The following is a 129,213-nucleotide window of genomic DNA, read 5'->3' as shown; positions in this document are numbered from 1 at the left end:
TCGATTACTTATTAAATATATTAAGAAGTTCAATCTGGTTCAGGATACTGGATTTGTCTAGTGAATATTTTCAAGTACAAATCGACGAACGGGGCAAGAAAAAAGGTCTTTACGAGTACCAAAGGGTTGTTTCAATCAAGCTATTGGTAATAGATTTATACAACGGCGTAGCCACTTATCATCGATTGATAGAATATGTCTTCGCTGGCCACAGCTAGCAGGCATGTCTGATTTATATTGAATACATTATAATTTTCTTGATTCCTTTGAATCACATTTATCAAGACAGGATGAAGTCCTTAAAAATTTATAAAAAAGGTTTATAGATCTCCTCAATCAAATGTTCTTTGGTTCAAAAACGAGTCCCATTTTTGGGATATATAGTGTCTGCAGAGGGCATAGCAGCAGACCCCCGAAAAATAGAAAGCGTTAAAAACCTGTCCTTTATCGGTACTTGGTCCTACTATAGATAACGTGTGAAAAAAAACTTTGTAGTAATAGCCAAACCACTGCACAGATTAACTGAGAAAAACTGTCCATTAAAGCTGACTGACGAGTGTGTAAGCTATTTGAGCAATTAAATACTGCACTTTTGCTGCACATATACTAATATACCTGAAATGTATAAAAAAACAAATGTGCTTGATACAGATGCCAATTGGAATGGTGAAAGTCCGTTCTATTACAAATCTCACACGGAAAGAGGCTTTGATTACTTATTACAGCAAATCTCTTAGTAAAGCTCAACGCCAAAATTGCGTAACACGTAGAGAGCTGTTAGCTATCATTCTGAGAGTAAAACAATTCCACCATTATCATTTTTTAGTTCGTACTGACCATGGTGCTTTAACTTGATTGCTTGGGTTCAAAAATTCATATGTGCAAATGGCTAGATGACTAGTTGAATACCTACAATTTTAAGGTGCACAGTTAGCTCGGAAAACTGCATGAAAACGATAATAGCCTATCGAAGCGCCTATACACTGATTGTAAGCAATGGAATAAGCAGGATAAAAAAAGAATGTGACAATAATGAAACTATTGAATCATGTCGCGTCTAAAAAAAATTAGCTCTGATAAACAATGTGTGCTATTTCATATTATAAAATGTGTTACATACGGTGCCCCCTCCCCCCCCCCCAAAAAAAAAAGACGTAAAAAACAAAACAGCCGTCAAGGCAGGCTAAGAGTAGAATGAATTAATATAATGTTGGGCCCTTTTTGAAGGAGTTGCTCTTGATCTAATCAGTGCATTATCCTTAACAAACAAAGGCAACATGTATGCTTTGATCGTTTCTGACTATTTTACTAAATGGGCAGAGGAAACCCCATTGACAAATATGGAGGGGGATACTATAGCTGAAAGATTTGCCACTAATTTTATATGACGGTTTGGCACCCCAACAAATACATACGGAACAGGAAGGACGATCCGAGTCAACCCTATTAAAAGAGCTATGTAGAGTACTCCACATAGATAAAACTAAAACTTCTGCCTTTCGTCTGCAGAGTGCAGTTTAGTTGAGCGATTGACTCGTTCATTAAAAGCAATACTTTGTAAATATGTCCATACAATCAGAAAAATTGGGGCGAACAGCTCCCATTAGCTTTAATAACCTATCGATCCTCCAAGCATAAGACCACCAAACTTTCACCTCGGATATTAATGCTGGGTCGAGAAATAAAACTCCCCATTGTTCTAATATTTGGACCTCATCCACAAATGAATGAATTTCGAAATGAAAATGAGGCTACAAATGCTTACGTTAGAGATTTACAAAGACTTATATTTAAAGTACAACAAAACGCGCGGAAAAAATATCTTGAAATCTTTATTACTACTAGGTACCAGTATTACATTGCATATTCCCTAAGCGGGTGTTCGTCAAAACATGGAGGCTATAAAGATATAGTGAGTTTTCTTTGTGCCTTTCTTCAAACTAATGTTTTGTCAAAAGATATGAACAATGACTTATAAAATAGAGCAAACATAACAGTATAGGATGACAAACCTTTTTGTTTAGAGAATTTAACATTTTCAAATAAAAATGTACCATTGTAAAGGTTGGTTTGATGAGTGCAAAACTAAAGTAAAAGTAGAGAAAATGGCTATTTATAGTCCAAGACTACTTTTCTGTCCGATCTTCGTGGACTAACACTACGTGGACTAACCTTACTTTTTTGCGGGAAATTATTTTTTGACATGTCCTTAGAAATGCTACATAAGTGACAGTTTTATTGAATCAATTTACATTTTTTTTTCAAAATCCTAAAAATATGCACTTCACTATAGAAGCCTATGGGAATATTAATACAATACTGAGACCTAATGATAGACAAAAACTGATATATGATATAAGAGCAAGACAACACTCTTAAAAAACTGGGGATGCTGTTTGACCCAATACGTTTACAACTATTAAAAATCTAAATCCAAAACTACAAAATCCTTAGGATGAGCTCTACATGATCAGTTATTTCTGATGTAAAATTAAAAACAAAATTCAAACACAAAAATTTGTGGTTGTTCACCATGACAGGCGTAAACAATACTTTGGTGAAATGTCAATATAAGTTCATAGTTCTGACAGTTCTGATGGTCTTCCATGTGTTGGATTCTGTAATATCTTATGACTAAAAGAATACCGTTTGCTGTCGTAACGTACGTATCTAAAACTATCAGCATTTGTTAATTGAAATACACAAGAATTGTCTTTCTTCCACCACAGATATTGATAATTTATGCTTATATGTCACGTAATAGTAGGTCAATAAACTAATTATAATAAACTGAAAAATTCTGTGTATGAAAAAATCATTGATTTGGCAGATTTACTCATTTTTCGTCTAATAGTTCAGCTAATTAATGACATATAATATAAATTGCTTAAGATTGTCTTTAAGTAGTACTCTAGCTAAGGATAAAGAAAAATGTGATTCATGGGCAAAAAGCCTACATATTTTTATTTTTGATATTTTGTTTGAAATGTCATAGTAGAAATAAAACTGTGATTTTTCATATAACCCGTGCTCTTAGGAGATAAAAATTATATCAAATGCAGTGTAGATTTCAAAATTAAGGGAGATAAATGGCGCTCACATACAATAGATTCTACTCTATTTTCAATGTCGATTATCTCCTAAGAGCAGGTAGATTGGAATGAATAGGTACACATTTCATAGTAAAGACCAATAAAACAACTTAATTACAAAAAAAAAAAAAAAAAAAAAAAAAAAATATGTAACCTTTTTTGGGGTGTATCACATTTTTCAGATTTTGCATGATTCTTACAAAGACAGCTACTTAATTTAGTTCGTTTCATATTGGCGGATAGTTATTTGTTAGTTACAGGTATTAGGGATTTGCATTCTTTAAGCTAAACCAGGTAATAATGGTGAGGACCGAGATTTTCCAATTAATCGTTGTTTAAATGTTCCTATAAAAACATAATTAATAAGAAAATGGTAATTTTTCGCTTTATATTTAGTTCCGTTTGATATTAACAGACATATGTAAAAACTATGGCCAGAATATATTTTTAGTTACAAAAATACATTTCTATTTGTAATCGAAAAATAACTAAAAAATAATCAAATATATAGTTAAACCAGGTTAGAAGTAATATTAGATTAAACAGTTTAGTTAACCAGTTATTTTTGGAGGCAAGTAATCAGTACGGTCGATTGGCTATTTTAATTTTTACCTTGATGACCTGAAACATGAATATAGAAAATAAACAATTCATAAATGTGTATAAGGTTGCAATGAATAATATGATAGTACAGCCGTCTATAATCTAGAAACGTTACAGGGTTGAATTGCTTGCATGTTAAATGTGGTACTGTGTGATTAAAGCAAGTCAAAACCCCATTGATTTGAAAATATGATAACACTTGGGGATGATTTTTATATGTCTTTCTTTTCTATTTAATCCTGATTAAATGCATTTATTCAGAAAATGTTCAATGCAGTGATAGAAAATTAGAGTTATATGTCTTTAGAATGTTTATTTTTAGTGCATTTCAATGACATCATAACTCAATTTACCAAAGTGGTATAGAAAATATTGTCATTTCGCTGGATTCTGATGGTGCAAATAGGAAAATTAATTTTCAAAATGGTGTTGTGTCTAAAATGTTTCATCAACTGCCTAATTCTTACAGATTACGCTAAATAAACATGCTAGTTCATTTGATTAAAACGATAGAATTCATAACGTGTTACACAATGTAAATTGAAACTCAAATTGATAACTGTTTAAATAATGAAACAAGAAATTTTATTGTCTCCCCTTGGACAGTTATTATGATTTCAATTTCTTTCGTGTCTTTCTGTTATTTTTTTCTTTAAAAATGTAATTTTTACAAACTTTTTTTACAACCAGATAGTAAAATTGTGAAGGAATGAAAGGAAAATAAGGAGCGTAATAAACTCGACAGCTGGGGCAGTACTGTTTTTCTTAATTCATCTGAAATGTTAACCTTATTAGTCCCGAATGTAGAGCACTGAAGTACGTAACTACAAATTTTGATTTGGAATTCAATAGAAAGTACTTGGAACTTACGTGGACACTTTGAACTATTTGGAAGTAACATGGAAGGACGAGGAAGTAACTTTAGTCTAATACACTTTAATTAGCTTTATTCAGAATTTCCAAATCAAAATGTCCAAAAGAGAAAAAACTACCAGATGTTTTGTCTAACTCGAGCTTCAACATGCGCAGATAAGAAAACATTTTTGTTTAATTTCTCTTTTAAGCAGTATAGGCCCCATGCAGGTCCGGGTGTCAAAATAATAGACTGGCAGCAGTGCTAAGCGTGTCGTAAAAGGCGACTAAGTAGTGTTCAGAAACCTAGCCGGGGCTAGGCGCTCTGCCCACAGAGCAACTGGGCTGTGTGCCCCAGGTGATGGAATGGCGTGTTACATGCTGGGGTTATCAGACTATAATACGGAAAAGCTGACCGCAAACCATAGTGGTGGACCGTGTTAGGAAAGATACCACGTTCCTCGCATGTTAAAGAACCCTGCTGTAGTATTCGATAGGAGTAGGAACCTTTGCGTTCAGTCATAGGAGGCTAAATTGCCATATCCTACCCATTACTCCCTTTTTCTAGTGGCAATCACAATTTGTCGAGCCTGTTGCCCTTGTGTCCCATCCCATTTTTCATTTCATCATTAATTCATGTTCATTTTATCATCCATTTTATGTTCATTGCCTGAATATAGCTGAAATATTGCTGCTCGGGCGTTAAACCCCAATACTCAGTCAATCAAACAGTATAAATGAATTCAACAATTTAAGTTACTATCATGCGAATGAAAAAAACTTTGGACTTACTTATCATTTTCTAAGGAGGTACATTTAAATACTGTATATTATTATATTACATCATGCTAAATTAAGTGTATTTGCAATTGAAGGATGTTTTTATTTAAAAGTAATTAGTGATAAATTTGATAGCTTGTAAACGCAAGCAGGGAAAATGAATTAAAAAGTTTGAAACATATTAGAAACAAACAGTATATAAAATAACTACTTTCAATTAACAATAGTGACTACAATGAGTTTTTTTTTTATAAAGAATGAAAACAATCGATTCGCATTAAACATTCATGACAGTAATGTTGTTAAATTCAAATTTGAAGTTTGGTTTGGTTTGAGAATGTCATGAAACTCGATGTAAAACTACTTAAGGAAAATAAGAAAACATTTGTCTGTAAAATGGAGATGTTTTTAGCATTTTGCATTTTTACATCTCAATCAAGAGGTCAACAATGACTGATCCAACCGTTCAATCGTTTATTCAGGCACTATTGGACTGTCTAAATTTGTCTTGTGTTAAATCCGACAATTTTGGTTTAGTCGTACATACTAATATATTGGTTTAGTAAATTCCGATTACGTTTATTCCGACCTTTTTCTTACACTTTTGTTATTGTGTTTTATCTGACATTTTATGTATTGTTGCTTGCTGAAACTAAAGTATGTAGCTGCTGTCTATTCCTTTATAATACATAAAAAGTGACATTATGCTGATATATATGTCTTTTATATGCAATATTCGTTTACATTATTGTATTCACTGTGATTTGATTGTTTTATCTACTTCTTGGACGGCCACATATTTGCGATATCACACATGGACTTGTAAGGACTTGTAATATGATAATTTCGCTGTTACAATTTGTTGTGTGATTTTTTATCACTTTCTTTAAAACCTGATTTGTCGAAAGCGACGTTTCTAAAATTTATCTCTCGACACAATTTGGGACATCATATCCGTCACGACAGATGTTGAATATTAAACGGCTGAAATATTTCAAAATAATACCGGGGAAAACGTTTCTTTAAAATTTGAAATTGAAAAAAAAATATATCGTTTGTAATAATTTTGAAATTGAATAACTTCTGTTGATATATTATTAATTCCAATATAAAGGATACGAAATAAAGTAGAATGTGTTGTTTCTGTGGTGACCTTACTTTACTTTCAAACTGTTTTAGGTGGATGAAATTTAGATTACATATAACTAGATGATTTTTAGTTTTAGTGATAGAACGTCTTTAAATAGAAAGGCGACACTAAATTAAAAAGAAAAGTTTAATTAATAGCGTTAAGAAGCCAGTCAATCTAGACAAATTCATTGTTAAACAAAATGTGTAATATGAATTCATCATACTAATTATTCTTTTCTGTTTGATTCATTGTGTTGACGTTTGGTCTGTAAACAATCCTCGATTTAGTGACCTATTATATTGAACCTATTTTAGAGAAGTTAAGATAAAGGATACCACAGACAATCGTCGTACGTAGTTTTTAAATTAATAATAATTGGGGTTTTAATCATTGTACACCCTCTAAATTGCAAGTGCAAGTAGCCGTAAAGCTCTCCACCTTGAGCCAATCTCGCATCTTGACAAACTCATAAAGATCGAAAGCTTACAATTAAACTATACGAGAACTACGACGATTTCCTGTTTCGTGTCGGTGTCGTCAATACTTTTTTTTCATTTATGGCAACACCCCATCAGCACTTGGGTATGGAGTTTTCATATCACAACTCAGATATTATGCCAGAGCTTCCCGAAACTTCGCCAACATTTTCATCGTGCTTTACTGCTAGAAGTTGTTATTGTTGTAATCGTGAACTTGTGGATCGTTATAATGTATATATTTGCATCACGAAAACTGATTTGTTATCGTGTCACAGTTCTACTCTTTCTTCTACCCAGGATATCACATTTTAAGGGCAAAACAATAAGCAGAGGTAGCCTTTCTTACCAGTGCTCCTGTGCAGGGTAGTTAAGGTGCATAAGGATATTTCTGTCGCTCAACTGTGACCAGAGGTCCCCCTCTTAATCACGACCTCTTTTAATACGCCAAATACAGTTTGGTGCAAATGAAAATGAACGTAAGGAAAAAGATAGACATAACAGTGTATACATTATACACTACACAATAATTACAAGATATGCATATTATAAAAAAAGCAAAACAATATAGTTTTTACAGACAAACAGCTGTGCTTGTAGCTCAACGTTCAATATATTACTGCATGATTATGATATCATTTGTTGGTTGATTTCGGAAGATTAGCTTGTTTAGTACAGTTCCACGGTTGGATTTCACTTTTATAACATACATGATTAATTTTCAATTTTTCTTCATTTTTTAATTAACTATCAAAATATATAACAATTATACAAATAGATTTTATATTCATTTACCAATTATCCATACGAAATTATATATAGATATAACATAAGGTTAACAGTGGTCCTCTATTGAAACATATATATTGATATAAAATTGGGTTATCAATGGTCTCCTATAGGAACATACAGTATGACATTAAATTAACGTTGGGTTACCCATGGTCCTCAAATAGGAACAAACAATGGCAATGCCAATGGTCCCCTAAAGGAACATACATGTATAGGTATATAACATTAGGTGATCATTGGTTCCTTATAGGAACATACATAAAGATACAACCCTGGTTTACCCATGGTCCCCTAAAGGAACATACATATATTATCATTGGGTTACTCATGGACCCCTATAGGAATATACATACAGATCTAACACGTGGTAGCCAATGGTCCCCTATAGGAACACACATACAAATATAACATTGGGTTACCCATGGTCCCTTATAGGATCAAACATATATAGATATAACTTTGGGTGACAATTGGTCACCTTTAGGAACAAACATAGATATAACAATGGGTTACCCAGGGTTCCCTATAGGAACATAAATATGTCATTATCGGGTTACCCATTGGCCCCTATAGGAACACACATACAGATATAACAATGGGTTACCCACGGTTCCCTACTGGAACACACATATATTAATAACTCTGGTTAATAACACACTGAAAAAAACCCTGGTTTCCTAAAGAATCATGCGATAGTAGATATAACATTGGGTGACCTATGGCAACCTATAGTAACTTACATATAGATTTAACACTGGGTTACCCATGGTCCTCTTTAGGAACATACCTATATAGATATAACATTGGGTGACCATTGGTCCCCAAAGGAACTTATAAATAGATACATGTGTAACCTTGGATTACCCATGGTTCTCAATAGAAACATTTATTTAGATATAATACTTAGTAACCCATGGTCCCCTATTGGAACAAATATATAGATATAACAGTGGGTTGGTTACCCACGGTCTCCTATTGGAAAATTCATACAGATGTAACACTGGGTTACCCATGGTCCCCTATAGGAACATACATATAGACATAAAACTTGGTTACCAATGGTCACCTAGAGAAACATTAATATAGATATAACACTGGATTGCCAATGGACACCTACAAGAACATGAATATAGAGATATATAACATTGGATTGCCCTTGGTCCCTATAGGAACATACAATTAGATGTAAAACTGGGTTACCCATGGTCCCTTATAGAAACATACATACAGATATAACACTGGTCTACCCTTGGTCTCCTATCAAAACATACATACAGATATAACACAGGGTTACCCATGGTGATCTATAGGAACATACGTATAGATTTAACACTAAGCTACTTATGGTCCCCTGTAGGAACATATATATATATATGTATATATATATATAATCATTGGGTTACCCATGGGCCCCTAAAGAAACATACATGTGGATATAACAATGGGTTACCCATGGTTCTCTATATGAACAAACATATATAGATGTAACGTTGGGTGGCCATTGGTAGCATATAGAAACATACATATAGATTTAATACTGAGTTATCCATGGGCCCCTAGTGGAAAATAGATAAAGATATAACACTGGGTTACCCATGGTCACCTATAGGAACATACATATAGATATAACATTGGGTTACCCATGGACTCCTATGGGAACATACATAGAGATATAACACGAGGTTACCCATGGCCCCTTATAGGAACATAAATATATAGATATATAAAATTAGGTGACCATTTGTCCCCTATGGGAACATGCCTACAGATATAACACTGGGTTACCCATGGTCCCTATAGGAACATACATATAGATATAAAATTGGGTTGCCCATGGTCCCTTGTAGGAACGAACATATACAGATATCACATATGGTGACCATGGGTCCCCTATATGAGCATTCATATAGATATAAGCCTGGGTTACCCGTGGTCCCCTGTAGGAACATATATATACATGTAGATATAACATTTGATTGTCCATGGTCCCCTGTAGGAATAGACACATATAGATATAACATAGGGTTATTCATGGTCTTCTATAGGAATATACACACACACACACACACACACACATATATATATATAACACTGGATTGCCAATGGTCCCCTATAGGTACATTCGTATAGATACAACACTGGGTTACCCATGGACACCTACAAGAACATGCATATAGAGATATATAACATTGGGTGACCATTGGTCCCCTATAGGAACATACATATAGATACCTCTCTAAAACATCTAGATAGTTCGCTTTACTATCTAGATACTTCTAACTAGTATCTAGCTGCTTTTTTAAGTGTCTTGAAACACAAAATATTCTCACGAGTATCTTGATGCTTCAGAAAGCATTAAGATGCTTCTGACAAATATCTAGATACTTATCAAAAGTATCTAGATACTTCGCAAAAACATCTAAATGCTTCTCACACTATATAGATACTTCCCACAACTATCTAGATGCTTATAACAAATTAAATATTTAGATACTTCTAACTGATATCGATGTACTTTGCAAAAGCCTCTAGATGCGTCTCACAACTATCTAGATACTTATCAAAAGTATCTAAATACTTCTTTCAAGTTTCTAGATTATTCCCAAAAGTATCAAGATACCTCGCAAAAGCATTTAGATGCATGTAACATCTATCTAGAACTTTGCAAAAGCATCTAAATGTGTTTCACATCTATCTAGATACTTCTCAACGGCATTTAGATGCATTTTTTGTGGCTGTATACATATATCTTAATTACACTACTTGTTTGTTTTTTTATTCCCTGGTTGAATTGCCTGTCCATAAACGACAGGCTATTCATCCGGTTCCGGTCAAATAGCCACTGCTTAACAATTTTGCTTTTACGTGAAAAAAATCTTATCTGACATCAACTCTATCCCGGAACACCGGAATGGTCCGCTATCTTCAATATGCGTAAAATATTATGGAGTATCCGACTTAGCCCCCAAATTAAAGGTTTGCGTATTGTGTTGGCCTCAGCGTACATGTAGGTCTCTAAAATCATTGTTTTACTACGATTCCACAACAATCTTCTACAGACAATGACGGTCTTGGAGACAGTTGTGAATTCGGGGGTTGGTGTTACTGTGTTGCTATTTTGCATAATTTGCTGAGTCGCTCGTGTATCAAGTCCGTTAGTGAACCAAACCGGACAACTATGGTACAGGAAAATAAGTCTGTCCTCATAGCAGATATGATAATGCATATGATCCTGCAATTATCAATAAGTTAGTGATGGCGATCATGGAGCTTATTTTGTTCAGAATAAGGAAACAGTTAATTATTTTGGTAGAGACGTCAATTTTATTCCAATTTTTCATCCTTTTTGCGTAATTTGATTAACTTTTTAGCAGTGTCTAGATAGTTGTATGAAGTATTTAGATACATACGGATAGGGCAATCATCTAGATACTTGTGGGACGTATCCAGGTGCTCGTGAAAAGTTTTTAGATAGTTTTGAGAAGCATCTAGAAGCCTTGAAAAATACCTAGATAGTAGTGGTGAGCATCTAGATACTTGTGAAATGTATTTTCCGAACGACCAAATATGTCAAGAACTGAATAAGAACAAATAGCCGAAAGAACCTCACCTAAACAGTAGAGCGAAAATGATCTAAGCACAGAGTTGTGTGTATAAGGGAGTTACTCCTGTTAATATTTCATTACTTATTATATGTTTGTTTAAAGTTACATTATTTGATTCAAAGTGTTTATCTAGATGTTATTAGTACAATATGAGTGATGTCAATTAAATCATAATGCCTTTTGCACCGGACTTATAAGGACACTTTCATTTTTGCTAATGTTTGCAGCAAATACGAAATTTTACTTTTTTGGACCACTCTAAAAAGTCTTACCCCTACCAATATTTGTTAAAACATAACTGTTTAGGCAAAAGACCACCTGAAATATTACACAAAGCATTTCTAAACAGAAAATAGACACCTAAGGGTACAACACTCCTAAACTAATGAAAAAAATAAATATCAGATAATTTGATTATAAAAAACAGAACATTTGAAGCCTCATATTAGGTAGACATTCAGAATGGCAAACCCTTGACATGTTGACAAATCTGAATCTGAATACCCTACATATGAGAAATGTATACACTTGACGTAAAATCATAACGTGAATCAATAACATGATTCCAGTGATCAAAAATGTCATTGTTTGTGTAACCCCTCCCCCTTTTGTATTCAGCTCGTTTTTAAAGCGTAATGGCTGTAAACGCTGTCATTCTTTTAGGGTACGCTAAAATCAAGGGTGGGGTACATCCCCATCATTCATATATAAATAAGTAAATAACCATGTTAAAACCTACCTGCTTAACTTAGCCACACCTTCTTTTCAATAACCAGGCATGGGTATTGATTATTTGGATAAGATCAAAACAATCGATAACGAAATATAGAAGGGTGGCAGAAACACACAAAATATATATATAAAAAAACAACAAAATTTTGACCTCATACGCTACAAGACAAACCCATTTCTCCAAATGAAATGTTATTCAGATTATTACAGCCAATAACAATCCAACCCGTGTCTAGACAACATGACTTGTAAAGACATAAGAATGTGTTTTAATTTAAGGATCTTGATAAGAATTACTTTCCGTTTACATAGAGTATAGTCTCGTCACTTCTTTGCATATCATTATAGCAGGAATCCAATACCTTCTTTTCCAGAATTAAATGTATCAGGAATAATAATATAAAATAAATTTTGAAAATTGTGATAGAAATTTACTCTGTTATTTTAAAATTATAGTGCATGCATAGCATAGCTCCACTAAGAGTAAATACACAGTGAATTAGAATTAAAAAGTTATAAATCAAAATTGAGCAACATTTTTCATGCTTTCTGTTTATCAAAAAAGCAATATCTGATCATTTACTTCTTCCTCGGGCTTTCGAGTCAAGATGTCTGAAACATAGACACTGGAATATGGTTTGCATTGTCCAAAAACTTCCAAAAAGTTCAAATTGGGGATCTTGAATAACCCTATGTTATATCTATATGTATGTTCTAATAGTGCACCACGGATACCCAAATGTTATATCTATATGTCTTTTCTTAAAGGGGACCATGGGTTACCCAATGTTATATCTTATGTATGTTCTTATAGAGCACCATGGGAAACCCAGGATTATATCTATATGTATGTTCCTATATATGGACATGGTTAACCCAATATGTTTATACAGGGGACCATGAGGAACCCAATGTTAAATCTATAAGTATGTTCCTACAGAGGACCATTGGTAACCAGAGAACCTCTATAATTGTATCTATAAGTTGGTTCATATACGGGACCATGTGTAATTAAATGTTATATCTATATGTATGTTCCTATAGGTATAGAGGACCATGGGTAATCCGATGTTATATCTATATGTTTTTCCCGTACAGGAACATGGGTAACCCAATGTTACAGCTATATGTTTGCTTCTATAGAGGACCATGGGTAACCCGATGTTATATTTATATGTTTGTTCCTATACGGGACCATTGGTAACACAACGTTATATCTATATATATATTCCAATGGAGAAAATGGGTAACACAATGTTATATCTATATGTTTTTTCTTATAGAGAACCATTTGTAACCCAATGTTACATCTCATGTGTGTTCCTATAGAAGACCATTGGTAACCAATATCATATCTATCTGTATGTTCCAATATATGGGTAAACCAAATGTTATATTTATTTGTATGTTTCTGCAGAGAACCTCTACAGTTATATCTATAAGTTAGTTTATATACGGGACCATGGATAATTAAATGTTATATCTATATGTATGTTCCTATATATGGCCATGGGTAACCCAATATTATATGTATATGTTTGCTTCTATAGATAATCATGGGTAACTCGATGTTTTATCTATTTGTTGCTTCTATAGAGGACCATGGGTAATCCAATGATAAATATATATGCATGTTCCTATAAGGGACCATTGGCAACCCAATGTTATATCTAAATGTATATATTCCAATAGGGGACCATGGGTTACACAATGTTATATCTATATGTTTTTTTATATAGAGAATCATGTGTAACCCTTATGTATCTTATGTATGTTCCTATAGAGGACCATTGGTAACCCAATGTTATATCTAAATGTATATATTCCAATAGGGGACAATGGGTTACACAATGTTATATCTATATGTTTTTTTATAGAGAATCATGTGTAACCCTTATGTATCTTATGTATGTTCCTATAGAAGACCATGGATAACCCAGTGTTATATCTTATGTATGTTTCTATAGAGGACCATGGATAACCCAGTGTTATATCTTATGTATGTTCCTATAGAGGACCATTGGTAATCAATATCATATGTATTTGTATGTTCCAATATATGGCCATGGGTAACCCAATGTTATATTTGCATGTGTGTTCCTATGGGGGACCATAGGTAACCCAATATTATATCTATACGTTTGCTCCCATCGAGGACCACGGGTAACCCAATGCTATATCTATATGTGTGTGTACCTGCACATAGAATAAACACTGTTCTTTATAAGCTGTTTTTAGCTATATCATCTACTGAGAAGGTCTTAAAAATTAAAAGTTTCTCACTTTTATAATAAAGGGATTCACATAATAGGGTTATCTATGAATCGGGTTTCAATCTAATATTTTACATTAATTCAGCAGTAAAGTATTGTAAATCCTTTAATTAAAGGTGCGTGAGTGTGTGCAATTGTTTGGTGATAACTTTTCGGCAAAAAAATCCTTTTTTTTCCAAGCAACAAGACTACGTTTTTGTAAAGTGAAAGTAGATATAAATAGCCTCCAATATGTGTAAATTAGTACGCACTATTTACGGGGGATCGACCCATGCAGGTCCGGGTGTCAAAATAATAATCCTGCAGCAGCGCTAAGCTTGTCGTAAAACATGTAAAAGGCGACTAAATAGTGCTCAGAACCTTAGCCGGGGGCAACTGGATTGTGTGCCCCAGGTGGTGGAATGGGGTACCCCTGGCGTGTTACATGCTGGGGTTGTCAGGCTATAATACGGAAAACCTGACCGCAAACCATAGTGGTGCACCGTGTTGGGAAAGATGCCACGTTCCTCGCAAGTTAAAGAACCCTACTGTGGTATTCCCCCGGAGTAGGAACCATAGGGCTCAGCCACAATTGCCCGACCCTACCCACCTCTTCCTATTTCCAGTGGCAATCAAAATTTGTCGACCCCATTGTCCTTGTGTCTCATCCCATTTTTCATTCCGTCATCATTTCATGTTCATTTTATCATCCACTTCATGTTCATCGCCTGAATATAGCTGTAATATAGCTGCTCGGGCGTTAAATCCTAACAAACAAACAAACAAACGTCTACGGGGGATCTTTGGTCACCGTTGAGCGAGAGAAATGGTTCTCTTGATTTTCCTATCTAATCTCTCTATCGATACTTTGCCTTGATAATTTGGAGAGTGATTTATTACTTTAAATTGTTTGTCTAATGAATGAATTCAGAAACATTATCAATACTTTAATGATCTTATACTTTATCTGATAACGAACGGTTATTATGATCTAATGAATTAAAAAAAATATTTCCTTACTACCTTTTTACATAAACTTTTTTCTATTTCTCGAATGTAATAAAAAATTTGTAAGAAGTAATTCAAAATCCCCTTTTACTTTTAAGCAGTTGAAAACCCCTACAAATCATCAGAAAACCCAAAATGAATCAATATTTTACTACTAAACTGAAAATGCAGAGATAAGATTTTTCTTTTTCATGAATCTATATATCATGGACATCTGAGTTTCTACATTAGACAGAAGCCAATTTACGTTAGTCAGAAGCCTGTTCAAGCATATTTGATCGGTTGGATATAAGTATTTGTAAATAATTTGTTTTAACACCAAAAAAAAAAAAAAAAAAAAAAAAAACAACAACAACAACATTATAAGTTTAATGCGTAATATATCATTTAGGGGAATCTCCGGTCTTAACCATCAACCTGTCTCGACAGAAAGCAAAAAATCCACTACGGAATAGTGTAACAGTTCTTGTAACGATTCGTGATTAAGCAAGTCAATTCACTGCTTTTTCCTCATTTTTTTTAATCGTCATGTGTTTCCAATTTTCTACCCATACGATCTGTACCTTTTAACGTAGGCATTCAAACCAATTGCAAAATCGCTTCGTTTCAAATATTGTAAATAAAATATTCAGAACTCGTATCCCGGAATACCATTGTCATAGAGTAATACAGGTTTCACCATGTAAGTATATAAATCTAGAGCTTATATTAAACTTCCCCTAACTGCACTAGTCGTTATGAATTTATCGAAAAGTTCACCAAAAGCTATATCAAGTGATTAAAAACGTTCTTTACGGCCTCTACTTGTATGAAAACACACCTAAACAAAGTTCCATAATTCGATAGAGCCGGTATATCTCAGAAATTATTCATGAAGATATGCAACTTAATGTTATAAAATGCTACATTAGTAAAAAAAAAATGGGAAGTATTGCTTCAAGCGACGTTTTTTTCTGAGGTATGATATTTAGATTTTTCTTTAATCTATGTTAGAGCTATTAATATCTTATGAGATATTTATACAAACGTAAGTAATATATGAAACCATTCTTTAATGCTGTTTAAAGAAAAACTTTATATTCCTTCGTAATTTTCTTCTGTTTTCTCACAGTATCAATGGTTCGATGTAAAATTACTGGGTTCCTTCTTGCTTAATCGGTACCTTAAAGCAATCGTGGTATTGTATGCTTATTTGGTTTCATTTGGCTGCAATATTTCCTCATGGTACAGAAAATAGGACAATTTAACCGATGATTTCTACCTGTATTGTCATATAAGAGGATGCCTAGGCGTATTCGTGTTATCCATGTCCGTTGACGAATTATCACGAGCATGTCTTGGATTTTTCCTCCTCATAAAAATGCAGAAACCTACAAATGTAAAATTAAATATGAACCAGGTTGAAATAAATGCATAAAAACTTAAATAGAAATGTTTTCAAAAGGTGTTTTTTTATTTAAAATTCTAAGTGCGTGAAATGATCAGCAACAAATTTAATTTTATGTTCAATATTGAATTGAATATTTGAACGTGATTTAGAAAACCAGAGCTCTACAATAAGCTCTTAAATACATACCAACAAACAGTACTAGGCAAACACAGCATATTATTATTACAACTATTATGGTGACATTTAACTCTGGCTCATTTTGCAGATGACTTGTCTCCGCTGTAGAATTTTCAGTGTTGAGTGAGTTGAAGTCGTTTTGGAAAATTTTACCATCAGTATCGGTGGCAGACTCTAGATATGAAAATGGAACCAATACAGGAAGATGTTCCTATGATTTGCGGACAAAGCAAGGACGTTTTATGTGTATGTTTGTGTTCTTATTTGTACTTTTAAGAACAATATTATTGCAGCTGAAATATCAAGTTTTGTTCAAACCAAACACTACACTATAACTTTTTTCAATTTTGTGAATAAGTAACCAAACTAAATTATATATCTCCGAAGTAATAAAACTACTTTTTTCAGCAAATTATTAATGTTGTGGTTTATTTATTATAATGACTGGCTAAAACGTGTGTTAATAAGTCATTGAATTAATTTAACCTTTATTCTGTAGAAATACTGTATTAAAAATTTTACTCTTTGGTACTTGCTCTGAAAATCAAACGCATTTATCAAGGTAGACTATACGTTATACGATTATATTGGATCGATTTTCCTAATTTTCTCGCTTGTGAACTTGAATAATAAACTTGAATGAACACTCTTGAATGAAAAAAATACATTGGTTCCCAACTTAATTTCAAGATAACTAAGCCTTAATAAGCAATTCTTTATTAAATTAACTTTTTCAAATAAATCAAATAGAAAATTTTCAAATATCTCATTTTTGTCAAATATGAAGAAGAAACAAAGTTACTTATAGTTTTGTTGTATAACTGCTGGTAAATGTACTTACTTGCACAATAAGTATAATTGAGAATGGTTTCAAATCCATCCAATCCACAAAAACAGGAATAGGTGATATTAACATCTGATAGACTAAACTTTCTGATGATCATGGAAAATTGGGTGTTGATACTGTCATTATAAAACTCAAATTTATTTGAGTTAACTTTCGGAGCTCCATCATAGATAAGCAGCTGCTTATTTGGACCCCTATACCAGGTTTTTGAAGTACATTCATTTTTATCGAAAACGTAACAGGTCAATATCATATCTCCACCAAGTTCTTTCGGATAATCTGTGATATTCCAAACTACTAAACAAATAATATATATTTTTATTTAATTTTAATAAATGTCAACGATACTTTTACATACACATGTTGAAATTTGAATTGATTTTTCTAAGTCAATTTGTGATCTGATGTTTACTATTCTATTTTATTTTATGTTTGTTTGTTTGTTTGCAAAAAAAAAATGGAAAATAAAGTATAGTATTGTTTTTGAATTTTCAACCGTTATGTAAAAAGTACGATCATTGCAAAATTAAACGAACATGATACCATTACTGCCATTGAATGTGTTCTAAATAATTGAAATATAGTGTACAGGATTCGGATCGTGTAAACTTCCCACCTATACGATACACCATATACAATATACTATGAATGATTTACGGTACACCAGTTTTCGATGTTCAATAACGGTTTACGATATCTGGTACACGACAAATGTTTTTTTATAAAAAAATATAAATGACCTTGAAAACTTTTTTTCAGTTCTTTGGAGAAAAAAATCATTAACATTTTGTAAGATCCACGTAAAAATTGACACGCCTTCACAAAAGGTAGTATTTCAGGAAGATGTGATAGTTCTTAATAATATATTTAAATGTATATAAACATATTAAGAAAAATCGAATCTACCTGAGACATTCAAGTCATCAAAACAGCAAATGTCGGAACGTTGTTATAGAGATTAACCATATGTGAAAAAAGTAGTAATTAGGGTGGATGCTTAACCCTTAACTCGACATTTAAGTTTTAAGTCTAAAAAAAATGTCAATTTTCATGATTTATTGGACATTGCAAAAGTAAGTTCTTAGCTTAGAGGCATGAACAGTTTAAACTATATGAATGTAGGTAATAAATAATTTGGCAAAAATGTAGTTCTTAAATATGTATAAAAATACAAAATTTTGTTTTCAGGGTGAAAAATGTCAATTTCCACTGCGCACATGATATTGGGAACCCTTTTTCTAAATTTACGGTCGAAACTAAAAAAGAACTTCTCGAAATTTGTGTAAAAAATAATATGATTTAGAAAAAATATAGAATTCAAATGGATTTATCCGAAAATGGGAAAATGCATGTTTTTAGCCTGAAAAATGTCGTTTTTAACGGTTTACGGGGAATTTAAAAATGTAATAATTCACTAAATACGTGTAAAAGTGACCCAATTTGTTTTTTTTTAAGTTGTCTATAAAATGGGTGTGATAACTCTAAAATATATAAAAATCCAAATTATATGCTTTTAGCCTTACAATGGTCAGTTTGCAGTACACACAGGATATTGCGAGTATTAGTTATAAGCTCAGATACACCCAAAGATCAAATTTTTATTTTTATTATGTAGGAAAAAAATTCTCTAATATAAAAATATATGTTTTTAATCTAAAAATTGGTTACTCGACATTCCAAACACTTTTATTTTGTTTAAGGTCATGTGTTTTACAGGTTGATGCAATATTTAGGATTAAATGCCTGAGAAGTCTCAATATTCATAATATTTTGGTGTACTTGGAACATATCAAGGGTAGCTTAAATAAAATGCAATAGTATTTTATTTTGGATGTTTGAGAAAATCAATTTGTTCTGATGATATCATAAAATAAATGCATGTGATATAAATGAGAGTTAACTGCCCATTGCAGAATGTTGAAAGTTTATGTGCATCCATATATGTATATATTTGTTGTGCAATTTTATTTATACGAAGTTTTTATGGTTTTATCAATACAAAATTTAAACCAGCCTTAACGTATGCATAGTCGTAATTATCAGATTAAAATGTAAACAATCCGAAGGTATGGGGTAATGTTTTACGATGTGACACGATATAAAAGGCAGGTTTGCAAGATTAATCAGGATTTGTTATATTTAAATTAACATAAAGATGAACGTTACAACACATACAGCCAATAACAAAAATAAGATTAACCTACCCGATGAAGCTCGAGACTGAGCTTGTACAAGTATCAACAAAAAAACAATCATAGTTTGCTGATCTGTAAAATAAGATTCGGGAGAAAATAAAAATAAACAATAATGTGAAAACATAACGCAACTTCAAACAAAGAACAATAATACAAAAAAAAGACAAAATATAAAACAAATAAAAAAAACTCATGTAACAGTTAAAACAACAAATAACAATACAAAAAACAAATATTTCAACAATAAGCAAAACTATAAAAGAGTTTTTTTGTAAACATGTTTTTCATTTCAGCATTCTAATTTTTATGTAAAGAATCGTTTGAAACAATAATTTAAATGGATACGCAGATTAGTAACTGCAATACCTTGCGGATGCAATGACAACATCAAAAGTATTGCAAACCTTTCAAGCATATATAACAATTAATTAATATCATAAATGTGATGAATTTATTTCACAGAAAAATCCAAAACGGGAAAGGAGTCATGGCATCGCCACTATACGTTACCTAACTAACATGGTGTCTCCAAAGATGGTCTCCTTCCTTTCATACAAAAACCTCTTAGACTTCATCACATTCGAACCAAACTCTATTCTATACCACTCACCCTACTACACTCCTTTTACGAAAGAAGTCATGACACTCCTGTTTCTGACCCTACCACATCATTGTACAAACTTTTTGCCATCATTTTGGATATTGGTTTTCACAGATTCCTTAAACTAGTTTGTGTGACAAGTCAAGATAAAGAAAAACAATCATTTCTGCCGTTTGTAAACAAAGGTATAGATGCAATTAATTTGGCTAAACCACCTGACAGTTTCTGCAAAAACTCTCTATTCAAATATGGTCCTCCGGTCAAGTCGTTACGGCAGAATCTATGCGTAATATTCTTTCTAAAGGTCCTAAGTACCGTGAACCACGCTTCATAAATTATTATTTTAACTTTAAAGTTCTTATGGATGCTGTGGAGGACTACGCAAGAAAATGGATCAAACGATAAAAGAAGACATTGATTCTCTATCAGAGTGGTTTAAGACCGTGAGGTCTCTAATTTTGAAACGAATGAAAGTTTTTAGTATGTCAATGAGTGCCAATGCTACATCAGTTTTCAAAAGACCCCTTTGTAGCAAAAATTGTCTACAAATATGCTGTCCTACCAGCAGACAAAGCCCAAAACAATATTGTTTTCGTCTGCAAAACGTTTTACATCCAATGCTTATTATCAGAGGTAGACGTAAAACATAATAGTAGTGATAGGACCTATATTGCTACCGCACTCTCCAAAGGAAAGATTGTGGAAAACCATAAATCTCTGCTATCCTCTAATGGTCTATCTACCTAAGTCGATGATTGTGATATACCGTCTATGCACTGGATTCCTAAACTCCACAAGAATCCATATAAACAACGTTACATAGCTGGATCTGCAAAATGTACCACCAAACCTCTTTGTGTACTTTTAACTTTTACAGCTGTCAAAGAGGGACTGCGGTCCTACTACAACACTTGTTACTTCCGTAGTGGTATTAATTCAATGTGGATCCTGAAAAATTCGAAAGATCTTCTGGAGACCATCAGTCCAAGACTATTATCAGAATACGATGTCTGGTACACGACAAATGTTTTTTTTTTATAAAAAAATATAAATGACCTTGAAAACTTTTTTTCAGTTCTTTGGAGAAAAAAATCATTAACATTTTGTAAGATCCACGTAAAAATTGACACGCCTTCACAAAAGGTAGTATTTCAGGAAGATGTGATAGTTCTTAATAATATATTTAAATGTATTTAAACATATTAAGAAAAATCGAATCTACCTGAGACATTCAAGTCATCAAAACAGCAAATGTCGGAACGTTGTTATAGAGATAAACCATATGTGAAAAAAGTAGTGTTACTTCCGTAGTGGTATTAATTCAATGTGGATCCTGAAAAATTCGAAAGATCTTGTGGAGACCATCAGTCCAAGACTATTATCAGAATATAATAGCATTAAAAGTAATGATTTTTCACAACTGTATACTTCTATACCCCATTCTCCGTTAAAATCCCGATTTACAAATATTAAAAATCGTTGTTTCCAAAAAAGATGGTACATCTGGATACAAATATATAGTTCCTGATAGAGATTCCTCATACTTGGTAAGAAGTAATTCAAAATAATCTTTCAAACATACAGAAGAAGATGTTTACGAAATGCTAAAATGTTTAATTGAAAACATATTTGTCCAGTGTGGTGGATGCTTTTTTTATCAAACGGTCAGCATTCCAATGGGAACGAATTGTGTTCCTTTACTTGCTGACCTATTCCTTATGAGGTTGACTTTATAACTGATCGATCCGAAAGAAAGACTACCGTTTAGCTAGATCCTATAATCTCAGTTTCCGCAATATAGATGACGTATTATTTTTAAACAATCCTAATTTCGGGGATTTGATACATCGCATCTACACAAAAGTACTTGAGATAAAGGATACTACAGACACTGTGAAGTCAGCCTCATATCGTGACCTACACTTAGAAATCGATGGTTAGGGAAAACTATTGACCAAACTTTACGACAAAACGGGAAGGCTTTTCATTCAGAACTGTCAATTTCCTTTCATCGGTGGCTACATTCCTTCAGCACCTGCGTATGAAGTGTTCATATCACAATACATGATGCCAGAGCTTGCCAAAACATTTTGCAGACATTTTGTATCGCGCTAGACCTCTAACAAGTAGGCTTCTGGAGCAGTGTTATGTTGTTATAAGATTGAAGTCATTACTGCAGAAGTTTTATGGTGGTCATCATGAACTCGTTGATCGTTACGGTGTAACCATCTGCGCTATGAGAACTGATTGGTTAAACGTGTCATTGTTTTCCTTTCCTCTTTCGTCTACTCCGGACTTTACCCTTTAAGAGCAGCTCGGAAGGTATTTCATGAAAAGCAGAGGACGCTTACCCTACCGGTTGTGCTTCCAGTCTTAGTGGATTCCGGATTGCTCATTTGCTTTTGTATGTTCTTTGTTGTGTATGTCTTTTTCTCATGTCTGGTCTTAGTCCCTGAATTACATTCTTTTGGTTACCGCTTGAAACTTGGTTCCCTTGATTACTTTTTTTCCATCATTCAAAAACTATTAGTAAATTAAAAGTATATATGTCTCAATGATTTTGCGAAATGACAGAAAAATATACTCCGTGAAATAGATATGATCTACATTAACCAGCATTGATAACACTTCAAGCAGACAAATTGTTAATAATTATTTCCCTTTCTGGGTTTTCATGTACCTGTAACAATATTTCGATAGTTTATTTCATTATGTATAGGTATTTTGTATAAAACAAGAAGATTTTCCGTTTTATATGTTTTTCGGAGACTACTGAAATGTTTGTAAACAATAACATTTCTATTATTGTTTTTGTCTTTTTCTTTAATTTGACAATTAAGTTGTCAGCCTTGTACAAGCGTTTGCTACAGCACATTCAAAAAGATAGTACCACCTTCCAAAGCGGAGCGGGTTTCTTCGGCTCATATGCTACAATTAATAGAACTCAATCATCTTTCTATTTAAAGATTTTAGAAGTTTAATCGATTTGAAAATTTCCATGTATGATTATTTTAAAAAACAGTACTTCAGAAAAGTTTATTGACCCGATGACTAAAGTCTAAAAATAATTGTAAGAATCTTTAAATGAAAATTTTCAGTTTTGGTATTTAACAGTTTGACTATTAACATCCTAATTCCAATTGGGCCTTTTTATGTTCAAGAAGAGATGGGATTACCAAAAGTTCAAAAGAGAAAATGCCGCGGACAATAATTAAGACAACTTACGAATAATAATGCATCCAACGAAAAGAAACTTGAAGTACGAACACATTTTAATGTTGAAGCGTTTGAAAAGAAGTTAACACGAGTTTTGTATTAAAATGAAATCGTTTGAAATTAGTAACCGTTGAGTTTTGCATTAAAAAGTAATCGTTTTCAATAAATAACGGTTGAGTTTTGCATTAAAAAGAAATCATTTTGAAAAATAACTGAAGAACTGATTTGAAATAAGTAACGGTTGATTTTTGCTTAAAAAACTACTTGTTTTTAATAAATTCGGTAAAGGTTTGCATTTAACGAACTTGTTTTTAATAAGTTACATAAAAATGGTTTAGGCAAAAGTTATCAGATGCAAACTTAACTAAATGTTTAGCTGCTAAATAAAAATGTACTGCTATTTTTTTTTTATTGTTTGATCATTTGAATTCTAAATAGAAATAATGTTTAAAAAATGCTCTCTTCTTTTTGCACTAGAGTGTAACAAGTATGACATATTATTTTGCGGTTGAGAGACAATTTTATGTGACAGTCGAAGGAATACATTATTGGAGAACAAAGCCTTTGAATTATATATAACGGTAAGACTTTAATGTAATAGTTGTTCTCACATTTAAGAAGTTTTAAGAGTAAATAACCGTGAAATGCTTAAACCAAATGTACAGCTTTTAAGTGTAATTAAATTTACATGAAATTAGTTTGTTTTAGTACGACTATGTTATCAGACAATTTTCTAAAACAAAACTTGGAATCTATCCAATTTCGTTGGGGTTTTTCCAATTCTAAATTTCAATATGAAAACCGAAACTAAAAAGTTTAAAGGTAACACAACCACAATGTTTATCATAGACTATAGAATAATGTAAATGTACGATGTTTTGTTTTTTGTAATTAAGAAAATTGATTCATTTATATTCATTTCAGGATTTATATAAAAATAATGATTTGTATCAAACGTGTTTAATCTGTGATTGTAAAACTATAATGAAAAATAATGTATGTAACATAACAATACAAATTAATTAAAAAAAAAATTAACCGCGATGTAGACTTATATTTATACAAAACCTTCTAAAAAGATTTAAACTTTATCACTAGATTAATAAAGGAATAACTATACCTTCTCGGGAATAAAGATAGAGTTTAATAAGACTTTCAATTGTGTCTGCTTGTCTGTATTTCTACGATAAGCGATACTCATACAACACCGCTTAAATTTGCATGATAACACTTTAAATAAAGGCAAGAATTTAAATGTTATAACTTTTGTTTATAATTTGAAGTGCCGAAAAATACAAAATTTTGTAAGGCACAATCGCTTTGAATTCCCTCTTATTCATTAATCACAAAAACCACTGGTTTTCAATAAGTAACAGTTGAATTTTGCATTAAAAAGTACTCGTTTAAAATAAGTTCCATACTGTCACATTTCAAGCAAAAGTAATCAGATACAAACTTGATTAAATTTGAAATGCTGAACATGTCTTTTTTGTATAACGGATGTGGTATCAGTCAAGTATAAATATACTGCTAAATTTGTCGTTGTTAAATCATTTCAGTTTAGAATCAAAATAATGATGAAGAAATTGCTTTTTATTCGCCCAAGGGTGTTGGTTCTGTGACGTATTAATTTGAAGTTGTGTGAGAATTTTATGTCAGAGTCGATAGAATACATTATTGGATTACAGAGACTTAGAACTGTATATTACAGTACAACTTTAATGGTATAGTTATTCTTACATTAAACAAGTTTTATTTGTAAATTTGTTTAAAAAAACAAAAAACAAAATCAAAAACAAAAACTAAAATTAACAAAAGAATTTCTATACCTTCTCGGGAGTAAAGAACAAGCTTAACAAGAATTTCAATTGTAAATGTTTGACTGTGATTCTACGGAAGTCGCTATGCACACACAACCGCTGGAACTTGCATGAAACTACTTTAAATGAAGGCGGGACTTAAATGTAGTTATTCATATATACCCAGCGTTGCGTCAGAAACTTTCTACAATTTGACATGATTTTCAATTTTTAAGACACTGTCCATTTAGAAACCGGGCAGTTCCTGTGATATAGGTGGCACATGATAAATATTATTACACGGAATTGTTTGTTTCAATGAAATATTTATTACATATGTATGTCTAATGGTACTGATATTTTTTATCGACAAAAGATGGCTCTTAAAATTATTTTAATTTTTTCTAAAAAAAAAAACAACCAAATATTGCATAAAATGAAAGTCTAACTCCCTTTTTCTAGTAATGTCAATGCGTTCTACGTAATTTGTTGCAGTTAATCAAAAAACCAACATTCAACGAAAAAGAATGTATTTGCGCTGTAAAATAGATATTGTTTTTTTTTTACAATGGTCATGTGACACCCACTGGCCGGTAAGTGCATACAGACCCTCTTCAAACGTGTGGGCAATATTAAGCATTAAAAGAGAGAGTGTTTTTTCAAAAAGCAGAAATTTTCGTATATAATTGAGTTTACGATGAAGTAACAAAGGCACAGTGTTTTAATCTTACATTAAAAAACGGTATTTCGGCAAATCATTCAACTGAGTAAGTCAACTGAGGAGTTAATGACAAACATCAATATTTAACTTATCCTTAACATGCTAAATAACATGAATGATACCGTAAATGTACTAATTTTTGCTATTTTCGCGGTGGACAAAAATTGCGAAATATGGTACCCGTTTGATTTAATTTAAGCATAATATAATGTTGTTCATTTTTTTCACCTCGAAAAATTAATACCCGCGAATATGTTCACTTGACAGAATCCGTATCTTTGCTAGCCAAGGGTTCTGGTCCTGTTCCACTCCCTTCACCCTTGGCAGATTGCAATTATATTTAGTAGCCTTAATTATCCGATAGATGTCGTACCGCGAAGATCCAAAGTACTGTTGCAATCTGCCAAAGGTGAAGAGAGGGGACAGGACCGGAACCTTTGCCTAGCAAAGGTGCAGAATCCGCAAAAAATTAGCAACTGCAAAATTTAATACATTTACAGTAATTGTCTGATATCTTCAGAAAATATGCATTAGGCGTTTCGGATGTTCATGATCTAAAGGGAAATTGTTTTAGCAATGAAAGAAAAGTTGCAAAAATAGTAACAATTGTTACAACGATCCTATAATGAATAGAAAGTGGCATGTTTACACAAAAATAAAATATAATAATTTCTGGAAAGAAAATTTATATGTGTGCCAAAAAATACAATTTGCTGCAAAAGAACAATCACTTAGTTAAAGAGAAAACTGTTACAAAAAAGACGAGATAAGACGAACTGACGGGAAAGCAACATGATAATTTAATACCGCATTCTTAAAAATTGGTGGTAAATTAAACTTAGTTTCAGGTCTTCAGTCGCCTGAATATAGCTGAAATATTGCTGCTCGGGTGTTAAATCCCAGCAATCAATCAAACTAGTCTTCAGGCTTACTATGGTACTTTTAAATGTATTTTATTTCATCAAAACATAAATACAATTATATTAAAAAAAATATTTACTAATTAAATATGAACTCGCAAAATCTTATCTTTAAATATGTGTTGATATGCAAATGGATATTTTGCAAATGACATGTATTTGCCATTTAAATTTGCAAAATTTACTGTATATTACAGTACAACTTTAATGTTACAGTTATTCTAACATTAAAGAAGTTTTTTTGTAAATTTGTTTAAGGAATAACGGCTTACATTTTCTATACGTTTTTAAAAAACTCTAAAAGACTTGAAGTTTCTATTTATATTTATGAAGATCAACTAACAAAATCATGAAATGTTCAACACTTTGTATAACTTTAAGAGTAACTTAAAGTAAGTGTGTTTCAATATGACTCTGGTATTGTACAATGTCTTTGAATAAACTTGGAAGCTTTCCAATATTGTCAGGGTTTTTCAATTTCATGATTAAAATAAAAATAACGATGGGTATTGAACGTGTTTAATCTGTGATTGTTAAAAAAGGTAACGCAAAATAATAAATGTAACCAAAAAAAAAAAAAAAAAAAAAAAAAAAAAAACACAAAAAAACACACACAAAAAAAAAACAAAACAAAAATTACAATTAACAAAAGAATTTCTATACCTTCTCGGGAGTAAAGAACAAGCTTAACAAGAATTTCAATTGTAAATGTTTGACTGTGATTCTACGGAAGTCGCTATGCACACACAACCGCTGGAACTTGCATGAAACTACTTTAAATGAAGGCGGGACTTAAATGTAGTTATTCATATATACCCAGCGTCGTGTCAGAAACTTTCTACAATTTGACCTGATTTTCAGTTTTTACGGGACTGTCCATTTAGAAACCGGGCAGTTCCTGTGATATAGGTGGCACATGATAAATATTATTACACGGAATTGTTTGTTTCAATGAAATATTTATTACATATGTATGTCTAATGGTACTGAAATTTTTTTTTATCGACTAGAGATGGCTCTTAAAATTGTTTTAAATTTATGTATGATTTTGGTTACTGTATGTTCTTTGTTGTGTATGTCTGTTTTCCATGTCGGGTCTTTATCCCTGGGTTACGGTTTTTTTATTACCGCTATAGCCTTGGTTCCCTTGATTACTCTCTCAACATATGAAGGGCTTGTGATAAGTGCTTGAGTAAGTCAACTGAGGAGTTAATGACAAACATCAATATTTAACTTACCCTAAATAACATGAATGATACTGTAAAAATCGAAAAATAGTACCCTCTAAATTGAATTTAAGCATAATGCTAATAATTTGTTTTAAATCGCGAAAATTATTACCTGCGAACACGTTCACTTGACAGTATCCGCAAAAATTAGCAACTGCAAAAATAAAAACATTGAGTAACTGTCTGAAACCTTCAGAAAATATGCATTGGGCGTTTCGGATGAACACGATTTAAAGGGGAAATGTTTTAGCGATAAAAGAAAAGTTGCTAAAACAGAAACCATTGTTACAGCGATCTCATGAATGAAATATGGCATATTTATACAAAAATAAAATGTTATAATTCATTTAAGAAAATTTGAAGGTATGAAGAGAAAAGTGATACGAAAAAGATGAGATAAGATGAATTGACGGAAAAGCAACATGTTAACTCAATTCTTTGCAAAATAGTGGTAAATAAAAAAATACAGTTTCTTCATGCTTTGATGTTGCTTCATATCATAACAAGATACCTTTAAATGTATTTCATTTCATCAAAACGTACAAACAATAATTGAAAAAAATATATGTTAAATTAAAAATGAAGACGAAATTTCTTACCTTAAAGATATGTTGATATGCCAATTAATATTTCACATATGACATGTATTTGCCATTTAAATTTGCAGTTTAAAAACCAATGTGTGTAGACACCAACGATATAGATCTAGTAGCTGCTCAACTGCCTACTGTCAACTACATAAGGAATGTGTACAATTTGTCATTATTGAGACATTTGAATATTGATTTTAACAAGCGTGTGAATCTAAACTGTTTTTTATAACTTCACATTGTCGAGGGTACCTACATATCATAAAAAACATCGAATCGTCAAAATGGAATAATTCAAAAACATCAAAATCCAACTACATGGCAAGAACTAAAAAAAAGCACTAGATATATGCACTCCCTAAAAACTAAGAATGACACCAGGTACTTTGGAAGGTCAAGCATATCCGGTTCCTCCAGCGTCATCCGCAATATAAGTGAGTATGATTCGGTAATACCAGCAATAGTAATAAGTAAAATTGAGTCCAATCAATAAAATGGCGATATAATTCATTCTAACAAAGAAATTTGATGTAGATAAAATGTAAAAGTTGGTAATGGTGTGAAAATATCCAAAACATATTTAATCAAATAATCTATATTCACAATAATGCATGGGACATAACCAACCATAAATATATATACATTATAGTGCTTTGGCTTGCTTAGTGTTCATAAACGTAAACATAAGGAAAATTTGTACGTGCTGACAAATATAAGATCGAGATGCAGGGCCAGATATGTTATCGGTCTTGTTAAAATGGAACAGATAATGAAAACTAACAAATTATAGGAAAGTTTTGTTTCTCTTTTTAAATATTTCTCCCGCTAAGTTTACATTCAAGCCTTTATCAAGAAATGCCAAGTCAGAGTAATGTAATGTGTACAATGACTTAACCCTAGTTTATTGACCATCTTAAATAAGGTGTTTTAAAGATTGTTTTCAGTAAAACTTTAACCAACAGACACATTAACGACGGAAATATGAATATAATAAATTTGAAGAATGCTAACACTACGAATTGGTTTAATTTTTGTTTGTGAAAAAAGTATATTTCTCACTTTAACTTAACATCAAAAAGTTTTATTTTTAAGATAAGCGCTTTCATTAAAACATATACACAATCATACACAAAGTTCGTTATAAAAAACTACTTTTACAGACTCTGCGAATTAACTTGTTAACTCGAATAATTGATAAAATTAATGATGCTTTAAATGAGGTGTAAACTTCATAAATTTGAAAAGGACAACCAGTTGACGTTCAAAATTCCTGATTGGAAAAAAGGGGATTTTAGTTCAAATTAGTTTAAATGTACTTAACTTGATTACATGCATGGAAAAGAGTACACAATCATACAGAAATTCATAGTAATTAGCAATTGTGAATATAACGATTGTTGAATCAATATTTTATATTTTAGAATTGTAGTAGTCGGTTATATTCTGTAGTAGTCCAGTATATTTTTCAATTTAAAATAAAATATAAAATTTGTATTTGTTTGATCTAAAAAATGCACTTGATTTTTTTATCAAATCTAAAAAACAAATTCATTGCAACAGCACTTGAAAACACTTTTTTTAATGACCTATACAATTGACCTATATTCTTATCAACATGTTATAGATTAAAAAAAAATAGTTGCAACGGGCTTTTCCATGTTCTTCAAGATATTTTTTATAACCAAGTATGTAAAATGTAATAAATATAATAGCTGATGTTGTCTAATGTCCAATAAATCAAACCAGAAACAAAAAAGCAATAAAGAAAAAAATGCATGTGTTCAAACAAGCACTGGTCTAAGGTCTCTCTTATTTAGGACTTTTCACTTTCTTCTGGTACAATGTAGACCTCTCATTGAGTATGCAAGAAGTCCAAGATCCCTGGTATTTGAAAGTAAGTTGAAACCCCTTATATTCTAAAAACCAAATATGTTATGGCTCCTTTGAAAGGGAACCAAGATTCTAGCGGAAATCAAAAGACTGCAATCAAGGACTAAGACCAGACATAGAAAACAGACATACACAACAAGGAACTTGAAATAACCAAAATAATGCATCCAAAGTAACAAAAATAAATGAGCAACTTGGACTCCACTAAAAACTGAGTTTGAACCAGGTGCAGTCGTAGGGCAAGCGTCCCTGTTTTGTAGAAACACCCAAACAACCACTGAGTTGATCATAAAAAAAGTCACGTCCAGGGTAGACAAAAGAGGAAAAGAAAACTATGACACAATGAAAACATAAGTTATCATGGTGCAGATGGATACCAAAAGTCTACGTAAGTAAGACAAGTTCTGGAATAACATATGATTTGTGATATGGAAACTCGATACGCAGGCGATTAAGGGATGTTACCACAAGTACAAGAATAGTTGACAATACGGAATGAATAGTCATCGCGTTTTTCGTTTAGTTTGGTCAATAGTTTTCCTTTACAATTGATCTCTAAGTGGAGATCAAAATAATAGGTTGACTTCACAGGGTCTGTAGCATCCTTTATCTCAAGTTCTTTTGGGTAGGTACGTCATCTATATAGCGGAGACTGAGATTAAAAGAAAAACAATATGATTTCTTTTGGATCAAATCAGCTATAAAATAAAATTGAAAAAAAAAAAAAAGATTTCGTCGGTATCACACTGACTTATGAAGGTTCATTAATAACTGAATATGTGCTTTATACGATATGTCATTTATATATATTAAATACTATATACTAACGACATTCCTGTATCATTTCTAATCAGGTTAATAACAAAATGATGTTAATTATATAAATAAAATGATTCAAGAGCGTTGCAAAGGCCGATAAATACATACTTTATAAAGCAACATGGTTTTTTTTCTGTTTATTTTTAGTTTCATTCGATATTTATAGACTTGTGTAAAAACCGCAAATTATTTTTAGTTTATATCAATACATGTATAAGAATGGGAAAACCAGTTACTTTCATTGACTAGTAATTAGTACTGCTCGAGAGCCAACTATAGAATTTATTTCTATAGACGTAAAAATAAAAAAAAATAGTACTGACTTCAAAACATTCAAAACAAAATTGACATGGCAGTGTTACAATGTAAAGTACATGATCCATTAATGTGGTAATTAGTAATTTTTATAACAGTAACATCTTCGTTTTTGTATCAGTGTTTATTTAATTTTGATTTTATACAGAAACGAAAGTGTTATCAGCTATAGCATGCATACTGTTTTATACTATCTACAATATTGAAACTAACACATGTTAACGTTGTAAATAATACGACAAGACATTTAGTTGTCTCCCTTTGTACAATTAATACCATTGTGAAAAAAAATAATAAAAGTCTGATGTTGGAGGGTAACACAATTTAATGAAAAAAAGTAGTGTTATTGTAAATTTTGTGTTTTAAAATTTGGAACAGGGAAATAGATCTGTTTTAGCAAGTATAATCTGTCAAATGAAATAAAATAAGACATGTATCAATATGTTTATTTAGATGAAAGTCTTCAATATGATACATTTGTACCTTTGGTTATGTAAATCACTCATATATACGTAGGTGGTCAGGTTTTATAATGGTATATGTAAAAATAGTTCTATATATATATATATACGAATTTTTAAACAGAATTGTGGTATTCTACAAAACATTTTCCTCGTACGAGATTATCTAAAAATAATATATATATATATATATATATAGAATACCACAATTCTGTTTAAAAATTCGTAATCAATCATATAGATGTAAGTGTACAGGTTTTATATTGGTATACGTCAAAATACTACTATTTCATTAACATGAATTTCCTGATATCTCGTACGAAGAAAATATTTTGTTTTGAATAGTAATCAAGGGAATGCAATCCAGGGACAAAGACCAGATATGGAAAACAGACATACTCAACAATGAACATAAAGTAATCAAAATCATATATACAAAGTAACAAAAGCAAATGAGCAACTCAGACTCCACTAAAAACTGGGAGCATGGACCAGGTGTTATTCGTAATGCTTTAAAAATTTCAGTAGACAAAGTAGTATTATATTTGTGTTTTTTTGTAGTTTTGCCTATATACGTGGATTGACAACGAGCTACTGTATAGTATAAAAATCAGCGAAAATAATTAAGCGTTAAAAATAAAAGTACAATTCAGAGACATGCAATACTTATATGAATTGCCTAATCGAGAAACAGTGAAGATGCATATACACAATAAGGAGATCAAAATAAAATACGATTACATGTACATATACAAACTAAAGATAAAGGAAACAATACACCACAAAAAACACTTGGAATCTGCATTCCCACAAAGTAAAACAATAATTTTTTTTATTGAGAATTGGGGTGATTAGACTAAATCACATTGTTTTATATCTCCATTTGCATTTGTGTTTTATAATATATTAATTAAATAGTCGTTTGGACTGTTTTGTAATACATCTGATCGATATATTTATTAATGTGGTTTAAAATTCTCATTTTCTTTTCGATTTCAGTGTACATGGTCTCCCTCTATCAATCGTCATTTAATGAAAATTGAGTTCTTGATATCTGACTGGGTCTGATTGGAACTATACAAAACTAAAATTGAAGGATATACCAAAATAGACATGTCTATTATTTACTCTAAGAAGTAAATACACATTTTAATAAAATATATTCGAAAAGCAGCGGTATGTGTTAAATGATTTGATGACAACTCCGTACAATTATCACCATTTGCCATCACAAGAAACTAAAAGCGGTTGTTTACTTTCAATATTTAACGTTTTGCTTGTTTTCATATAAAACTTTACCACAATTTTGTTGATGTCTTCGTTAAAAAAGTCTTTGGGGATTTTGATTTCACAATTATAGCAAAATCAGAAAGGTTTTCATTCCCATAGTATAGAATCCTTTACGAAAGTTTTTGTAAGGTGCATATATTTTTCTATAGTTGCAGTTTTTATTCCAACAGTTGTAAAAGATACGTTTTCTGATTTATTTGCCTTTACAAAATACTTATCTTTTATTATAGTCTTTGGGTATTTGGATTCTGACAAGTGAGTAAAACTGGAACCATTTTTCGTTCTCAATTTTTTCCCCAGAAAATCATCTAGGCAAATATATTCTAATTGATGCATTTCTGATTTCACTATGCAAAACATTAATCCAGCTAATGAGCAAAATCCAGGCGAAGTAATTCGATGAAAGATTCTTACAAAAACCTTCATAATCAAATGAGAGTTACAAATGTAAACAATTCCCAGAGGAGTTATTATCATTAACGAGGTTATAAAGTTAATTATGCGTCATAATGCAAGAATATATGAAACGTTGTATAATAAGTTCTAGTAGGATAAGTATACTCTAGTTTTCATGAACCAAACACCGAGGTGTTCATAAAATGTCACGTCCAGGGTAGAAGAAAATAACTATGACGTGATTAATCTCATGGTGCAGATTGATTAACCATAAGGATTCACGAATTTATAATAACGACCATAAAATGTTTGAAACGAAGACTTCAATCTTGTAGCAACATGCATGTTTTTGAAACCTAATTGTAAAATGTCTAGCACGGTACAAAAAGTCTGTGTAGTTTTGGCGAGCTTTGCCATTTCATTTGATTTGTGATATGAAAACTCTAAATGCAGGTGTTGAAGGGATGGTATCACAGTTGAGAGGAATGCTCCGAGTTTATTTAGTTAAGTTGGTCATGAGTTTCCTTGCCCTTCGATTTCTAAGTGTAGGTCAAAATATAAGGCTAACTTCATAGTATCTGTATTGACTTAAGAATAGGACAGTGAAATAAAAACTGAAAATTTAGAAATATATTATCAGTTACAAAACAAAAATTTCACAACTTTATTTTTAGCAGCGATCAATGTGTATAAAAAAACCCCAAATTTTGCAAGTCTGTTTTACCAAATTTCATGTCATGATGTGAATTATAGAAACCAGAATTTTAAAAAAAGTATTTTTAGATACAATGATTATGTTTTTTAAAAATAGAAACCAGATTTTTGCAATTTTATTTTTAGTTTATATCAACTGATCAAACTCATACAAACTAGATTTTAAAACTACATTATACCGACAATCAGTACAAAAAGAATCCTATGAATACCAAAAAGTAATACAATCAATAGCTTAAAATAGATAACTGAAATTTCCACACATTAGGAAAACTTATATCCAGTTAGCTTCTTTTACAGTAACATGTTCGGTTTTGTATCAGTGTTTATTTAATTTTAATTTTATACAGAAACGAAAGTGTTATCAGCTATAGCATGCATACTGTTTTATACTATCTACAATATTGAAACTAATAAATGTTAACGTTGTAAATAATACGAAAAGACATTTAGTCGTCTCCCTTTGTACAATTAATACCATTGTGTAAAAAATAACAAAAGTCTGATGTTGGAGGGTAACACAATTTAATGAGAAAAGTAGTGCAATTGTAATTTTTTTGTTTTAAAATTTGGAACAGAGAAATAAATCTGTAATATCAATTATAATCTGTCAGAACAAATGAAATAAAATAAGACATGTATCAAAATGTTTATTTGGATTAAAGTTCAAAGTCTTCTATATGATACATTTGTACCTTTGGTTATGTAAATCACTCATATATATGTAGGTGGTCAGGTTGTATAATGATATAAGTCAAAATAGTACTATATATATATATATATACAACGTCTCAGAATGTGACGACTCTATTCGCTACACTGCTCCATCGGATCAAATTGATACAGGGAAGATAACGTAAACTTATTGAAGGGTCTGAAAAATTCCCAACAATGTTAGAACTGTCAAATTTGCCAAGCAAGTTTTTGGTGGTTCCCTCCGCGGGACTCGAACTCGTACCGCTGTGACATTTATGGCAACACCGCCTGCACTAAGTCCAGCGCCCTAGACCACTCGGCCAGCTAGGCTATATAAAATATAGCTATCGCTGGCCGGGTCATTCCTCCTCGTAGGATTAATCTAGGGCTGTAACTTAGTACACTTAGTAACTTAATATATATATATGAGGAGGAATGACCCGGTCAGCGAAAGCTATATTTTTTATATAGCCTAGCTGGCCGAGTGGTCCAGGACGCTGGACTTAGTGCAGGTGGTTTTGCCATAGATGTCACAGCGGTACGAGTTCGAGTCTCGAGTAGTGAACAACCAAACATTTGCTTCGCATATTTGACAGTTCTAACATCGTTAGGAATTTTTCAGACCATTCTATATGTTTACGTTATCTTCATTAACAAAGTACATACAAAGTAACAAAAGCAAATCAGCAACTCGGACTCCAGTAAAAACTGGGAGCATGGACCAGGTGTTATTCGTAATGCTTTAAAAATTTCAGTAGACAAAGTAGTATTATATTTGTGTTTTTTGTAGTTTTGCTTATATACGTGGATTGACAACGAGCTACTGTATAGTATAAAAATCAGCGAAAATAATTAAGCGTTAAAAATAAAAGGGCAATTCAGAGACATGCAATACTAATGTGAATTGCCTAATCGATAAACAGTGAAGGTCCATATACACAATAAGGAGAACAAAATAAAATACGATTACATGTACATATACAAACTAAAGATAAGGGAAACATTATACTACACATAACACACTTACAATCTGCATTCCCACAAAAGTAAAAGAATAAATGTTTTTTTAAAGCAAGAATTGGGCTAATTCACATTGTTTTATATCTCCATTTGCATTTGTGTTTTATAATATATTAATTAAATAGTCCTTTGGACTGTTTTGTAATACATCTGATCGATCTATTAATTAATGTGGTTTAAAATTCTCATTTTCTTTTCGATTTTAGTAAACATGGTCTCCCTCTATTAATCTTCATTTAAAAAAATTGAGTTCTTGATATCTGATTGGGTCTGACTGATTTTGGAACTTTATCAAAATAAAATTGAAGGATATACCAAAATAGACATATATATTATTTGCTGTAAAAAGTAAATACACTTTTAAAGAAAATATATTCGAAAGGCAGCGGTATGTGTTAAATGATTTAACGAAAACTCCGTACAATTATCACTATTTGCCATCACAAGAAACTAAAAGTGGTTGTTTACTTTCAATATTTAACGTTTTGTTTGTTTTCATATAAAACTTTACCACAATTTCGTTGATGTCTTCGTTAAAAAAGTCTTTGTGGATTTTGATTTCACAATTATAGCAAAATCAGAAAGGTTTTCATTCCCATAGTATAGAATACTTTACGAAAGTTTTTGTTAGGTGCATATACTATTCCATAGTTGCAGTTTTTATTCCAACAGTTGTAATAGATACGTTTCTGATTTATTTGCTTTTGAAAAATACTCATCTTCCATAGTAGTCTTTGGGTATTTGGATTCTAAGAAGTGAGTAAAATGCTGTGAACAATTCGTTATTTTAATAAATAGGTTTTCATTTGTCAATGTTTATCTTTTTTTTTTCAATTATTGTAATAAATGTGATTTACTTCGTTTTTAGGTTTTATCTGTATTCTTATTTGTTCAGAAACTGTCATATTTCAATGCACTTATTCGTTATTCGTTACTCTTTAACAAACAACTGCAATTCATCAAAAAAAAAAAAAAAAAAAAAAAACGAACCATTTTTCCTTTCTCAATTTTTTCCCCAGAAAATCATCTAGTCACATATATTCTAATTGATGCACTTCTGATTCCTCCATGCAAAACATTAATCCGGCAAATGAGCAAAATCCAGGCGAAGTGATTCGATGAAAGATTCTTACAATCACCTTCATAATCAAATGAGAGTTACAAATGTAAACAATTCCCAGAGGAGTTATTATCACTAACGAGGTTATAAAGTTAATTATGCGTCATAATGCAAGAATATATGAAACGTTGTATAATAAGTTCTAGTAGGATAAGTATACTCTAGTTTTCATGAACCACACACCGAGGTGTTCATAAAATGTCACGTCCAGGGTAGAAGAAAATAACTATGACGTGATTAATCTCATGGTGCAGATGGATTCACCATAAGGATTCACGAATTTATAATAACGACCATAAAATGTTTGAAACGAAGACTTCAATCTTGTAGCAATATGCATGTTTTTGAAACCTAATTGTAAAATGTCTAGCACGGTGCAAAAAGTCTGTGTAGTTTTGGCGAGCTTTGCCATTTCATTTAATTTGTGATATGAAAACTCTAAATGCAGGTGTTGAAGGGATGGTATCACAGTTGAGAGGAATGCTCCGAGTTTATTTAGTTAAGTTGGTCATGAGTTTCCTTGCCCTTCGATTTCTAAGTGTAGGTCAAAATATAAGGCTAACTTCATAGTATCTGTATTGTCTTAAGAATAGGACAGTGAAATAAAAACTGAAAATTTAGAAATATATTATCAGTTACAAAACAAAAATTTCACAACTTTATTTTTAGCAGCGATCAATGTGTATAAAAAAACCCCGAATTTTGCAAGTCTGTTTTACCAAATTTCATGTCATGATGTGAATTATAGAAACCAGAATTTTAAAAAAAGTATTTTTAGATACAATGATTATGTTTTTTTAAAAATAGAAACCAGATTTTTGCAATTTTATTTTTAGTTTAAATCAACTGATCAAACTCATACAAACTAGATTTTAAAACTACATTATACCGACAATCAGTACAAAAAGAATCCTATGAATACCAAAAAGTAATACAATCAATAGCTTAAAATAGATAACTGAAATTTCCACACATTAGGAAAACTTATATCCAGTTAGCTTCTTTTACAGTAACATGTTCGTTTTTGTATCTGTGTTTATTTAATTTTAATTTTATACAGAAACGAAAGTGTTATCAGCTATAGCATGCATACTGTTTTATACTATCTACAATATTGAAACTAATAAATGTTAACGTTGTAAATAATACGAAAAGACATTTAGTCGTCTCCCTCTGTACAATTAATACCATTGTGAAAAAAATAACAAAAGTCTGATGTTGGAGGGGTAAAAAAATTTAATGAGAAAAGTAGTGCAATTGTAAATTTTTTGTTTTAAAATTTGGAACAGAGAAATAAATCTGTAATAGCAATTATAATCTGTCAGAACAAATGAAATAAAATAAGACATGTATCAATATGTTTATTTGGATTAAAGTTCAAAGTCTTCTATATGATACATTTGTACCTTTGGTTATTTAAATCACTCATATATATGTAGGTGGTCAGCTTTTATATTGGTATAAGTCAAAATAGTACTATATATATATATATATATATATATATATATACAACGTCTCAGAATGTGACGACTCTATTCGCTACACTGCTCCATCGGATCAAATTGATACAGGGAAGATAACGTAAACTTATTGAAGGGTCTGAAAAATTCCCAACAATGTTAGAACTGTCAAATTTGCCAAGCAAGTTTTTGGTGGTTCCTTCCGCGGGACTCGAACTGGTACCGCTGTGACATTTATGGCAACACTGCCTGCACTAAGTCCAGCGCCCTAGACCACTCGGCCAGCTAGGCTATATAAAATATAGCTTTCGCTGGCCGGGTCATTCCTCCTCGTAGGATTAATCTAGGGCTGTAACTTAGTACACGATGTATGGTAGTACGGGACAGTTCATCTAGGTGTTATTATGTAGGATAGAGGATCAAATTAATGATGCATGTCACAACAAATCAATATTATACAACGTCTCAGAATGTGACGACTCTATTCGCTACACTGCCCCATCGGATCAAATTGATACAGGGAAGATAACGTAAACCTATAAAAGGGTCTGAAAAATTCCCAACGATGTTAGAACTGTCAAATTGGCCAAGCAAGTTTTTGGTGGTTCCCTCCGCGGGACTCGAACTCGTACCGCTGTGACATCTATGGCAACACTGCCTGCACTAAGTCCAGCGCCCTAGACCACTCGGCCAGCTAGGCTATATAAAATATAGCTTTCGCTGGCCGGGTCATTCCTCCTCGTAGGATTAATCTAGGGCTGTAACTTAGTACACGATGTATGGTAGTACGGGACAGTTCATCTAGGTGTTATTATGTAGGATAGAGGATCAAATTAATGATGCATGTCACAACAAATCAATATTATACAACGTCTCAGAATGTGACGACTCTATATAAAATATAGCTATCGCTGGCCGGGTCATTCCTCCTCGTAGGATTAATCTAGGGCTGTAACTTAGTACACTTAGTAACTTAATATATATATATATATATGAGGAGGAATGACCCGGTCAGCGAAAGCTATATTTTTTATATAGCCTAGCTGGCCGAGTGATCCAGGACGCTGGACTTAGTGCAGGTGGTTTTGCCATAGATGTCACAGCGGTACGAGTTCGAGTCTCGAGTAGTGAACAACCAAACATTTGCTTCGCATATTTGACAGTTCTAACATCGTTAGGAATTTTTCAGACCTTTCTATATGTTTACGTTATCTTCCCTGTATCAATTTGATCCGATAGAGCAGTGTAGCGATTAGAGTCGTCACATTCTGAGACATTGTATATATATTTGTTCGATATCTCGTACGTGGAAATGTTTTATAGAATACCACAATTCTGTTTAAAAATTAGTAATCACTCATATATATGTAGGTTTACAGGTTTTATATTGGTACCAGTCAAAATATTACTATATCATTAACATATATATTATTATTTATTATTTTATAGATACACGTAGTGTTTCGATATCTCGTTTTGTTTGGAAGAGTAATGAAGGGAACCAAGGTTATAGCGGTAATCAAAAGAATGTAATCCAGGGACAAATACCAGACATGGAAAACAGACATACACAACAAAGAACATAAAGTAACTAAAATCATACATACAAAGTAACAAAAGCAAATGAGCAACTTGGACTACACTAAAAACTGGGAGAATGGATCAGGTGCACCGGTAGGATAAACGTCCTCTGCTTTTCTAGAAACACCCGCCGAGTTGCCCATAAAAAGTCAAGTCTGGGGTAGACAAACAAGGAAAGTAAAACTATGACCCGTTGAATAAATCAGTTTTCATGGTGCTGATGGGTACACCATAACGATCCTCGAGTTCATGATGACGACCATAAAACTTCTGTTTTGATGAACGTCAAACTTGTGGCAACATAACCCTGTTCCAGAAGCCTATTTGTTAGAGTTCAAGCGCGATACAAAACGTCTGCGTAGTTTCGGCAAGCTCTGGCATAACGTATGAGTTGTGATATGAACACTCCATACGCAGGAGGCGAGGGGATGTTGCCACAGACGAAAGGAAAGCCGATAATTCTGAATGAAACGTCATCACGTTTGTCGTAAAGTTTGGCCAATAGTTTTCTTTTACCATCGATTTCTAAGTATAGGTAAAGATATGAGGTTGACTTCACAGTGTCTGTAGTATTCTTTTTCTCAAGTTCTTTTGGGTAGATGCGATGTATCAAATCCCCGAAATTATGATTGTTTAAAGATAATACGTCATCTATATAGTGGAAACTGAGATTGAAGGATCTAGCCAAATGATATTCTTTCTTTCTGATCAGATCAGCTATTAAGTCAGCCTCATTAGAATGAAGGAATAGGTCAGCAAGTAAACGAGGATGATTTGTTCCTATTGGAATGCCGACCGTTTGTTGAAAAACAGGTCCACCACACTGGACAAATATGTTGTCGATTAAAAATTCCAGCATTTTTCAAACATCTTCCTCTGAATATTTGGAAGATGATTTGGAATTATTTCTTACAAAGTATGAGGAATCTCCACCAAGCACTATATATTTGTATCTAGGTGTACCATCTTTTTTGGAAAAACAACGATGTATAATGTTTTTACTCGGGATTTTAACTGAGTATGGGGAATAGAAGTATACAGTGTTGAAAAAATCATAGGTTTTAATGCTATTATATTCAGATAATAGATTTGAACTGATTGTCTCCAAAAGATCTTTCGAAATTTGCAGATCAACATTGAATTAATACCACTACGGGAATAACAAGTGTTATGGTAGGACTGCAGACCCTCTTTGACAGTTGTGAGTATAGACGTTAAACGTTTTGAAAGAAGTTTGGTGGTACATTTTGCAGATCCAGCTATGAGACGTTGTTTGTATGGATTTTTGTGGAGTTTAGGAATCCAGTACATAGACTTTTATAAGAACTTTAAAGTTATAATAATAATTGATGGAGCATGGTTCACTTGGGACCTTTAGAAAAGATATTACGCAGAGATTCGTTTTCGATAATGGTTAAATCTCACGTAACGACGTGACCAGAAGGATGATATTTAAATGGAGAGGTTTTGGAAGAACAGTCAGGTGGTTTAGCCTTGAAGTCCTCAATCTCGAGGTTCTGCAATAGCCTTTTATAATTGAAAATTTTGGATGCAATGGGTGAAGTATAGGAATATGAAATAATTGGCATGAATTTGTCTTTAAAATATGGGGGAATTTTAGTGGTAACGTTTTTGTGATGGAGGATGTTAGCCAAATTAATTGCATCTATACCTTTGTCGACATACGGTAGTGGAAGAAATGATCGTTTTTCTTCATCTTGACTTTTCACACAAACTTGTTTAAAGAGTTTGTGGAAACCAATATCCAAAACAATGGCAACAAGTCTGTATAATGATGAGGTTGGGTCAGAAACAGGAGTTTCAAGACTTGTTTTGTAAAGGGAGTGAAGTAGAGTGACAGGTATAGAATAAAGTTTGGTTCTAATGTGATGAAGTCCAAGAGGTTTTTCTATGAAAGGAAGGAGACCATCTATGGAGACATCATGTAACTTAGGTAACGTATAGTGGTGATGGCCATGACTCCTTTCCCGTCTTGGATTTTTGTCAAATAAATTCATCACATTTATGCTATAGTTATATTGGTTTGAAAAGTTTCCTATACTTTTGATGTTGACATTGCATCCGTAAGGTATTGCAGTACCTAGTCTGTATATCCAGTACTTCTCTCTGTCCCTACGATAGTTTTTACTTAGAACGGGACTGTTCGTAGCTTGGAAATTTTTAATTTTTTTTCTAAAATACGAACTTTCATGGAGAGGATTGAATGATTTTGTTGATTAAAGTGTTGTAAACTGTCGGGAATTCGGTAGTGTTAATTCCCGAACGATGACCGCACATTCTTTTATTTAATCGTTCTTGCGTTTCTCCGACATATATGAAACCATATAAGTTGCATTCTAATCCATATATTACGTTTGTTGATTTGCAACCTAAGTCATCGTGACTTCTTGTATGGAAGGTTTTGTTTGTAAGGAAACTGGAGAAGTAAGGGTCGGTTATAAGAATGTTGCATGTTTTGCAATTTTTAATACCATATTTTGATATGGTACAATGTGGCTCGCCATCGTTATATCGTTTAAAGTGATGGAACATAGTTTGATAATTTTAAAATAGTAAGAATTTTTGTACTGGAATAGATGGTCTGCAGACTGAACGTGTGATTGGGTACTTTTAGTTGAATTGGTCGGGGCACTTTCCATACCATAAAAACAGAAACCAGATTTTTGCAATTTTATTGTTAGTTTAAATCAACTCATACAAACTAGATTTTAAAACTACATTTTAGCGACAATCAGTACAAAAGAATCCTATAAATATAAAAAAAGTAATACAATCAATAGCTTGAAATAGATAACTGAAATTTCCACACATTAGGGAAACATATATCCAGTTAGCTTCTTTTACGTTACTGATAATAAAACGAACTGAATGATAAGTAAAAATGCAACGTCAAGGAATAACAGGCTGTAATAAGCTCGATTGCGTATACCTGATGCCTTCTTTATTCTAATATCAACACTTTCTTCGTTTAATTTATAATTCATAATTTATAAAATCCATACACGCGTACGTGATATAGATGTGCATACGCTTCTACGATATCTCCTGAGAATTTGTTCTCCATTTTGAATTTGCAGTCCCTAAACTCATACCATCGTGCTATTCCTTCGCACATAATCGTTCATTATCAGAACATACAAGTGTAACTCTAATGATAATGTTCATTTCTGTAGGTTTCAAACTTCACAGTCCGTATACAGGTATTTGACCAGAGAGTGCTCGTCTTACGACCGAATTTAGCAAGACTTATTACATACTTATTAATAATCTACATTCTTGATTACTTTTTACCTCATTACATATTTTAAAAATTTAGTTTTGCTAATTTTATTCAAGTAAATCGACATATGGTTAACAAAATTCGCGACAAGTTATCCTATTAAAGATTGTTACAGTAAGCCCACACGTATTTGATCGTCTTTGATAAACTCCAAAATAAATAATCAATAGTATAAATCTGAATATTGAATTCAATGTGAATGTGCTGATCTACATTTCATCGTAGAATTTGACAGAACATTTAACAAAACAATAAACATGATCAACATTTTATAAAAAAAACTTTAATCGCATGTTGTTACGTTTGGATGGTGTTGATAAATACTATATTGAGAAATGCGAATTACTTATGATTAGGGTTTTGCAAATCTAGACGTAATTCAATCGATTTACCTCTTCAAACTATTTTTGGTGTGGATATTTTACTTCTACAAATTGACATAGAACTTTGCAGTTCTTCATTTAATTCCAGCTGAAATCAATTTATCTACCATACAAAAACATTAATTTTGTAACTTTATCATAGATCAATTCAAAAGCATATAAAAACCAGATACAATTAATACATCTACTTACAACATACCAAAATACCAGTATTCTACTTATACAATTATAACTGTAAAATAGGTCAGAACAAGTTATAAATAGTATATGATCAGTAAAAACAAAATAATTAAAATGTCAAGAAATGAAAGCAACTAAAGCAAAATATGGCGTAATAAGTTGGAAAGAGGAGCAGTGGGGCTTTCTCTGCTTAAATGTTAACATCATGCTCTGATTCATTTAGAATTTTCTTGTATTAGAGGCTTCTTTGGATGGCGTATATGTATCTGAATAGTGTTTGTTTATTGTTAGGAAAGAGAGAGCTGTTTTTTTTTATAATTAATTTAGATTAACGTGACCTTAGAATGATTTTCAAGTAGAGTAATAGAAAATAGTAACTATAACGTTCTACATCTTTGCTGTTATACCATGTTGATCTTCCCCAGATCGCTCAATTTTATTTTTGAAAATCTGAAAATCCCTCGATACCAAACAGATTTATTGCTTTTATTTTTTTTCAAACGAGTGATATTCAAACAGACATTGATATAATGCATTTTCAAATCCTATACACGTGGTTCTTTAATGCCTATTCTTCGACTATATTTCCATAAATGTTTTGTCCAAGTATATTGTTTTCCCTCCAGTATATATTTTATACTTTAATTTCAACCCTGTCATATATTACTTATGCACAATGACCTGAGTCACAAGAACAAGTAGTACTAATTTAATAGAATTTTGTAACTCTTACGGTGTTCATTCAATATATTGCTTAACATAATTTACGCGGGTTTCTCTCACTATTTGTTTTACGGTAATATTCTATATAAAGCATGCAAAGCTCGATACTCATCTCATGTTTATTTTTCAATTGACATTATTTCGATTTCGAAACATGGATTCTGTTTCTTAAATGGCGTAAAACTCGAAATTACAGATAAACAGTTCAGTTAGTTGATGATAATCATCCAAAATGTGGATGTACTATGTTAATTTCGATGGTAAAGCACCTTTTCGACCAAGAATATATAAAACATATTGATTGGTATTTTTGCCCGTCTGTTCAGTGTCATGAACATTTGGAAATTGAAATGGAATTTATTGAAACTCTCGAAGAAAAAACATCGGACTAACGCCATTTTTTGCGATCTAAGAGAAAGAATTGTGGCAGTTTTGCATTTACTTTCAAAAGGTAATTTGCTAGATAATACATTTGGTCGTTTTACCATATTTATTTCTTCAGAGACAATTTGACGTGAACTTATTTTTTTTTTACTGAACGTCTTGTTTATTCCGTTTATGTGTGAAACTAAATACGAAATTACGCTGTGATTACATCACTTCTAAAATGTAGTGTTTGCATTTAGCTGCGCACCTTATTTTAATGTTCTTGTTTTTCGATAAATGTATGTATGAATAGTCACTGAACAAGATGCCGTTATTTTTAGTACCCTTATTATTTCATTTAGTTCGGTTTGTCCCGGTAAATGAGCAATAATGATATCGAATAAAATTGCGATTCCAAAAATTTAAACCGAATCAACTTCCCTCGGTATAAGTTACATTCTCCATGATGGCAGAAAAGTCATGAAAATGACCAACACACTTACAAATTCAGGCCAAATCATCAGGGATATCGAGATTTAAGTATAAACATGAAGCTGCCGACCCACTTTTGTACATGTCAATGCAGTGTGGGGAATGAAAAGTGGCTTCCTAAATAGATACTGGTACAGTGTAGCTCAGTTAAATGATTTATCGTTTCATTTGTGTAATCGTTTACCAAACAACGATAAATCTCGAAATTTACTTTGAATGACGGAATACAATCGGCAATATTATTCAGATGATGATAATGGTACTGCAACTTTAGCCATTACAGTTGTTTATTTTCTTACGAAAACATCTTGTACAGTCCTTGAATTTTGGCATGAAATATTTAAAATTTTGTAATATACAATTTAACATTCCAATACATTTCCAGTGAGAACAGCAACAGAATAAGGGCACAGAATTCGAAACGAATTCGATTTGACACCGCGCTGCTATTGAAGTTTGGAGAAAAGTCCCTATAACTATATCCAATGGATAACAAAGACTGTGTAATAATAATGATACTTTGTTATGAAAGGGTCTGATTCTCGGAAAAAATGTAAGTAATAATTGCTACAAATAACCTACTTCTAATTAAAATTTTTGAATTCCTGTTATTGAATTTACTACGAATGAACCAATTTTATCTGAATGTAATTTGAAATAACAATTTTGCAATTTCTGATAATTTACTTTCAGATGAATTGAAAATGTAAACAATAAATTACATTTGTAAATAAATAATTTGAAAACCAGATATTCAAAAGAAGCACTTGGCGCAATACCGGCTACCTCCCCCGCAGTTCAAATCTAAAACTATCTACTAAATATAAACAGTGTTTTATAAATAGGTTTGTTGGTGATACGTCTGCATGAAGTCGCGTAAGAAGCGGTTTTATTATCTCGTTTGTGATATGTTTGTAAATGTACTCAATGGCTCAATGGGTTGAATATTGAATCCAACCTTAAATAAAAAGTTACATTTAATTGGAAATAAAAATGAAATATAGAAGTTATTTTTAAACACTTATGTCCCTGTAAATATTTTTATTATATTTATCCATACTGTTTGGGCCCCGTGCAGGCCCGGGTGTTAAAAGAATAGGCCTGCAGCAGCGCTAAGCTTGTCGTATAAGGCGACTAAATAGTGCTCAGAAACCTAGCCGGGGGCTAGGCGCTCTGCCCACATTGTCTGAATATAGCTGAAATATTGCTGCTCGGACGTTAAACCCCAACAAACAACCATACTGTTTGGTTTCTATTTTTAGAATGGGATGTACATTTTGGCTTAATTTAGTATCAGAACAAATTCCATTTCGACACAAATGATAAGAATGTTTTGACCAATATTATTGACAATATCATTAACAGTAAAAGTGTTTCCTTAAAATCTCTATTGTAACAACTAGCATTGAAGGTTAGTGGTATTTCCCCTGTGCGACTTATACCGGAAATTCTTGAGTCAATGATGAAATGGTTTATGTATATCATTAAAGTGCTTTGTCCTGTTAAAATGAAATAAATGGTCGAGTGAATAATGATTAATCTTCGCAACATACATGAAAAATCGAAATATAATGCCTTATTCGTACTTGCCGGAAGTATTTTGAGAAAAAAGTTCCTGTTTGGTTTGCTATTTTTGTAACAATTTCTGTAAACGAATATTTTCAGGAAAATAAGTCAAAATATTCGTACTAGTTTATGCCTTATAGAAATCAATATTGTTGTGAACACTTCCAATACAAGTATTGTACTCGAATGTACTGAAATTCAATAAAATCATTGCTAAATAATGCACAACAAAATGTCGATAAAGGGCTTGATTATTACTAATTTATGTTTTGAAAATGTAACATACTGTATCGTATACAAAATTTTCAGTAACGCAGGATACAAAATGTCAACATATAAGGTTTTGGGGAGCCACAATGTAACATTCATTCGGACTATAATTTTGTATTTACTGGTAAAAATATTGGTTTTTTTCTGTGGAATATTTTCGATAATTTTGAAGATGAAAATTTGTTGCATTTTTCAATGATTAAATTTAATAGCGTTCATATTCACTGATGGAGCACATACTTACTCTTAACCTTAACATTCATAAGTTTTCAGGTATTGAACCAACTTGTGTTCGCGGCGACTATATACAATATATTTATTGGGCATGATTTATCTACATGTAATCCATACGTAAAATGATCCATTTGTCGTTGAATTTAGCATTAAACGTAATTTTCACGTGAAATTCACTTAACTGGAATTTCATTTGAACAATTCATGTGAATTTCACTTGAAGGCTCGTTTCACCTGAAGTTTACGTGAAATCTGTCATAAATTGCTCAATTCATTCATGTAAAAGTCATGTGAAATATGTGTGAAAATCATGACACAATTTTGCCTGTGTATCAACATCGAATCTTGTTCAAATCAGAAGTTAAAAAGGCAGCTTTCAAATGGATAAATTTGTTTTTAGTCTGATACAAAATGGGTTACTCCTTTAAATCAATTGCAAAGGCAAAGTAAAACTATAAAAAAAACTTTTTTTGGATAAGAGATAAAGACACCTTAAATTAGCATTTCATGCTATCATTCCTTTATATTTCACAAAAACAATCAACAAGCTCAGGGGAACTTAATGAAAAAGCTAAAGCGTAAACAGAGGGACAGACAAACAGATGAAAAAAGAAGACATCGATCATAGAGACTAAAAGGCAGTAAGACATGACCGGATATGAGTATTAGTTGGGAAAAATAATTAATTCATATAATGTCTTCTTTGCTTGTGTCGGGTCGTAAGGGAAACATGAATATGTACTTAGATGGATGACTTGACAACAAATTAATTTGTCAAGTAGGAACAAAAAAAAAAAAAAACGGGATTGACTTGAACATGTGTAATTCTGTCACAGAACCAATTTTGCTATGCTTGTTTTAATTAATAACAATGACTGTTTTAATGGTCCTGTGTTTACATTTTAGTGAAAACAATCCTCACTTTGTAATTTATGAGTGAATTTCAGGCTTCTGAAAATAAAATATTATTAAAATTGACACATTTTATTGTCTAGAATATATCAGGTGCATGAGTCCATAACAAATTGGCTAATATTGGTCAAAACTATACGTATTTCACTATCACTTGTTAAAGAATCTCATATTTTCTACTTTGATTTGTTATATGATCTAACATTTTTAGTGTCGAAATATAAGTGAACATCACTATTCATAAAATTGATCGTTTTTTCACAATTACTTCCTCAAAAAATGTTTCTTGGTAGGACAGTTGAGAGATGCAAAATTCTGTACGTACTCAAACTGGTAAGTTTATTAAAAATTCTAATCAAACCATCAATCTGCATGACAGAAGGTGTTGCTCTATTTAAATTTCAAAATTTTCATCAACTGTTTCTGATCTGCATATGTTTTTGCATATACCAAACTAATTTCTTTTTTTGCATATACCAAACTAATTTCTTTTTTTCAATACTGCAGCATCTTTGTTCAACATGTTCAACATGGTGGCAGTTTTTGTTATATGCTGTGGTAAGTATATGTAAATATTGATTGTTCTATCTAGATTGGAAATTAACGAAAGGAATAAAATACATTTAGCAACTATTAATGTTTTACACATGCCGGACATTAATTACACATTATATAGTTGCTTGTCATACACGTAATTATTGTAAGCAATAAATTGATTTTATGGTTTTCAATTGAAAAGTTTATAGATGTATATTTCTATTTTCAGGATTTGGCAAGGCTACCAAAACAGATGAGATTTATGCGTTAAAATATACGGATATCGTGTTACATTGTCCTTATCCATTAACGGACTCAACATGGACAGGTCCCAAAAATGATTTGATAATCATTTCAGGTACAATAACACCAAATTCAACTAAGAAGCATAGGTATATTATCGAACATGATAGTGGCCATAGCCACACACTGTTGTTGAGAAACTTCACAGAAACAGACCAAGGATATTATAGATGCCAAACATACATGAACGGATCATCATCTTCTCACAATATATGTCTACGCCTTTGTCGTAAGTTAAAGTTCACTAGTTTGTCTGGGACCAATCATTAAACTGTTTACTGTGTTTAATGGTTACAAAGCTTTTTTGGAAGCTTCTTAAATTTCGCTTTTGCTCCGTGCTTTAACATATTTTAGTTTTCCCAAGTTTAAGCCGTTTTAAAACATAACGGGTGTTTTCATGAGAAGTCTTATTTCGGTGTTTCTCGAACATTGCGTATTTAATTTTGGTGCTTCTCAGAACTCGTTGTTTTTTTTTTTATCTTAATTGGTATATGCATTTAATTTCTCATGGACGACTTGGATATGATAATGATATTTGAAAATAGAATTCGGAAAAAAAAATTATTAATTGTGATTTTTTTTTTTGTGAAATGAAATCTGTTTAATACAATTTCAGCGTATTTAACTGTATCTAATAATACAAAATATAATCTAACCTTTCAGAAATACCATCAAAGACTGAAGTATTTCAACAAAGCATTTTAAATACTTTCGGAAACTTTGTTGGAGGTGCAGACAAAATAATTTGCACAAAAATAAAACGACCAGGGGATATCGTCTACACAGGAACAAACACATGGAGTGGTGTTTTAACATTAAATACAGTTAACAAAAAATCACCAACAGAACTCGAATCTCAATCAGTCTTCGAATGCTTTCATTTGAATGGCAATGTTTGCAGATTGAATGAAAGTTTCTTTTTGAATACCACATGTAAGTTTTCTTGGTTTTATCTGCGAAATAATTAGTTATTTATTTTTCAATAGACAAAATTTGTATCATAGCCACTTCTTATGAATTAATTTAAAACATATTTTTATCTTTAAACATGAAAAAAGTAGCTCTAAATTTAACTGAATATGGGCGTGTCAATATGTTTTTTTTCCATTGAGATTTAACAAAATTATTTTAATCAATCAGACTACAGTATTTATGTCAAATTAATTTATATTAGAATATTCATATTTATCTTTTTATTACTTTTTTAATGTTCATATTATTTTCTTTTATTTTATAAATCAATTTATCTTCCGTAGGGTGAATAGATTCAAAGTACAATATATATGGTAATGGTGAAAAATCTTTCAAGTTTATGTGTAAATGCAATAACACTCTCTGTGATGATGATACTATGCAGGTAGTTTACAGCAACAACGCTTTATATTCAAAAACCCTGGTGAATATATCAAATGAAAATATCACTTGTTTTTTGGAAAAAGACATGGAAACAAATGTTAAAGGTATGATATCTTACATTTTTTATACTTTAATATTTTTATCTTGAATACCAATAAGTATCAAAATATGAGGAATATTCTTATACATTTCCTTTCCTCGTTTGTCTACCCCGGACCTGACTTTTTATGAGCAACTCGGCGGGTGTTTCTAGAAAAGCAGAGGACGCTTACCCTACCGGTGCACCTGGTCCATGCTCCCAGTTTTTAGTAGAGTGCGAGTTGCTCATTTACTTTTGTTACTTTGTATGTATGATTTTAGTTACTTTATGTTCTTTGTTGTGTATGTCTGTTTTCCATGTCTGGTCTTTGTCCCTGGATTACATTCTTTTGATTACCGCTATAAACTTGGTTCCCTTGATTACTCTCTCATACATATAAATCAGTAAGAATAAGATTCACCCATTAAATGTACATAGGCAAGGAGAACGTCTTTCACTCTGTTAGCCCAAGAATTATGGTAGACGCATTTTTGTGAAACTGTCCTTTTATACGAATAAGAATGTCGTATGTTTACCACCCATAAAAAGTAGATTATATTTAATGTTTGTTTGTTTGTTGGGGTTTAACGTCCGAGCAGCAATATTTCAGCTATATTCAGACAATGAATATGAAATAGATGATAAAATGAACATGAAATGAAAAAAAAAGATGGGTCACAAGGATAATAGGGTCGACAAATTTTGATTGCCACTGGAAAAAGGGGGGATGGGTAACGTCGGGCAATTTAGCCTCCTATGGCGGAGCGCAAAGGTTCCTACTATCGAATACCACAGCAGGGGTATTTAACGTGCGAGGAACGTGGCATCTTCCCAACACGGTGCACCACTATGGTTTGCGGTCAGGTTTTCCGTATTATAGCCTGACAACCCCAGCATGTAACACGCCAGGGGTACCCCATTCCACCACCTGGGGCACACATCCCAGTTGCTCTGTGGGCAGAGCGCCTAGCCCCCAGCTAGGTTTCTGAGCACTATTTAGTCGCCTTGTACGACAAGCTTAGCGCTGCTGCAGGCCTATTCTTTTATCACCCGGACCTGCACGGGGCAGATTATATTTAATAAATGATTAATTATGTTATTTTGTGAAGACTCAAAAGTCAAGCCTTCTTCCGAACAACTCACTAATTACACAAAAAGACACATAGAGATGATGCATCAAACAGAACATTGAATTCAGATATAATTCTTCCTTTACTATGTAGTATTTGTTGTTGGTCTTGTTGACAACAAATCTTTTTTTTATATTAAACATATTAAATACTAACGCTACTAGATTTATATTTATCTACACGTATGTTTTTTGATATATCAGTACAGGGTATTGTATATGTCAAAATTGCTGCTGCTGGAATAATAATGATTATCCTGTGTATTTCACTATGCCTGTTCATTAAAGGTAAGGATTAAAAAAAACATAAAACAAATAGACTGACATGTTAAAACATTTGCAGACACATTACGGAATAAGGGCCAAAAACGGGATAAACGTTCATTAAAAGGTAGTGTTCATCTCTAGATAAACACAATATTATCATTTATATATTGCTGCCACAGCGGAAAAAATTGTCCTTTGATAATTCATGTGGTAAAGTTAAACCATGATGTATATACGTCTCAGAATGTGACGACTCTTAGCTACACTGCTCCATCGGATCAAATTGATACAGGGTACATAAAGTAAACGTATAGAAAAGTTTGAAAAATTCCCAACGATGTTAGAACTGTCAAATTTGCGATGCAAATATTTGGTCGCTCCCTCCGCGGCATTCGAACTCGTACCGCTGTGACATCTATGGCGACACCGCCAGTACAAAGTCCAGCGCCCTAACCCACTCGGCCAGCTAGGCTATTCTTCGTAGGATTTATCTAGTGTTGTATCTTAGTACAGGATGTATGGGACAGTACTGTTACAGCCCTAGATTAATATATATATATATATATATATATATAACACTAACTGAATGAAATTACATGCAAAATAAATTCAATGAAAATGTATTGTAGTAACTCGAGCCAATATGAAATACTTGATTAATAAGTTACATTTAATTTGTTATGATTGACGCAATTTTTTTTTGATAAAAGAATACATTTATTCTGTCTCTAACAACTACGTAAGTGAATACTTTGCAGGCTTTGTTTCAAAGAAGACGGTATATAAGATTTGTTTTAAATGTTATTTCTTTATCTAATAAAATAGTTAGACTAGGAATGTCTTTATCTTAGAATCTGCATGCAATATTAACCACAATTCTATACGTTTGGTCTCGGACTCTTGTGATTTAGATGTTTACGTTTTGTTAAGATAAATTATCACCATTACAGCTAGTTGAAATAGATCAGTTGCAGTTTCAATACAAATCTAGATAGGCTAATGAGTAGTTTAAATATCTCTCTAAGTAGAAATTTGCACCAAAATGTCCTACATGACTACTTCAGAACACCTTTATGATCTATTGGACAGTGTCTTTTAAGTTTGAATAGCTGTCACTTGTGACCTTAATCTCTAAAGGTCAAGTAAATACAACTGGCTGAGGCCATTTAAATTATTGTTAAATTTTCTACACTGATACATGTTTAAGTTTATATTTTAGGGCATCTCCTATACACAGTTCATGGGTAAAATTTCTATATGTTTAACTAAATTGTACCCAAAAGTTTGGTAGCAGAGCTCAAACGCTAATAATCATGGGCTTCTGGGCAACTGATAATTTTTATCCCTGCAATGTACACCAAAGAAAAACAAATTAAAAATGATACTAGTATTTACAATCATTTTACAACATTTCTTAAACAGCTTTTAAAAAAAGTTTATTATTAAGAAGGTTCTAAGAAGGACTGGTGCATGCATTTATGTTGAAAATATGACCATTTTGCAAAAGTGTAATTAATAATATCATAAAGTTAAGCTCTTCAAACTACTTCAGCTAGAAAGTGTCTCAGTTTAACAATGTATGGGATCATATTATTTTTAAAAAATAGTTTCAGCATTCAGTTCAATTAAGTAATTGAAAGTAAATAGGCTTGGTCTATGAATATTTAAATACAATTAACAGTGTTATTTAATCAAATCACTTGTTTACAGAGTACAAGGTACTTACGCACACAGTTGGGTGGTATAATATAGAGTTTAAGGTCATCATAATTCACAGCTTTTCCAAATTAAAGGCAGGTCCAAAAGATCACATAGGTGCTCTGAAATAGGGAGGTAGGACACATTGGTATAACGGAGGGCAGATTTCTACCTAGAGAGCTATTCAAATTACTCACTAGCCTACATAAATTAGTATTGAAATTGGAACTAATCTTTTTCAATTAGTTGTAATACATAATCAACTCAATTGTTTTAAACTTGTTGGTAAATACGTTGCGGCGATAATAGCTGGTATTACTAGCAAGGTTTTTTTTGAAATTCAATTCAATCTTTTTATGCCATAAATTACTGTAAAATAAATTATCACATAATTAATAACACAAAACGGATTTCACAGCTTGTGTAACAGTCTTCTAAGTTGTATGATGAAATTAAAACAACACAGCAATTTACAAACTTTATTTTACACTTCCTAATGATCGCATGAATCATCCAAACTTCAAAGTAACATTTGAATATCTCATCATTGGAAAATAAACAACAAGTAGACACGATATTAATGTAAAACAGATTATTACTACATCTTGCGTATAAGATCATTTCAACCCTGTATGCTTACTAGCATAAAATGCATAGTAATTTTCGACTTCACAACTATATAGAGTTACAGTCGTATTCGATATTATAGCTTATTTTACAGTAATAACTATTTCCTAGTATATTTTAATAATAATAATAAAAAAAAAAAAAAAATAGAAAACGACAGAACAATATATCCTTATATTTCCACTATAAATTCATAATCATTCAGAACAGAACCGAAATGGACTCCGATAATAATTTTGTTGTTAATATTCAATTCAAATTGATGGATTCGATTTATTTTAAAATTGCTTTTTAAACTGTGATGTTGATAATATGTAGATCAGGTAATTGTTAATAACCATCATTTTTTAAATAATGACCAAGTGGACAAAAGTCAAAAGATTTATTTTGTAATAGCTCCTTTATATAGATTTGATAGACGTTAGCACTAGTTCAATATCAAAATTATTTGTTAAAGAGTAATTAAGGGAACCAAGGTTATAGCGGTAGAAAAGAATGTAATCCAGGGACAAAGACCAGACATGGAAAACAGACATACACAACAAAACACATAAAGTAACTAACATCATACATACAAAAGAACAAAAACAAATGAGCAACTCCACTAAAAACTTGGAGCATGGACCAGGTGCACCGGTAGGGTAAGCGTCCTCTACTTTTCTAGAAACACCCGCCGAGTTGCTTGTAAAAAGTCAAGTCCAGGGTAGACAAACGAGGAAAGGAAAACTATGACCCGTTGAATAATTCAGTTTTGATGGTGCAGATGGATACATCATAACGATCTACGAGTTCATGATGACGACCATAAAACTTCTGTAGTGATGACTTCAATCTTGTAGCAACATAACCCTGTTCCAGAAGCCTATTTGTTAGAGTTCTAGCGCGATACAAAAAGTCTGCGTAGCTTCGGCAAGCTCTGGCATAACGTATGAGTTGTGATATGAACACTCCATGCGCAGTTACTGAAGGGATGTTGCCACAGATGAAAGGAAAGCCGACAATTCTGAATGAAAATTCATCATGTTTGTCGTAAAGTTTCTCAATAGTTCTTCTTTACCATCGACTTCTAAGTGTAAGTCAAGATATGAGGCTGACTTCACAGTGTCTGTAGTATCCTTTATCTCAAGTTCTTTGGGGTAGATGCGATATATCAAATCCCCAAAATTAGGACTGTTTAAAGATAATACGTCATCTATATAACAAATGGTTTTTGGTATTTGCACAAGCACGTACATTTGTGTAAAATACTCATTACCATATAACACAATGTTCATTGCATTTATTTCGTTGAATATTTTCCCTCACAGAGTATACACTTGTAACATTTACACTCGCAACGTAGTGCAATATCTGCTCGAGACAATATTAATTAATATCAATAATGCAATAACCCAATGATATAAGTGTTTACTTTGAAAACCCGTCCTGTCCATGTGCCGTTGCCTTGAAGTTCACACTTTATTCTTAAAACCTTAATTTATTTTAATAGTCTTATTATTTGTCATATTTTATACCGTTGTTTTATTTAATCTGTGTCAGCCGTTGTAGCGGTAGTTATATTTTTACTTTTGTTTATTGTAGAGGCATTTTGCAGATGAGAACCCAAATAACAACAATGGTCTTCCAAGTAGTTTGGTTGGACAACAGATTGATGAATACTCGTCAATTGACAGGAGACAGCAGGTCACACAAGGCCAACTTGTGTCCTATTCGGCATGTCCGTCGAGGAGTTCTCATCCAATAATACGCAATGTTGTCAGCAACAGAATACCTGGTTCAAGTATATATTTTTAGATTAAAGATTCCCTACTCTGAGAATTTAGAAAAGAAAAGGGGAATTGCTATATAGTCCCAAAAGAAACCAACTATATCAATCAAATACATTTTAGTTACTAATTTTTGCAATACATTGTACTAACTTACATTCTCGTAAATAGTCATGATGATACCTAGGAATGAAATAAGTCAAAGTAAAGTTAGCATTATTCATTGCAGGATTAGTTTAGGACTGAACTCAAAATTTTAATCGTGATTTATATCTCAGCAAAGTGCATATTCCAGGTTTAAGATCGTGTCACATTGATTATTACGTTTTTATGCAATATACTTTAACTTGTTAGTGTTTCATAGAAATAAATCTCAAACTCTTTACATTTGTGTAAAAATGCATAATCAATTCGATTACAGGATGCACCATTTATAATCAGTAATGAATTTAATCTAACAATGTTTGTATCTACTGTCGAAAATTACAATGTAATAAACTTCATCTAATTCAAGGTTGGGAGAAACGAAGTCGTGTGATAGCTGTGACTGCTCACTGATTCCATAAACACGCTGGATTATTCGCTTTAGCATCCCATTATTCCAACATTAGTACGATCGGTGACATAGAATGTACAGAATTTAAAGATTTTTAATTTTACCATATAAAAATAGTAATGATTCCAAGTTTGTTTTATATTGAAGAGAAAATATAGGTTCTGGCGATTCTTCTGTCCCCCTAAAAGACATTGAAACAAGTAACTTTTTAAATATCGGGATATATACCATACGTATTTAATGTTGGGAGAAATAAAACTAAATCCTGTAAAGCTGCATTAGCTGTCATTTTTGTAAATGTTTGTGTCTGTTGAAATATACCTTAAGTTTGAATTGTTTCTACTAAAGTGTACTTTTCTGGTATAACTTCATTCGATATCCACGAATAAAATGCATTAAATACATGAAATAGGTGTCTTGTAAGACAAAAAAGCGACCTAGCTAAATTCCTATACATGTGACTTCTGGTGACCTTAATCCGCGTATGTGCTGTAAGGGTCGCTTCTTTAATAACAAATCTGACTGCAAAGCGGAAGTGGTTATTCAACGGTAAGGACGACCGACGGACTCTAGTCGTAAAAGAAAAATGTCGAATATAACGCAAGGATCCTTTTGAAATTTACCTATTGTGATATAATGTGACTCAAATATGGTCATCATTTATTTGAGAACTAATCAATAAGTAGATGAAATGAAATGAAAACAAAACACGTGCTTGCACCATGAAAATTGATTTATTCAACGGGTCATAGTTTTCCTTTCCTCGTTTGTCTAACCCGGACTTGACTTTTTAGGAGCAACTCGGCGGGTGTTAATAAAAAAGCAGAGGACGCTTACCCTACCGGTGCACCTGGTCCATGCTCCCAGTTTTTAGTGGAGTCCGAGTTGCTCAGTTGCCTTTGTTAGTTTGTATGTACGATTTAGTTACTCTATGTTCTTTGTTGTGTATGTCTGTTTTCCATGTCTGGTCTTTGTCCCTGGATTTCATTCTTTTGATTACCACTATAACCTTGGTTCCCTTGATTACTCTTACCTGCGTATCCCTTATTGTTATTTTTTTTTTACCACGGTTAAAATATTTTAAACCCGGATGAATGTCCTGTAGGCAATCTTCGGAAGTAATGGCGAAAAATAATTAGATCAGAGCTATCGATCTTCTCTGATTAAAAAATGTTATTTTCCTAATATTCTGAAGGTATTATCGACATTTATTGCTTCAATTGTATTACTACAAACTTATTTCATTGAATCAGCAAATTCAGTAACATCAACACTGAACAAATTTGGCAGCTAATGCAGCTTTAAGCTCTACATATTTATAAATTTCGTTTATATGATCTAAATGTGCAATTTTAATGATAATTATTCCTGGTCATCTCTAGTACTTTTGAAAATGTTTTTGATGGTTTAAAAGCAAATCTCTAGTTTTTGTAACCCGTAAAAATCAGAAAATCATTTGATATGATACTTTTAATGAAATGCATTCTCTACAAACGAGAATAGTAACACAAGTTAGTAATAGATTGAAATAACATCATCCTTGAATATTAACAAGTATGTGTTCATTGTGAATTGTTTATCGTGATATCTTATGGAACATTTTTATACCTCAAAGAAATACAAGTGTAAGTAAAGACTGCTTTACAATATATGTGTTATGGTTTGAATATGTTGCTGTCTTAAAACCGATAATACAATTTAAAAAGTATGTTCTAGAAACAATGGTAAGTAATTATGATTTGTTATTCAATGGAAAATGTCAATGTATGCATCACTACTGTACAAAACAAACGGCTGTCCGTACCATAGTCAGTCATATTTTAACTGATAAGTCCATGTATAACTGATAATGACTGTCAAAATGACTGAGATAGACTGATAATGTTGGTACAGTCTTTTGTAGTAACTATTAAAGTTACAATTTGACTGCGTAAGGCACTTTTCAACTGTCTAAACGTTTTGTGCGTTTAATCAGACATATCTTGACTGATTTTATGTATTTTACGTTTAATCAGACGTTTATGGACTGACGAAACCTGATTTCCGTTTAATCAGACGTTTTTGGACTGACTAAACTCATTTTGCGTTTAATCAGACATTAACTGACTGATTAAACGTATTTTGCGTTTAATCAGACGTTTTTTTGGACTGACTAAACCCTATTTTGTGGACTGAATATACTTATTTGAGTTTAATGACAGTTTTTACCGTCTTAACTTATTTTGCGTTTAATCAGACATTTAAGGTTTGTTCGATCATACTTTCATATAAATGTATAAATTCATATTGCGTTCATTCGTTCCCTTTTTATACTTTTATGTTTTATTGCTTACTTGACAATACATCATGTATTTTCTGTCTAAATTATTATTTTCTCATCATTACAATTAATCATTCAAATGTCCCACAAGCTGTCCTTCGATATCATAACATAACCTTTTAGAACAATGAAAACCCCATCCGTTGATGTATTGAGTTCATGTTAAGCTGTTTCCACGCCGGTATAGCATATCGATCGCCTTAAAGCATAGGTACAATATAGCTAAATAGTAAAGTTCCGGGAACCTCTCGCAAAACACTTGCATGTAAACCATAGTCAGATCCATGTGAAGGCAATCCGTCAAATCCCACCAAAGAAAATATTGAAATTCTCTGTAAATCACTGATCGCCTCCACCCCCTCCCGAATCCGTATTTTAGATCTGCCATTGTTCACATGTAGAGGGTAAAATGCCTTACAGTAGCATACCTTCAATATTGTCTTATCATACATTTGTATCAGCGATCCCTGTGGGATGACACTAATACTTCATACATCACACTCTGTTTACCTATATAATGGCAGTTACGACCTCAAATGTACCGTAATTCGAACATCTTAAAAAATGGCAATATATGTATTTTTAAAAGAATTTCGCCCAAATTATTGTCAGTTTACAATTAACACTCCTGTTCGATAACCAGTTTAAATGAACTACTGACGTTGGTATTCTCTGGTTTCTACAGTTTCAAATCGAACTCCGTGCAAGCTAAGTCAAATAATGAACAAAATTATATAACTTAAGATATGTACTGTCTTTGAACTACATGTACCTCTCAACTAATCACATGTATTTCTTACAAATATATAGCTTCTATGTTACGTAGCGTACAATGAATACTGTAAACCACAGCTCTATCATCACAAGTATTATCTTTAAAAAATATATATCTAATTTTGAAAACGCATTTTCCTAACATCTGTAACTGAATTTTCGAATATTATAACACCAGATCACAGATTGTCACCATTCCAGAGATCTAACCTTTAGCAAAATCAAATTTTAACTTTCATCTCTCTATAATGTTACCAGGCGGAAATCTTGAAATACTTGTTAAGACTTGATAAAGATCAGAACCCCATTTGTACGTTTTAAACTGTTTAATTTTATTTTTTTAGTTTATTTTCTGTTTTGCTTGTTTTTTTGTTTTTTTATTTTTTTTGTTTGCTTGTTTGCTTGTTTGTTTTTTTTCGTTTAGAGGGGTGCAGGGAAAACACCTTTCGAATATTACTTAATTTTACTCTGCATTCTACGTCAGTGTGATACGAAGAAATGTTACATATTTCATAAATTCCGCCGCTCAGAAATGCAAGTAAAGATAGCGGACAACACAGCGCAGTTTCTGGTGAAAAACTTTGATATGTTAGAAAATTAGACTAGAATTAAGCAGTAAAAGTCTGAACTCCCACCCCTTTTTTAGTTGTTGATCGGAACTACCTATTTTCACATGAATAAAGTTTGAAATCTGCCCTTTACATTAAATATCGAATCACAACTAGAAATATTAATACTATTCTGCATCGTTAATCTGTATTGTATTGTGCGCTTCTCAATTTTCTGCCTCATTATAAACATGCCGACATTAGTGTGAAATTATAATAAAATGTAGATGTATATTTAAGTTTAAGCCAATATATTGATATAATACCACTGACGCGGGTCCAGATTTTGGTTAGCTGTTTGTTTGTTTGTTCGTTGGGGGTTAACGTCCTAGCAGCAATATCTCAGCTATATTCAGACGGTGAACATGAAATTGATGACAAAATGAACATGAAATGATGATGAAATGAAAAAGGGATGGGACACAAGGACAATGGGGTCGACAAATTTTGATTGCCACTGGAAATAGGGAGAGGTGGGTAGGGTCGGGCAATTTAGCCTCCTGTGGCGGAGTCCACAGTAGGGTTCTTTAACGTGCGAGGAACGTGGCATCTTTCCCAACACGGTGCACCACTATGGTTTGCGGTCAGGTTTTCCGTATTATTGCCTGACAATCCCAGCATGTAACACGCCAGGGGCAACCCATTCCACCACATGGGGCACACATCCCAGTTGCTTTGTGGGCAGAGCGCCCTAGCCCCCGGCTAGGGTTCTGAGCACTATTTCGTCGCCTTTTACGACAAGCTTAGCGCTGCTGCAGGCCTATTATTTTCACACCCGGACCTGCACGGGGCTTTAGTTAGATATGGAGTTGATCAAATGTCAGATTTTTTATCATACCGCCATTAAACCTACTGGACAGAAAATTGATTTTAACCAGTGTTGTTTATGCGTACTAGTAATACTCAGGTATACCTTAGAAGAATAACCAACCGTGATGAGGTCTCAGACTATTCCGCCTCGTAGCCAGACAGGTACAGACAGATAGATAACCATCTATGGGCCTCAATCAAAAAACATTTGAAGTTCACTTTTATTTGATGAATGCACATAGTGTGTGGTAAAAAGCTGAAAATATACAAAAAAGGATTTTCCTAAATAATTGTCCAATCAAAATTATCATACATTCAAAATATCAAAGATATTTATCAGAATCAAAATACAGATAACAAATAATACATCACACAATATTTTAAAGAAAAGTGTTATGAAATAAACTTGAATTATCTCCCTTTATGATGCAGGGGTAAGATCAATTTTTCAAACAGGAAAGTCTCCCCCTCAAAGTATCTCAAAATATATCAAAACTGGTGAAGGGAATGTGGGATGCATAAATAATTATGATATATCATATTTTACGTCACAATATCATTAATACTGCAAGTGGAATGAAAACAACTCAAAATACCTATCATAAACTATAAAGGCATGGCTTATCTAGGCAAAATGTAAGAAAACAACATGTGTGCCAATTGTGTAAAAAATATCATTAATTTCTCTTTTCCCATCCAAAATATGTATGCAACTATAAAATATAAGCATTAAGGATAATAATAAGACTTACATAGTGGTCTGTCATGAAAAGATTGACTCAAAAAATCTCGATGGAAAACGCATTGGTTCAATGCTCTGACTTATGTGGTTCACATGTAATCTCAAACCCGGAAACAGGAAATGACTCAAAAATGAAAGTAAAAGTACAATATCCAAAATAGAAATCAAGCGTACCCTAGGGTCATGAAATAGGACATAGGAATAGGTTAATTATTAGAACATCTAAATATATCAAATGTTAGATATAACCAATGAAAATATAACTAAACAATACCTTTTGGGACAAGGGAAAAATATCAAAATTGTAATTGAGAACATTACACTCCCCGTCTGATATGAAAATATCACTATTTAAAATTGAATGCAAAGACACAAAGAAAAATCCCAAACACATGGTTTACCTAACTATAGTTAATCATAAAAAAATCAAAAACCATAATACAACAAATGTAAAAAATAAAGTCCATGATTCACAGTTCTCACAAAGTTCACACCTCATTATGGCTTAAAAGAATAGTTTGTGTGATAGGTCTCACATACACACGAGGTTGACCATCTTTTATTGTCCTTAACAAAACCTTTCGAACGTGACTGTCTTTACTTGGAAACACATGCTCGACAATAGCAAGAGGCCAAAAGTTTCTATGTTGTTCATTGTCTTTTAGAATCACAATGTCACCTTCTTTTATATCGATTTGAGTCTGTTGCCACTTCCTTCTAAGTTGTAATGTTTGCAAATATTGTCGTTGCCACCGAGTCCAAAATTGGTCTGCCATAATTTGAACTAGTTTCCACTGTGAAGTATACACATCTCGGATGTTTAGATTGCTAAAGTTTTCAACATATGCATCTGTTTTAGTAGTTAATAGAGAATTAGGTGACAAAACATCAGGAAATCCTGCATCAGTTGAAATAGGAATCAACGGACGAGAGTTCATTATGGCTGTTGTCTCTGCCATAAATGTACTTAGAACCTCATGTGTTAGCTTCTTGTGTTTATTTTCATACAAGATTGAATCAATGATGCGACGTGCTATTCCAATGAGTCTTTCCCAGGAGCCACCCATGTGAGACGAATATGGTGTGTTCAACCTCCAAACAGTACCTTGATTGTTGAGAAAGGTCTGAACTTTTTTGTCTTCTACACATATTGTAGGGATACCAAGTTCATTGGCGCCTCCAACAAAATTTGACCCTCTATCTGAAAAGATTTCTTTCACTTTGCCTCTAATTGAAATGAAACGTCTCAATGCGTTGATAAAGCATGAAGTACTCATATCCTCAATGACTTCTATATGAACTGCTCTACTAGAGAGACAACAAAACAAAACAGCCCATCGTTTTGAATTTGAACTTCCACCTCTTGTACGGCGCGTAACTACCTCCCAAGGTCCAAAACAGTCTATTCCAACATAAGTAAAAGGTGGACAAATTGCCAATCTTGCTTCTGGTAGATCTGACATCTTTTGAATTTTAACTTTGCCTCGAAATCTTTTGCACAAAACACATTTGGAAATTTCTGAATATACTATTCGTTTTGCTCCAATAATCCAAAATCTTTCACTTCTGATTTTACCTTCAGTTAAATGTCGACCTTAATGTCGAATGAGTTCATGACAATGTGAAGCAATAAGTTTAGCTATATAATGTGAACCCGGAACAAGGATAGGGTTTTACTCAAATAATGGAGAGAGTTGAATATTTGAGTCTACCACCTACACAAAGAATTCCATGATCATTGAAAAATGGGTCAAGCTTAAGTATCGAACTACATTTGTGATCAGGTCTGTTAAGCTTCAAATTCTCAATTTCCTTTTCATACAATTCATTTTGAACTTGTTTGAGGATGAATATTTCTGTTTGTTTCCTAAAATTTGGATCCTTTTTACTTACAACCACTTTTTGACCATTCCGATTTGATTTCCATAATTGTATGAACTGTCTCAGATGTGATATTGCGCGTACAAGCGATTTCCATGAAGAAAACTTGGAAAAACGATGACTTCCAATTGCTAAGTTTTGTATACTGACTTTCAACGCAACTACTTCCGGACGGATATCTTTATCCTGATTTGGTTCAATTAAGGGATAGGTTTCTGTTTGTGAATCACTACAGTTTTCAGAGAGTAACCATGCAGGACCTTTAGTCCATCTTTCAACGAGAGTCAATTTTGCTGTGTTTGAAAATCTTGTACCGATATCAGCGGTGTTCTTTTCTGATGCAACATAGGACCATTGTGACGGTTTTGAGACTTTATGTATTTTTTCAACACGATTTGAAACATAAGTGAAGAATCTTCGAGTTGTATTGCAAATATAACCTAAAGTTATTTGACTATCTGTGTAGTAGTGAAATACATCATGAGATAGATTCATATGATCACAAATAGCTTCTCCTAGCTCAGTAGCAAGTACAGCACTACATAGTTCCAATCTGGGTATTGTGTGACCCTTTACTGGTGCAAGTTTTGACTTTCCCATAATGAAACCTAAAAAAGCAGTACTATCATTGTCAATTGCTTTCAGATAGGCAACTGCAGATATTGCTTGTTCACTCGCGTCACAAAAGATGTGGATTTCAGGATTGTGTACAGACGATATTGAAATAGGAACGATCATGCGTGGGATTTTAAAGCTATCTAACGATTTAAGTGATGCAAGCCACAAGTTCCATTTTTCCTCATGATCAGGACTTAGAGGTTCATCCCAATCAGTGCCAGGGGGAATAACTTGACGGAGGAGAATCTTTCCACTAATAGTAACAGGTGCAATGAAACCTAATGGATCAAACAAACTATTGTTTGTTGATAGCATGCTTCGACGGGTAGCTGGTCTGTCAATGATATGGTGTTGAAACACAAAACTGTCAGATTGAAGGTTCCAAGATAGTCCTAAACTTTGATGGGTAGGTAACATGTCATGACACAGATCTAGATTTTTAAGCTCTTTACCAAGATTACCATCATTTGGGAAGGCTTTCATAACTTCTACACTGTTAGATACGATTTTATGAACTCGGATGTGTCCATATTGCTTCAATTCGTCCTGCGTTCTTTTCACAAGATCAATTGCATATTTGGCATTTGTAACAGAGGTTAGACCGTCATCAACATAAAAATCATTCGAAACAAAGTTTTTGACGTCATTCTCAGAATTCGAAGCGGCAAGTCGTAAACCATAAGTTGCTATAGCAGGAGAAGGTGTATTGCCAAATACATGAGACGTCATTCGGTACTCAATGAGTGGTTGATTGAAATCATTGTTCTGGTACCAAAAGAATCTCAAATAGTCTCTATGATTCTCTATTACACGGAAACGGTGAAACATTTGTTCAATATCGCCAGTTATGGCTACTTCATTCAAACGAAAACGCGAAAGAATACCAATCAAGCTATTGGTAAGATCAGGTCCTTCATTTTTTCCTTTCATTAAAAGACTGTTTAGTGATACACCCTCATAAACAGCTGATGAATCAAAAACACCTCGGATTTCATTCGGTTTCTTTGGGTGGTACACCCCAAATAAAGGAAGATACCAACATTCTCCAGCAAAGGCAGTTGGTGCTGTTTCTGCTGCACCGCTCTTTAATACTTTATTCATAAAGGTCATGAACTGATCACGCTTCAAAGGATTTTTATGCAAGTTTCTATCAAGTATCAGTGCTCTTTTGTGGGCTTGTTGGCGATTGTTAGGTACAGGTGGTTTAGGTTGTTTGAACGGTAGTGGTGCTGTCCAGAAACCTGTTTCATCCTTAACAAAGCTACTTTTCATCAGAGAAACAAATTGCTTATATTCTACAGAAAGATCAATTTTGTTGTCATATGGAGTTTTTGCAAATATTTCATCCTGAATATCAAGTTTAGGTTGACTGATTTCAAAGTTGTACTCACATAGTGGAAATGTTGTATGCCTACCATTGCTGAGAACATTTGTCTTACGAACATTAATAGAAGATGGTGCATGTACCTTACCAAGACAGACTTCTCCAATGACAACCCAACCAAGTGGGAGTTTCTGTGCAAAAGGTTGACCTTTACCTCCAAGGATTTGATTTTGAATATGGTGGATTTCAGGAATGTCACGCCCTATAAGAAGTTCAACTTTGACATTAGTATCTAGTTCAGGTAAGTATTGAGCTATTCTACTGAGATGTGAGTGTGCCGAGGCAACGTCAGCTGTTGCTATTTCAGGTAAGTCATTAGGAATACATTCACATTCAATTACGTCAGGTAGATCAAAAGAGCATTTGTTGCTTACTGATTTGACAACTAACCCGTTGACAAGCCTACCAGTTAAGGTGGATTTACCGGAACATGAAGACATATTAAATGTTTCTGATGTACCTACAACACCAAGTTTATCTAATAGATTAGGCGACGCTAGAGATTTATTGCTCTGGTCATCTATGGCAGCGTATACTCTAACAGAGTTTTCGGGTGCGGTAACGCAATAAACATCTACGAGAACCGTTTTTCCACATGAACGTCCACCAAGAAGATTTCCGCATAATGTAGTACATTTTGTAGAAACAATGTCTTTGACTGACTTCCCGCCATGATTGTTTGAAGTTTCATTATGTGAATTCAGTGACTTATCTATATGCAGTGCAGTGGGATGACGTGTATTTCCACAAATTTGACATTTAACAGAAACCGTACAGTTTACAGCTACATGTTCACTCGATTGGCAGCATTTGAAGCAAATGTTCTTTTCACGAAGAAATTTCTTACGGTCTTGAAAGGTAAGCTTTCTAAAGCTGCCACAATCATTTAAAGAATGACCCGCTTTATGTAACGGACAGCGTACTAAACTACTTGAGGTAACGTCTAATCTTCTAGAAACAACAGAAGTACGAGGTTTGGTAGTGCTTACTTGATTAGTGCTGGTGTATGCAAAAGCTGGATCATTTCGAATATTACAGGTATCTCTAATGAAGCTGACAAAAAACACTGAACGGAGGGAATATAACAGAATGTGATTTTTTTGTAAGCTGAAGCAACAGTTGTCCATTTCTCTTGCAAAAAGTGTGGCAGTTTAGAAATAATAGGAATAACACCAGATGATGAGTTGTAATAACTGAGCAAAGTAGCGTATTGTGGATTTAACATCGCTGATTCTATCTCCGTAAGAATGTCTAACAAATCATAGAGTTTTACATGTTCTTTGACAGTGATTGACGGAAACGAGTTAAGCTTTCGTTTTAGGGCACTTTCTATCATTTCGGGTCTTCCGTATCGTTCAAACAAACGTTCATAAATTCGCTGAAGTCCTTTAACAGGATCATGAGCATTGGCAACACGGATACTTGATGCGAATTTCGAAGATTCAGACCCTAACCACTTTACAAGAAGATCTATTTCTTCAAATGGAGAAACGCCTAATTCTCGGGTAATACTTTGAAATGAAGCTCGCCAAGATTCATATGACTCAGGTTTATCGTCAAATTTCACAAATCTGGACAGCAGAAAGTCTTTTCTGAAAATAAGTTTCGAGATATCGGACATGGCATTATTTGTAGTCTGACTTTGTGGTATTTGACTGTTTTGTACGCTATTCAAGAATGGCATTTCTACAGTGTTTGTTTTTGGTAACTTGAGCTTTTGCACATATTCATAAGTGTCTTTTTGTTTTGTATCACCAAGATTGGAGAATACATCTTTTTGTTCCTCATCACCTTGTTCTAGAATGCGTGCTTCTGTTTCGGCTGCTGCTACTTTACTTTCCTGTTTTATTATAATGATATCTGCCTGTAAGGCTGCTTTTTGCTTCAAGAGTTCGCTTTCTTTTTTAATGTATTCTAAGCGTACCTTTTCGGATTCAGCCCTTGCTCTTTTATGACTTGCTGTAGTACCCGAGGATGATCCACTAATTTCTGACATGCTCTCTACCATATCTAACTTCTTATTCTTGATTTCTAAAATTACTTTTCGAAAAGTTTCATTACATCTTTGAAAATTGTCATTATGATCAACCAAGATTCACTAGTGTTTGTTCTTTGAAGGAAACCTTTATAGTCCTCTGATCGTCTACAAAAGTTTTTTGTACAATGTTTCAAGATCGTTTTGAAATTGTCTCATATTGTCTATTGAATCTAATGATGGCACTTTCAGAATCAAATTTTCGATTTCCTTCCATAAACTGTCACATTTACCTTTAAAGTCTTCTCTCTGTTCTTCGAACATGGCTTTACCTTTGGCAGTTTTTCTGCGTAGTCTCTTCTCTGACATAAATCCGGTATCTTTTTACTATTCCGCCTCGTAGCCAGACAGGTACAGACAGATAGATAACCATCTATGGGCCTCAATCAAAAAACATTTGAAGTTCACTTTTATTTGATGAATGCACATAGTGTGTGGTAAAAAGCTGAAAATATACAAAAAAGGATTTTCCTAAATAATTGTCCAATCAAAATTATCATACATTCAAAATATCAAAGATATTTATCAGAATCAAAATACAGATAACAAATAATACATCACACAATATTTTAAAGAAAAGTATGAAATAAACTTGAATTATCTCCCTTTATGATGTAGGGGTAAGATCAATTTTTCAAACAGGAAAGTCTCCCCCTCAAAGTATCTCAAAATATATCAAAACTGGTGAATATCATTAATTTCTCTTTTCCCATCCAAAATATGTATGCAACTATAAAATATAAGCATTAAAGATAATAATAAGACTTACATAGTGGTCTGTCATGAAAAGATTGACTCAAAAAATCTCGATGGAAAACGCATTGGTTCAATGCTCTGACTTATGTGGTTCACATGTAATCTCAAACCCGGAAACAGGAAATGACTCAAAAATGAAAGTAAAAGTACAATATCCAAAATAGAAATCAAGCGTACCCTAGGGTCATGAAATAGGACATAGGAATAGGTTAATTATTAGAACATCTAAATATATCAAATGTTAGATATAACCAATGAAAATATAACTAAACAATACCTTTTGGGACAAGGGAAAAATATCAAAATTGTAATTGAAAACATTACACAGACGTAGTCCTGAAAACCCGGGAATTATATTAGAGCCACATTGTTTTTCTCATACCGTACCGTCTGTATGTATGAATGAAACGAAAAAGAAATCTTAATTAAAAACGTGATTGTAATGAGCTATGCAGGATATCATATAAACGAACGACAAATTTTTCTGCCTGTAGTTCAGGTAATAAATAATGACTCAAAGAACTATGGATTCAACCGACCGTAGAATGCCCGGGGCTTAAATTGCACATTGCAATTTTAAGTAACAAATTTGAAACACTGATTAATTCAAAATGAAATAAAGATACTAACGTCCAGGTTAGGTGAAAAAAAATCACCTACAGTGCACATCTGTTATTTCATTTTATCATTTAAAATTTGTGACCAACAAATTTTATTGTAAATTACTGCTTGATTTAGTCTTCCAATGTACAATCTACGGTATTACATTTAGAAGGTTTGATATTTTAGAGGAATATATTCTGCAGATCAGTCAATTCCGAGATACCCCATTATTTGCACAAAATCGGTCAAACATGATTATATTGTATTTGTAATGCATAACAATTGTTATAGTATGAGCGCTTACGTAATTGTACGAGTTTGCACTAATTTTTACATATAAAATGAGACCATACAGAGCAAAAATACAGAAGATATTATGATTACAAGCAAGCACTCTGAACACATTAAAGTTCCATGAATTATTCCCCGATGAAGACTGTGTATTCCCCCAATAATTATAAAATGTCTAATAATCGTGGTAATAATGTATAATTTACAGGGAAGACATTTCATCTTACGCTTTCAAAGAAGTATACGTGTATCGTGGAACCGTACACAAAAGACTTACATTCAGTATAGAGCAAGTCTCATGTTAATCTTATATATGTGAAATACTGCATGGATTCACATTCAGTACCTGAACCGAACCGTGCAACAAAAATTGCGATCGGTCATCGATAAACGATCAGTTTCCGGTCAGTCATCGATCCGTCAAACCGACCCCTTTAAATGGTGATCGCATTACGTGACCACAGAGCGGTCAATGGATTTTACGGTATTTTTTTATTTTCTTTGTCATTTTTGCTCAGATTTGCATAATATCATATATTTAAACATCAATTTATACTTTTATTTTTTTTATTTCTTATATTTAAAACGTCATTTAACATAATAAAACTGCGATCAGATCGGTCACCGGTCATCAGTCATCGATCCGTCAGCGATCAATCAGTCAACGGTCATCGATGCGTCAAATCGTTCAAGGACTGTACTCTCACTAGTGCTGAATTTTAAGTCTTTAAAGTCCATTTCGATCTTATACAATCTTACATCGTATTAAATATACCAAAAAACCATAACAGAAAATTGTCAGTGGCAAACAAAATTTGTTAACCCTATTATCCTTCTATCCCATTCAATTTTTCATGTACTCATCTATTTTTTTCCCTTTTATTCTAAAAAAAAATATGAAATTTGTCATTGAGAAAAGGACTTAAAAATTATTAGATAGTATTCGCTTGAGAATATATGCATGTACAATGTACATATATGTATTGAACATGGAATTAAGACCTCAAGTAGTAAAGCTATAACATCACATGCATATACAGTCCCCGATACTGTCCTAAATGTTGAAAAAGTATTGCGGTACCTGTAGGTACATGTATAAAAAATAAGTTTTAAGTAAAAAAATAATATTTGTTTGAGAATATGCTTTATAAAGTAAGTGTCAGTAGTTAAACTGTAATTATAAGTCATTCAGAATTCCGGCATTTTCCGTAGCTCAGTTTTGCCATTTAGTTGAATATTATTTTTCTTTTGTACTGTACAACCATAGACCTGTAACTATATGTCTATGATACTACAGTGACATGTAATGTACTAGATAAATAACGAATTAATAATATCATTAGAAACGACTTGCAGCCGTAACATGTGCATGCAAAAATCTATAGACTGCATAAGAGTCATATAACTTTGCCAATCTTCTAAGGAAAATAAGACAAATATTTTTTTGCTTCAAAATCGTCCGAATGATGGTCTTTCAAAAAATAATCTTGTGGTAATATATAACAAAAAGTTTGAACCCCTTCGAAAGATCACCTCCCATTTAGGAATATCTGGGTCCGGCCGCCGTTGACCATTTTCACATGCAAAATATATGCGTAATTTTAAGCGGACGAATACTTGTAGAATTCTCGGAAGTAAATGTACTTAGGTTTAAGTACATTCAGGGAATAATGAGTTTGATTGACTAAAGTTCGAATATAATATTAGCTAAATATGATTAAAACTGCCGATACAATACAAAATAAAAAAGTGCGCCAATACGGGATCTAGCCGTCAAATTCTGGATTAAGCCGTCCCCGTACAATACGTCATACTGGACTGGTTAAAGTCCATATTGGACTAGTTAGTCAAGAAAGGTATATTTGCGTATGGTTTTTCATATTGACTCATTTATTGGTCCTCGGCTAGAAATATAACATTTCGTCTACGCGTTAGTCCAATATGGCTAGCCTCGGGCCAACGACTAAGCCAATATAGAAAACCTTACGCAGAAATACTACAATAAAAATATCTGGTATGAAATAAGAAAATTTTGAGTGTAAATTATGTGAATTGTCATTCCATGCAATTATTCCCTCTCAATTTGAGTGGACCATTCGCCCGGCACATCTTCCCTAGGATCCTCACCTGGTGTATTTAATACATGACATTAAGCAAAACTCCACACTATATACTAGCAAAAAAATCAAATATGGCAAAACGCAACAAAGCACCAGCGTATTACCAAAATACAGAAAAGTAACTAAATATTCTCAGCGATCACAAAAAAATATAAAAATCCTTGATATTGTTAGCAGCCCTATATCCGCTTTTTCATATTTCATCGTGCGAATCCAAGAAAGGGCATACCGGGCATACGCCCTATAAAATTAGGGAATTTTTGTTGCAAGAAATCTGCTTTTTCAGTAATCTCTTTCCCAATTGTCTTGCAACTCTTCATACTACCCCCTCCACCATGAAATCCCGAATCCGCCTTTAAGTTTTACCGATCCCGGAGTCGAACCCAATTTCAACGTAGTAATAATTTATTCAGTTCCAGAAACCAGACATAGAACACGGGAATAGAACACTCTTTACTCCCTGTATACTACTAGTATGCAAGTCCACTTGTATTTGAGCTGCACGAGAATATAATAATACATCCCTGGATATACGTGTGCATCGTCGAATAGTCCAGATAAATTCTCTGACCCCCGTATTCTTTTTTTTATTTTAAGTATATTTACCTCATTATAAGAGTCGAATACAGGGATGATGAATTGGGGAGGGAGGAGTCCAGGCTATTAACTGTTCATGTTTTAGTAAAGTTTGCACGTAACAATCAAAATTTCTTCTAAGGGCGGAACCCTATGGATCTACATGTACATATTACAGACTGATTATGCCGCACGCACTTCATCTGCAAATTGTTATTCTTGAATTCCCAAGCCGATAACTCAATAAAAAGTAAAGCATATGTGAGTCTCCGGTTTTTATGGTCAAAGGACTAAATGCTAATTATTCATGAAATTAATACTATTATAGTATTAGTCAATATGGTGCATCCACACGATGGTCCAAGTGCAACAAGTATAAAATATGTGTACATACACTCACATGCAACCATATTACGGGTTAATTTTACCTTTGCGACTTAATCAATAAATGAATCTATGTTGTAATTATCATATGGACAGTTAATTTGAGACTCTCTCTCTCTCTCTCTCTCTCTCTCTCTCTCTCTCTCTCTCTCTCTCTCTCTCTCAACGAGAGATTTCGTGTTTATTTGTGTCATGCACATGTACATGCACATGTAAATGGAAAATATGTTGTACATGTTTTTAATTTTTTCGGATCACAACTTAAGATATTTTCTATCCATTGCGTAATTTATTTAATGCAAAACAGTTGAAGGGATCTTTCAATGATTTTTTAACTTTGAACTAGGTAAAAGTTAAGAGACAAGGCCAATATCGAGTTTATCTGATTATGCATATTATTGAAGGGTAAAATAAGCCGATCGGGATAGACTGAACAGGTTGTGTATACTGAAGTTCTGGAGAATGGAAGTAATGCATATTGAGTTATGGTCAAGAGGGGTTCCATAACCCAGAATCAGCTGCATCGCCACTGTATTCCAAAAATGACGGTCCAATATATTCGAATGCATACATTTCATTGCTCACTGCAGATGTCCTCTTCTATACGTTAGGTTGACGCTACTCTACACAAATACTTACTGACATACTGACATGTATCGGATTGCAATACTGGCGTATCAAACAAAAATGACGATTAACTACTTAACCGATACATGTATCAGGTGAAACACTCAGACTTGTGTATTGGCCATGCACTTTGTAAGTCGAAGGTTCCACACGGTCTTCATGTTATATCAGCTACTAATTAACTCTAAATGTTTTCAGTGTGCAATATAAGTATAATCACTATATTAAAATATATTTTCTGTTTTTGTTTTGCTATCTAAATACACGAATTAATTAATATTAAGTATGTATCCGCAACTCAATTTTACCAACCTCACTGACTCCGGACTTGAGTTTTTATGAGCAACTTGGCGGGTGTTTCTAGAAAAGCAGAGGACGCTTACCCTACCGGTGTATCTGGTCCATGCTCCCAGTTTTTAGTGGAGTCCGAGTTGCTCATTTACTTTTGTTACTTTGTATGTATGATTTTAGTTACTTTATGTTCTTTCTTGTGTATGTCTGTTTTCCATGTCTGGATTACATTCTTTTGATTATCGCTATAACCTCGGTTCCCTTGATTTCTCTCTCAACTATAATAAATAGTAATGATGCCACATCGAATATCCAACAAATACATGCGAAATTAAGGAAATTTTGAAGGAAATATAAAATTTCACCGTATCATTTTGTGCCTTCAAGTGGACAACATAAATATATACATGACTGTGAAATAACACCTGTAATTTTTTAATCTCGGGCTTTCTCCTGCCAAAACACTGTAGAATTTAAAAACAAATTATTTGAAAATTGCCACGTTTTTATGGGTTAATGCTTTTATTTTTCACTCGGCTCCCAATTTTAATTTCATATAATAGCAAAAAATAATGAAAATTACTATAAGAATGACTAAAAGAAGATCAGTCAATACAATTATGTAAATTACAAATAAACCTTTAGTTACACAGTGTAATATTGACTTTGATCGAGTGTTCTATAGTATTCTAGATGCCTAGATATACACAAGTTCAGGCGATACATGAAACACAGCGCCCTATCAGTCTGAGAAAATTTTCAGTCGTTTTATTTTGTACAGTAGTGATGGCACTTGAACTACTTTGAATGTACCCCTTCCGTTAGTCAAAGTCCCCTGCCCGTCAACGAGGAGGAGGAAGTGGGATTTTGAGAAGGATATAATAAAACGTCTTTTGTTAAGTTATTTGATTCTTCTGCTGCTGACTTTGAATTGTCACTCTTCTTTTTTCTCAAACATGTTTGAACTAAAGAACAAATCGATCAAAATAATCAAAATATACTGAATAACACATATTACAAAAAAAAAATATCTCGTAAAGTTGATTTCTCGTGTCATTAAAAAAAGTAAATACGAATAACAGTTGCATCTAAAGTTGAAAAAGTAAACACAAAACTTCGCACATTGTTGCTTGTTACGACTGCATTGATCGTACCCTGATCCACTGGAGCAAGTACGGGAACAAATTTCAAGCGAAATCCAGCACAGAGTTCAATCACTGATTAACAAATTTTATCATCGACTTGATGAACTCTTCATAATGTTGTAACATTATGTTGTAAAATTGTAACATATATTGTTTTTAATTTAATGAATTATAGACAGACACCTTCTGAAATGCTTGTGTACAATATACATTGTGCTATGTATTTCTTCTTTCCACCACAAATTATGTTAATATAGTTTTGCTGCTACATGTTCTTGTGTTTTAAGATTTAAAACAAAAGCAGACAAGGCAAAAACGCAGTTTTCAGGTATATGTAAACATCTCTATCCCGCCTACGTTATTCAAATATTAAATAAATAAAGAAATTATATAACAAAAACAGATATTTTATGTCACTTTAAATGTTTGTTCTCATAACCTGAAGATTGCTATTGCAAAATGTCAAAGGAAAAGCTAAGAAATAGTTTGATTTGAAGTTTTCCCTTCACAGACTTCATATATTGACTGCTCCTACTATTACTGCTACTACTACTACCACTACTACTACTACTGTTGGTACTGCATGTTCTTCTGGTGTCATTCCTACATGTTTGTCCGAAAGTGTCAACAAAGAACATAAAGTAACTCAAATCATACATACAAATTAACAAAAGCAAATGAGCAACTCTGCGTTTCCAGAAACACCCGCCAAGTTGCTCATAAAAAGTCAAGTCCAGGGTCAGTGAGGTTGATATTAATATTAATTAATTCGTGTATTTAGACAGCAAAACAAAAAAAGAAAGTCCGGGGTAGACAAACGAGGAAAAGAAAACTATGACCCGTTGAATAAATCAGTTTTCATGGTGCTGATGGATACACCATAACGATCCACGAGTTCATGGTGACGACCATAAAACTTCTGTAGTGATGAATTTCAATCTTGTAGCAACATAACCCTGTTCCAGACGCCTATATTTTAGAGTTCTAGCGCGTAGTTTCGGCAAGCTCTGGCATAACGTATGAGTTGTGAGATGAACACTCCATACGCAGGAGCCGAAGGGATGTTGCCACAAACGAAAGGAAAGCCGACAATTCTGAATGAAAAGTCATCACGTTTGTCGTAAAGTTTGGTCAATAGTTCTCCTTTACCATCGATTTCTAAGTATTGGTCAGGATATGAGGCTGACTTCACAGTGTCTGTAGTATCCTTAATCTCAAGTTCTTTTGGGTAGATGCGATGTATCAAATCCCCGAAATTATGATTGTTTAAAGATAATACGTCATCTATATAGCGGAAACTGAGATTGAAGGATCTAGCCAAACAATGTTCTTTCTTTCTGATCAGATCAGAGATGAAGTCAGCCTCATAAAAGTAAAGGAATAGGTCAGCAAGTAAAGAAGCAAAATTTGTTTCCATTGGAATGCCGACCGTTTGTTGAAAAACACGTCCACCACACAGGACAAATATGTTGTCGATTAAAAATTCTTGCATTTTGTAAACATCTTCCTCTGAATATTTGGGAGATGATTTGGAATTATTTCTTACAAAGTATGAGGAGTCTCTACCAAGAACTATATATTTGTATCTAGGTGTACCATCTTTTTTTTGGAAAAAAACAACGATGTATAATGTTTTTAAGTCGGGATTTTAACTGCGTATGGGGAATAGAAGTATACAGTGTTGAAAAATCATAGGTTTTAATGCTATTATATTCAGATAATAGTCTTGAACTGATTGTCTGCAAAAGATCTTTCGAATTTTTCAGGATCCACATTGAATTAATACCACTACGAGAGTAACAAGTTTTGTGGTAGGACTACAGACCCTCTTTGACAGTTGAGAGTATAGAAGTTAAAAGTTTTGAAAGTGGTTTGGTGGTACATTTTGCAGATCCAGCTATGAAACGTTGTTTGTATGGATTCTTGTGGAGTTTAAGATTCCAGTACATAGACAGTAAATCACAATCATCGTCCTTGGTAGAGAGACCAAAAGAGGATAACACAGATTTATGATATTCCACAATCTCATCTGTGGAGAGAGTGATAGCAGTATAGGTTTTATCACTGCTATTATTTTCTACGTCTACCTCTGATAATAAACACTGGATATAAAACGGTTTGAAGACAAAAACAACACGGTACTTGGGACCTTTAGAAAGGATATTACGCAGAGATTCGTTTTCGATAATGGTTAAATCTCCCGTAACGACGTGACGAGAAGGACCATATTTGAATGGAGAGGTTTTGCAAGAACAGCCAGGTGGTTTAGCTTTGAAGTCCTTAATCTCGAGGTCCTGCAATAGCCGTTTATAATTGAAAATTTTGGATGCAATAGGTGAAGTATAGGAATATAAAATAATAGGTATGGATTTGTCTTTGAAATATGGGGGAATTTTGTTGGTAACGTTCTTGTGATGGAGGATGTTAGCCAAATTAATTGCATCTATACCTTTGTTGACAAACGCTAGTGGAAGAAATGATCGTTTTTCTTCATATTGACTTTTCGCACAAACTGGTTTAAAGAGTCTGCGGAAACCAATATTCAAAACAATGGCAACACGTCTGTGTAATGATGAGGTGGGGTCAGAAACAGGAGTGTCAAGACTTGTTTTGTTAAGGGAGTGTAGTAGAGTGAGAGGTATAGAATAAAGTTTGGTTCTAATGTGATGAAGTCCAAGTGGTTTTGTATGAAAGGAAGGAGACCATCTATGGAGACATCATGTAACTTAGGTGACGTATAGTGGCGATGGCCATAACTCCTTTCCCGTTTTGGATTTTTGTCAAATAAATTCATCACATTTATGCTATTGTTATATTGGTTTGAAAGGTTTCCTATACTTTTCATGTTGTCATTGCATCCGTGTGGTATTGCAGTACCTAGTATGCGTATCCAGTACTCCTCTCTTTCCCTACGATAGTTTTTACTTAGAACGGGACTGTTCGTAGGATGGTATTTTTTTTTCTAAAATAAGAACTTTCATAGAGAGGATTGAATGATCTTGTTGATTAAAGTGTTGATAAACTGTCGAGATTTTGGTGGTGTTCATTCCTGAACGATGCCCGCACATTCTTTTATTTAATCGTTCTTGCGTTTCTCCGACATATATTAAACCACATAAGTTGTATTCTAATCCATACATTAAGTTTGTTGATTTGCAACTTAAGTCATCGTGACTTCTTGTATGGAAGGTTTTGTTTGTAAGAACTGGAGAAGTAAGGGTCGGTTATAAGAATGTTGCATGTTTTGCAATTTTTAATACCACATTTTGATATGGTACAATGTAGTTCGTCATCGTTGTAGTCAAATATATCGTTTAAAGTGATGGAACATGGTTTGATAATTTTAAAACAGTCAGACTTTTTGTATTGGAATAGATGGTCTGCAGACTGAACGTGTGATTGGGTACTTTTAGTAGAATTGGTCGGGGCACTATCCATGCCATAAAAACAGAAACCCGATTTTTGCAATTTAATTTTTAGTTTAAATCAACTCATACAAACTCACACAAACTAGATTTTAAAACTACATTATAGCGACAATCAGTACAAAGAGAATTCTATAAATATCAAAAAGTAATACAATCGATAGCTTGAAGTTGATGAACTGAAATTTTCACACATTAGGGAAACTTATATCCAGTTAGCTTCTTTTACGTTACTGATAATAAAACGAACTGAATGATAAGTAAAAATGCAACGTCAAGGAATGACAGGCCGTATTAAGCTCGATTGCGTATACCTGATGCCTTCTTTATTCTAATATTAACACTTTCTTCTGGTTGATTTATAATTCATAATTTATAAAATCCATAAACGCGTACGTGATTTAGATGTGCATACGCTTCTACGATATCTCCTGAGAATTTGTTCTCCATTTTGAATTTGCAGTCCCAAAACTCATACCATCGTGCTATTCCTTCGCATATAATCGTTCATTATTAGAACATACAAGTGTAACTCTAATGATAATGTTCATTTCTGTAGTTTTCAAACTTCACAGTCCGTATACAGGTATTTGACCAGAGAGTGGTCGTCTTACGACCGAATGTAGCAAGACTTATTACATACTTATTAATAATCTGCATTCTTGATTATTTTTTACCTCGTTACATATTTTAAAAATTTAGTTTTGCTAATTTTATTCAAGTAAATCGACATATGGCTAACAAAATTCGCGACAGGTTATCCTATGGAAGATTGTTACAGTAAGCCCACACCTATTTGATCGTCTTTGATAAACTCCAAAATAAATAATCAATAGTATAAATCTGAATATTGAATTCTTTTGTTCAATGTGAATATGCTGATATACATTTCATCGTAGGTTTGACAGAACATTTAACAAAACAATAAACATGATAAACATTTTATGAACAAACTTTAATCGCATGTTGTTACGTTTGGATGGTGTTGATAAATACTATATTGAGAAATGCGAACTACTTATGACTAGGGTTTTGCAAATCTAGACGTAATTCAATCGATTTACCCCTTCAAACTATTTTTGGTGTGGATATTTTACTTCTACAAATTGACATAGAACTTTGCAGTTCTTCATTTAATTCCAGCTGAAATCAATTTATCTACCATACAAAAACATTAATTTTGTAACTTTATCATAGATCAATTCAAAAGCATATATAAACCAGATACAATTAATACATCTACTTACAACATACCAAAATACCAGAATTCTACTTATACAATTATAACTGTAAAATAGGTCAGAACAAGTTATAAATATTATATGATAAAAACGAAACAATTAAAATGTCAAGGAATGAAAGCAACTAAAGCAAAATATGGCGTAATAAGCTGGAAAGAGTAGCAGTGGGGCTCTCTCTGCTTAAATGTTAACATCAAGCTCTGATTCATTTATATTTTCTTGTATTAGAGGCTTCTTTGGATGGCGTATATGTATCTGAATAGTGTTTGTTTATTGTTAGGAAAGAGAGAGCTGTTTTTTTTTATAATTAATTTAGATTAACGTGACCTTAGAATGATTTTCAAGTAGAGTAATAGAAAATAGTAACTATTACGTTCTACATCTTCGCTGTTATACCCTGTTGATCTTCCCCAGATCGCTCAATTTTATTTTTGAAAATCTGAAAATCACTCGATACCAAAGAGATTTATTGCTTTTATTTTTTTTTTCAAACGAGTGATATTCAAACAGAAATTGATATAATGCATTTTCAAATCCTATACACGTGGTTCTTTAATGCCTATTCTTCGACTATATTTCCATAAATGTTTTGTCCAAGTATATTGTTTTCCCTCCAGTATATATTTTATACTTTAATTTCAAACCTGTCATATATTACTTATGAACAATGACCTGAGTCACAAGAACAAGTAGTACTAATTTAATAGAATTTTGTAACTCTTACGGTGTTCATTCAATATATTGCTTAACATAATTTACGCGGGTTTCTCTCACTATTTGTTTTACGGTAATATTCTAAATAAAGCATGCAAAGTTCGATACTCATCTCATGTTTATTTTTAAATTGACATTATTTCGATTTCGAAATATGGATTCTGTTTCTTAAATGGTGTCAAACTCGAAATTACAGATAAACAGTTCAGTTAGTTGATGATAATCATCCAAAATGTGGATGTACTATGTTAATTTCGACGGTAAAGCACCTTTTCGACCAAGAATATATACAACATATTGATTGGTAGTTTTGCCCGTCTGTTCAATGTCATGAACATTTGGAAATTGAAATGGAATTTATTGAAACTCTCGAAGAAAAAACATCGGACTAACGCCATTTTTTAGTATTGTTAGATACTTGCGATCTAAGAGAAAGAATTGTGGCAGTTTTGCATTTACTTTCAAAAGGTAATTTGCTAGTTAATACATTTGGTCGTTTTACCATATTTATTTCTTCAGAGACAGTTTGACGTGAAATTATTTTTTTTTACTGAACGTCTTGTTTATTCCGTTTATGTGTAAAACTAAATACGAAATTACGCTGTGATTACATCACTTCTAAAATGTAGTGTTTCCATTTAGTTGCGCACCTTATTTTAATGTTCTTGTTTTTCGATAAATGTATGTATGAATAGTCACTGAACAAGATGCCGTTATTTTTAGTACCCTTATTACTTCATTTAGTTCGTTTTGTCCCGGTAAATGAGCAAAAATGATATCGAATAAAATTGCGATTCCAAAAATTTAAACCGAATCAACTTCCCTCGGTACAAGTTACATTCTCCATGATGGCAGGAGAGTCATGAAAATGACCAGCACACTTACAAATTCAGGCCAAATCATCAGGGATATCGAGATTTAAGTATAAACATGAAGCTGCCGACCCACTTTTGTACATGTCAATGCAGTGTGGGGAATGAAAAGTGGCTTCCTAAATAGATACTGGTACAGTGTAGCTCAGTTGAATGATTTATCGTTTCATTTGTGTAATCGTTTACCAAACAACGATAAATCTCGAAATTTACTTTGAATGACGGAATAAAAACGGCAATTCAGATGATGATAATGGTACTGCAACTTAAGCCATTACAGTTGTTTATTTTCTTCCGAAAACATCTTGTACAGTCCTTGAATTTTGGCATGAAATATTTAAAATTTTGTAATATGGAATTTAACATTCCAATACATTTCCAGTGAGAATAGCAACAGAATAAGGGCACAGAATTCGAAACGAATTCGATTTGACACCGCGCTGCTATTGAAGTTTGGAGAAAAGTCCCTATAACTATATCCAATGGATAACAAAGACTGTGTAATAATAATGATACTTTGTTATGAAAGGGTCTGATTCTCGGAAAAAATGTAAGTAATAATTGCTACAAATAACCTACTTCTAATTAAAATTTTTGAATTCCTGTTATTGAATTTATTACGAATGAACCAATTTTATCTGACTTTAATGTTCGAATGTAATTTGAAATAACAATTTTGCAATTTCTGATAAGTTACTTTCAGATGAATTGAAAATGTAAACAATAAATTACATTTGTAAATAAATAATTTGAAAACCTGATATTCAAACGAGGCACTTGGCGCAATACCGGCTACCTCCCCCGCAGTTAAAATCTAAAACTATCTTCTAAATATAAACAGTGTTTTATAAATAGGTTTGTTGGTGATACGTCTGCATGAAGTCGCGTAAGAAGCGGTTTTATTATCTCGTTTGTGATATGTTTGTAAATGTACTCAATGGCTCAATGGGTTGAATATTGAATCCAACCTTAAATAAAAAGTTACATTTAATAGGAAATAAAAATGAAATATAGAAGTTATTTTTAAACACTTATGTATCTGTAAATATTTTTTATTATATTTATCCATACTGTTTGGGCCCCGTGCAGGCCCTGGTGTTAAAAGAATAGGCCTGCAGCAGCGCTAAGCTTGTCGTATAAGGCGACTAAATAGTGCTCAGAAACCTAGCCGGGGGCTAGGCGCTCTGCCCACAGAGCAACTGGGATGTGTGCCCCAGGTTGTTGGAAGGGGATGGAATGGCGTGTTGCATGCTGGGGTTGTCAGGCTATAATACGGAAAACGTGACTGCAAACCATAGTGGTGCACCGTGTTGGGAAAGATGCCACGTTCCTCGCACGTTAAAGAACCCTACTGTGGTATTCGATAGGAGTAGGAACCATAGGGCTCCGCCACAGGAGGCTAAATTGCCCGACCTTGCCCATCCCAACTTTTTCCAGTGGCAATCAAAATTTGTCGACCCTATTATCCTTGTGACCCATCCTTTTTTTTTCATTTCATGTTCGTTTTATCATCCATTTCATGTTCATTGTCTGAATATAGCTGCAATATTGCTGCTCGGACGTTAAACCCCTACAAACAAACAAATCATACTGTTTGGTTTCTATCTTTAGATTGGAATGTACATTTTGGCTTAATTTAGGATCATAACAAATTTCATTTCGACACAAATGATAAGAATGTTTTGACCAATATTATTGACAATATCATTAACAGTAAAAGTGTTTCCTTAAAATCACTATTGTAACAACTAGCATTGAAGGTTAGTGGTATGTCCCCTGTGCGACCTATACCGGAAATTCTTGAGTCAATGATGAAATGGTGTATGTATATCATTAAAGTGCTTTGTCATGTTAAAATGAAATAAATGGTCGAGTGAATAATGATTAATCTTCGCAACATACATGAAAAATCGAAATATAATGCCTTATTCGTACTTGCCGGAAGTATTTTGAGAAATAGGTTCCTGTTTGTTTTGCTATTTCTGTAACAATTTCTGTAAACGAATATTTTCAGGAAAATAAGTCAAAATATTTGTACTAGTTTATGCTTTATAGAAATCAATATTGTTGTGAACACTTCCAATACGAGTATTGTACTTGAATGTACTGAAATTCAATAAAATCATTGCTAAATAATGTACAACAAAATGTCGATAAAGGGCTTGATTATTACTGATTTATGTTTTGAAAATGTAACATACTGTATCGTATACAAAATTTTCAGTAACGCAGGACACAAAATGTCAACATATAAGGTTTTGGGGAGCCACAATGTAACATTCACTTGGGCTATAATTTTGTATTTACTGGTAAAAATATTGGTTTTCTGTGGAATATTTTCGATAATTTTGAAGATGAAAATTTGTTGCATTTTTCAATGATTAAATTTAATAGCGTTTATATTCACCGATAGAGCACATACTTACTCTTAACCTTAACATTCATATGTTTTCAGGTATTGACCTATCTTGTGTTCACGGCGACTATATACAATATATTTATTGGGCATGATTTATCTACATGTAATCCATACGTAAAATGATCCATTTGTCGTTGAATTTAGCATTAAACGTAATTTTCACGTGAAATTCACTTAGCTCGAATTTCATTTGAACAATTCATGTGAATTTCACTTGAAGGCTCGTTTCACCTGAAGTTTACGTGAAATCTGTCATAAATTGCTCAATTCATTCATGTAAAAGTCATGTGAAATATGTGTGAAAATCATGATACAATTTTGCCTGTGTATAAACATCGAATCCTGTTCAAATCAGAAGTTAAAAAGGCCTCTTTCAAATGGATAAATTTGTTTTTGGTCAGATACAGAATGGGTTACTCCTTTAAATCAATTGCAAAGGCAAAGTAAAACTATAAAAAAAACTTTTTTTAGATAAGAGATAAAGACACCTTAAATTGCCATTTCATGCTATCATTCCTTTATATTTCACAAAAACAATCAACAAGCTCAGGGAAACTTAATGAAAAAGCTAAAGCGTAAACAGAGGGACAGACAAACAGATGAAAAAAGAAGACATCGATCACAGAGACTAAAAGGCGGTAAGACATGACCGGATATGAGTATTAGTTGGGAAAAATAATTAATTCATTTAATGTCTTCTTTGCTTGTGTCGGGTCGTAAGGGAAACATGAATATGTACTTAGATGGATGACTTGACAACAAATTAATTTGTCAAGTAGGAACAAAAAAAAACAAAAAACAAAAAATAAAAAAAAATAAAAAAACAAAAAAAAAACAAAAAAACAAAAAAACGGGATTGACTTGAACATGTGTAATTCTGTCACAGAACCAATTTTGCTATGCTTGTTTCAATTAATATTAAAACAAGCACGACTGTTTTGCTGGTCCTGTGTTTACATTTTAGTGAAAACAATCTTCACTTTGTAATTTATAAGTGAATTTCAGGCTTCTGAAAATAAATATCATTAAAATTGACACATTTTGTTGTCTAGAATATATCAGGTGCATGAGTCCATAACAAATTGGCTAATATTGGTCAAAACTTTACGTATTTCACTATCACTTGTTAAAGAATTTTCTACTTTGATTTGTTACATTATCTAACATTTTTAGTGTCGAAATATAAGTGAACATCACTATTCATAAAATAGATCGTTTTTTCACACCAAGAGTGAGGGATCATTTTGTAGGCTTAATTACTTCCTCAAAAAATGTTTCCTGGTAGGACAGTTGAGAGATGCAAAATTATGTACGTATTCAAACTGGTAAGTTTATTAAAAATTCTAATCAAACCATCAATCTGCATGACAAAAGGTGTTGCTCCATTTAAATTTCAAAATTTTCATCAACTGTTTCTGATCTGCATATGTTTTTGCATATACCAATCTAATTTCTTTTTTTCAACACTGCAGCATCTTGTTCAACATGTTCAACATGGTGGTAGTTTTTGTTATATGCTGTGGTAAGTATATGTAAATATTGATTGTTCTATCTAGATTGGAAATTAACGAAAGGAATAAAATACTTTTAGCAACTATTAATGTTTTACACATGCAGGACATTAATTACACATTATATAGTTGTTTGTCATACACGTAATTAATGTAAGCAGTAAATTGATTTTATGGTTTTCAATTGAAAAGTTTATAGATGTATATTTCTATTTTCAGGATTTGGCAAGGCTACCAAAACAGATGAGATTTATGCGTTAAAATATACGGATATCGTGTTACATTGTCCTTATCCATTAACGGACTCAACATGGACAGGTCCCAAAAATGATTTTATAATGATTTCAGGTACAATAACACCAAATTCAACTAAGAAGCATAGGTATATTATCGAACATGATAGTGGCCATAGCCACACACTGTTGTTGAGAAACTTCACAGAAACAGACCAAGGATATTATAGATGCCAAACATACATGAACGGATCATCATCTTCTCACAATATATTTCTACGCCTTTGTCGTAAGTTTAAGTTCACTAGTTTGTCTGGGACCAATCATTAAACTGTTTACTGTGTTTAATGGTTACAAAGCTTTTTTGGAAGCTTCTTAAATTTCGCTTTTGCATCGTGTTTTAACATATTTTAGTTTTCCGAAGTTTAAGCCGTTTTAAAACATAACGGGTGTTTTCATGAGAAGTCTTATTTCGGTGTTTCTCGAACATTGCGTATTTAATTTTGGTGCTTCTCAGAACTCGTTGTTTTTTTTTTATCTTAATTGGTATATGCATTTAATTTCTCATGGACGACTTGGATATGATAATGATATTTGAAAATAGAATTCGGAAAAAAAATTATTAATTGTGATTGTTTTATTGGTGAAATGAAATCTGTTTAATACAATTTCAGCGTAATACAAAATATAATCTAACCTTTCAGAAATACCATCAAAGACTGAAGTATTTCAACAAAGCATTTTAGAAACTTTCGGAAAATTTGTTGGAGGTGCAGACAAAATAATTTGCACAAAAATAAATCGACCAGGGGATATCGTGTACACAGGAACAAACACATGGAGTGGTGTTTTAACATTAAATACAGTTAACAAAAAATCACCAACAGAACTCGAATCTCAATCAGTCTTCGAATGCCTTCATTTGAATGGCAATGTTTGCAGATTGAATGAAAGTTTCTTTTTGAATACCACATGTAAGTTTTCTTAGTTTTATCTGCGAAATAATTAGTTATTTCTTATGAATTAATTTAAAACATATTTTTATCTTTAAACATGAGAAAAGTAGCTCTAAATTTAACTGAATATGGGCGTGTAAATATGTTTTTACCCATTGAGATTTAACAAAATTATTTTAATCAATCAGACTACAGTATTTATGTCAAATTAATTTATATTAGAATATTCATATTTATCTTTGTATTACTTTTTTAATGTTCATATTATTTTCTTTTATTTTATAAATCAATTTATCTTCCGTAGGGCGGATAGATTCAAAGTACAATATATATGGTAATGGTGAAAAATCTTTCAAGTTTATGTGTAAATGCAATAACACTCTCTGTGATGATGATACTATGCAAGTAGTTTACAGTAACAACGCTTTATATTTCAAAAACCTGGTGAATGTATCACATGAAAATATCACCTGTTCTTTGGGAAAAGGCATGAAAACAAACATCAAAGGTATGATATTATTTTAATATCATTATCTTGAATATCAATATGCCTAAAAATAGGTGAATATTCTTATATTAAAAAAAATATAAGTCCAATAAGAATAAGATTAACGCTATTTATGTACATATGCCGTATTAACGTCGTTCCACTTTGTTAAAAACAGAATTATGGAAGACACGTTCCCTGCTGTCCGTCAAAGTTTTACTGAGGATGGTAATGAATAACTGAACAGTTTTTTGAAACTGTCCTTTTATACAAATATGAATGTCGTATGTTTACACCCTTTTAAAAGTAGATAATGTTTACTAAATGATCTATTCAGTTATTTTGTGAAGATTCACAAGGTCAAGCCCTCTTCCGTACAATTCACAAATTACACAAAAAATTGTGACCCATATGGAGATTATGCGTCAATTAAATCATTGAATGTCAGATATAATTCTTCCTTTACTATGTAGTATTTGTTGCTGGTCTTGTTGACCGTTTATATATTTTTGTTTACATTTTTTCTTACATTAAACACTAACGATACTCGATTTATATTTATCCAAACGTATGTTTTGTATATATCAGTACAGGGTATTGTGTATGTCAAGATTGCTGCTGCTGGAATAATAATATTTATCCTGAGCATTTTATTATGCACAGGCATTAAAGGTAAGGATTAAATAAACATGAATCAAAAAGACTGACATTTTCAAGAATTTGCAGACACGTTTCGAAACAATGGTCGAAAATTGGACTAACGGATTATTAAGAGGTAGTGTTCAGTTTTAGATTAACCAAATCTTACTATTTATATATTGCTGCCGCAGCGAAGAAAATGTTTCCTTTGATATTTCATGCTGTAAAGTCTAATCACAATATAAAATATACACTTACTGAATAAGATGATATAAAAAATAAATCCAATGAAAATGTATCGTAATAACTATAGCCAATATGTAACACATGATTTATAAGTTATATAAATTTCTTTATGAGTGACGCAACTTTTAAAAAAAATTATCCTGTTTGTTACAACTACGTACATGAATATTTTGCAGGCATTATTTCAAAGAAGATGGTATATAAGAATTGTTTTAAATATTATTTATTTATCTAATGACATAGTTATACTAGTAATATCTTTATCTTACAATCTGCATGCAATATTAACCACAATTCTATACGTTTTGGCTCAGACTCTGATTTTATAGATGTTTATGGTTGTTATCGCCATTAATACATAATCAACTTAATTGTTTTGAACTTTTTGTTAAATATGTTGCGGCGTTAATAGCTGGTATTACTAGCAAAGTGTTTTTAAAATTTGATTCAATTTTTTATGCCATGAAATACTGTAAAATAATTTTGCACCTAAACAAAGCAAAACGGATTTCTCAGCTTGAGTAACGGTCTTCTATGTTTGTTTGTTTGTTTGTTGGGGTTTAACGTCCGAGCAGCAATATTTCAGCTATATTCAGACGATGAACATGAAATGGATGCCAAAATGAACATGAAATGATGAAATGAAAAAAGGGATGGGACACAAGGACAATTGGGTCGACAAATTTTGATTGCCACTGGAAATAGGGAAAGGTGGGTAGGGTCGGGCAATTTAGCCTCCTGTGGCCCTATGGTTCCTACTCCAGGAGAATACCACAATAGGGTTCTTTAACGTGCGAGGAACGTGGCATCTTTCCCAACACGGTGCACCACTATGGTTTGCGGTCAGGTTTTCCGTATTATAGCCGGACAACCCCAGCATGTAACACGCCAGGGGTACCCCATTCCACCGCCTGGGGCACACATCCCAGTTGCTCTGTGGGCAGAGCGCCCTAGCCCCCGGCTAGGTTTCTGAGCACTATTTAGTCGCCTTTTACGACAAGCTTAGCGCTACTGCAGGCCTATTCTTTTAACACCCGGACCTGCACGGGGCCGTAACTGTCTTCTAAGTTGTTCGATGAAATGAAAACAACACACCAGTTTACGGACTTAAGTTTTATCTTAAATATCCTGAATATCTCATCATTGGAAAATGAACAACGTGTAGACACGATGATTAAATATAAAACAGACAATTAATATATCAATATATCTTACATATCTTATTAAACATGTTGTGCATTTTAACCACTATATATAGAGTTACAGTCGTTTTCTATATCATAGTTGATTATATAGTTAAAGCTATTTCCTTGTATATTTTAATGTAAAAAAAAGAAAACAACAACACAATATATCATTTTAGTTGCACGAACAATTCATTATTATTCTGAACAGAACCGAAAAGTTCCGAAATGGACTCTGATAACAATATTGTTGTCAATTATCAATTCAAATTGATGGACTGGATTTATTCTAAAATGTATTTTTGTTTGCTTTTGAAACTGCGATATTGATAATATGTAGATCAGATAAATGTCGATAAACATTATTTTTAAAAGTATGAGTAAGTGGACAAAAATAGACAAAAATAGATATTTCTTTGCAATAGTTCCGATATGTAGATTTGGTCGATGTTAGAACTAGTTCAATATTAAAACTATTTGTTTAATAATGCATTTTATTTTGTATTTGTACAAGCACGAACGTATATGCGAAATACCCATTACTATGTAACACAAAATTTATTGCATTTATATCGATTAATGTCGTCCCTCGGAGAGCGTAACATTACACTCGTAAAGTGGTGCAATACAATATTGCTCGAGACAATATCAGCTAGGATCAATAATAATAACTCAATATTATAGGTGTGTTTTGAAAACCCGTTCTGTCCTTGTGCCTTTGCTTTGAGTTTCACACTTCATTCTTGACATCTGTGAAAACCGTTGTAATGGTAGCTATATTTTTACTTTTGTAGAGGCCTTTTGAAGATGAGAACCCAAATAACAACAATGGTCTCTCTAGTAGATTGGTTGGGCAACAGACTGATGAATACTCGTCAATTGAAAGGAGACAGCAGATCACACAGGGCCAACAGGTGTCCTATTCGGCATGCCCGTCGAGGAGTTCTCGTCCAATAACACCCAATGTTGTTAGCAACAGAATAATTGGTTCAAGTATATGTTATTTAGATAAAAGATTCCCTCAAAAAAGTAGAGAATAATACCAAATAATCCGAATGAAATAAAAAAAAACATCTTTTCAAAATAATGTATTTCATTAAATCTTTAATTAATTATTTATTTTGTACGATTCTTACTTGCATTCTCGTTAAACGTCATGATGATAGATAGGAATAAAATGAGTAAAGTGGTCTTTTTTATGCAGCAAACACTAACTATTCTGACAATGTATAATTTACTGTATATATATTAGTCTGCATATACGTTCAAAGCATGTTTATTTAAATTAGGAATATTAATTGCAGGATAAGTTTCCGACTGAACTCAAATTTTAATCGTGACTTGTATCTCAGCAATTATTCTATGCAAGGTTTAAGGTCGTGTCAAAGTAATTATTATTTTAGTGCAATATGCTTTAACATGTAAGTGTTTTGTAGGAATGAGTCTGACTCAAACTCCTTTACACCTGTGTGAAAATTAATAACCATTTCGATTACGTGATACACCATTAAGAACCAGTTATGACTTTAACCTAACAATAATTGTATCTACTGTCGAAAATAATCTTTGAATCATACCTTCAGTCGTTGTTATAAACTTCATCTAATTGAAGGTGGGAAGATACCAGGTCGTGTGACAGCTGTGAATGCTCAAACAGACAAACAAAAGGTAATTTTAGATTTGAAGAGGTAACTTTTATTGCTACTGATATCATGGCAACAATGTCAATATGGGGTACATGTACTATGCCTATTTTGCTTAGATATAAATAGTTGTCATATTCTAAACTTCTTAATTACATTTTTTTATGTTTCATTTGACAGTCTGAAGAGGCACGAAACATGAACTACACAGATGTCCAAATCAACAGTAATGCATCTCGGTCAAAGATTATTATTGGAGATGATCGACGCACACCATATGCGGATATTGATTTTGCTTTAAAGGCAGATCCTTTGCCTGAGAGTGACTCTAGTTGTGATGAATACGACAATAACAACGTAGGAAGAAATACCAGCATTAGCTAAAGTTGGGGGCGAACACCTTCAATACTGTGGCAAAACGATTTTTAATAATTGTTTCAAATATCCTATGTTTTCGTCAACTGAAAATAATTCTGTATAGGCTTCTATTTCGGAAATTTTAAAATTTCCCTATTGATATATTTTATAGAGGAAAAGAACAACTTCAGTATATATTCAAGTGATTTTTTAACCAAAATGAATGAATTCAAGTTTTGACTTGACGACAGTCATACATCATTCCATAACCACAGACTTTTTGTATCGCACTAGAACTCTAACAAAGGCTTCTGGAACAGGAGTATGTTGCTACAAGATTAAAGTCATCACTACAGAAGTTTTATGGTCGTCATCGTGAACCCGTGGATCGTTATGGTGTACCCATCTGCACCATGAAAATTGATTTATTCAACGGGTCGTAGTTTTCCTACCCCGGACTTGACTTTTTATGAGCAACTCGACGGGTGTTTCTAGAAAAGCAGAGGACGCTTACCCTATCGGTGCACCCGGGCCATGCTCCTAGTTTTTGGTAGAGTGCGAGTTGCTCATTTGCTTTTGTTACTTTGTATGTATGATTTTAGTTACTTTATGTTCTTTGTTGTGTATGTCTGTTTTCCATGTCGGGTCTTTGTCCCTGGATTACATTCTTTTGATTACCGCTATAACCTTGGTTCCCTTGATTACACTTCCACACTAGTAGCCGAAAAGTTTACTGAATCGGTCATTTCATACTTACATGTAACAGCTACCAAAACCTCTGAACAAATTTAATTTCAGTAGTTTTAAGAGTTTCAGTGTCTTTTCAGCAGTGGAAATTCAGTACAAATTCACTATCTGTCGTTAAGAGTTGTCACGAGCAATTTCAGTAAATTCACTATTATTCAGTAGCTTCACTCAACATCAATTCAGTGTTGTAAAGAGTGCGCTAAGAGTGTTCAGTATTTTCTGTCAAGGGAAACAAGTATATGTCTTATATTGTTAAGTGCACACAATTTCAACAGAATAGCAGTATATTTATACTAGAATTAGACATTAAATCAGATTGAGTTACATCCCTTAAATTAGATTTATTTTAAAGTGCAAATTTAAAGTCTAGTTACTAAGAATTTTTTTTAAAACGTCCTTGACTACTCATGGTTTCGAGTCTCATAAGGACAGCTTCAGGGTAGTGTGTTAGAAAAAAATGTTTTAAAAGGACGACTAGTATATTGTTTCTGTTTTATATCCTTTTATTGCTTCCCTTCTGAAAACGTGTAACGCTTCTTATTTCGTGATAATTGTCGGACAAAATGCGCAGATTATAGCTTTAATCCCTTTCCATGGTAATCTCTGAGCACCCCTTTAATACTCCCGTTCTGCCCCGGAAGTTATTTTTAAAAAGGACCTGAATCTAAACACTGCTCAGGTGTTCATCATTATACTAGAAAAAATATATATGAGTATTGACGCTATTTAGACAATTTACCATGCAACCGCCCCGTTACGAGGTAGATTTATTACGATCCGAGAAATCACAATTTACCTTTTACTTTAACATCATAAGAGATTAACATGGTGACGTATAAAATTCTAATGTTATATACCATAGACCTTTAATTTTATTACAAATCTATTGTGCTATATAATGTTCGTATGAAAGATTAATTTTAAAGATAATAGTTTTCTTCTTTTCTCGTCTTTTGTTTGTGTTTTTTTATGTTGTGTGTGTGTGTTTTTTTTAAATTTTAAAATAATAAAAAGTATAAAAGAAATGAGTAATCAAATGTTTAACGTTAACAAATACTATCAACTCCGGAAGAGAAACAAAAGTAAGGCGATACTTTGAGGATTTAGTCAAAATATTATAATCAAAGTACTCATGTACTGAATCAATTTATATCGATCGTTTAAATTTTTACGCCTCAAATAATCGAAAGATTGCAAAACTGTTGGATAAAAGCAGGGAGAAAAGGAAAGTACAGGACTCGAATCTAAACGAAACTAGACTCATATGTTTTATATGGTAAATATTGAACTCTTTGATTTATTTTTCAATTCACAATTCTGATTTCATGTATAAAGGACATTTACATGCAATAAACACGCAGGAAACTTCGCGATGCATCGTAGCATGCAGTGCGCCAGTTTGCAAAATATTCAGGTTTGATGATAGTTTACATGGAAGACCTAGATGAATTCACACAACACATTTAACAAACTGCACAAATGAACTACAAACTACTAGATCCGTGTTTATAAATTCAAGTCGAAATTCAACATAAAGATTTCCAAGTCGAAACTGTTCGTCAGATCATTCAAACTTAATCCACACTCATAGAAATAACGCATGCCCTTAGATACATGTCTTTCCCAACTAGCAACATGTCTCTGTTTATAAGCTAAATGTATGCGTAAGGAAATATCTTAATTACGCTCATCGGTCAACCTACCGATAAAGTGGAGGACACGTGGGGTCTGGGATAAGGTAAACGGCAATATTACGGAAATCATACTCTTCGGTACATATACAAGAATGCACTACTTACAAATCCAAGCGCTCTCATTAATTATGTATGTGAACGATACTTGTAATGTATACAAAATGTACCTCCGTAGCCAGTTGTATCAAAGACTGGGTTCCGCCACCAACATCCGTTGGGTATATACTAACAGCCAGGTATACATGTATCAACATAACCAAGGGCGGACGTGAGAGATCCGAAAAGACTAATAGGTTCTTGCATGAGTATTTATAAAAGATCTTAGATCGCTTCAACGAGTGTGGAAAACTATAAAATGACGTTCTGAACAGACTTTGAGACCAGAACTGTGATTGATTTTCGATTGCCTAATGAGCAACACGCGACTTATTAGGCGTGGCCTCCGGCGAGGCTTGTGTGTTTGTAAATTACTGTCCAATTTAATTGTGATGTCAGTCATCTTATTAAAATTAGATAAAAATTGAATTTTAATTTTTGAAAGAAAAAAAAACAGCGTGAACTTGAAAGAGTAAATAGGACATTTTATTCCAGCATGTGAGATTCATAGTTCGGGTCCATGAATGGATGTCTATTTAAACATACTACAACATCAATCAAGATCAATTTAATGTATTCTCAAAATCTTAATTATTGCTGCTCGGACGTTAAACCCTAACAAACAAACAAACAAACAAACAAAATCTTAATATTCAAGAATTGAAATTTTACCATCTTTCCTGTCTTTTTTGGACCAAGGAATAAAAACTTTGTCATAGCAGTAAAACAAATTACGGGAAAATGCTACTTAAAAATAAATATTGTCAACAGTTTTTAGTCGAAAAAATGTGTTGTCTGTATTTGGCCTTACGACCCACACGAGTTATTTCTTTGAAACCATCGCCTTATTAACTACAATTCATTTGAATGTAGTTAAAACAAAACAGTGTTTATTGTTTCGTAATTTTTTATGTTTCCACTTTATTAGATTGTTTACATTCATTTTATGATTAATTATGGAACAAAACGAGTGAAAACAATTAATGCACTGATTCCATAAACACTCTGGGTTGTTCTCTTCAGCATTCTATTATTCGAACATTAGTACGATCCGTGACATAGAATATATAGAATGTTAATATTCATAATTTTACCATATACATGTAGTGCTGATTCCCATTTTGTTTTATATTTTAGAGATAATATAGGTTCTAGCGATCCTCTTATTCCCCTAAAAGACACACATACATGTACACGTTCTTCTTTTAATATCGGGATGTATACTTGACGAAAAAAAAATCATTTCAGCACGATATATTTATGAATATCGTTTATATGATCTAAATGTGAAGACCGATACTTTTGTGGTAATTATCCCTGGCCATCTTAAGTACTTTAGTTGGTTTAAAAAAACCGAAATCTCCAGTTTTCGTAACCCATAAAAAAAATAAGAAAGAAACATTGATTATTTTTCATGAAATGCATTCTCAACAAACAAGATAGAATAGTAACAGAAGATAGTAAAATATTTAAAAAACATCATCCTTGAATATTAACAACAATGCGTTCACGTATGCCAAAAAAAAACAAATATTTAGCATGATACATTGTAAACATATTTTAAATTATTCATCAAAAAATGTCATGGTTATTGAAAGAACATACAAGTGTAAATAAACAGTGCTTTACAAAAAGTCAATAGTTGAAATAGACATGTTTTAAAAACAAAGGTGTGTAATTCTAGATCTAAACCTCACTTCGCTTCACCCATGTTGAAACAGGGAAAATTTGAAACCAAAAGTCATGTTACATTTTTTATTTAGCGATTTCACAATTTTAATGATATGCAATCAAAGTAGTTCGATGCGTTTAGATTCTAGGCGGTTTAATATTTCAAAGGTATAATAATAAGATGTTATGATTTGTTATTCATTGGTTAGTAACTACGTTGAATCGACTATAAAGTCAATGTATGGCACATGAACTACCTTGATTAATAGTACCCCTTCCGTCAGTCAAAGTCCCCTGCCCACCAACGAGGAGGAGGAAGTGGGATTTAGAGCAGGATATAGTTAAAGGTTTGTTGTTAAGTTTATTGATTCTTCTGGCGATGACTCGGAGTTTCTTCTCGATTGTGTTTTATCTAAAGAACAAATTAATCAAATTAATTAAAATAGACTTAGTAAGTCACATTACAACACACAAAACATCAGAGAAAACATCATATTTCTTAAGGTTGGTTTCTTGTGCCAACTTTCTATTCAACCTATTCTAATTTTCATTTCTTTAAAATTCGAATAACAGTTGCATCTTAAGTTGAAAAAGTTAAAAAAAAAACTAAAAATGTTTCGTATAGTGTAGCTTGTCACGACCGTATTTACTCTAACCTTGATCAACTGAGGAAAATAGGGGCACAAGATTCAAGCGAAATACAGCTCCGATTTCAATATTAAATAAATATTTTTTTTTGATATGACGACTTTTTCGGAAAACATTTCAGTATTCAAATGTATACATAATTTTCCTTATTTGGATAATGAAACTTTGCTTAATTGTATCAAGCAACTGTCGATCTCCCATTGGAAAGAGGTTAATTATACCAAGCTACACGGCTAGTAACACCCAAACATATTGAATTTATAAAGACAAGTCCTTAGCCATTCAGAATCCAAGTCTAGAAATTAACTAGTACGGGAATAAAAACATTTTTTAAAGGTGTTTACCAAGCTTGTGTCTTGGACGCACACATATACAAAAAAAATTGTATCACATATATATATATATATATATTAAATATTATAAATTTTACACAGACACCTTCTGAAATACTTTGTTCAATATAAATTGCGCAATGTATGTCTTCTCTCTACCCCAACTTATGTTAATATAGTTTTGCTGATACATATTGTTTGTGTGTTTTGAATTTTTTGAGAAGACAAATACAATTTTCAAGGTAAGATATACGTTGACATTTAGTCGAGGTCATTCAAATGTTACATTAATAATGAAAATGTATAATCTAAAAATTGTATTTATAATTGATTTTTCTATTTGTATTTATTCTTCAGTCGGGAAGGTCATGCACTCCCTGTAAGAGTAATCAAAGGAACCAGGGTCATAGCGGTAATCAAAAGAATGTAATCCAGGGACAAAGACCAGATATGGAAAACAGACATTCACAACAAAGAACATAAAGTAACTAAAATCATACATACAAAGTAACAAAAGTAAACTCCACTAAAAACTGGGAGCATGGACCAGATGCACTGGTAGGATAAGCGTCCTCTGCTTTCCTAGAAACACCCGCCGAGTTGCTCATAAAAAGTCAAGTCTGAGGGAAGGAAAACTATGACCCGTTCAATAAATCAGTTCTCATGGTGCTGATGGATACACCATAACGATCCACGAGTTCATGATAACGACCATAAAACTTCTGTAGTGATGACTTCAATCTTGTAGCAACATAACCCTGCTCCAGAAGCCTATTTGTTCGAGTTCTAGCGCGATACAAAAAGTCTGCGTAGTTTCGGCAAGCTCTGGCATAACGTATGAGTTGTGATATGAACACTTCATACGCAGGAGCCGAAGGGATGTTGCCACAGATGAAAGGAAAGTTGACAATTTTGAATGAAAACTCATCACGTTTATCGTAAAGTTTGGTCAATAGTTTTCCTTTACCACCGATTTCTAAGTGTAGGTCAAGATATGAGGTTGACTTCACAGTGTCTGTAGTATCCTTTATCTCAAGTTCTTTTGGGTAGATGCGATGTATAAATCCCCGAAATTAGGATTGTTTAAGGATAATACGTCATCTATATAGCGGAAACTGAGATTGCAGGGTCTAGCCAAACGATATTATTTCTTTCTGATCAGATCAGCTATAAAGTCAGCCTCATAAGAGTGAAGAAATAGGTCAACAAGTAACGGAGCACAATTTGTTCCCATTGGAATGCCGACCGTTTGTTTAAAGACACGTCCACCTCATTGGACAAATATGTTGTCGATTAAAAATTCCAGCATTTTGTAAACATCTTCCTCTGTATATATAAAAATCATTTATGGCACTTTAAATGGTTTTTCTTATAATCTGAAGATTTGTATTGCAAAATGTCAAAGGAATAACTAACAAATGTTTTGCTATGATGTATCTTTTTTCACTTCACACACTTAAAATATTGAATATACATACAAGTATATATAGTTGCTGTTCCCATTACTACTGCTGCTGCTACTACTACTAACATTTTTACTATTACTCCTGGTACTGCTTCTGTTTCTGGCGTAACTCGAGTATGTTTGTTTGAAAGTTTAGTGTCTTTGTCTGCTGTTCTATATTTTGATGAAGTTTTAAACATAACACCAGAATCTGAGCCTGTGAAACTGTTCACATCTAAAATAAACTACTGATCGTTAATGACTGAAATAACTTTAATTCGGTAGCCACGATTGCCATGCAAGCATTATATCTGCATTCATAGTTTTGGTATATGTTTTGCAAAGATCAACTAAGAGTTCTACGGTTAAATTGTATTAAAGAGCTTCTTTGGTGGAACGATAAAGTCGATCAATTTTAAGACAACCACGTTTACCTTTTTTATTTGTAGCGAATCGGAGACGGTTCAAAACTAAACTTAAATAAACATTTATGGAAAAAATTGATCAAACAAATTATAATTGAATCTATGGTGAACGTTTTAATCATACTACATATATAGAATAAAAACGCTCAGTATATGTGAATGAGCAGTGAATACGGAAGTAAATTAGTCTACATACATTGTACAAGGTACTTTATTGAAATATACAGTAAGTCGACTTTTTATAATAATTTGATTGATACTGGACTGTCCATACGTAAATAACACATACAAAAGTCCAAATCTAGCATTAAGAAGTTCTTAGTGTATGGTTTTTATAGGGTTCTGAATAATTTAAAATTGTAGTAATAAAATCTATGACCTTATTCAAGTCAGACAAATCTATAGTCTATCACATAATTCTATAAATAATATCTTACTATCCTTTTGGCAGTATATGATAGTTTTAGATAAGAAATGGATGGCTATTACACTCTTGTAACGCAACACTAACCTGGACACGATACATTATGTTGCTCAGTGTAACCCGCCGTGTAATTGCATTCAATTAGTAGAAGCACATTATTTGTGCAGACTGCATCAGTCAGATTAAATTGAAATGACATCGATACATTAAAGAGGATTCCATTTTTAAGCTCATTTGATGTTGTGTCTTTGTCCTTTGTATGCTTCTGAAATTATCAACGGGCAACAAATCAACCAACAAACAAACATAGAATTCCACAATGTCTGTTGAGATAAAATTCTGTAAATATTTCCTAGGCCTTGCATGGACTAAGTTTTGTAAGATCTATATGAAAATTCAATTACATAACTAAATTAAGTCAAGTGATATCACTCTTTTGTAAATCTTAATATGCCAATTGACCATTAAAACATACTTGCTAATCCTGTATTGATTTTCATAGATGTTCCAATTACATGAGGTTGCCTGACAACATTGATTTTGTTTATAATTACATTATAAATACATTTTGCTGTTTCAAAAGTCAAATAGACAAAAACATAAAATCAAATATTTAAAACCAAATTGCACTAAGCCTAATGGGAATTTTTGTATGTGTTGAGGTAACATTCTGAGAATATTTCTTCTCAGAGATTGTGTGCACTATGAAAAAAGCAAATTGAATTCTATTTAATAATTTTTCAGAAGAATTTTTTGTCGAATATATAAAGAGCCTTAACTGACAATAGATACATTGTGATATGCCCAACTTTCTCAGACCATTCTGCACACTAATTTCATTCGGTTTACTTTATACATTTACATGTGGACTTACTGGTATTAGTGGTGAGCATCGAGGCACAGGAAATACACTACTTAGGTTAAGTTCTGCTCGTAACGTATTGTTTGTAATATCGAAGTTTAAAATTGAATTCTCTGGTTTATCTAAAACAGAAAAAAACACATTGCAAAACAATCGTTATTGATCATAATCAGTTTACCGAAGTTGTTCTCTAAAGATTCCAAAATAAGTGTTATGTAGACCATTCCTATACTCGGCGTCACATAAATAAGATACTGTTAAAATTTGAATAAAAATATTTTCTACGACTTTATTGACACCTACCTCGTTTAAATTGTCTTAAATAACTTGCTCATTCGTTTAGCCAAACGGCTTCTCCCTGAACATCGAATCGTTAAATTCCGGTGAAATTTTAATTCTCGGTCCCAATATTTACATTGTCAAAAGTCGGCCATGTTTACAGTGATATGGTTGCTAGGAGATGTTGTTTACGTTTAAATGGTTTGTCCAAAATCCAAAGAACCCAGAATGCATTTCGGCGCTAATTCGAATATCTCAGATTTATTCTACGCGAACATCGTACAACACCGAGAAGTCGATTTAGCAAACGATTGTCACCGGAGTTCGACGGGAAACAAATCGTCCCGTAGAAACCAACATTGCGGATATTAGTATAGGATTTTCCCGTAAGGATTTGTTACGCACGATTTCAGCCAATAAACGACTCATTTAAACTATCACGTCATGCATATATCTTCCGATTAAATAAAAGAGAGACAACTCTAGCGGTAAGTCCCGACAGTTTAAAACATAGAGCTTCAAATCGAAAATGTGCTGTATGTGACGTTGAGTATAATATTGTGCCTTTATTGTGATGCAGATTATCCTCCTCTTTCTTATGTATTATAATATAGGGTAGGCATCGCCTAAATCAGCGAGCACCGTGATCTTTACCATGCATGTACCGTCTGTGCGAGCCTCTCAAAAATAATAAAGGACATTACAGAGAAAGGGGTGGGGCCGACCCGGATGAAAATATTTGCTTCGCAAGTGCTATACTTTTTATTTATATTTAACAAGCTAGCAAAATCAATATTTCTATTTGAAAATCTGTCTTGTTGATTAATAGGGGAGTTTTTTTTCAATAAATGAATGATTTGTTTCCCAAAAATTCCAACCCCATTACCCCCTTTCCCCTCGCTCTCAAAATGGTCAATAACTTTATAGCACTTCGTAATACTTCACATTTTTTATCCGTTAAGGGCATCTTTAGCAACATCTATTTTAGTTTTGGCCTGTCAGATCACTCTGTACAGATACCAGAAATATTACAGTTCTCCACAGATGGTGGGAATATTTTACACATACCATGTGACGTAAACCAAAATTCAGACGACAGCCAAACAAGAAAATAATTGCCTTTCCGATCTTAGAAAAGCTACGTTTCAATTTTCAAAAAATAATCGGAGTTATTTTTTTTTCTAGGCGGGTTAGGTTCTTGACAACAACAGCCGAGATACATGTCCGTACATCCACGTGTTTCCCGAAGTTTTCATAAACATAACGTTCACTCCTTTAAATAAGTAAAACAAATTAGAAAAAGACTTGAAAACTATCAGAAAAATGGATCTATTTTTACAGAAACGTAAGCTTAACCTAAGTTTATTTTTTTACTTGTTTGATTGAAGGAAATGATTAATTTTCTCCGTAAGAACATCCACTTTTTGTTACTTCCGGGCCATGACTTTTTTTTTTCGTTAGAATATTTGGGAATCTAAAGAGAAATTTAGGAAGTACACGTAATAACGGTAGAGCTCACACCGTGCTTAAGGAGGTGGACCTGGGGTAGGGACATAGCTCATTAAATCAGTGATATGTTTTTATCATATACAATTTCACCAAATCCTCTCAAGCTTTCGTTTGAAGCAGAATAAAATGAATCCAAGTTAATTAGATGCTTACATAAGATTGATGTAAAATGCTTAAAACAAACGTTCCAATGACATTCAAGAGTGTTGTCCCTTACCCTAGGTCTACCTCCTTAAATGACCAAACTGTTACACCTTGATTTAAAAAAAAACAAACATAGACGACTAAGCTTGATTTTTTAAATAATTGAACCTTAATATTGAAATTTTTTTACAAGATCTTATATAGATTATGTAGGAATTTTGTTCTATTCGCCAGTAATAAAAAAAACAATCTACAGAATTTCATCAAAATTTTGCTTTTCCAGTTTTCCAACGTTCAAGAACAAATGTTTTTAATTGTACAAATCGTATTTGTAAATGGTATTTATAGCTATAATTTAATGTTAAAATTTCGTTTAAAAATTACTCAGAGATAACATTATGTACACTTATCATAAGTTGATGAAATACATAAACGCGCTATGATCTTTACCTTCTTTTTCAAAATTATTTAAACTCTTTTATTTAATTCGACTACTTATTTGTAATCGATATGTAAATGTTCATGCCAGAAAAGTAGGCGGCTATTCATAATACCAATGATGTTTTATCTGTAAAGGATCGTTGGATTTCTCATAATTTCGTGGTTAAACATCCTCTTAACAATGCATATCTTTGTGCAACGCAATCAATTTAAAAAAACTTCCTCGTGCACTTCAAAATTAATTAAGGCGTGTTAAATTATACTCGCTTTAAATTGAAAAACTACATGTATATGAGTCAAATGTAATCCATGAATCAACTTCCTGTTATATTATATCATAAAAGTGTATTTGTGAATGCTTACGTATAAATGTAGATCCATTCAATGACAGAAATTTGGAAGCCCTGTGAAATCCGCAAGAGCAAGAATACAAACGATTGACATCGGTTAAGCCGAAGTTCATGATGACTAAAGAAAAGTGATCTGAATTTGGATCTGTGTTGTCGGCATATTTAGCTGGCTTGTAAGCAAAATCGTTGAAGAGAAGAACATCTGTATTTGCTCCAATTGTCCACTGCCGTACAGGACAGTCTTTCGGATTTTTTAATGGATGATACATATAACAGGAGAGTGTAACGTTGTTTCCAAATATAACAAGATGTGTGTCAAGTTTCTGTACAACTGAAAAAATAACGATTACGTATCAACATCTTGTTGTGAAATTAAATCTCTCTCTCGAAAAGGTTGATCATTCTTGTATTGAAGTGTTTATCGTTTTGTCGATTGATATATGATCTCGTTTATTTTTCTTATTATTTCGGCATTTTCAAAGTAGTTCGTTTTGTTATCAAGAAAATCTAGGCATTATATGTTCACCTGTAAAGTACATTTGTTCTGGAGGTCTAATATATTATGCATGCAATACGTTTAAATGCCTTACTTTATGGTGCACTAAAACAGGTAAAACTCTTACGGGTATGATGAAATGAAGTATCACCGTTTCCTTTCCTTTATTATTTTTTTACCTGATGTCCTTAGTTGTTGTATATGTAGTGAGACAACAACCATTCCTGTAACTAGATAAATAACAAATGCCATCGTGCTGTATTCTGAAATTTAATAAACGCATACATTGCATAGTTTAAATTTTTTTTTTTCTATTTTCATAAAGCAGGTAACACCATTATTTTTCAATCACCAATAAGTTATATTTTAAGTGTCAAATTGAATGGATTTTAACCAAACTTTTCCACTAAATCTATCTATCTATCTATACAACCTTGCTGGCCGAGTGGTCTAGGGCACTGGACTTTGTGCAGGCGGTAATGCCACAGATGTCACAGCGGTACGAGTTCGAGTCCCGTGGAGGGAACGACCAAAGATTTGCTTCGCAAATTCGACAGTTCTATATATATACATATATAATAATGTTGATTGTCATTAAAACATTTATTGTAATGCTAATATTGATAAACTATCCAAAACTGCTAAAATTCTAAATTTTAATTGTGAATAATAATTGACACAAGGAAAACATTTTAATACAATCTCTGTGCTCCCGTTAATCCTCTTTTTATTCCACAATAAGCAGAACCCCCAAAACATTCCCAGATTTCTTTTAGGGATATGTCACCTTTGGTAAATTTTCAAGGAGATCCATTCACTTTTACTCAAGTTAAATGATTTTTTCTGGCCCTTTTTGAATCCATTGATTCAACGTCCTGAATATTTCAAGGTCATTTTCAGTATTTTATACAAAACACCGCTAGCAGTTGAAGAAATTTGGAATGAATTTATTAAATACATCCATTTAAATATATTGTAAATATAGACTTTATTTTGTCATTACTATTGCTTTATGGTACACGAAACACCACATTAAAAAGAAATTACTTACTGTGATCATTGGTGTTACAACAAACACCTGGATATTGTCAAGATAAAAAGTCTGCTCTGACGTTAAACCCCAACAAACAAACAAAGATAAAAATACAAAATCGGGATTTCACGTTCTATAAATAAACTTTAGTCGATACACTACGGAAGGCGGTTAGGGTCATTTGAAAAAAAAATAAATATAGCTATGTCGAAATTACAACATAGCTATGTCGAAATTACGACATAATATGTCGAAAAAACGATATAGCTAAGTGAAAATTACGACATAGCTAAGTCGAAATTACGACATAGCTAAGTCGAAATTACGACATAGCTAAGTTGAAATTACGACATACTATGTCGAAATAACAATATAGCTATGTAGAAATTACGACATTATGTGTCGAAATAACGACATAGCTAAGTCGAAATTACGACATAGACCATAGTGTAACACTTGTACTTAATCATATGGAAATAAATTTGAATAGCATTAAAGAAAAAAATTATGAGTGATCATTTATTTCCCATTTTAGGAAACGAGAACAAGAACTGGCTAAAATTGTGCATACATTTTTCATGCCGTTTATATGATAAACACATTAGAAAGAATTAAGTTATTGTGACCTACATTTTCCGCTTTAGTATTTCTGTTAAGATATTTTGGTTTAGTCTTAATTCTAAGGTATCTGAAATGAAATACAACTAATACCTAATCACTCAATAGATCTTAGGAATCACAACCCGGTTCACTATGTGTTTGTCTGTCTCTGGATAAGAAAGGTGATGAGATGAAGAATTATTGGACAACTATATGCATGTTTTTTCTGTGTTCCAACCTAGTTGAATAGGGAAAAATATATAAAGGGATACACATGTATGTCAAAGAAGACAAAAAAACCTAATTTGTTGGTAAAATGGTAAAAACGTCAAGATTTGGTACTTTTGGTATCATGCCTCATTAAATATAAAAGCTAGGATCATATAACTGAAGTTATAAACTGATGCATCAAGGATCGTGAATTAGCTTCCAGGCAAAAGTGAACTATCTGCAACCTTATTTTACATTTCATTGACTATGTTAAAGTTTACTTCTGACCTCATGTATGGGCAATAAATAATTAGAAGGATCATGTAACTTTGTATACTATCTTGTATACTTATTTCATATTTTCTATATTGAAGTTGGTTCTAATGTACCACTACAAGATGAAATATGTTATTGCAGATTTCTCCTCGAATCTTGGTTCCCTTAATTACTCTTTCTTTTTTTTTTGTTTATTCATAGCTTCTGAAATGGTACTCACCAAAATACGGTATTACTCATTACTCATTATTGGATTGAACAGCTATTTTCGGTCGTTATGCATGTATGACCGGATCTCGGAGCTCCCAAACTCAATGAACGGCAATGAATTGTTGAATTGTTGGTCCATATTTGTCCTATGTGTTTGGCTTGACATAAAACTGAAGAAAGCAAAATGTTAGGTTCTGCAATGTTCTTTTCTACAAGTTGATTTTTAGTATTCTACATCAGTGGGTGTATTTATCTTTTTTCCCTGATTCCTAACCGTTGTGGGTAATTATCTAAAAACTCTGGCGGGAAATGTTATCGTACTTTTCTGGAGTGGAACGTAGCCAAATTTTCAGTGTTAATTTCTACAGTTGGCAACTTTCATTTGCATTTTTTAATTTTTGAATACAGTTTCTACGAAGCCTATTGAAGGATTTCAAAAAAATATCGGGATTAAGAAATATAAAAAAATCTAATCATAAGCTTCTGCTGTTTTTTTTAGACAGTGCTACACCTAGGAATCATTAAGAATGTTAAATATGTCTACATTTGTCATAGAAAAAGATGTCAACTAATTATTACATTTGTATTTATATTATAAAGCAATGGTATATAATATGTGTATCGTAGAAAGCCGTAGAAAGGTGCAGTATTCATTTTTGTAAAATATTGATTTTGTCAATATAGTAAATTCGATTATGTCATTATACACCAGGACAAAATCAACGCGGAAGAAAAAAAACCCGTATCAACATTTATGTTATAGATCACGAATAAAATGTTTTTGCCGGGAAACACCTTCTTCCCGAGTGGACTACTTTCAAAATCCAAAATGACCTAATCATAAAACAAATGGTTCATTCAACCTATGCCAACATTTTGAAAAAAAATATAAATAAAGGTAAAAATGTATTTTGGCGTAGGTTGAATATTGTGTAAACATAATTGTCTTGTATAAACAATGTGACAAATTATTTGTAATTTGTTTACCCATCAAATTATAATTATGTATCAAATTTATTTCAGCTTGTAATTATTTTATATGCTGTTTTTGTATGATTTTGGTTAAATTTTTTTGTTGGTGATTAACTTTTATTTATTTTGATAAATTTTGTACATTTACTTCCATTTTATTTTGGTACCAATTTTATTTGTACATGTACAATAGTTTGTAATGATTGTGTTGAAAGTTTGTTGCATATCCATTTTAAAACTCCATGCATTAGGCACAATGGACTACTATTAAGTCTGAAGTGCCCATTTGGATTTAATTACTTTCTTTAAGAAATTTACTGACAACGTATAACTAAATATGAGTAGTTCAGGTTCTTATCAGAAATATTAAGTACATGCAACATTTAAAATTGATTAAAAGACACATTAAAAACAATGAAGCCGTCATCTCGGAGGTTCTAATTTTGTGCTTGTTTGGGAACTTTTTAACCATAAAGTTACATGTAATTAGTTCTTACGCTTGTATATCGCATATGTCAGGGCTAGGGACAGTCCTCGTTGCACATCGCATTAAGAAATAATTCTAATAGAACAAATTATAATATTAGAAGTAAGTTCTCATTGCTCAAAAGTAATCCATAGTCTTCTTTTTTTATTTCAAAGTCTACGTTTTCAGCCGCCTTAATTAGTTAATTACTGGACAGGCTTGTATACATGCTTGTCATGTCGTAAGTACATAGAAAATTTGTAGTCATTTAGAAACTGTAAAAGTTCCGAGCTGTCTCGTACATATGTTCCTTGGTCTTTAACGATAGATAGAAAAAATAGTCAAGAAGAATGTCAACAATGGAGAATAATATTCTTATCTTTTCTCTATTGGAGATAAAATGGTAGTTTGTGTATTTTTGCATCTTCCTAATATTTTGTTTAACATAATGGATTAATATAACACAAGTCTCTGGATGGGTCTTTATAACATTATAAACCCCCGTGCAGGTCCGGGTGTTACAAGAATAGGCCTGCAGCAGCGCTAAGCTTGTCGTAAAAGGCGACTAAATAGTGCTCAGAAACCTAGCCGGGGGCTAGGGCGCTATCCCCACAGAGCAACTGGGATGTGTGCCCCAGGTGGTGGAATGGGGTACCCCTGGCGTGTTACATGCTGGGATTGTCAGGCTATAATACGGAAAACCTGACCGCAAACCATAGTGGTGCATCGTGTTGGGAAAGATGCCACGTTCCTCGCACGTTAAAATACTGTGGTATTCTCCCGGAGTAGGAACCATAGGGCTCCGCCACAGGAGGCTAAATTGCCCGACCCTACCCACCTCTCACTACTTCCAGTGGCAATCAAAATTTGTCGACGACCCCATTGTCCTTGTGTCCCATCCCTTTTTCATTTCATCATCATTTCATGTTCATTTTATCATCAATTTCATGTTCATCGTCTGAATATAGCTGAAATAGTGCTGCTCGGACGTTAAACCCCAACAAACAAACAAAAGACATTTTTTACTTACGTTTTCATACATAATTTAATATGTTGAATGGCAGTTTATGGTACATTCCCTATATGTACGTACATGATATTCCTCTCCTCTCCTTTCATTTTCTTTTTCTATTATTTTTTTCTACCTTACACTTTTTTTTTAAAGAAAAACAGAATACAACATTATTTTTTTTCACCAATAAGAAACTTCACTTATTTTTTCTCTTGCCACACCAAAAATATCTTTTTTATTTTTTTGCAAAGTGAAATTAATATTTTTTTTCAAAAATATCCCAGGCCCATTGTGTTACAACATAAACATAATATTTTGTCAAAACGTCAATACATGTAAGTGGTAGAGGTGAGATTCTATGCATATACTCTTCCTTTTGAAATGCCTGTACCAAGACTCAGGATGTTACATTGGAGTCGTCAAATATTCCTGCAACACAATGAATCAAAGTTCATGTCACATGTTTTTGTACATGTATTTACACTGTACAATTGCGTATAGATAAACATACAACACGTTTTAAAAAAGTAAAAGTTGGAGACACATACATAGTAAAAGTCTTAAATTGTACTTGTCAAAAAAAAACACCCAAAAAATTCAAAAAATAAATAGATATTCTCATGATTTTATTTTCCTTAACTGGAAAAGTCTTACATGTCTTACATATCTTGCATGTACATGTAAGATATACATCGTATTTTTTTTATTTCACCAGATTTAAAATTTATGCAACCTTATTTTAACATTTTATTTTATTTTTTATCTTATGAATAACTTCAGTAAAGAACAACCCTTCCTGTTAGTTTGTCATAATTTCATAAAGATAGCCTATGGATAGCAATGAATGAAGGAATGCTTCATCTGGCATAATGAGCCAATCTGCTTTCGTTTTCTTCTCGGGTTTATTTGATATGTCTGTACGTAGTAAAGACATGCTCAGACAAAATTATTTCGGCATCATCAGTTGGTAAAGAAAATAATTTAATCAAATTTCCCGAACAAGCAGTGTCTTTAGCAAAATTTACAAGGCATAATAACAAAATTTACATGTTGTTGTTTACATTTGGACTAATTTCCGTATATCCATTAACACTTCACACGAGAAGATCTCAAGTAAGGGGAGATAATTTATTGGAAATTACAGGTTCCAGATAGGGTAATTATCATAACTGTAATAGCAAAACTAAAGGATGTCCCAAAGTTTTATTTATTTTGAAACTTTCCTTCATATTAGAACTGCATACTGACAATTTTTTTTATTAAAAAAAGACTTAGGGCAACCATTCTTTTTGACAGTTTCAAACATAACATTTCTGGCATTTTAGGGTCAATGGTTTGTTTTTAACAGCTGATGTATCTTTATTGAGCTTTCCCCAATATATTGCATTTTTAGTTTGTTTTTCCAAGGGTATAAAGTTATTGCTTATATATTAATATTACAAAAAATATTTTAACAATCTCCTGCTAGTTTACTTTATTTACAAAGTGCACTGTTTTTATGCATTTTTTCAAAGACTAAGTAAAAAGGCGGTCGTTGCCATGGAAACCACTATATTGAAGCGTGAAATAATGAGCTCTTTACTATCCTACAAACATTTACCGAGGTCCTCATTTAATGGTTTCACAAAAAAACTACTACAAATCTGATTTAAAGGTGGACATAACCTAACTATAACCACCAATGAATGTTTCATGATGACGATCGTGACTGTAGTATTGTGGCAACATAGTCTTGCTTTTAACAACTTGTATGAAGTTGAGCACGTTATGAATCAAATAATATAAAAAGAAGTCCATATGCAAGGACAGAAGGAAATTTGACATGTAGATGTAAATAAGGATTTATTGCGTTTGTCGTATATAGTTAAATTACGTGGTTACCAATTTTGTCGATCTCTTATATTAGGTTGAGAGGTAAAGGAGACTTTCCGCAACACCTTGTCATGATCTGCCAGGGCTTTGGACTAGCTGTCATCATCTGTCATGGGTTGTGACACTCTCCTGTCAGGAACTATTGTAAGTACTGCTGAGACGTGGATTACAAGTGTTTCTGATAGATTCTGACAGTCACTAGCTAGAAAATACTTCTCTGACTGAATTACATAAAGTACATGTGCATGATTCAGAACAAGGGCGTAGCACCTGGATCCCTATTCGTACGACGGGAAGGAATCATTGCTTTGTTTTTAAAATTTATGACAAAACTTTTATGTATAGCATGCAGCATCCACAAAAATATTGCCTGGGGCTACCACACTGGCTTTTAAGACTTTTGACGGAAATTAATTTGTCGCAGTCAACAGTATGATAGAGTATTTATATCATAGACCTATAATTATAGGTTTCTAATTATATATTGACAATTTTAAACATTTTATACAAAAATATGTCAATTTTTCGAAATTCGATGTAGCCACCAGCATGATAGTTATAAGGAAAATAAATTTGCATTTCGTCATTAATTTGGATACTTTTGGCATTTATAAGTGCTCGCACTAATACATTTTGCAAGAATATGATATTTTGAAAGGATTTTGACTTAAATTTATGTGTCGGAGCCTCCACATGATAGAAATATTGAAAAAAATTGCATTCTAGCCATAAAGGTTAGATCCTCGTTGAAATTAAAAGTGACCGCAGATATTCATCTGGCAAAAATATTTTATATAGTAATTCTAGACACTTTTGTAATTTAAAAGTGCTCACACTCATAGATTTTACACGAATAAGACATTTTTATAGAATTGCGACTCAAATTTATATGCCGCAGTCCCCCCATGATAGTAATATGTCTTAATTTTTTTACACTTTTGGAATTTAAAAGTGTTTACACTCATAGATTTTGCAAGAAACATTTTTAAAGAATTGAACTCAAATGTATATGTTGCAACCACCCACATGATAGTTTTATTGAATAATTTAGCATTTTAGTCATTTATGTTAGATCCTTGTCGAAATTAAACGTAACCGCACTCATACATTATGCAAAAATATGTCAATTTTAAGAAGTTTGATTGAAAAATATGTGTGGAAATTACCAGTATGATACTTATACTTACATTGTTTACATTTTAAACAGTAATTTTAGAATGTTATTTAAAATGGCTCCCACTTAAACATTTTGTTTCTTCAAAATATACCATTTTTAAAGAATTTTGACTGTAATTTATATAGCATAGTCAGCCACATGATAGTTATATAGTAAAATTTAGCATTTTAGTCAATAGTTTAAAAGTGCTCCAACTCATATATTTGACAGAAATAAACCAATTTCGACTAAAATACAGGTGTCACAGTCACTAAAATGAAACTAATATTCAAAATTTCTACATATTCTACATTGATTTTGAACGATATAGGTAAATTGGATTGATTGATTGATTGATTATTGGGGTTTAACGCCCGAATAGCAATATTTTAGCTGTATTCAGGCAATGAACATGAAATGGATGAAAAAAACGGACATAAAATGATGATGAAATGAAATATGAGATGGAACACAAGGATAATGGGGTCGACACATTTTGATTGACACTGGAAATAGGGAGAGGTGGGTAGGGTCGTGTTATGTATTAAAATAAGCTAATAATGTGAGAGATGATCACTTTTAGTCATTTCAAAAGTCACTGTAGAAACCTACTTATTTTTTTTTTATTTCAATAAAAATGGCCTTAACCGTCCTGCGTTGCTCGAAATAACGGAAATTTGGGTTTGCGAGACCCGCGCAACCGGAATACCTCAGTCATTCTAGTTACACAAAAGAAAAAAAACTCGGAGGCGCTAGGCGGATGGATCTGTCCGAAAATTGACTGATCCGATTCTAAAGTTATAGTTAAACTAGTTGAATTCTTTACCATACCTTTTTTTCTCAGTTCCATTTTGATATCTAAAAAAATTAGATTCACGTTTTTTATTTCTAACACTTTTATGTAAAAGCGGGATAAAGTTTTCCGTTTTTTGTGCTGAAACTGAAAACTGCTTCAGCAAATGCCACAAAACTTTTCTTTTTATTCATAGTCACAGGCTTTCATAAAAAAAGATCTCACAATTTTCGATTTTCGTCAATACTTACTAAGATAGTGGGGTGGTTTAAAATTTCCGTTTTCACGCTCTGACTGAAAATTGCCTTCGCTTTCAGCATATGCCATGAAATTTAAGGAAGTACAGTACAGTCATTCCGAAAAAAGTTGGTCTCGTTTTGTTGAAATAAAGCTGTTTTAGACAGTCCACACATCATCTTCAAGTGTTTTGTCATAAAAAAGTGCATATTTGTGAAATCCATGATGTGTGGAGGTTCAGGTCATTTATAAGTAATTAATTGATTATTGTTATAAAATCCAGTAGGCATGGTAACACACTGAACAAAAATATTACTGAGTTTTAATGCAGATCAAGGGTGCCTTTCCAAAACTAAAAGCCAAATACTATGTTTTATAAAATATCAGGCACTTAGACACTACCACAGGACAAATGCATGCATGGAGTAGGTGGGAAAAGGCAAAAATAATTAGACCCTTTTCCATTCTTTCGCAATTTTAGTTCCAAAAGTTCGTGCAAGATATGGTATTTTGTCCATGTAAAAATGCTTAACGACATTTAAACAATATATCCACCTAATTTCAGCTTGTAATTTTAAGTTTTACCAAATTTGTCGGGGATAACTTGGTGTGCGAAACAGTGCGCCTTAATGTAACTGTATAGTGCACCACAAGAACTCTTTGTATTCGTAATTATAGACTTTGTATAGATTTTTTTAACCTTTCAACTCTACGTCAAAAGGTTTGACGCTTTGAAAAAAAAAAACAAAAAATACCGGGGTGTTTTTTCTTTGTTTTAGCGCGTAAACTAAAAAAAGCTTTCAGACAAGGCCTTGCAACAGATATTCTTTGTATTATTTTTGGAACTCATATGCAACAACTGGGTGCCTTCGCCCAAAATTTTTGGTAATGGTTTCTAAATGTCTCTTTATAAGGAGTCCAACTCAGTTAAGATGTCCCGGGGTTACGTTGGCGGAGACATTTGAAAATATCAGAAATATCATTTAAAATTTCATTTCCCTTAAAATGTTGTTCTTGGCAGATTCGAAGCTTCCAGGGAACTAAAAATTGATGAAAAGCTGAAACTAAAAAAACAACACATTTAAATAAGAGGCTCACAGGAGCATGCATTGCTCACCTAGTTAAAGTTTTGCTTTTCAAGGGCAATAACTCTAGCAAGGTATTGACCGCCAATTTTGACTAAAGAAGAGTTTAGTAGGACTTAAATATATCATAAGGATCATCATTAATCAATTGAAAGTTTCTTTCTATATCATATTGTTCAAGATATTTGCTGAGGATGCTTTATTGTAAGAACATCATTTTGTTTTTCATTTCAAGGGCAATAACTCTATCTACGAGGCGCCTGGCAACTTTGAGACAATACTTTTGTAGGCTATATAATAGGATCATTTCGGCAGCTGAAAAGAATTTGGCTAAAGCCAACGGTTTAGGAGAAACATGTACATGTATATGCGAACAATGTCTGTCTGACACCTTTGTTTTAATTTTGGTAACAGCGGTTATTTTTTTCGACGGATCAAAAATCCCCACATCAATTCTATGCATAATGACATAAAGAGCATTCATATCATGTTTGCTTTGAATTGCAGAATATCACAAGGAACATTTATACTACTACTGGTTTTTATTGGTCCTATAGTTTCAGAGGAGAAAATTTTGAAAAATTGTTTACGACAACGACGATACCAGACGCCAAGTGATTGCAATAGCTCACGTGCCTATGGCCAGGTCAGCAAAATATTTAATCATTTCCTTTACAGTCCATATCGCATTTTTGTCATTTACTTCAAACGTTTTTGTGAATACATTTGTATGGTCCTTATTGCACGTTGTTCTATCTATTTCACGCTTTTAATTTTTGTCACTTTTTCCTAAAAAAACGGATTGTTTCATCTGTTTTCGCACTCTAACTAGAACAAACGCTTTCCGCTATGGCAACGAAACTTTAAGATATTCTCTGTATCCATGGCCACAAGCTCCCTTTGATTTTCTTCAAAACTTCGATCATACGTTTACGATTTTTGAACTTTCGCTAATAAAAAGATCCAAGTATTAACGGCTCCGTAGGTTCAGCAAATATCGTCCCAAAAGGAACAATACAATGGCTAAGAGACGCTTAATGTTTGGTATATCAGCCGACGGGCGAAGCATGCATTCATGGCACATCTCTTTATTAACCACTACTTTAACCACTTTTTAAAACTTTGTTATTAATTATTGCGAGAAATGTCATTGTAATGGTATAAGCAATTGTTCTCGTGCTTAGATTACTAGTTGTGTTTCAACGCTGCCACACAAACTGGTTTAAAAAACACTTCTCATATTTAATTGATTAATTTCTTGTAAGGACTGCAATCTATTTTTCGGTGATTTTAAAGAGTAATAAAGGGAACCAAGATTCTAACGGTAATAAAAAAAATGTAATTTAGGGACAAAGACTAGACATGGAAAACAGACATACACAGCAATGAACATAAACTATCTAAAATAGGATAAAAACTGGATCATGGACCAGGTGCACTGGTAGGGAAAGCATCCACTTCTTTTCTAGAAACACCGTCCGAGTTGCTCATAAAAAGTCAAGTCCGTGATAGATGAAAGAGAAAAGGAAAACTATGACACGTTGAAAAAATCAGTTTTCATGGGGCAGATGGATACCCTTTTTAATTTTTAATTTTTCAAAGTGAAAAACTTTAATAAGAAATATTTAGACATGATCAATGCTTGGAATATTTTAATAAACAATATGTATATTTGATTTAATAATGCTCTAGACAGTGAGGAACAGCACCAGTTATAAACAGAATTATTACTTACTTACTTACTTACTGCCCTTTACGCCATTGGCATGTAGGGCAGCAACGAAGCTCCTCCACTCTTGTCTATCATTGGCAAGTTTCTGTAATGTGTCCCAAGTCTTCTTATGTTCTTTGACTTCTGCTTCAATGTTGCGTCTCCAGGTGATCTTTGGGCGTCCTCTCCTGCGTTTTACCTCAGGTGTCCAGAATAGGGCTGTTTTTGTGTTGTCTTTTGGGTCTTTTCCCAGGACATGTCCTAACCATTTCCATCTTCGTTTCATAATGATGGTGGCCATGTCTTCTTGTTGGCATCTATTAAGGAGGTCCTGATTACTGATCTTAAGAGGTCAAAATATTCTTAGCATCCTCCTCAGACTCCTGGTGTGAAAGGTTGAGAGTTTGTGTTGGTCTGACCCTGTTATTCTCCAGCACTCTGACCCATGAAGCAGGATAGGAAAGACGCAACTGTTATACAATTTTAGTTTGGTGCGGATAGTGTACTGTCCTGATCTCCAGACAGGTTGCAAGCTATTAAATGCTCCTCTTCCTTTTGAGAGTCTAAGGTGGATGTCGCTCTCCGCACCTCCATCAGTTGTAACTATACTACTTAAGAATGGTGTTTTTGTCTACCTCATTCCAGGAGCCATTAATCCAATAAATTGCATCAAGTATGCTAGTTTGTTTTAATAATTCGGATCCAGATGCATGGGGTTGTTTTTCCATTTGTGTAACCATATGTGTCAACTGTAAAAGAAATAAAATTACAGTCTAAATTGATAATCCACACAGAATGATAAGTTTTTGTGAATTTGCCAATAAGTAACATGATTAAAGCAGTAACCTGGTCATTGTGTAAATGACCTTAAGATCACAAACATGTTTATTTAACAATCAATTATCCTTTTAACATGTTTAATAATGACAATTTGACATGCCCCAAGGATATTACTGTCTGCTGGTTGGGTGATTGTAAAAACAACATAAAAATCAATATGAAATCAATATGCAACAAAAAGGTAAAAAAGGGGGGGGTAAATAAAATCATAACTCACCTGTCGTTTTCTAAATTTCAATTTAGTAGCCTGGATAACTCCCTGGTCCATAGGTTGTGTTTTGCTGATTGTGTTGGTTGGAAAGTTTTTTATAATAACATTGGGTAGCTTAACCTCAGGGTGACATGGAGCATTATCAACAAATAACAAAATCTTTCGTTTCTGGCGTTTCATTTTCCTGTCAAGTGTTTTTACAAACTCTGTGTATATTTTACTTGTCATCCATGCCTTTTTGTTGTTTCTATATGTGACTGGTAGTGTTTTGGAGTCAATGTTTTTAAAACATCTAGGTTGTCTGGATTTCCCAATCACAACAGGTTTTATTTTTTCTCCCAACTTGCTCGAGCACAAGGCAACAGTAATACGCTCCTTGGACTGCTTACCTTCTGCACAATCCTCACCACTAAAATGAAAAGTTCCTTATAAAAAAGTCCGGTTTCATCCATATTAAATATATCATTTGGTAGAAAACCTTCACAGAGTGTAGGAAGTTTCTCTTTCCACTCATTCACAGTCTCGTTATCCACGTCCCCTCGTTCACCACTCATTGTTCCAAATTTGATGTTGTGTCTTTTAAGAAAGGATTCTAACCAACCATTAGATGCTTTAAATGTAGTAATCCCTAAATCCTCTGCAAATCGTAATGCCTTTTCTTTTAGAAGTGGTCCTGTCACATTAATTCTTCTACTGACGGCATCTTTAAAAAAAACTCCAAACATAAGTCATTTATATCTTCGTTGCCGGTCTTATGTCTTTTCCGTTTTGATGAGCCCGCTATGTTTTTCTCCAAATCCTCGAGAACTTCAGCTTTACGCTTTCGCAAGTTTTGAATCTGTGTTTTTCCTACTCCAAAACTTTCAGCTACTTTATATGCTGGACTTCCATTGTCCTACAATTTAATTGCCTCTACTTTTTGTTCTAACGTTAAAACTTTTCTTTTCGTCGCCATTTTCGTATCTAATGTAAACTGTTTTCAACTGATTATTATTCATACGTCAGTATTTATTTCCGCGAGTTTCCGGATATTTTCGTAAATTTGACGGAATTTTTTGCTTTAAAATTACTTTACTTCCGGTTTTCGAACACTTCCGCTAAAATCAAAAGGTCGCGTAAGTCAGGTGTTTTAACCATTTAGACATGAATAATACGGTCGCTAGTCGCGTTACGCAGGGAGTCGCTTAATACAGTTAAAAATAATAGAAAAATGAATTGGGGGACCTAAATTAGGTCGCATAAAACAGGTGGTCGCTGAATACAGGTGGTCGTTAACACAGGTTTGACTGTATGTGAATTTGTTGGTAAAAGGTAGACATTATTCGTGCAGTTTGATAGATGTTGGTGTGTTTACATTAAACCGCATAATCTCGGTTTTGTTTTTGTTGATGTCTAGCCCAATTTGTCCTGCATAATTCTGAAGTTTCTTGGTCTTTTCTTGTATGTGTTGGTGGGTGTGAGAAAGCAAAGCTATGTCATCGGCAAAGTCTAGATCTTCCAAGATGGAGAAGGTATTCCATCTGATGCCTCTTGGTGTATCTTTCGTTGTTTGTCGCATCACCCAATCAATGGCTATGATGAAAAGTGTCGATGACATAACACAGCCTTGACGGACTCCAGTTTTTACATTGAAATACATGTCGCTGTTGTTTCCGACTCTGCATCTGAAGTTCGTGTAGAAACTTTTGATGACGTCTATAAGTTGTTGTGGTATTCCGTATGATCTAATTATTTTCCATAAACTTTCTCTATGTATGTTATCAAAAGCTTTTTCAAAATCTATAAAGTTAATATAGAGTTGTCTCTTCCATTCAGTGCCCTGCTCAATAATATTGCGTAGCGTGAAAATTTGGTCGATGCAGCCTCTACCTGGTCTAAATCCAGCTTGTTCTTTTCTCAATAGTTCATCTACAGATCTTGCAATTGATGACAACTTTGGCTAGTATTTTACTTGGGATAGAAATCAAAGTAATACCTCGCCAGTTATTACAATCATTTAATATTTTTTTTTGGTAATTTTATGATGATTCCTTTGTTCCACTCATCTGGTACTTTGGTCTTATTCCAGATATCTTGGAAGGTGGGATGGAGAATTTTTGCGGATAGATATGGATCGTTTTTAAAGAGTTCTGCATTGAGATTATCACTACCTGGTGCTTTGCCACTTTTCAGACTTTTGATTGCTGTTATGATTTCAGATATTTGTGGTGGTTCTATATATATGTCAAGCTCTACTTCTGCATCTTTAATTTCCGGTTCTTGAGAAGGTGGTGGCCTGTTAAGTAACTCTTCAAAATGTTCTGTCCACCTTTTGTCTTGAGCGCTTTCTGAGGTTAATATGTTACCCTGTTTGTCTTTGACAGGTAAATTTGGATCTATTCTTCCCACATATAGTTCTTGTAATTTTGTATAATTTACTCTGTTCTCCTTTCTGTGCTGGTTCTTCTGCATTATTTGCTAGCTCTTCCATAAAATTCCGTTTGTCTGTTCGAATTAGTTTCTTAACTTCTTTTTGTATTGAGCTGTATTCTTGTTGGAGTCTTTCTTTTAGCCGAGGTGATTTGGTCTTATCTCTTTTGGCTTTAATCTCTCTTCTATTATTTTTTGTTTTCCAAGTTTCAGGTGTTATCCAGTCCTTATGCTTTTGCTCTTGTCGCAAACCTAAACACTCTTCGCTTGTTTTTGTATATATGTCGGTTATTTTGTTCCATTTTTCATCAATATCATCCATAACATCTTCCAAGATATTTAACGCTTCATAGCGATTCTTGAGTGTTATTGAAAAGTCATTTTTTACCTTCAAGATGTTAAGTTTTTCTGTATCATAACGAGTGGTTGTAACTTTCTTTCCAGCTGCTCTGAGCTTGAGTCTGATATTTGCTGTAACAAGTTGATGGTCACTTTCTACATCAGCTCCTCTTTTGACTCTTACATCTAGCAAAGATCGTCTCCACATTCCATTTATCATGATGTGGTCAATTTGATTACTGTCTCTTAAGTTTGGTGAATACCATATTAACTTGTGGATATTCTTATGAGGGAATAGTGTGCCTCCAATGACAGAGTTGTTGATGTTGCAGAAGTCAGTTAATCTTTCACCATTTTCATTCATACTACCACATCTATGTGTACCCATAGTTCTTTCAAAGTTCAAGTTGTTATTGCCTACTTTTGCATTCAGGTCACCCATGATTATTTTGATGTCATGATGTGGGGTTTGATCTAACTCTTGTTGAAGTTGCTCATAGAATGCATCTTTGTCTTCATCGCTGGCATCATTTATTGGAGCATAGCACTGAAGTAGCGTCATATTAACTTGTTTACCCCTCAGTCTAGCCATGATCAATCTGTTGCTGACTGGTTTCCATTCCATCAGGGTTCTGTCTACTCCTTTCTTTGGAATGATGGCTACTCCCTCCTGATGTTTCCCATCTTCTCTTCCTGAGTATAGTACTGTTTCGCCTCTTGTTGTTTTTATCTTTCCAGATCCTGTCCATCTACTTTCACTGACACCTAAAATTTGTAGTTTGTACCGTTGCATCTCAGCTGTTATCTGTGCGAGCTTGCCTGTTGCATACATCGTTCTCACGTTCCAACACCCGATGTTTGTATTGGTTTTTACCATGTTGAGGGCCTCCCTAGTCATGTTGGTAGTCTCCTCTCGGCTTTTTCTACCTACAGTCATTAAAGCTCCACTGTTGGTGCGGTGGGGGCTCTCCTCCACAGTGTACATTTTTTCTTCGTTGCTGTTTCCGTAACATATCTTTTTTTTACAAGTTAGGGTTGTTAGCCCTAAGCTTAACCCCCATAACTTGGAGGACCAGTAGATTTTCTGTAGGGGGATCCTTCCCTTAGATGCATGCATCACCATGCTAACGAGTACCATCTTTACGGATTTTCTGTCTGGGTTTTCTCCCATAGCATTTGACTGTCCGAAGCCTTCTACAAGGCAGTATTGTGATGCTATTTAACCCATAGCTGGATCAAGGTTGATGAGTGCTAGGACGTATCCACACGCCGATGGGCCTACACACTGCATCTCTGGGGTCCTTGATACTCCGAGATCCTATACAGTTTAGACTAGGATACTAGACCCTAGTTACCGTGTGCTGTCGCGAGGAGGCACTGTAGAGGTCTTAGACTGGTAGAGGCTTTGTACTGACAAGAAAGACTTACGCACTCGGCTTTTATTTTCACCTACAAGTAGGCTAGTCAGCGGCAGTAGTGGAGTCTTCGACTCCCCCTGCACTAGGCGCATATCCAATCCCTATGAAAATAATCACTAGCACACACAGGGACCTAATAATTCTGTATATAACTGGATGCTGCTCTCATCTGGTCTACAAGTATGTTTGATACTTTTTTAAGAGGGAATATTCAAAATAAGATTGATGTTGTTAATTACTTCTCCGTGAAAACAATTTTGTCTATACTCTGGGTCACTCGACCACTTTTGGACAAAATATTGTGATAAAAAATATGTTTCATTTTTTTTATGAGCAACTCTGCGGGTGTTTCTAGAAAAACAGACGACGCTTACCCTACCGGTGCACCTGGTCCATGTTCTCAGTTTTAGTGGAGTCCGAGATGCTCATTTGCTTTTGTTACTTTGTATGTATGAATTTAGTTACTTTATGTTCTTTGTTGTGAATGTCTGTTTTCCATGTCTGGTCCCCAGATTACATTCTTTTGATTACCGCTATAATCTTGGTTTCCTTGATTACTCTTTACCAAATGAATGACTAAATTGTGAAGACTATGCATCGACCATTGATTCTTTGCGGTTGACATCATTTTCGGTTATCTGAATTTGTAACTCCGCCTCTTTAAAATTCTTTATGGGGATTACCATTGTAAACTTGTTTCTGTCATGGCCGTTTTCATCGCCTAGCATCAACTAATTTGCATAATTTCTCTTCGATTTTCGTCGAGAAAAAACACATAGACCAATCAAATCGACTCCCGCCAATATCGAAAAATTTCGCGCCATTTCGATCAGAAAGTGTCCGTTCAATTTCCGCATTTTGTACGTTGTCTTACCATGCCCTTATGGGTGCTTAACTATCATTTAGTAGCAACCAAGAGTGAGGGAAAATGTTCACGGAGTTCGACTGGAAAAATTGGCCCGAGAATTACGAAATAAAAAGATAACAATATGCTTACATTAGTCTGATTAGAGTCAGACATTTTGACCCCTTGACCTCCATTTGTTTATTTTGTGTATTTATCTGTTAATCTGATCGTGAATGCTTTTTGTAGCAGTCATATTTTAATTTCTTTCTTCAGTTTACTCATACATTCAAGCACAATCGCAATTGCACGTTTACATGGCCTGTAGTGTAAAGTAGTCAAAATGTATGCCCTTGTAAACTGAGAACCGGACAATCACTAGAATGGAAACTCATTTTTTTTTATTTCAAGAATCATTTACACATACATGTAGTTCTCATTAGTGCATGAAGTTTGTGATATATACGTTTTCTTGTTATATACATATAATCATAATTTTCATGTTATTCAGAATAATGCGAATAATTGACGAAATGAAGACCCATGAGATCCATAGTAGAACTGATTTTATAAAAGCATGTCAAATAATCATTATGTGTAAGTATTGCTAAATGTTGATAGAGTATTGGGGGTATATTTTTTTAATATTGATATAATTAGTTCATAATTAATTGTACATACATGTATGTAAGAAGGTACATGTGTGAATACAGATGCATGTGAAATTTATGTATTAACAATTTGAATATATATATAACAGATAATACTTAATTATAAATGATATCACATTCAAATTATCATCACGGAGATTAAAATATTTTCACTTAATCAACAGCTGTATACATTGTATGTATATTAAGTTAATATTCAATTAAAAAACGTAACCAAAGTTATAAGTATAAAAGTAATTTTGTTTTTAAAAAGAAATTATCCGCCATTAGTGCAGTCCGAGTTGTTCATTTACGTTTGCTACATGTACCTTGTATGTTTCATTTTGGTTATTTTATGGTCTTTGTTGTGTATCTGTTTTCCATGTTTGGTCTTTGACCCTGGATAACATCTTTTGATTTCCGCTAGAATCTTCTCTTGATTACTCTTTCTGTCATTTGCTAGTGCAATATTTAAATATAGAAAAGGTATACGAGTGCTAATATTGTGGTCTCGGTAAACTCTACAATTTTTTTCGGATATATATCTTGAACATATATAATTTCGAATTAACGGCAAAAAGTACTTTTTAATTCTTGCAACAAATCATATTTTAAAGAAAATTGAATTGTGATTCCTAACAATAGAGAAGAAAAAAGCGGCTATGAGAGTAGCACAATTAGTACCCACGGGAAAAATAACAACCTCACTGTCTGGAGCATTATTAAATCGAATATACATATTGTTAATTAAAATATTCCAAGCATTGATAATGTCTAAATATTTCTAATCAAAGTGTTTCACTTTAAAAAATTAAAAATTAAAAAGCGTATCCATCTGCCCCATCAACGTTTCATCGTTTTCATTTTCTCTTTCATCTATCCCGGACTTGACATTTTATGAGCAACTCGGAAGGTGTTTCTAGAAAAGTAGTGATAAGACCTATACTGCTACCAAACTCTCCAAAGAAGAGATTGTGGAAAACCATAAATCTGTGCTATCCTCTGTTGGTCTCTCTACCAAGGACGATGATTGTAATGTACCATCTATGTACTGGATTTCTAAACTTCACAAGAATCCATACAAACAACGTTTCATAGCTGGATCTGCAAAATGTACCCCCAAACCTCTTTCAAAACCTTTAACTTCTATACTCACAACTATCAAAGAGGGTCTGCAGTCCTACCACAACACTTGTTACTCCCGTAGTGGTATTAATTCAATGTGGATCCTGAAAAATTCGAAAGATCTTTTGGAGACAATCAGCTAAAGACTATTATCTGAATATAATAGCATTAAAACTTATGATTTTTCAACACTGTATACTTCTATTCCCCATACTCAGTTAAAATCCCGACTTAAAAAAATTATACATTGTTGTTTTTCCAAAAAAGATGGTACACCTAGATACAAATATATAGTTCTTGGTAGAGATTCCTCATACTTTGTAAGAAATAATTCCAAATCATCTTCCAAATATACAGAGGAAGATGTTTACAAAATGCTGGAATTTTTAATCGACAACATATTTGTCCAGTGTGGTGGACGTGTTTTTCAACTAACGGTCGCCATTCCAATGGGAACAAATTGTGCTGCTTTACTTGCTGACCTATTTCTTCACTATTATGAGGCTGACTTTATGGCTGATATGATCATAAAGAACGAAGATCGGTTGGCTAGATCCTTCAACCTCAGTTTCCGCTATATAGATGACGTATTATCTTTAAACAATCATAATTTCGGGGATTTGATACATCGCATCTACCAAAAAGAACTTGAGATAAAGGATACTACACACACCTACACTTAGAAATCGATGGTAAAGGAAAACTATTGACCAAACTTTACGACAAACGTGATGACTTTTCATTCAGAATTGTCAAGTTTCCTTTCATCTGTGGCAACATCCCTTCGGCTCCTGCGTATGGAGTGTTCATATCACAACTTATACGTCATGCCAGAGCTTACCGAAACTATGCAGAATTTTTGTATCGCTCTAGAACTCTAACAAATAGGCTTCTGGAACAGGGTTATGTTGCTATAAGATTGAAGTCATTACTACAGAAGTTTTAAGGTCGTCATCTTGAACTCGTGGATCGTTATGATGTATCCATCAGCACCATGAAAACTGATTTATTCAACGGGTCATAGTTTGCCTTTCTTCGTTTGTCTACCCCAGACTTGACTTTTTATGAGCAACTCGGCGGGTGTTTCTAGAAAAGCAGAGAACGCTTACCCTACCGGTGCACCTGGTCCATGCTCCCAGTTTTTAGTGGAGTCCGAGTTGGTCATTTACTTTTGTTACTTTGTATGAATGATTTTAGTTACTTTATGTTCTTTGTTGTGTATGTCTGTTTTCCATGTCTGTTCTTTGTCCCTGGATTGCATTCTTTTGATTACCGCTATAACCTTGGTTCCCTTGATTACTATTCCATGTCTAGTCTTTGTCCCTAAATTACATTTTTTACTTCCGTTAGAATCTTGGTTCCCTTGATTACCCTTTAACCTCACCGAGTAATAGATTGCAGCCTTTACAAGAAATTAATCAATTAAATATGACAAGTTTTTTTTTAAAACCAGTTTGTGTGACAGCGTTGAATCACAACTAGTGATCTAATCACACGACCATTTGCTTACACCATTACTTTAATGACATTTATTGCAGTAATTAATTATGTGGTTAATAAAGAGATCTGCCATGAATGCATGCTTCGCCCGTCGGCTGATACAAAACCTTTTCACTACTTTTATAATATTTGTAAGGATGATTGATATATAGTGATGGCAAATATCTCAAACTTGCCAATTTTTATGTTTTCAAGTATTTTTATTAGAAAAAGTATGACTTCGTATGATCGAAGTATGGAAGAAAATTAAAGGGATCTTGTGACCATGGATACAGAGAACATCTAAAAGTTTCGTTGCCATAGCTAAAAGTGTTTTTTTCAAATTAGATTGCGAAAACTGATGAAACAATCCGTTTTTTAGGAAAAAGTGACAAAAATTAAAAGCGTGAAATAGATAGAACAACGTGCAATAAGGACCATACAAATGTATTCACAAAAAAGTTTGAAGTAAATGACAAAAATGCGATATGGACTGTTAAGGAAATGATCAAATCTGCTCACCAGGCCATAGGCAATGTGAGCTATTGCAATCACTTGGCGTCTGGTATCGTCGTCGTCGTAAACAATTTTTTAAAACTTTCTTCTCTGAAACTATAGGACCAATAAAAACCAGTAGTAGTATAAATGTTCCTTGTGATATTCTGCATAGAACAGAACTAATGTTGGGGTTATTGATCCGTCGCAAAACATGGCCGGCGTTGCTAAAAAAAGAACATATAACTCCAAAACTGCTAAGTTTAGCCTGATTATGACACTAGGTACATGTCGAAGTGTTCAACAAGATGAGATCTTTCTCTTGTCTAATTTTCATTTTAATCTGTTAATCCTTGTCGAGTTATTGCCCTTTTTCGACGTTTTTTATTTGCTTATTTATTGTTATTTCTTTCAACTTTTCTCCTAAGATCTGACATTAGTTGACCAATTCAAAGCAAACATTATATGAATGCTCTTTATGGCATTATGCATAGAATTGACGTGGGAATTTTTGATCCATCGAAAAAAATAACCGCTGTTACCAAAATTAAAACAAAGGTGTCAGACAGACATTGTTCGCATATACATGTACATGTTTCTCCTAATCCGTTGGCTTTAGCCAAATTCTTTTCAGCTACCGAAAAGATCCTTATTATATGGCCTACAAAAGTATTGTCTCAAAGTTGCCAAGCGCCTCGTAGATAGAGTTATTGCCCTTGAAATGAAAAAAAAGATGATGTTCTTACAATAAAGCATCCTCAGCAAATATCTTGAACGATATGATATAGAAAGAAACTTTCAATTGATTAAATGATTCTTATGATATATGTAAGTCGTACTAAACTCTTCTTTAGTCAAAATTGTCGGTGAAATCTTTGCTAGAGTTATTGCCCTTGAAAAGCAAAACTTTAACTAGGTGAGCAATGTATGCTCCTATGAGCCTCTTATTTAAATGTGTTTTTCTAGTGTCAGCTTTTCATCAATTTTTAGTTCCCTGGAAGCTTCGAATCTGCATAGAACAACTTTTTAAGGGAAATGAAATTTTAAATGATATTTCTGATATTTTCAAATGTAACGCCAACGTAACCCCGGGACGTCTTGACTGAGTTGGATTCCTTAGAAAATGACATTTAGAAACCATTACCAAAAATTTGTTTGTTTGTTTGTTTGTTTGGGTTTAACGTCCGAGCAGCAATATTTTAGCTATATTCAGACGATGAACATGAAATGGATGATAAAATGAACATGAAATGATGATGAAATGAAAAAAGGGACGGGACACAAGGATAATGGGGTCGATAAATTTTGATTGCCACTGGAAATGGGGAGAGGTGGGTACGGTCGGGCAATTTAGCCTTCTGTGGCGGAGCCCTATGGTTCCTACTCCGGTAGGGTTCTTTAACGTGCGAAGAACGTGGCATCTTTCCCATATGTCGCAACAAGATTGAAGTCATCACTACAGAAGTTTTATGGTCGTCATCATGAACTCGTGGATCGTTATGGTGTATCCATCAACACATGAAAAGGATTTATTCAACGGTTCATAGTTTTCCTTTCCTCGTTTGTCTACCCCAGACTTGACTTTTTATGAACAACTCGGCGGGTGTTTCTAGAAAAGCAGAGGACGCTTACCGTACCGGTGCACCTGGTCCATGCTCCCAGTTTTTATTGGAGTCCGAGTTGGTCATTTACTTTTGTTACTTTGTATGTATGATTTTAGTTACTTTATGTTTGTTGTGTATGTCTGAATTCCATATCTGGTCTTTGTCCCTGGATCACATTATTTTGATTACCGCTATAACCTTGGTTCCCTTGATTACTCCCTTCCAACACGGTCCACCAGTATGGTTTGCGGTAAGGTTTTCCGTATTATAGCCTGACAACCCGAGCATGTAACACGTCAGGGGTACCCATCCCAGTTGCTCTGTGGGAAAAAAAAATAAAAAAAAAAAAACCCTGTTTTTTTTAAGCATCAAAAACTTTTGACGTAGAGTGAAAAGGTTAAAAAATTTATACAAAGCCTGTAACTTCGAATACATAGAGTTCTTATGGTGCTTTATACAGTTACATTAAAGCGCACTGTTTCGCACACTAAAGCCCCGTGCAGGTCCGGGTGTTAAAAGAATAGGCCTGCAGCAGCGCTAAGCTTGTCGTATAAGGCGACTAAATAGTGCTCAGAAACCTAGCCGGGGACTAGGCGCTCTGCCCACAGAGCAACTGGGATGTGTGCCCCAGGTGGTGGAATGGGGTACCCCTGGCGTGTTACATGCTGGGGTTGTCAGGCTATAATACGGAAAACCTGACCGCAAACCATAGTGGTGCATCGTGTTGGGAAAGATGCCACGTTTCCCGCACGTTAAAGAACCCTGCTGTGGTATTCAATAGGAGTAGGAACCTTTGCGCTCCGCCACAGGAGGCTAAATTGCCCGACCTTACCCATCCCCCCTTTTCACGTGGCAATCAAAATTTGTCGACCCTATTATCCTTGTGACCCATCCTTTTTTTTCATTTCATGTTCATTTTATCACCCATTTCATGTTCATTGTCTGAATATAATTGAAATATTGCTGCTCGGACTTTAAACCCAACAAACAAACAAACAAACAAACAATCGCACACTAAATAGTGCTCAGAACCTTAGCAGGGGGCTAGGGCGCTAGCCATTGTATTAGAAACCAAACAAAACAAATTATATCCCAATTTTTACATACCACCTTTGCTATTTCTTAAATTTATATTTTGGTTTTTAGGATTATTTGAGAAATTATGATTCTTTGTACGAATTCACAGAAATTTCAATCATGTACTATGTATTCAATAAACACAAGTCTTATAATTGCAAAATTTACAGTTTGTATATCATGTATGTATTTTGTATCGGACATAAAGGAGTTTATGATGTAAAATAAATTATATTTACTGATTTGATATTATGTTTTAAACCAAATGCAAACTGTTGTCCTTAGAAATTGTCTATATATGCCAAATATTATTATAATATTCATTGAAATTTGATTTTTCAATGTTATGGACTATAACTCGGAAGTGCGTGCATCCACAGTTTTTTATGTACATATTTGAGCCATAGACTTTATTCAAGCTTAAATGGGGGTCATTGTTAATGGACTAAAACAAATAAAAATGCAACTATTTGGTAAATAGTTTCCTATTTTTGCTTAAGATTAAATTTATTTTTAATTTATCGTACCCCAGAAGCAATTTGCCGGAGTGTTAAGAAATCACTGCACCCGGTCCTTTATAAAATTATTCAACATTTCTCTGCTGGTCTAAATCATCCTATCCGGTGTTAAAAATGAAATAACAATCACAATTCAAAGTATTGTCAAGCTTTAATTGTCGGTCCATATTTGTTCTAAGTTGAATTTTAGTACATCAGCGAGTGCATATACCTTTTTCCCCGATTCCTAACGGTTGTGGGTAATTATCTAAAAACTCATGCGGGAAATGTTATCGTACTTTTCCGGATTAGAATGTAACCAAATTTTAAGTGTTAATTTCTACAGTTGGCAACTTTCATTTGCACTTTTATTTTTGAATACAGTTTCTAAAGGCCTACTGAAGGATTTCGAATAAAATAAATATGGGGATTAAGAAATACACGAATAACTATACTCGGCGTCACATAAATAACATACTGTTAAAATTTGAATAAAAATATTTTCTACGACTTTATTGAGATCTACCGTCGTTTAAATTGTCTTAAATGACTTGCTCATTCGTTTAGCCAAACGGCTTCTCCCTAAACATTGAATCGTTAAATTCCGGTCAGATTTTAATTCTAGGTGCCAATATTTACATTATAAAAAGTCGGCCATGTTTACAGTGATCGGGTTGCTAGGAGATGTTGTTTACGTTTAAATGGTTTGTCCAAACACCAAAGAACCCAGAATGCATTTCGGCGTTATTTTGGATATCTCGGATTTATTTTACGCGAACAACGTACAATACCGAGAAGTTAATCAAGCAGACGACTGTCACCGGAGTTCGACGGGAACTTACGAACTTCGTTTGTAAACAAATCGTCCCGTAGAAACCAACATGGCGGATATTAGTATGGGATTTTCCCGTAAGGATTTGTTACGCATGATTTAAGCTAAAAGCGACTTGTTCAGGGAGAAGCCGTTTGGCTAAACGAATGAGCAAGTCATTTAAGACAATTTAAACGACGGTAGGTCTCAATAAAGTCGTAGAAATTTTTTTTATTCAAATTTTAACAGTATGTTATTTATGTGACGCCGAGTATAGTCATAATTTTCTGTGGGTTTGAAGACAGCGCTACACTTAGGAGTCATAAGAATGTCTAATATATCTACATTTGTCTTATTAAAAGATGTCAACTAATAATATTTGTATTTGCCCACATGAAACTTCTCTTTGCGAAGTTATGTTAATATACTGATAGAAGACTGATTGTGAAATAGATATAATAAAATAAAGATGGTACCTATCAATCAAACATTCCATGATACAATAGTATTGTTCAACGTTGTGTAAAATGCCGACTATTCATATTTCGGGGTATAAATGAAACTCCTTGCAACAATTTAATACAAAATGTACGCACAAAAACAAAAACCAAACAAAAAAAAAAACAAGATGATAAAGTTTTCGATGTCAGCACACAAGCGTTCTACAAACCTTATGCACATATGACTAAAAGAAAAGAAAAGAAGTAAAGTTAAACCTGTCTAAATTGGTACAATGTAAACAACAACTTAAAGTACAAGAACATACAAAAACTCGACAAAAATGTGTAAAAAATTCAAATATTCCTACACA

The 129,213-nt window shown here is 33.1% G+C and overlaps 6 protein-coding genes and 2 long non-coding RNA genes across 25 annotated transcripts; 4 read left to right on the top strand and 4 right to left on the bottom strand.

Annotated features, from left to right (window-relative positions):
* Window positions 1-15,680: 15,680 nt before the first annotated feature.
* On the bottom strand, window positions 15,681-29,152 carry LOC148607591 (uncharacterized). Of its 4 annotated transcripts, none has more exons than XM_088544493.1 (5): window positions 29,019-29,135; window positions 19,943-20,005; window positions 17,733-18,035; window positions 16,901-17,065; window positions 15,681-16,694 (listed from the first exon to the last, which is right to left on the bottom strand). In XM_088544493.1, exons 2-5 carry the CDS (start codon window positions 19,992-19,994, stop codon window positions 16,594-16,596), a joined length of 621 nt encoding a protein of 206 aa, XP_088400619.1. In that variant the 5' UTR covers window positions 19,995-20,005; window positions 29,019-29,135; the 3' UTR covers window positions 15,681-16,593. The 4 variants fall into 4 exon arrangements, with proteins under 4 accessions (XP_088400619.1, XP_088400620.1, XP_088400621.1 ...); XM_088544494.1 differs by having other exon boundaries at window positions 17,733-18,032; XM_088544495.1 differs by lacking the exon at window positions 19,943-20,005 and having other exon boundaries at window positions 29,019-29,152.
* LOC148607590 (uncharacterized) lies at window positions 23,652-35,571 on the top strand. 7 transcript variants are annotated; one of them, XR_015915037.1, is made up of 5 exons: window positions 23,658-23,899; window positions 24,228-24,331; window positions 29,087-29,443; window positions 30,827-30,903; window positions 33,056-33,472. It is a non-coding gene; the product is annotated as an uncharacterized LOC148607590 (long non-coding RNA). The 7 variants fall into 7 exon arrangements; XR_015915039.1 differs by having other exon boundaries at window positions 30,857-30,903; window positions 33,056-33,471; XR_015915038.1 differs by lacking the exon at window positions 30,827-30,903 and having other exon boundaries at window positions 23,659-23,899; window positions 33,056-33,470.
* Window positions 35,572-49,464: 13,893 nt separating this feature from the next.
* LOC148607589 (uncharacterized) lies at window positions 49,465-57,640 on the top strand. Of its 3 annotated transcripts, none has more exons than XR_015915328.1 (8): window positions 49,465-49,531; window positions 49,706-49,756; window positions 49,965-50,093; window positions 50,702-50,971; window positions 51,295-51,498; window positions 52,807-52,890; window positions 53,628-53,647; window positions 56,776-56,809. XR_015915328.1 is itself a non-coding variant. In XM_088545998.1 (5 exons), exons 1-5 carry the CDS (start codon window positions 51,351-51,353, stop codon window positions 57,516-57,518), a joined length of 495 nt encoding a protein of 164 aa, XP_088402124.1. In that variant the 5' UTR covers window positions 51,301-51,350; the 3' UTR covers window positions 57,519-57,640. The 3 variants fall into 3 exon arrangements, 1 of the variants encoding a protein (XP_088402124.1); XR_015915327.1 differs by having other exon boundaries at window positions 49,965-50,267; XM_088545998.1 differs by lacking the exons at window positions 49,465-49,531; window positions 49,706-49,756; window positions 49,965-50,093; window positions 50,702-50,971 and adding an exon at window positions 57,475-57,640 and having other exon boundaries at window positions 51,301-51,498; window positions 56,776-56,974.
* Window positions 57,641-62,235: 4,595 nt separating this feature from the next.
* Window positions 62,236-64,274, bottom strand: LOC148607588 (uncharacterized). The gene is made up of 2 exons (XM_088546753.1): window positions 62,781-64,274; window positions 62,236-62,284 (listed from the first exon to the last, which is right to left on the bottom strand). Exon 1 carries the CDS (start codon window positions 64,231-64,233, stop codon window positions 63,259-63,261), a length of 975 nt encoding a protein of 324 aa, XP_088402879.1. The 5' UTR covers window positions 64,234-64,274; the 3' UTR covers window positions 62,236-62,284; window positions 62,781-63,258.
* Window positions 64,275-64,447: 173 nt separating this feature from the next.
* LOC148607587 (uncharacterized) lies at window positions 64,448-68,661 on the bottom strand. The gene is made up of 2 exons (XM_088543545.1): window positions 68,019-68,661; window positions 64,448-67,719 (listed from the first exon to the last, which is right to left on the bottom strand). The coding sequence occupies exons 1-2, from the start codon at window positions 68,659-68,661 to the stop codon at window positions 64,448-64,450; spliced, it is 3,915 nt and encodes a 1,304-aa protein (XP_088399671.1).
* A 16,754-nt stretch (window positions 68,662-85,415) lies between these two features.
* On the top strand, window positions 85,416-91,603 carry LOC148607586 (uncharacterized). The gene is made up of 10 exons (XM_088544288.1): window positions 85,416-85,477; window positions 85,625-85,674; window positions 85,883-86,011; window positions 86,601-86,870; window positions 87,157-87,360; window positions 87,928-88,011; window positions 88,401-88,420; window positions 90,203-90,401; window positions 91,021-91,076; window positions 91,232-91,603. Exons 2-10 carry the CDS (start codon window positions 85,638-85,640, stop codon window positions 91,433-91,435), a joined length of 1,203 nt encoding a protein of 400 aa, XP_088400414.1. The 5' UTR covers window positions 85,416-85,477; window positions 85,625-85,637; the 3' UTR covers window positions 91,436-91,603.
* A 2,895-nt stretch (window positions 91,604-94,498) lies between these two features.
* LOC148607585 (uncharacterized) lies at window positions 94,499-104,123 on the bottom strand. 7 transcript variants are annotated; one of them, XM_088544290.1, is made up of 8 exons: window positions 104,022-104,065; window positions 103,404-103,529; window positions 103,150-103,233; window positions 102,488-102,805; window positions 99,764-99,873; window positions 98,977-99,154; window positions 98,075-98,275; window positions 94,499-96,028 (listed from the first exon to the last, which is right to left on the bottom strand). In XM_088544290.1, exons 3-8 carry the CDS (start codon window positions 103,220-103,222, stop codon window positions 95,958-95,960), a joined length of 951 nt encoding a protein of 316 aa, XP_088400416.1. In that variant the 5' UTR covers window positions 103,223-103,233; window positions 103,404-103,529; window positions 104,022-104,065; the 3' UTR covers window positions 94,499-95,957. The 7 variants fall into 7 exon arrangements, with proteins under 7 accessions (XP_088400416.1, XP_088400415.1, XP_088400417.1 ...); XM_088544289.1 differs by lacking the exon at window positions 103,404-103,529 and having other exon boundaries at window positions 104,022-104,123; XM_088544291.1 differs by lacking the exon at window positions 103,404-103,529 and having other exon boundaries at window positions 103,150-103,200; window positions 104,022-104,107.
* Window positions 98,584-121,256, top strand: LOC148607584 (uncharacterized). Its single transcript, XR_015914993.1, has 4 exons — window positions 98,584-98,691; window positions 109,656-109,765; window positions 113,400-113,538; window positions 121,176-121,256. It is a non-coding gene; the product is annotated as an uncharacterized LOC148607584 (long non-coding RNA).
* The last annotated feature ends 7,957 nt before the right edge of the window (window positions 121,257-129,213 follow it).

This window comes from Perna viridis, chromosome 9 (assembly GCF_037379345.1).
Source record: "Perna viridis isolate PV_CMFRI_1.1 ecotype Kerala chromosome 9, ASM3737934v1, whole genome shotgun sequence".
In the NCBI taxonomy this organism is placed as follows: Eukaryota; Metazoa; Mollusca; class Bivalvia; order Mytilida; family Mytilidae; genus Perna; species Perna viridis.
The sequence above is the reverse complement of the archived record's forward strand: the minus strand, read 5'-3'. Positions and strand labels throughout refer to the sequence as shown.

What these genes read in the sequence shown, in the direction of transcription:
- LOC148607591 (XM_088544493.1), bottom strand. Translation starts at nt 19,994, where the DNA reads ATGATTGTTTTTTTGTTGATACTTGTACAAGCTCAGTCTCGAGCTTCA. An exon ending in CAATTATACTTATTGTGCAA is followed by an intron (nt 17,066 to 17,732) that starts GTAAGTACATTT and finishes TTTCATATCTAG; the next exon opens with AGTCTGCCACCGATACTGAT. An exon ending in TTGCCTAGTACTGTTTGTTG is followed by an intron (nt 16,695 to 16,900) that starts GTATGTATTTAA and finishes TTACATTTGTAG; the next exon opens with GTTTCTGCATTTTTATGAGG.
- LOC148607589 (XM_088545998.1), top strand. Translation starts at nt 51,351, where the DNA reads ATGTGTAAATGCAATAACACTCTCTGTGATGATGATACTATGCAGGTA. An exon ending in GCTTTGTTTCAAAGAAGACG is followed by an intron (nt 53,648 to 56,775) that starts GTATATAAGATT and finishes TGTTTATTGTAG; the next exon opens with AGGCATTTTGCAGATGAGAA. An exon ending in CAACAGAATACCTGGTTCAA is followed by an intron (nt 56,975 to 57,474) that starts GTATATATTTTT and finishes ATCTAATTCAAG; the next exon opens with GTTGGGAGAAACGAAGTCGT.
- LOC148607588 (XM_088546753.1), bottom strand. Translation starts at nt 64,233, where the DNA reads ATGTCAGATCTACCAGAAGCAAGATTGGCAATTTGTCCACCTTTTACT.
- LOC148607587 (XM_088543545.1), bottom strand. Translation starts at nt 68,661, where the DNA reads ATGGTAGAGAGCATGTCAGAAATTAGTGGATCATCCTCGGGTACTACA. An exon ending in ACTTCAGCGAATTTATGAAC is followed by an intron (nt 67,720 to 68,018) that starts GTTTGTTTGAAC and finishes CCCTCCGTTCAG; the next exon opens with TGTTTTTTGTCAGCTTCATT.
- LOC148607586 (XM_088544288.1), top strand. Translation starts at nt 85,638, where the DNA reads ATGTTCAACATGGTGGTAGTTTTTGTTATATGCTGTG. An exon ending in AGTTTTTGTTATATGCTGTG is followed by an intron (nt 85,675 to 85,882) that starts GTAAGTATATGT and finishes TTCTATTTTCAG; the next exon opens with GATTTGGCAAGGCTACCAAA. An exon ending in ATTATGCACAGGCATTAAAG is followed by an intron (nt 88,012 to 88,400) that starts GTAAGGATTAAA and finishes AATATTTTGCAG; the next exon opens with GCATTATTTCAAAGAAGATG.
- LOC148607585 (XM_088544289.1), bottom strand. Translation starts at nt 103,222, where the DNA reads ATGGCATTTGTTATTTATCTAGTTACAGGAATGGTTGTTGTCTCACTA. An exon ending in ACAACAACTAAGGACATCAG is followed by an intron (nt 102,806 to 103,149) that starts GTAAAAAAATAA and finishes TTATTTTTTCAG; the next exon opens with TTGTACAGAAACTTGACACA. An exon ending in AACAGCAACTATATATACTT is followed by an intron (nt 96,029 to 98,074) that starts GTATGTATATTC and finishes TTTGTTCTTTAG; the next exon opens with ATAAAACACAATCGAGAAGA.